The sequence below is a fragment of the Lacerta agilis genome, chromosome 12, assembly GCF_009819535.1.
Source record: "Lacerta agilis isolate rLacAgi1 chromosome 12, rLacAgi1.pri, whole genome shotgun sequence".
Taxonomy (NCBI): domain Eukaryota; kingdom Metazoa; phylum Chordata; class Lepidosauria; order Squamata; family Lacertidae; genus Lacerta; species Lacerta agilis.
Genome location: NC_046323.1, coordinates 14492770 through 14636948, shown reverse-complemented (window position 1 = coordinate 14636948; position 144179 = coordinate 14492770). Strand labels below are relative to the sequence as shown.

The following is a 144179-nucleotide window of genomic DNA, read 5'->3' as shown; positions in this document are numbered from 1 at the left end:
CTTAAGGACCTACTACTCCCTTCCCATCGAAGAGCCTTTATTGTCACGAGACTAAATGCCTTCCCCTCTGCAGTGACTACAGGCAGATTCTCACACATTCCATATCAAGCCTGTCTGTGTGCCTGCAACCAAGGAGTACCTGACTCAATAGACCACATTCTCTTAGATTGCCCTTTGCACAGCAGACCTCGCCAACTGAAGCTAAGCAAATTGTTGGACCTCTGGCCTATAACTCCAAAAAGAAGTCAAATGAGGTCTCTTCTGGCAGATATTACTGTTTTAGTAGCTTCCTGTTTAGCCACAATTTTACCCGAAAGGGTTCCCAACGAACCATCCTTTCGGGGAACGGACAGAGCGAAGCAGAATACCTAAGTGCACACAATCACAATGTGACTTTACGATCCTCGGCAGCTTCACCCTTGCCCCTTTTAATTATCCCAGTGACCTGAAATGTTTTATACTGTGATGGCAGCAAAGGTATTTGATTTGATTTGAACTTCTGATCAGAAATAATAATAATAATAAAAAAAGAACTTACTTGTGGACTAAGACTGGTTAGATTTGCACTCCAACACACTTGGGGAGCACAGAGCCTCTTAAAACTCTGGGGAGTCTAAACCACAAGCTATTTAGAGAAATCCCCACATGTAAAGGAAGCACAGCAGGGAGAATCAGAGTTCATGGTTAAAGAAAGTGCTACCTCACTTTTGGATTGCGTAAAGAAATACAACACTGAAAAGCCACTTTTCCAGATGTGTGTTCCCTCTTCTGAAACCTTGGTGTACTTCTTTTCTTCCTCTTCCTCTAATTATGTAGCAAAAAGTCCAACCCTTATTTAAGCTGTTGTGAATACATTGAGGGAGAGCCAAGATCTTGCCTAAGTTCCTGCCATCTGAAGAAAGACTATTTCAAATGTATGCTAACAAAAGAACAAAGCAGATCAAAAGTACTGGAAGAGAAGGAAGACAGTCAAGAGAGAATCCTGAAAGCATTTAAACCATAACAGGGAGGGGGGGAGAAATACCTTTCTTTTTCTGTGTCACATTTGAACTTGAAATTTAGTGAATTCTTGCTCAGAGAAGTTTGAGAAGGCAGGGGAAGAAATGCCACCCTTTCAGAAAGAAAAAGCTTTGTAGAGCAAAAACGAGAAGCCATTGTGGTGCTCTGATCACTTTAACCATGGGAAGGTAACAAGAATTCTTTTCACAGATGTTGGCGATACGAAACAGGCGATAAAACTAAATGTGGAAAATAAACCCCACACAGATGAGTAGGACCCAAATACCTCCTCCAAGAACATGATGTTTTCATTTTTGGTCATACTCTATAGGAGTGAATTGAAAAGAGAGATGTGCCTTAACTTGTGAAGTGCTTTTACAAATGTGTTTTGCAGAATGCGGACGTTTAATTCAAACGGAAAAGCTGGGAGCAGCATTTTGCTAACCACAGAAAGGAAAACAGGGATGCCAGCAAAACAGAAAAGTAAAGGAACATATTGCCGACCACATATGTGGTTCCTCACACCCGTTCCTATATCTTCATTCAAAACTGTACACTTATCTTTAAACCTATCTTTCTTCCTAGTGATTTCCTTCAGCTCATTGATGTTCCAAATGCTAGTTTTGGGTTTTGGCAGAGGCTGCTTTAATGTTTTCGTCGGCACTTGTGGCTCCTTGGAAAAGTCTTTCCTCTTCTGAGGAGCAGTCTCTGAATCCCACTGCAAGATAATGCCACCAAACTTTTCCAAGACACAGCCCATTGTGTGCCCCTAGCAGCGACCTTATATGCAAAGGAGTACATGGCATCATCTCCACAGAACTCTTTCTTTAAAAAAGGAAATATTGAGAAAGGAAATAGTTAGGAACGCCGGAACCTGCCTCATAGCGAGTCAGAACATTGGCCCATCTAGCTGAGTATTGTCTTCACTGATTGGCAGAAGCTCCTCAGTGTTTCTCAGGGAAGCGAAAGTAGAATAGGAGGACCATAGGAATCTGTCTTAAGCCAAGTCGTTTAGTTTGGTATTGCCTAAACTACCTGGCAGCAACTCAACATGGGTTTTAGCCTGGAGATGAGGGGATTCGAACTTGAAATCTGCATGCAAAACAGATGCTCTGCCAGGAACTAACAGCCCACCCCCCCCCCAGGTTGTCTTCTAACAATGAAATGTTGTATTTTGAGCATTGCCTGTAAAATTATAACTCCAGTTTCCACCAAACATATTTAGTCTTCCGACAATGTAATGACACATTTACTGTCATGGGGGGGGGGGGTCTAATAAACAAGGAATGAAATCCGATACCAACTTACCCGGGAGCAAGGCCCACTGAAGTGAATGGGTATTCTGAGTAATCATATTTAGGGTTCCACTGTTAAGTTAACTGAGCGATTGGTTATTTTATTTTATTTTATTCTTCAAGGGTTAAAATGAATTTTCAGTTTGTCTCAATGTAGCCTTTTGCCACCACTGATAGGTTTGATATCACTTCTTCGACAACAGCTTCTCCCCCCCCCCCCCGCAAAAAAATAAATTTTAAAAAAATTGCCAAGAAGATGTACAATGTTCATTTCTATGACTTCAGGACTTGTTTTTAACAATTATTTCAAAGCCTTAGCTATCATGTGACATGAGCAGACGGCATGAAGCAAATCCATGTGAAAGGAATGATATCTTCAAAAATTGTCTGTGGCAGCTTAAATATATTTCTACCCATCCATCATTATTTCTATTTCTGACGTTCAGGCTTGAATGTTGTTGCAAATGTTTCCAAAGTGGCAGCTTCCAAACACAAGCAGGAGGTATCTTTCCCAATTGGGAGAACTCCAAGATGTTCAGGAGGACATTTTTGTTTAGAGATAAAATGGGGGAGGGGGAGGGAGAAAAAAATAAACTCCATGGGGAACTGAGTGGAAGGAGCAAAACCAACCCAATGAGGACCCAGCTTGCTCAGTTTCCATTAAATGCTTACCGGGAGCAGTATGGGAGACAAAACCATGAAGAAATGGAGCTGAATGTCACGGAGAAGTGATTTACACTGCAACATTTTATTGTAGCTCCCACTTGTTTGAATATTTATGACATCCAGTTCTGGATATTAGAGTGATTTCCCTTAAGATCACTACAGTACAAACCAATTGTTGCATTCATCCACATCCAGTACTCTGAGAATGCTGCATCTTAAAACAACGTTCACATTTACACATATCCTTACTTGTGGAGCTGAGGAAAACAAATGCATCCTTCTAATTATATTTTTTTAATATTCTAAGACATCATTATATAAAATCTATGCTCGTAACTTATTGAAATGGAGGGCAGTGTAGAGATTCAGCAAATGCATTTTCTGTGTTTGACAATCTAGAATTAAAAATAATAACACAGTCGTACCTTGGATCCCGAAAGCCTTGGTACTCGGACATTTTAGCTCCCAAACGCCACAAACCCTGAAGTGACCGTTCCAGTTTGCCCACATTCTTTGGAACCCGAACGTCCGACGGGGCTTCCACAGCTTCCAATTGGCTGCAGGAGTTTCCTGCAGCCAATCAGAAGCCACGCTTTGGTTTCTGAACGTTTTCAAAGTCGAACGGATTCCATTCGACTTCCAAGGTACAACTGTAATGTAAACTCTCTTGCCCCATGAGTTTCAGCTGGCTCCATCTTTTATTGCTTTCCTCCTGTTTTTATTGTCGGGGTGGGGTGGGGGTAGTTCTCTGGGATATTCCAGTAGGCTTTTCATTTGTCAGGTTGTGGTTGCTTTCACTGGGGAACTGTTTCATCTGGTACTCCTGTTCTTGTCAACTTTGCTGATACTGTTGTTCTACATTTTAGTTATATTATGGACTTTATATTGCTGATATTGTTATATTTTCATACTGTGATGTTAATTGAAGAACGCCTTTTTGAGTAATGTGCATATATTAGAATGGGGGGGGGGAGTGTATACCTGAGGCAGTGGCAGACTTTGAGCTCTCAAATTTCAGTGGCGCCCTGTGTGATGCTAACCCCCCTCCCTCCTGTAATCCATTCCACAACATTGTTGTGGTGCCCCCTGCAAGACAGCCCCCAGTGCAGTCGCACAAGCCATGCTATCCTAAAACTGCCTCTGCTTGTATAGCCCACAAACAGTATGTTGCAGGGTGGAGTGATTCTGTTATTAAATTTATCAATAGATTTATATACCACCCTTATTTATTAAGAAATGTCTCCCTCTCTTCTTCCCCTGGAAACGTTCAAAAATTGCTTCTTCGTGTGACCAGGGCTGGATCCACACTGATATGTAAAAACACTATTAAAGGCTATTTTTAAAAAACCTGTTCTATAGTTCTCAATGCAATTTCCCATTTTCAATAGATCGCTGCCTTGCAGCTCCCTCTAGTGCCACATTTTTATATCACATTTTTAACGTTATAACCAACCAGTGTAGATTCACCCCAGGAAGTGACCTATTCAGATAATGAGATGGTTCTTTCTTGCCATATGTCTGTCCTCCTGTTCCAGTCACTCCATTCTATTCCCTCCTCACACCAAGTTGTCAGTTTCCTCCCCTTCTGTCACTCGACCTTTCATGCCACTTAGTCAGTGTGGCATAGTGGTTAGAGTGTCAGAATAAGACCTGGGAGACCTGGGTTCAAATCCCCCCTCTGCCATGAAGCTCATTGGGTGACCTTTGGCCAGTCACTGCCTCACAGCCTAACCTACCTCACAGGGTTGTTGTGAGGATTAAATGAGGGAGAGGACTCCATGTGCCACATTGGGTGCCTTGTAGAGAAAGGGTGGGTTACAAATGCAATAGATAGATAGATAGATAGATAGATAGATAGATAGATAGGGCTATTGGAGCTTTTCTGATTTCATTTTATTTTATTTGTATTTGTGGGTGGGTGGGGGCTCAAGGGTTTGTGTTTCTTGTTTCTCTCATGTATTTTGTGTTTTCATGTTGTATTTTCATGTTGTGAACCACCCTGAGATCTACAGGTGAAGGGTGGTATGCAAATTTAACAAATGAATGAAATAAAAATAATCTGAGTTTACATGAAATAAAAATAATCTGAGCTTACTTTGAGTGTGCCGAAGCTTTTCTCGTCTGCATTGAGGGTGTGGGATTACCTTCACAAGCAGAAGACGTGAATTTGTATTAACATATAGGTGACATCCTGAGGGAACAGAACAGATAATTTTAGCCCTCTAATTTCCTGTTTGTCCATGCTTCACTTTATAGCCTTTCCCCCTCTTGGATGCAGGCGATTAATTTAATACGGAATCAAGTTGGCTTCAATAAAGAGACCATTGTTTTTAAGTTACCACCACAGGCAAAACAAAAGTGTCTATGAGGAGCATTTCTTTCTATTTCCAGTGAAGCAACAGTGCTTCAGGACTGCCGGTGTCAACTGGTAGGCTGGCTTTCTTGGCAGGAACCCATATATATATATATATATATATATATATATATATATATATATATATATATATATATATATATATATATGTGTGTGTGTGTGTGTGTGTGTGTGTGTGTGTGTGTGTGTGTGTGTACACACACACACACACACAGAGAGAGAGAGAGAGAGAGAGAGAGAGACAGGCAGGCAGGCAGACAGACAGACACACACACACACAACCTGTCTAGCTTAGGTGAAAATGTGGCAGCGATGTCTCTGAATAGGCGCCGAAGGGAGCCAACGAGGAAAATGGCATGTAAAACTTAAATAGGGGTTGTTCGGGCTCACACACAAAGGCCGCGGGACTGAAGCCGTGCGGGGAAGTGACAAAGAAGAAACCTGAGCTCCCGATATAAATAGAAGATACTGCTGTGGAGTCTGACTTGTTTATTACCTCAGGCCAGAAGAAAGAGCCTTGAAAGAACACACTGCTGTTGTGACGGTATAATTTGATTGAGGTATTGTCCCATAAAAATAACATTTGAAAGTCTCCCTGTCCATCACGCAGGAGTAAGCTCAGCTGTCTCTAATTACTACGAGCAGCCCCTGTTTTCTGTTACCTTTTCTGGGTAAAATCACTGCCCCTGCTGTGTTGCTCTTTCCCCCCCTTTGCTTTTTGGCGATGCCTTGTTAACATTGTGTTGTCGTTCTCCAAGGTTCAGCTCCCTCTACAGGGTCTCTAGAAGTTAAATTACTGTGGGAGGGGTGCTTGTGGGGAAATGCATCTTGTCTGTAGCGCATTTGCATGGGAATGTGTGCATGTGACCACCAGGACACCATGCAGCGCACAAGCTTCAATTTCACACACAGCGGCTGCCAATGTTTATTCTGAAGTGCGGTAGCCTGTCATTAGGCAATGATATTGTTCTTCTAAGCCTATATTTAAGCAAAAGAATAAGCACAGTCATGGTTGGAGGATAGGCTCTTGCAAAGTACCGTAAATCAGGAAGCTGGCTTATACCAAGTGAAGCCATTGGTTCAACTCGCTGAGTATTTTCTACACTGATTGGCAGCAGCTCCAGAGATTCAGACAAGGGACATTTAGCAAATCAATCTGTTTATTCCAGGTTATTTCTGAGCTGGGTGTGGGTGGCTCTTGTGAAAGTTTTCCTTTTGTTAGGTGACCTTTCTTTTTTCATTCATTAGTACTTTCAACCAGAAGCTGTTTTTAGAATAATTGTGTATATATACATATATGCATGACTTTAGTGCAGGAAGAAGTACTGGTAAATGCAGAAGAGAGAATTGGGGAAATGGGCACCTCTGCATTTTGCTGAAACACCAAGAGATTACTTCCCCAGAGCTCCGATTCACCACGTAGCCACATGCTTGCATCCTTTTAATTAAGTTGCAGCTTTCTCCGCTACTATATGATAACGTAATTTGTTGTGGAGATAATTTTGCCTTCTCAGCAAGGCGTGAAGAGGAGCTGCTCCAACCTCCAAATTCTCAAAATGGATTTTGCCTCATTGATTGCTTACTGCTTGAATTCTTTGTCAAGGTTATAGACTTCGTATCTGATGCAGAACGTGGGCTCAGCAAACTGGCCCATCTGGGATTATATAGGCCTAGAGGAGCAGAGGCATAGATGCACAGATTTATGGCAGTCCTGAAAGATATAAAAGAAGCTGCTCACCCACATGCAATTCTGACTAAGGATGCATTAAAGAAAAGGGGTGGGTTGGAAAGCAGCTACACGTTGTTTCCAATGTAGGGCTATGTTAAAGTCCCGGGATAACCAGCCTCATATAACTAACATGCTTGTCTACTTAATACATGAAGGGGTTAAAACCATAGAGTAAACTGTCCGTTCAGGCTTAGCTCACCTTGGGAGGGACTAGGTAATCAAGTCTTCAACACACACACACACACACACACACCCGGGTATACCAGAGAAGCTTGACACATGAAGAAGTCTGAAGTCTGATACAGGAAGAGAGGTAGGGGGTGTTGCTTTCCTCTTCCACCTCAATCAGGCTTGCAGGAGGGCTTTATAGACTGCATTCCTGGCTCTTTTTCAACATCTCATGAAATCTCAGGCTTAATCCCAGTTCTCACGAGACGACAGGCAACCAGAGCGCAAAGCCTCACTAGTTGCGAGGCTCAACAACTTGCTGCCTCTTCCCAATAGCTGAGACATTCCAAATGTCCCTATTTTCCAGATTTACAGAAGCTATCCTGGTTTCCGATTTGATCATGGAATGTCCCGCTTTTCCTTGGAACATCCCTATTTTCATTAGGAGGTATGGAGTTATGTGACCCCTGAGCCAAGGATATAAGTAACTGTACAACCTTTAAAAGACCTCAGACAGCAGCCCTATATATAGAAGTTTTTTAATGTTTGATGTTTTGTTTTGTTATGTTTTATATATGTTGGAAGCTGCTAATAATAATAATAATAATAATAATAATAATAATAATAATTAGATAGGATGTCCCTATTTTCATCTGAGAAATGTTGGGGAGTAGGACAGCTTTCCTTCTCTTACATGGGCATTGTTATGGTGGGCGCAAATGGGCTTCTTGTCAGGAATCTAACATATGAAGGCATGCCATAAATTGTACAGAGACCACAGCAGCCGTACCCAGCTCTGGAGGGGAGGACTCAAACCAAGGGATTCAAGTTACAAGAAAGGAGATTCTGACTAAACACCAGGAAGAACTTTCTGACAGTAAAAGCTGTTGGACAGTGGAACAGACTCCCTCAGGAGGTGATGGACTCTTCTTCCTTGGAGGTTTTTAAGCAGAGGTTGAATGGCCATCTGTCATGTATGATCCAGCTGATATTCCTGCATTGGAAGGGACCTCAGGGTCCCTTCCAATTCTACAATTCCATGATTCCATGATTCTATCCTACCACAGAGGCCTTTGGGCGGTTCCCTCACTGCGAGAAGTGAAATTGCAGGGAACTAGGCAGAGGGCCTTCTTGGTAGTGGCACCTACCCTGTGGAACGCCCTCCCATCAGATGTCAAGGAGATAAAGAAATAAGCAACTTTTAGAAGGTATGGGAGGGTATGGAGTTTTGCAACACCTGAGCCAAGTAAGCCTAACTATAAAACCTTCAGAAGACGTCTGAAGGCAGTGCTGTATTGGCAAGTTTAAAAATGTTTGATGTTATATTGTGTTTTTATGTGTTGGAAGCCACTCAGAGTGGCTGGGGCAACCCAGCCAGATGGGTGGGGTAAAATAATACAGTGGTGCCTTGGTTGTCGAACGTAATCTGTCTGGAAGACCGTCCGACTTCCGAAACGTTCGACAACTGAGACGCAATAGGCGGTCGGCAAAACCCAATGAAAAAATGGAGAAACGCGCCTTGGAAGCCGTTCGACTTCTGAGGTGCATTTGATGGGAGGGCCGTTCGACTTCTGAGGTGCATCTGATGGGACGGCGTTCCACAGGGCAGGTGCCACTACCGAGAAGGCCCTCTGCCTAGTTCCCTGCAATTTCACTCCTCGCAGTGAGGGAACCGCCCAAAGGCCTTACTTCTGGGTTGTCGGCGTTCGAAAGCCGAAACGTTCAACTTCTGAAGCGTTCGACAACTGAGGTACTACTGTAACAACAACAACAACAACAACAACAACAACCTCATGCTCTCTCTGGGATATTGATGGAAGTTCAGCTCTTAGCAGCCGGCCCTTCGTTTCTGCACTCTCCTACCCTAGTTCTCTTTTTAAAAAACAGCTAGGCTTGTGGGTGAAGCAGCTACAGCTTTTCTGAGCGGTTTTCCAAAGAGTTTGTGTTCCTGGTATGAATCAGTAGATATACAAATGCCATGGGTCAGACAGACTGCAGCCTGTACCAGTGCCACCCCTTGATCATCTCAACGTATATGCCCCCAAAGCTGATGTGCTTTCTCTAATAGAAGCTGTAGGGGGAGAACAGAGGTCAGTCCGCAACGTTCTGTAGGGCGAGCACCATGCACATTGTTCCCAAATTCCAGCAAAAAATACAAGCCTTTGGGGCTGCGTTATTTATTTATTTATCATAACATTTCTCCGTCGGTTAGCACACAGCGAGGTTCGTGATGATGAACCCCCTGAGTCACTCCCGACTGCGGAAGTTGCCAAGTATTTAAAAAGCTTTTTACTGGGTCCACCTCATTGTGAGTCAGAGAGACTCCAACAACGGCTGCTGCTTGCTCTACAGCTGTCAGAGATCCCTCGCCCTTTGTTGCACTTCCCAGAAGTGCAAGACTTTGATTTGTCTCTGTGAAAATGATCGCTTCCAATTGCATAATCCCTTAAGCTTTCGAGAGTGATTAAGCTGAAACGTTATTGAATTCCTCGGAAAGCTTGCGGATGTTCGTGCTGTCTTGTGCAAATTTTGTCTCACATCAGCCAATCGTAAGAGTTTTATTAAATTGTTTTGACCTTTCTGTGTAAACTTCCAGAAATTTCTTCTGGCAGAAGATCCATTCTTGTGGCTTAATTTGAGAAAGGGCTCTGAAGGGTTGTGCAAGAGCTCTGCAACTCTTTTCAGACACTGGGTGAGGTGAGAGTGAAGCTGACTCACTTGCAGTTTATTGGATGTGTTAGTGTGCATTTCTGTCCTGTTATGGGAACAATACCCAATGTCATGCTAGTGGACACAATAGAATCCCCTTTCCTCCCCTTCCTGCAGCACCTGCCCTCAATCTGCTCCAAAAGGTCCTCCAACTCTTTGGAGCAGATTTCGGGGTGTGGGGTGAGGCTGAGGGAAGAGCAGAAAGAACAAATCCTGTTTGCAAGTGAATGTCTGTTGTGCAAGCAAGATGCCCCAACTGGATGTCAGCCTTAGTCTCTAGTCATGTGTAGTAGAGTTGTGCAAAACATGTCTTTCTGTGTCTGTAGAATTCTCTTCACTTTGCCTCACTAAACTCTCGGATATCACTGAAAATTCCAAAGACTCCCTTGATTTTCGAAACAGCTTCCGCACGTGGAGATTTCTTGGTGGTGCTGTTTTTGTTTTCCGTCACACACACAAAAAACAGCAGATTATAGCACTGGGCCACCAGCAAATGCATTCTGTGCCAAGAGTAACAACTGTTGCATCAAGTCTCTAAAAATTGTCCGTAACATTGACCCATGTGATGTAATAACAGTGTCTTCTGTCACTGAAAGTCTACGCAACATTGATCCAGAGTAGATTCCAATGTATAGTTAGCAGAGTAACAACTTAAACACATTGCAGGATACCCAAAAACAGAATCAGAGGCAATTGTATTTCATCCAGCAGAGCTTTACTGCTACAGAAGGCAGATGAGCGTAATGGTCACAAATCCAATGCATTCAGAATTGGTGCTGTCCATAAGAAATCCAGTTGCAGCAGATGTAACTTAAACTTACAATAACTTCTAATAAGTCTAAAACCTTAACACCAGTGCTTTTTTCTGGGGGGAAGTGGAGGGGTGCATAACCTTAAACATTTTGTGAATCTAAGTTTGGCCTCATTGAGGGGCAGTATTTCAATATGAGTAGGAAAATGAGAGTACCCCTAAACATTTTTTTAAGGAAAAAAAGCACTGCTTAACACTAAGCACACTATGTACAGAACACCAGAACAAAAGAGAGACAGAAAGAGACAGAGTGAAACCCAGGCTCCTTCTCGCCTCTTATTATAGTCAGAATGACCTTGACAGAAAGAGATAGCAGAACCAGTTCAAACCAGCTGTACACGGCTTCTCTGAAGGAACAACCCAAGCACCATGAATCTTCTGCTTGCTTCTTGCACACAGAGAAGCCTCCAGAACCCTTTTGAATTAAGTAGAATAGGAAAGATCTCTACACATCAGATCAATACTTTCTGTACTAAGAAATGCAAACTGACACCTTCTTCCCTTGGGTGTCCCCCAGCTGGGCGTCCCCCCTCGCATCATTTCTCTGTGTCTGATCGGTCTGTGACACATATGCAGCATAATTGGGGTGGGGGAGCAAAACAAGCCCCCCATATTCCTACAGGCCCCTTTGTTTATTTGCCAGCCAACACCTGAAGGAGGGTTTCAGCCATGAAGCAAACAAGGTGACCTTGGACTGGTTGCTATCGCTCAGCATTACCTACTTCACTAGATTACTATGATAATAAAAGGAGCAGTATGCCATCCTAAGTGTCCTGGTGTGATTACAAAACAACAACAACACCAAAGCCTGCATTAAATAACACCACAGTAAATTTGTTACCTGTCATGAAGAGTTCCTGAGATTCTGAGTTTTTGTTTTGTTTTGTTTTTCATTCTACAGTACCAGCTACTTGTCCAGAAAGCTGCTGTGCTCAGATTACAAAGAGGATTGCTCCATCATTTTATGTACCATACTAGAGCAAATGTTTAGGATTGTGATACCAATTGGGTCAATGTGTCCAGATAGAATACAGGGACATGATCTTATATATACAGTGGTACCTCACAAGACGAATGCCTCGCACAACGAAAAACTTGCTAGACGAAAGGGTTTTGCGATTTTTAGGTGACTCGCAAGACGAATTTTTCTATGGTCATGCTTCGCAAGACGAAAATTTCAATGCATTCCTATGGGAATTAAATTCCTATGCATTCCTATGGTCGTGCTTCGCAAGATGAATTTTTCGCAATACGGAACGACTCGCGGAACGAATTAATTTCGTCTTGCGAGGCACCACTGTAGTTCATTTGGATGTGACCTTATATAGTTTATCACATATTCTGCATTTTACAACACTGAAGAGACCAGTTGGAAAATGAGCTCCATTCTTAAATGCTATTACGTTTAATTTGCTTAGGTTGAGCAAAAACTGATTTTGCAAACATCCCTGGGTAACTTTGACAAATTGTGTGCTATCTTCGGTGTATTTCGACTGATGACTCAATTTTCCTGCTTCCTCATTGTATTTCACAGCATGACAGAAATGATCATCGTGTTCTCTGGTAAAGGTGACAAGAGCCGAAGAGTTTTAGAAAGGCCCATAATTCTCCACAAATAAAATGTGTTTAATATATCAGTTAATTCCTCCACAGCTGCACATTTACACCCTGCAAGAACAGTTAGGGTAGGTTATGACGGTCATATTCTATTTAACAGGTATATCAGTGTCTGCTGCCACTGCTATTTGCCATCTCAATAATATCAGTTTCCTAAAAGAGATTGTGCTTGCGGTCCTGTGTCTACTTCCTTGGGAGCAAGCCAAATTGAACAATGGGGGTTATTTCTAGCTAACAGCATGGTCCTATATAAGATGAGAAGAGCCACTGCCAGACTGAAATTCAACTTCTCACAGTCATGTTCAATTTTTATCCTAAGGAGAGAAAACAGTTCTGTAGCCAGAATGCATATACCAGGGTAAACTATGCATATGAATGTATGCACTACATTAGGGATGGGTTTGTAAAAAATGTTTACATTCAGGGAAAGGTGCATATGAGCACATGTACATTAAGAGAAGTTTGCACTAAAATGCACATTTTCATGAGGCCTTTAAAAAATAATAATAATCACAAACCGATGTGGGAATGTGGAGAAATGAACTTAGATTTGGAAAAATGAGAAACCAAAATTGAGAGATTTGCCCATCCTAATCAGCACATACAGTATTGTGTATGTGCAGGGCCGGATTTAGGTTTGATGAGGCCCTAAGCTACTGAAGGTAATGGGGCCCTTTATATGTCAACAACAAATTGTTGCTGTTTTTTGTGTTGAATATATGCTATATGGTAATTTATGGACCTAATAGGTATCTAAAGCCATTTGCACATAACAAAATATGTATTTTATCAAAATATGCATTTTATTTTATATTTTGGAAATGTACATCCCGTTTTCTTTCTTTAATTTTTTTGGGGGGCCCCAAGAAAGTGGGGCCCTGAGCTATAGCTTGTTTAGCTTATACGTAAATCCGGCACTGTGTATGTGTGTGAGAGAGGGAGGGAGAGGGAGCATATTCACATTTGTGTGAAAGGGTTTTCCCCCTCCACTAACACCATAGCTGTAATCTAATCTTTTAGCTTTCCCAAGAGCTGCTTTTCAAAAGAGACTGGGGCTGGATCTAGACACATCAAAAAAGCGTTTCAACAAAACGCGTTGTAAAACTCATAGTGGGAAATCACGTTGGTGAAAGACGGAACTCCACAGCGCCACCTGGTGTCGCAGTGTTGTAATGCATATAAAACACTTTTACTTTACTAATGTAGCTGAGTCCTGAAGCTCTGATCAAGGATCCCCAACACCTTGCTCAGTGGCATAGCAAGGTCAGGTGGTACCCAGTGCGGAAAATTTCTTGTCCCCCCCCATTGAAATCTAGTTGGACTCCCAAGAGACTGCGATCTACTCACAGTATAAAAAGACTGGCTGTGATCTACCCATTGACAGTGCCAGGAGTTGTTCAGCTTTTTGAAGGGAAGGATTAACCAAAGTTGTTGAGATTTTTAGGGGGGAGGGTTGGGCAAAGTTGTTGAGATTTTTTTGGGGGGGGGGTTACAGGGTTTGGGTCCTAAGTTTAGGGACCCAAGCTTCTGCTTCTCTCCTTCCCTACACCCTCCGCTTGTTTGCCCACCTACCTCCATCCCGTCCTCTGCCAGCCTGCCTGCCTCCTCCAGCGGAGTTGTCAAAATGAAGGGGGAATGCCGCCAGCAAAGCACAAGTTGCAGGGTAGGCACAAGTTGCAGGCAAGTGGGCAGCACGCCGAATGTCACCCCCCTCAGAGATGACACTCGGAGTAGTCCGCCCCTACCTTGCTCCGCCCCTGACCTTGCTTAGTCTCACTTAGGGTGGGGAGGTTGTCTGAGTATCCTGTCCTGGACAGTTATGTGTTAAAAGATCAGTGCCAGCTCACTATAGCTTAATTTCATTTAATAACACGCAGCTGCATCATACATTGTAGGAAGGATTATTGTGGCTTTAAAACAAAGAGATGCTCTACCCAGGAAAATTGGATTCCGGTATTTTTGAGCTAGATTCTTGCTGCTGGGATCCATACTGATATTTCCTTCAAGTCCATCATTATTCAATTTGAAAGTCTGATGCTCCTGAAGGGAGTCGAATTGTTAGTTTGAAGAGCAAGGAAGAAAAACGCCCTTGATACCACTATCTAATTATTTTCAAGTCAATGGCAGGGTTGTGCTACCCCAGCAGAGAATGGAAATGCAGTGTTAGAGAGACATGCCATAACAAACAAGAACCCCTTAATTTTGGCAGAAAGCAAGACTGCTTGTTAAGGAATGTTTCTTTTCCTACAGTTCGAGGCAGATGCAAAACTTTCTGCAAGGCCTTCAGAGTGGTAAGAGAAAGAGGAAAGGTTAGAAGGAGGTAAACTTCGCAGCAAAAAATAAGGTGCCCTGGTTTGTAGTCTGACACTGGAATTTTTTAAGAGAGGAAAACACCCATTGAGTTAAAGAAGGAATTTTTCACTGTATGAAGTTCCTTATTCATTTGCGTCCATTTTCCAGAAGGATAAGATATTTGAAAAGGGAAACGGAATAAGCTGTCGTAACAAAGTCAGAGAGAGAGAAATAAACTGAACATAATAAACCGACTTCAAAAAACAGCCACCTGTAAAACAGGGGTACTTGAGGAATTTGAACTTTGTGAATCTGAAGAGAACAGAGGCTGAGGTTGTGATTTTCTATTCACCTAAGCTAGGAGGAAGCCCCCTTTGAGTCAGAGATTTTTGATTTAGGGGTTTGCTTTGGAGGAGGCAGCTGTAGCATTGTGTTGTGGGTTTGATCGATGCATCTGCCTGTAACTGTGCAAAATCTGTAGCTTTGTTATTTTAAAAAAAAACCCAAAAGTAAATACTGAGAAATATGCAGAAGAAGAAAACCTGGTAATGTGATTTGGGTGGGTCGGTGGGTAGAGGACAGAGAGAATGGGGAAAATGTAAAACAATATTCTCCCCTCCCACATATTCATTTTCAAACTGAGGGAAAGGACATTAATTTGTGAGCAAAATGTAATTCTTTGAGATAACTATGAAATTGAAATATATTTCCATTTTAATGCAACAAGACAGATTAATCAGTCACTGCAGAGATAAAGATACATTTTCCCTGTTCCATCTCACACATCGATTATTCATCTGTTACCCAAAAGACAATAGCTTTACCCACCAAATATCTTATCTTACTCTGCGGCTATTCAGAAATTCTTTTGGGTGCCTTTTAAATCAGACTAACTGAGGCACAGACCATCCAGCTGTGTCCATGCCAAATGTCTTAATTTGGTTATTGATGTGCATGACATCTCTACCTGCCAAGTACTGAAGTGTTAAGATCACTAGCCTTAGTCTAGAAACATACTGAAATACGTGCTTTTAATATGAACCAAGTGTCATTGCCAAGACGTTAAGGGACTTGGCTGCTTCCTGGAATTTTCAGACCTAACGCTTACATTTTGCTAGGGCTTAGAAAAGAATTTGTTCCCAGCGCTAGCAGATTTTGGCTTGGTCAATTCAAGGTCACAGGTAGCTAAGATGTGAGTGCCTTTGAGCATATCCACAGTGGGCAGATTCAGCAGTAACGCGAGACCCTTTATGAAAATGACGCTAGGAGCCCGAGCTCTCAGGCTTGCAAGTTCCACAAGGAAAAGATAGTAAACTTTGCCTTCCATTTTTGATTAGGTACAGCATGCTAGGTCATCTGAACTCCCGAAATTGTGGTTGACTTAACAATGGTTTGTTGAAACAAGCCAGCTTGAAATTATGGTTTGGAAACTGGCTCGTGTCAAGAAATCACAGTTGAGATTATTACAGTTTAGGGCATAGCTGTCAACCGTCCCATTTGTTGCGGGAAATTCCCCTATCAGTACTATACTATATAGAACTGATAGGGGAATTTCCCGCAAAAAAGGGAAAGTTGACAGCTATGGTTTAGGGTTTGGATAATGATGAACAACACTCTTTGTGGCAGTGTTGGAAGAGGAAAGGAAGAGGAAGGAGGAAGGAGTATTCAAGCCTGTGTCTTATTTTTGTAATGCTAAGCCATAGTTTAGTGTTATGGGCAAAACCTCCCAGAGTTGTTTCTCTTACTACTGGGAGATTACATACCTACCACGCATCTGCAGGTGGTGCTGTGGTCTAAACCACTGAGCCTCTTGCGCTTGCTGATCGGAAGATCAACTGTTCGAATCTGCGCGACGGGGTGAGCTCCCGTTGCTCTGTCCCAGCTCCTGCCAGCCTAGCAGTTCGAAAGCACGTCAGTGTGAGTAGATAAATAGGTACCGCTGCAGTGGGAAGGTTTCCATGCGCTCTGGTTTCCGTCATGTTGTTCCATTGCGCCAGAAGCGGCTTAGTCATGCTGGCCACATGATACAGCCTCAGAACCGCTCATATTAAAAACTGATGACATCTTGTTTCCCCAGCCCCAAAATGGAAACTTAACTAAACATCTAGAGGCAGCTATGGAAGGACACAAAAACCACACGATATCTTAAATGCTGTTACTTGCAGCAGCATAACTTCAACCAGTCATTTGACTTTAGTTTAAACATTAGCCAAGTTATATCCAAAAGGGCTACCAATGCGTAAGGATGTGGCCAGCAACCTAGAGAGGTTTAGGAATACCTCTCTCCCAAATTTTCAGTGAATTTATAAGAATATCTGGGTGGTGTGGCTGCTAGGGTCTTGAGCACAATAGGTTCTGAGCACTTCCAGACACATCTAAAATGGTTGAAACTATATGGCCTCCAATGGCCACCATCTTGGAAGCAAGAGCACATGATGTATTAAAATACAGTTACCATGGTGACTAAAATGCTTCCAGATATCCTTATTTCCTTGGTCTGTTAATTTAGACAGTCAGGCTGTTTGCCCCATCTAGCAGAACCTTCCCAATTTGGTGTCCCCCAGCTCTTTTAGATTCCAATGACCACCATCCCTGCCTACTGCCCATGTTGCCTGGGGCTGCTAGGAGTTGTAGCCCAGTGCCACCTGCAGGGCAGAAGTGTGGGGAAGGTTGACCGAGCCCAATACCGTCAGCTGCTCTGGCATCACCTATTACCTGATGCCAGGAAATGAGCACGCCACCACCAAGCTGTGGTCCTTCCCCCAAAGTGTTGGTCTCGGCAAATCATTTCCGAGACCAGAGAATAATGACCTTGAGAAATCATCTGTCAGAACTCTGGATGTTGAAGCTGACATTTCAGACCCACATTTTCGGCTTTCAGGTTTTGCTTTCTTACAACCGGAATGCTTTGAGGGCATAAATCATTTCACTTATTAAATGTAATTCATGTCTTGGAATGGCCCCATCCCTGCAAGCTTAATATACCGAGGGCGGGAGGGATGTTCTGCTGAATAGAGTTTGATATTTCTGCAGACTATTTGCATATATTCACCAGTCCTCGTTCCTGTTGTCTAAATTGGAAAGTTGTGCTTTTTGTGTGTGTGTGTGTGTGTGTTTCAATGAGGATCACCGCATATCATTACCATTCTCCTATTATTGCAATGCAGAGTTTTCTCTTTGTCTTATTTGCATAAGTCAGCAGGGATTCCGTTTCCCATTTCCGAAGAATGATGTGTTTTGCTACCGAGATTGATATCAAAATTCATTCCACATCTCTTAGTTGTGTATTATCCAGAACTGCCAAAACATGAAGGATTAATATGGGTGTGACCCACAAGCAACTGCAAGTAATTATTTGGTTACTCATAGCCATGTAGAAACATTTACACACATTTCCCCACATACTGATGACAACTCTGTAGTTATCTATTGTGACATTTGGCTTATGACCCCACGGGCCTTGTTTAGCAGATCATTTTGAAAGAGCTGAGAACATGGAATTTCCTATATGCCTCTTAGTGAGTTCAGCTGCTTTCCAGGACCTACATTGTACATGGGTTCAGGATCTCTTATGCTGTAGCCTGCAGTACTGTCAAAGCTAAGAGGGTGCAGCCTTGATCAATGTATGGGTGGGTCTCTATTGGAATCGGCATGTGGAGCTGCAAGCAAGTGACTCATGGGTCTGGGCCATTAATCTGTGGTTTGTACACCATGTATGTAGGACCAGAATTTTAAAAGATAGCCTTACCTTGCTTGGGCCTCCAGACCAGACACAGGAGTGGGATCCTTGACTGAGGGAAAGGCTATTGAAGATTGGACAGAGAGGGAGCAGCCTTGGAAGCAGCCTCATTAGCCAGCCCAGGACAGGGAAATGATACACTCATTAAGTCCAAACATCCTGTACTCTGCAGGACATCCAGGGCTAGAGCATGCTCAGCAGATGGGTATCTAGTCTCTGCTTGAGGACCTCCAGTGAGGGAGGTCCGCTCCACTAAACAACTGGTTCCATTCTCAAGTTGCTCTGCCCATCAAGATGTTTCTCCATATGTTCAACCAGAAGCTTCCCTCCTAAGTCCATCAGATGGTCCAATCCTGCCTTCTACTCCATCAGATCTAATCCTGCAAAAGGACAACTCTTTGCCCTCTTCTGTGTAACAGCCTTTCAGGTATTTCAAGAAAACGTGTCCCCTTTCAGACTTCTCTTCTCTGGGCTAAATCTAGCAATCATTCCTCTTTGCCTCAGAAGCAGGATGGCACAAGAATCCTAGAATCCTAGAATGGTGGAGTTGCAAGGGACCCTGAGGAAGTCCTTTCATTTTTAAAAGCCACATGTGAGGGGGCAGCTAGCTCGGCACTCTGCTGACAGTATGCATGGTGGAAACTGCCACACATGCCAGTTGGAGGTAAACTGGCTGCACTTTAAGCAGTCATTTGAGGGGACACTACTTAGTGTACATTCACATCAACCCTCATGCGTTTGGTTGCTCTGCTTTCTCCACCAAAAGAGATATCGTGCGGGGAGCTTTTGCACCGACTATCTTGGGCCCTGTGGTGACATTCAGAATGGGGCAAGATTTATCAGAGAAGGTGTTATGTATTCAGTGGTCTGGGAGCCTTGGAAGAGCTCGAGCGATGACTCAGGGGAGGGATCTGCCACGTTGTGGCCAGATGACATGGAAAGTGGGGAGCTGCCCGAGTCAGTCTCCATTTCACCCACTGAGCATTGTCTCCATGGTAGCTGAGGAAGCCACTGGTGAACTGGCAGGGCTGGCCAGCCAAACTGGGGGCAGAGGGAGAGTTGGAGGGTTGGACACAGGTTCTTGGACCCGTCCATAGACTTATGAATGGTGTATCCCAGGGGTCCCCAAACTAAGGCCCAGGGGCCGGGTGTGGCCCAATCGCCTTCTTAATCTGGCCCGTGGACAGTCCGGGACTCAGCGTGTTTTTACATGAGTAGAATGTGTCCTTTTATTTAAAATGCATTTTTGGGTTATTTGTGGGGCTTGCCTGGTGTTTTTACATGAGTAGAATGTGTCCTTTTATTTAAAATGCATCTCTGGGTTATTTGTGGGGCATAGGAATTCGTTCATATTTTTTTTCAAAATATAGTCCGGCCCCCCACAAGGTCTGAGGGACAGTGGACCAGCTCCCTGCTGAAAAAGTTTGCTGACCCCTGGTGTATCCCATAACCCTTGGCTAATGCTTACAATGTGTGCCGACTTCTTGAAGAAAGTGTTTGGGTTTCCTCAAATAGAGAGTCCAAGCACTGTGCCCAAAAGTGGGAGCCATCAAAATACACAGCCATTGTGAAGGGAAATAATAATAATAATAATAATAATAATAATAATAATAATAATAATTTATACCTCACCCATCTGGCTGGGTTTCCTCTGCCACTCTGGACAGCTTCCAACAGAATATTAAAAATATGATAAAACATCAAACATTAAAACCTTCCCTAAACAGGGCTGCCTTCAGATGTCTTCTAAAAGTCATATAGTTGTTTATCTCCTTGACCTGGTGGGAGGGCCTTCCATAGGGCAGGTGCCACTACCGAGAAGACCCTCTGTCTGGTTCCCTGTTCCCTCACAAAGTGAGGGAACTGTCAGAAGGCCCTTGGAGCTGGACCTCAGTGTCCAGGTTGGATAATGGGGGTGCAGACGCTCCTTCAGGTATACTGGGCCAAGGCAGGGTACATTTGGCATGTGGGGCAGTGGTGGTGGTGGGGGGGCTAGGCAGCACAACACTGTGATACCTCCACTGATGATTTCAGCGCATGAGTACACACATCCCTACACTGAGGCCTGCTGAGGAGTTGCAGTCATGGCAACGGTCTCCCCAGATGTAGGCCGAGAACCATGGAGCTCTGTGGCTCATCATAGACAAGGAGGTAGCCAGCCGGCGGGGCGGAGAGAAAGCCGGCTCGGCCGGCACGCCACTGATGTAGTCGCCTATCGCGGGGCTGAAACAGCAAGCGCACAGCCTCTTCCTTCGGCTGGCCTGGATTGAAGCCTCCAGGCTCCACCGGGCTCTGCTGCTGTTGCCTCTGCAGCAGTAGACGCCAGCGGTGGTGGCATTTGTGGAGAAGCGGGAGGAGGCGGCCAAGAAACAGGAAGGAGGAGAAAGAGGAGGAGGCGGCTATGGAGCCTGAGGCAGCAACAGCGGACAAACCCAGCGACCCCAAGCCGGCGTCCACGTCCTCCTCCTTCCAGGCCCAGCTGTGGAGAAACCTGCAGCTGGGCGGCAAGAGCAAGGGCAGCAGCAGCAAAGCGGGAGCCACCGAGCGCCGCAGTGCCGTCGCTTCCTTGCGCTCAAGCCGAACAGCAGCAGCAGCCTCCGGCGGCGGCCAAGGAGGATTTGCTGAGTGGCGGCGCCGTCAAGTGGAGCGGCTTCAGGAAGAGCAGGCGGAGGAGGCTGTCCCTCGGCTACTGGCGAGGAAAGAGAGGAGCCGGCCGTGCGGCAGCGGCTTGACCTGTGGGGGAAAGGCTGTTCCCCCCTTTTCAGTTTCTTCTGAAACTGGTAGCAGTAGTTAGCAGCAGAGGCACTGTGGGGGAAGAGCGCTGACGTCACGTTCTAGCTGCTCCACCCACTTTTGCTTCTGGCTCCGCCCACCACTGCCATGTGACTCATAGGTGAGGTGGCTGATCCCTTATTTTCAAATGCGAAAGTTGACAGCTATGTAGCCAGGAGTCTCAGAAAAATAAATAAATTGGATAGCAATAGCCCTCCTCATGATACCATGGAGGTTCAAGGTTCACAGCAACATGTAACATAAGCAGATGGCAATATATATCTATTTCTAGCTGGTTGTTTAGGCTGGTTCCAAAAAACTGTGTATTGAACTGCTCCAAAGTTTAACAAATACGGGCTGTATCTGTTTACACATCATGCATCTTTTTAATTTTGTTCGCTCATTATTGAGAAAGATTTTAATCAGGGGAGTTAGCGAACTGAGTAATCTGTCATTATTGTGCTTCCCATTACCCTCCGAGATCATTCCTATGCTGCGCCAGTATATTTAAACTAAATGAGGATTTAGCATTCAAAAGCACCAGCTTGTAATGATTCATTATTTCTAATATATTCAATTCATACCAGATAATTTCAACGTAAATCCTGTTAACTAGTTTCCCCTAGCGGTCCTAATTTTTGCCATTATTCTCTAAAGAACACACAGAATTCCTGTACAGTATATGTTGCAGGAAATTAAGAACTGTGTCTGGTTTTTTCTTGTTTTTTTTGTTTTTTTAAGAATTTGTGTTGCCATTTCCTTCTCTTATTGTAAATTCATTGATTTAGCCAGGCTAATACCAGGAGATGGGATTATAATGAAGCCCCTTTTGTAGATGACACTTGCTAATCATTGATAAGGCAGTATGGATCCCGGACATCATTCACACACACACACACACACACACACACACAGGTCTCTTCACCAAACATAACACAATAACATTTTCATTTTCTTTTTTCAGAGTGCAATCGAGACAGTTGATTATTATGGCACACAGGAAGACAATGGGTCATAGAAAAAGTATGGAAAAAAATGTATGGGTTAACCAGGGATGAGGAATTTGTAGTCCTCCAGATGTTGAAATACAACTCCCACCATCCCTGACTATTGTGATGTTTGCTGGGGCTAATGGTGCCCTGTGTGATGCCATATTTCGGCGCCTCCCCACCTCTTGTCTTCCATTCTACATTAATCGTTGCGGTGCCCCCAAGGCTCTGCACCCAGTGCGACCAAACTGGTTGCACTCCCCAATTCCACCTCTACTGGAGGCTCACATATTCCTCATCCTTGGGCTTAAAGAAAAGCAATTGATTTTTTTAATGCAAACAGCATTTCATTTCAGGTAGATCGAGAATATTGGTTGTTTATGTTTTTTTGCAGGGGGATTTAAATATCCTCTAAATTTTAAAGGTAAACTTGAGATGTATTTTTATATTGCCCTTATTCTTCTACATTTTATGGAATCATACATAAAATTACATAAACAAACATATATATTGTCCCTTGTACTGCATTGGAAATATCTCCTTAAATTTATAATATTGCCAACCACACACACACATATATTAATATGAGGTTTCTGAGTTTTGTTTTTGTTTTTAAATCAAGTTGCATCCTAGGCTGCTTGGATGTGGGCAGCTTGTCACTGCAACATTAGTTGAGCTGGACAGACCTCCTGCAGTCTTATTCTCTTTCCAGTGCAGAAATGTTACGGACAGACTTACAAATGAACACATGCAAAGCTGACACAAACCAGCAATAGAGGGATCTGTCCATCCCTAGCTAAACACCTCCAAACCAGTTGGATCCACTTCCTGTTAGTTTCCTACTGGCAAAAAAAATTCTTTTCAAAGAAAAGTAGCACTTCTTTTTGAAATGTCATGACAATTAACCTGGAGTTCAAGACTAATGATATAACCAGGGAAGCTGCTAAACTTCAATAGACACAATCTTGACATTCAGAAACTGAATGGGGCATGACCCACCAAGCTGAACCTACCAAACTATCTACAAGGCATTGGGCAAGCCTGTTTTTGCAGTCCCAATCAGTCAGCAAAGCCAGACGGTCCTCTGGTTGCAGGCAGGCTGCAATACATAGCTGGTGGCCTGTGCCCAGCTGGTGAGGCACAGGTTGTTTTAGCATTGACCACACTTTTCTAAAATCATAGCAAGCAAAATATTTTTTGGGGGATGCTTGGCATAATAGAGAGTAACAATATTTATTGGAATATAAATGTAATTTAATATTTATTTATGTATTAAATTGCGTTTCTATTCCACCTTTCCTCCGTGGAGCTTAATATGGCTTGCATAGGTTGCTCATTTTATCCTTTCAACAATCCTGGCTGGATCTACACTTTCCTGTTTAACGTTATTAGAACGATATTAGATATATCGTTCTAAAACGTCACAGGGCAGACTTGTAGATTAAAAGCGTTTCTTACCTGGTTTTGTCCGTCAAAACACTGTTTCCCTACTGCTGGTTCCTGGTTGCTCTGCAGCCCTGTGGCGTCACATTTTAATAACGCATTTGGAATGTAAAAAGTGGGACGTAATGTGTCCATCTACATTATGAAAACCATTCCTTAACCCTTCTTTAATGTTATAAACCGTGACTGTAGATCCATCGCCCATGAGGTAGGTTTGGCTGGAATACTGTGACTTGCCCTAAGTGAGCTTGAAAGGGATTTGAACCCTGATCTCCCAGGTCCCAACACTCTAACCACTACACCACATTGGACTGGTTCTAAGGCTCAAACTAACATGCAAGTTGCAAGTCTCTTTCTCCAGTTTTATTTTAAAAAAATAACAAATAAAAACAAGGCTACAGCCAGGAACAGGAAAAGGTGGAGGAGAGAAAAATGCTCAACACTCTCCTTCTGGCCATTTCTCCAAACAAAACCATCCTTCCCCAAGCTACTTCTCCATCTTTGAAAGAACATGTAAAGGGTCCCCCATAACATCATAGAAAGTAAGTCTCAGCAGCACCTTCACTACATGCCAACAGCCCCAATTCTTCCACTCCTACTTAGTCTCCAAGGCTGCTGTTAATTAAAAAAAAGCAAATTGGAAGAAAGACATCTGTGACAGTGTGTCACATCTAGTTTGTGTCTCCGAGACACAAATACACTTTGTCAACACAGAGGGGTGCCTTTCCTAAAGACCAGATCTCCCTCCATGTTGCTCTCTCCCTCTCCCTCACTCCAACATGTTTTGACACAGGTTACTGAAGCCGAGGAAGGAAATGCATGACATTTCCTTGGGCTTTATGTATTGTCTTGATGCTTTGGTACACAGAATGAACTAAGAGATTTAACAATGAATGCAGCACTCATCCAGTCTATCAACTCCATCTCCGATAAGCGCGCTCATTTTTCTTCCTTTGTCGTGTGGCAGTGTGAACGTATAGCTCTGGTAATTATTTGCTGTCTTTCCTTCCACTTCTTTCCAATCTACTTTAGAATCTACTCTTAACGGGAGTCTGCTTTGCCTTCTCTGTTGTCTATGTTGTTAACTTCTTCCTCCTCTTCCTCCTGCGATAAAAGGGTCAACATCCTGTGTTTTGAGTTTCATACAATGGTGGCAATGATGTGTGTCCCCTCAGGCTTTTGTTGTAAAAGAGTGCAGGGATTTTTTCTGTACATTCCCATGCAAAAGTACTGTGGTTATTTCTGAAAACAATAGCTTTTTAAAAAAAACACACACAAAAAACCCCACCAAGGTTGCAAAGGTTAAGTGGTGTTCACTGTAGGTCACATCAAATTAGTCTAGGATGACTATAGCGAATGGTGTCATTGTCTCTCTCTTGCTTCATAGTTTTGTCATGAGTTGTCTCTCCATCTTATGTTGGAATGAAGGATATTGTGTTGTTTTTATTGTATTGTATTTGAACTCTTGTACCCAGCCCTGGAATCTGTTTGGATGAACGTTGGCACAGCACCTTTTAAAAAACAAAGGATTGAATTTAGCTGGGGTGTGTGTGTCAGAAAGGTAGATATGAATCGTCTAAATCACTAGCTACAGAATTCTCACTGCTGACAGAAGACTCTTGACTCTTCCACTATTCAAGTGAAATCTTCATGCAGTAGGGAGTCCTCTTCTTCTCAAGAGACACTCACACAAGCACACACACATATTGAGACAAACACACATACAGTCACAGCAAGATTGCTTTTTTGTTGTTGCTTGCTGTTACTTTTTAAAATCATTTTTATTTTATTTTACAAATGTAAATTAATTACAACACCAAATACATACCCCTAAAATGAGATTTCTCTGAATCTCGAGGGTCCCCCCCATCCCTTCCATGGGTCCTATTGTCAACATTTCCAGCTGCATATTATTTCACAGTCATAGTTTCATAGTTTTGCCATAGTCGTAACAGCTCAGTTTGCCATTCCTCTCTGGTAGGGACTCTTTCCCCTTTCCATCTCTGGGCTAGTAGCATCTGTGCTGCTATTGTCGCATGCATAAAGAGTCTTTTCTGTTCCTTTGGAATATCGGTATCAATAATTTCTAACAGAAAGGCTTCTGGTTGTTGTTTTTTACAAAAGTTATTTTAAACATTTATTTCAATTCATTATATATCATTTCCCAGAAAGCCTTTATTACCTTACATGACCACCACATATGATAAAAGGTACCTTCTTTTCAGAGGTGGAGCTAGCTGCTCTGGCACCTGGAGCAGCACACATGCTGTGCACCAGGCATGTTTCTTTGATAAGAAGGGCCATGGGGACGGGGCGAGAATCCCAGGGGGCGAGGCGCTCATGGGGGGTGGAGTGAGCCACCCATGGCGGGCTGCTTCCTGGGCAGGAGGGAGGGAGCTGTGCCGCTTTGCCAGCAGCCTTTCTCCCTTCCCTCTTCCTTTTGACAGCTCGGGGAAGGCTTCTCAACCCAGGAAGTAGCCCGGGAGTGGGGGGGGGGGGCAACGATTCACCACCCACCCGTGACTCCCAAGCCTCCCCCAAGCTGTTAAAATGAAGCAGCCCCGTCCCCGACGGCTCAGGGTAGGCTTGCGAGTCACGGGTGGGCGGCACTCTGAATGTCAACCCCCTCAGTGATGACACCCGGGGCGGACCGCCCCACCGCGCCCCTTCCTCCCCCCCTGCTTCTTTTTCTTTACATTTCCAGCTGGTATTTGTATTTGTTTTATACACTTTTGCAAATTTACTAAGCGTTAAATACAACATTTTTATATAATTTTCTTTCAGTGTACAACATGCCGTGAATTTCAAATCTGTTTTCCATAACCTTTCCCAATCTGAAATCTGAATATCATGCCCCAAATCCCGGTTGCTTGCTGTTTTTAATCAATGTACATTGGTTGGGGGGTGGGGAGGGATGCCAATGAACTACTGTAGGAAACTGAGCATAAAGTTCAGGGCATATCGAACACCATAAATTAGTCTGGAACCTGTTAACTACAGCAAATATTCTCACAATTACTAAATGGAGAGATAATGAGACACGTCAGTTGAAAATGTGGATAATTAAAGTCTCTAACATTGGAGTGATGGTTAAAATGGCCAAATATATTCATTTGAAATGTGGGGGGGAAATTAAGATAGAAATTTCTACAAGCACCAGGCATGTTTCTTTGATAAACAGGTATTAGAATTCATTTAATGTGGTGTTAAATAAGACAAACAACTATTTAGAGTGAGTGTATTTAAAGAGTGATATGTAGAAATCTTATGCACTTGATGGCAGTTCAAAGATTAGCACCTTAGATTATACATACATAAATATATATTAAATGAGGATTTTAGAAATCGATTTGGTTATAAGGCAGTACATTTTGTGTAATTGCTGAAAATCCTTCCAAATGTTCCAGCATGTATTAAAATACATCAAATGGGTAAGAAAATAATTTTTTTAACTAAAAGTGCTCATATTCAGCTGTGATACTGCAAAACAATTCCTGGAACAAGAAGCGCCAATTTTCTTCTTCTTTAATTAGAAGACTAGTTTCTCATGAGCATTCATGCTGACTTAAGAATACCTATTGTATTTAATTTAAGAAGCCGTTTAATCTTACACAATGAAAAGATATATACAACGTAGCCTCATATTTATAAAGCCTCGGTTTCTGCCTATTTAAATATCACTGTTGATCATAGGGAGATAGGAAACAGCCTTACACTAAGCCAGACTCTTGGCCTTATACCAAATCAGACATCTAGCTAAGTACTGTTGACTCTAAATGATGCTGATTCTCAGGCAGGAGTCCTTCCTAGGCCAACTTCTTCTTCTTCTTCTTCTTCTTCTTCTTCTTCTTCTTCTTCTTCTTCTTCTTCTTCTTCTTCTCCTCCTCCTTCTCCTTCTCCTTCTCCTTCTCCTTCTCCTTCTTCTTCTCCTTCTCCTTCTCCTTCTCCTTCTCCTTCTTAAAATGTGCATACAGTGGTACCTCAGGTTAAGAACTTAATTCGTTCTGGAGGTCCGTTCTTAACCTGAAACTGTTCTTAACCTGAGGTACCACTTTAGCTAATGGGGCCTCCACCGCCAGGAGAGGCAGGCGGGCACTGTTCATTTACTTCACGGCGCCTTTCAGATGGAGGGGGAGCCGCGGAGAGGGAAAGGAGAGCCGTTCGGTGCCTTCTCCTTGCCCCCATGGCGCTGGTTCTCCATCAAGCATCCAGACGCCAAATTTACTTGAACGCATATTTGTGCAATCCATGAGCGGCGCTGGCATCCCCGGGAGGATCGGCGCGCCTCCGTGGGCAGATCGCCCCGCCCCCTGGGCAGATTGCCCTGCCTCCATGGGCCTGGACCCCAGGTGCAGCTTCCTCTGCCACTTGGGTGGGGTTGCTGGGTGTCAAACATCCATCCCTCAAAATGGCAGCTAAAGAAGTTTTGGCTATGTTTCCCCCAAAAGCTCATCAACTTTGGCTGATCTCCTAAAAACAACTTTGGTCTATTTTTTTAAATAAAATCTCCGCCCCAGGCGTCAGCAGGAGTTGCCATGCTGCTGAATGCATGGGAGTTGATTGTCAATCAACCATATTTCTTACCAAGACAAACTCTCGGTGCACTGGAGACCCACTCAATAAGCCTTGTGAACCCTTAATAAAGACTGTGAAAATCAATTGTGTTAAAACAAAAGCTTATAGTATTTCCATTAGCGCTGTTGTTTGAACTCGATTAAACACACTTTGCATTATTAGCTGTTCCTTAATCTATCCTGAAGCTGAAACCCACCCAAAGGGTTTAGGGAGGACAAACATGTCACTAGCAACTTCTTTCATAGGGTGGAGGAAAGTAACAATAGTAAAATTACCCTTGTAAATAAGGTTGGATTAGAAGGAAGCCTTATCTGCATGATAATAGAAATATCCTCTGATCCCCAGACCCCAGAACTCCTGTGGCATCAGCTGAGGCTGAAATTGAGAAATTAAACACAGGGTGTCCACCATGCATGCTAGCATATAAATGAATTACTTGGAAGCCAGTTCACTTGGCTGCTGTTGTAGTTCCACATCATGCACTTAGGGCTGGCTGTAAGTTTCCATTACTTTGCTTCCATTGGCACAATCGCTCTTGAGAGTCCATTTTCGACATATGTTTCTTTCATGCCGTCAAAATCCAGCCCTTGCTGAAGGTCTCTTTGTGGCCGTGGCGGAGATAATTTGTATTTTTTGGAAGGGCACAGCAGGCTGAGTATACAGTCGGAAACGGGTAATAAAAATAATGCTGGACAGAGCAAATAGCAGAGCAAATAAATATTAGGAGGAAACATCTCAAAAACACAGCGTTTCATAACATCTTCGGTGCTGCGTGCATTTTACACTGTCGGTGAAATCTCTTTGAATGGTATCATTCATGCTCATTTACTGTGGCATGTGGCTGAGCAGGAAGCGGTTCAGGTCTCACTTCAGCCACCAGCTCATTAGGTGGCCCTTAGGCAAGACACTATCTCTTAGCTGTAGCTGCTTTAGTGCAGGGCTGAGGAGCCTGGCATCCTCCAGATGTTCATACAATCATAGAGTTGGAAGGGACCTGAGGATCATCTAGTCCAACCCCCTGCAATGCAGGTGCCCCATACAGAGACCAAACCTGCAACCTTGGCATTATCAGCACCACACTCTAACCAACTGAGCTATGTTGTTGGACTCCAGCTTCCACCAGCCCCAGCCAGCATGGCCCAAGGTCAGGAATGATGGGAACTGGAGGACCGCAGTTTCCCCACTCCTGGTATAGTGGCCATCCTCTGCTTGTAATAATATTTGGAGCCTAACAGTCTGAGGCTGGGATAGGGATGTGGGGGAAATTCAACTCAGTTTGATTCTGCCCCCTTTCTCCATCTTCTTTAGCAGTCATGACAATGAGCATACTCCATAAAGACATGATCTCCTATGGTAACACTTGCAACCTACGAATGGACTGCTTACAGACAAAGACTCTGCTTGGATAAATATGACAACATTTGGAACGAATTTATACAAAATGTTGTAGGCTACATTAGTATTAGGATAATAATATCAAATCTATAAAAGAATGTATGGGTTAGGGTTATATTATATTCCTATAATGTGCCCCCTTTACACAGTTGTGTGTTTTGTTCCCCCCCTTTTTGTATCACTTTATTGCTTTATAACTGAAAACTTTTCTCATATATATATATAAACAATGAGCATACTCCACTCAGTTAAACTCAGAATTGGCTCAGTAATTATCAGCTCTCTCAGCAAACATGGAGAGGGAAAGTGTCTGTTCTCTAAAAGTACCTCCATGGCTCAAAATTATGGTGCATGCCACCATAGATGGCGCCACAAAACCTGCTTTATCATATTGCACTGTGGGAAATGTAGTTCCCAGTACGCATCACGGCAGAGAGATGCTCATATCTTCAGCACACACACCCAAACAGATATCCAAGAGGTGTTTTGTTTCTTTGTTTCTAAATATAAAAAAAAATCTTCATGGGGAACAACCACTGCACAGAAATAGTATTGCCCCAAAATAGTGAGGCTACTTTGTTGGCTGATCTCATCATGTAGTTCACAGCAAACAGATTTTTGAGAAGGGGCAAAGCAGGGAAGAATGGGGAACCTATGGCTTTCCAGATGTTGTTGGACTCCAACACCCGTCATCCATGACAACTGGTCCTATTGACTGAGGGTGCTGGGAGCTGGAGTCAAACAACATCTGGAGGGCCACATGTTCCCAATCTCTGCGGGTGGGGGCTTAACTTTAAATAACTTCTGTGCATATGACTAATAGGGCTTGGGACCCCCTGATCTCTTTTCATCCTGATCTGGAGATTCACTCTTCACTCTCCTGAGCATTCCCCTTGAGAGTGAAGCAACATGAGTTGGGGAAATTTGTATTCCAAGCTAAGTAGTTATAAACTTCAGTGACGACATGAATGATTGGGACTTCAGGTGCACAATGGCAGAGGGAGGGAGAAGAGCAGCAGCAGTTAACAGAGCTGGAGAAGGACAGGTGGAATAAGCTGCAGTACAATTTCCCCACTGAAAGGAAAGGGGAAATCTCTGTATTGCAATCTGTTGACTGTGGTGTGTGATAGAAGATCTAACAGTTCGGATGACCTTAGTTTTAATCTGTATTTGGTATCCAATTTCCAGAACTGCTGTGAAGATATTATTTTATGACCAATGTTCTCTTTCAGTGCAAATGAATTTTTAAGAAGTTGGCAAGCCTTTCCGTGGGATTGCACCTGCAAGTCATATAGTTAAGCTACAAAATGCACCATTTGCATCGACACATCAGTGAAGAAGACACAAAATTGCACCTGAATTATCTGCTTTGTGGGGAAAAGTACAGCACTTGCTCCTATGATTTGGAGCTGAGAAATTTGATGGCAGAATCATTTCAAAATTCATTTCTGTATTTGACACAATACGTAGAACTCCAGGGAATTTTAGGAGGGTTGGCCAACATCGCCTTGAAAGAAATAGGACTCACATCATGTCCTAACCATATTTAATTAACCAATGGAGTAAATTCTCATGTGAGCCTGGAAGTACTTGAAGTTTCATGCTGAATCGTCCAGTTGTCTACAAGCTGAATAAAAGTAATGCTTGCACTGTGGAGCTGATGTTCTTATAGACTAACTGAGGGTGTCCTTGAACTTTTGCAGGCTTTTAGGCAGCGAATTGAACTCAAAGTAGATATTGTCATTTCCCTTCCAATTTTTTAGGAATAAATGCTTTCCACTCTCTTGTGGTTAGAGTCTAACATGGTTTTTATTAAAAACAAAACAAAACAAATAGCAGGGCATATCAGCCACACAAAAGTAATGTTGACATCATAACTAAATAGTAGTCCATAGCCACAAATCCATTTGCCCTTGACCTATGCTGAACAATAAAACTGAATGGTAAGTTTGCTCTATATCATGTACTGCTTTTGTGCAGAGATTGCAAAACAAAAGAGGAAATGGAACACTTTTTCACTCCAGAGAAATAACCAGTGGGTCATTTTGGAGTCTACTGAAGGCACTGACTGTCCACAGATGCTTGGGTGTAAGTGAAGGATATCTCACGGACTTAAGTGGGGAAACTTTTCTTTGCCAAATGGTTTCACCAAATGGGGAGGTGCTCACAATAGCACTGGCTTCCCCCTTTTTTGCCAGTGGAAAATAATGTGTCATTTTGTTGCTGCATGAAGCAGCTGACCCATGATTCATGACTGTCCTGCTGACTCCCATGGCTCTCCACAAATAACCAAGAAAATTCCAATAAGTACAAAAAGTGTTTGCTCCCAGTGCAATACAAACTACAAGTGAGGGAGGGAGGAACATGAGCAGTGTCTTACAAGCTTTCTGAATTTATGGTGAAAATTCAAAGTGTTGGCTAACTGAAAGCATTCCAAGGTAGCCAAACCTTAAATTGAAAATTTCTGCTGTTCTCAGCTATCCTGTGTTGTTTAATCAGTCCTCCATCCCCCACAATTTTCATTTAGGGTTATTTATTTAATCCTCCCTGTCATTCAGGATAGCTGCTGCTTCCTATACTAGCACACACAAAAATACACTGAATTTAGAATTATGCCAGCATTTATACTTCAGTTCAGCACATCTCAGATTCAAACCCCACCCAAAAAGGTTGTCATTTAATTTCTCCCAAATATGGTGATTTTCAAATCCCAAGATTCGTGGTGTATGAGCAAATTTTGTAGACTTGATTCTAATGTGGGGTTTTACTTACCACTTCTCCATGTTCCCCAACAGATGCCTGATACTTTAAACAACTATATGATAGGCAAACGTTGAACAAGTCAAGTTTCCTCACTACCCTAAGCTTGTGAAACTGCACCTGGTTGAATTTTTGCATGTTATACAGCTGATTAGAGATGGGCAAGGTATTGGATCCTCACTGGACTGACCATTTTGAATTAATCTCTGTCACCCACACCAGTCTCAAAGGCCAACCCCACACCACACTACCAATACAATCCCTCTTATTTTTCTTACTTTTAATTAGAGGTGGCAGAAACAGTAGCAGAGGCAAGAAAATAGGAGGGATGCTGCCCCTTTCCCTTCTCTCCTCTCCATCACCCTGACATGCAGATTATAGCAATCTCTGGCAGGCAAGCAGCCTGATAAGCAGCAATGACTCTCCATCAGTTTTATGCAACTTTATTTACAAGAAAAAACACATCCAGAGCACAGCCTCCCACGTGCTCTCATTAACAGTAGTTGCTCAGTCTGACTCATCGTCCCTCCTCCAACAGGAAGAACCCCAAAATCCTGCCTTTCTTCTCCTTCCCTTCCATTGTTCTCTGAGCTTCTCCCGTCTCCTAGTATGGGGACTGAACACCTAACCTGTCTTCCCCCCAATCCCAGAAGACACAGCCCCAGACTCTGGCTTATGTGCTAGTTGCCTGGCAATGCTTGGGCCAACTTCCAACTCTTCCTCTCCTTGGGAGCTAACAGCTTCTTCCCTGGGAAGGAGGGGGGCTGGGATGTCCTCTCTAAACTCTGACAAACTGCTCTCATCTACAGAGTTGGCCCTTTGCTCACTTAGCTCAATTTCTGAGGTCAACTCTTCTGCTGTGCTGGGGGGGGGCACGTTCATGACACTGAGTGACAAGATACAGCAGCGCAAAAGGAGATGAATTTATGTTGTCACATTCCTACCCAGGTGCTGCTACTACTACCAGTACGAATTAAAAGTAATAAAAGGGAAGGAAGAACTGTGTCTACATTGGTGGGGGAGAGCTTTGGCAATGGAGGGGGTCTGAAAATGGATGTGTGGATGGAGCTTTTTCTGGCTATATTCTTCTCTGGCTCATATTTTAATCAATCTCTGCTTGGAAGTCTTCACTGAGGCAAGTCCACCACCATTCTAGGTGGCTGGCTCCATGGTTGATCTGTTCTTGCTGTCGGGCAGTTTTTTCTAATGTTCAAACAAAAATACCCTTTAGCTTAAGCTCATTGGATCTTGGTCTGTCCTCTGTGGCGACAGAGGGCAAGTCTAAACCACAGAGCCTAGGGCTTCCCAATCGGAATGTCGGTGGTTCGAATCCCCATGACAGGGTGAGCTCCCGTTGCTCTGTCCCAGCTCCTGCCCACCTAGCAGTTCGAAAGCACATCAAGTGCAAGTAGATAAATAGGTACCACTCCGGCGGGAAGGTAAACGGCGTTTCTGTGTGCTGCTCTGGTTCGCTAGAAGCAGCTTAGTCATGCTGGCCACATGACCCGGAAGCTGTCTGCGGACAAACGCCGGCTCCCTCGGCCTATAGAGTGAGATGGGCAGCACAACCCCAGAGTCATCCGTGACTGGACCTAACAGTCAGGGGTACCTTTACGTATTTGAAGAGTGTTATCATGCCCCCCATCTTCTCTTCTGCAGGCTAGACATACCCGTTTCCTTCAACTTACCCTCACAGGACTGACCATTTTCACTCCCCTCCCCTGAACCCATCCCAGTTTATCCATTTCCTTCTTAACATCCTAATAAATTTCCAGTTGTTAAAATGCACTAAAGCAGTGTTTTCGGCAATTTTAAGGGTATCCTTAAATTGGCTTCTTTGATCTGAACAAAATTACTTTCCTAAATTGAGGTTATCTGTGCATGTTTTGTAATAATGGCAGTGCAGGTCCCATAACGGCAACAAACCCCTTCTAGACTCAATAAGCCATACAGGTGGGAGCTTTTTTTTATGCTGATTAAGATCACATCTCCCAATTTTTATCTACCAATCAAATTTCTCAAGTCTTGTTTGCATCAGAATGGAACTTGAGAGATGCAGCAGGTGGCAGGCAATGTTTTTCACACTAAGCAGTGAATATAAGAGTCAAACAACTCATCATCCTTGGCTTCATGTGATGATATTTATGCCAGCCACCAAAATGCTTGGTAGCATCTAAGTCTGTATTATTATTTTTAGTGAAGTAGCAATGCCAGGTGCTCACATTGCTTCCAAACTCTGGGAACAGGTGTGGGAAAATCTCAAGCACAAATCCAACCTTTTAGGCCTCTATACTAATTTGAAGGATCTCAAATGCTGAGACTTTGAGGAGTATTGTTTTTGCCCAAACTTGGCACAGTTGACAATAGTGCAGAAGACAAGTTCAGGGGACAGTTTCAGCAAAACTTCAGAAGCTCACAAACCCCCAAATTTGAGCTGAAAGTTCTAAGTAAAAATCAGATGCATACAACACACATAAACTATTTTATATAGGAATGGATCAGATGAAGAGATAAGCTTCCCCTATTATGTCTGTCTCAACCATAAGATGGGATGAGTCCCAAGGATTTCTTCCTGGCTCACAGGTCAAACTCAGTCATTCTGCTACACCAACTCTTGAGTTAGATTTGATTGAAGTAGACAGAGAAAAGTCTGCAGGTCAAGCATTAAATCTATCTTGGGCAGTAGCAGACCATTTCTAATGAAAGGACCGTACCTGAATAAAAATCACATGATAAGTTAATTTTATAGTAATAACATTGTTCTTGGAATGGAGAGATCTACTGTGTTTAGGATCAGAGCAGATCCTACAAAATCCCCACTTAATGCACCAGACCGGTTCCACTGGTCCAAGTATTGAATCTTTTTTCCTTAAATGAATGCACACTTGTTTGCAGAGGGGCAGGTTATACTGGGCATACACACTGCCCCACGCCCACATCAACAATAGATTCAGAATAACCATGCGGCTACAAAAAAAGTTAATCTCATAATCAAGAGACCTTTAAAAAGAACAAAAGGGGGGAAAGCCTGCACTCATGCGTTTTGTCCACAATTAAAAAACCAGCTTACAATTCATTAAGGTTTTGCAAAGTAGGACTCATTAATGCACGAGCTTACTTAAACAGGCATCATGCTGTGCAGTGCATAATACTGCCACATCCCCTGAGATAGTCTCAGACATAAGAAAAAATCAGCGTCTTTGTTGTGCCTGATATTTGCATACGGTATGTTCTCTATAGCTGTGCTCCCCCCCCCCCACCCGCGGGCTTATTTACATCCAGCTCCTTTAGTCTAAGGTTGGAAATTGTTTTGACAGTAAAAGAAAAAGAAAACTTTCCAGCTCATTTAATGCGTCATTCCTTGCTTCAGCAGAAGAAAGTGTTTGTTTAAGCTTACTACAGAGAAATTCAATTTTTTTTTTACAAAACCCACAATATGGAACGGGCTTATTTTGAAGTCAACAATTCACATTGGGGGTGAAGGTTATTTGTACTCACTTAATTTGCAGGGCCCACAGTTCCAATTTAGGCATCCGTTTCAAAAAAGTTTGCTTCTGGTTCATCAGAGAAGGAGAAAAATCTTGGACCACACTCTGAAAGTTCATACTATCATATTATAAATGCTCAGGGCCAGTCCTGTCACTGGACAGAATGAGTTGGCCAACTCAAGCAGCTGGTCGTAGCTGTCATGAAAGGGGAGCAAATTGTTAATGTGCTCCCTGCCAGAGAAGGTGAAGGTTGCCCACAGGATTTTCTGCCTCAGGTGCCACAATAATTTGACCAGCCTTGGGCACTGTGTACCACGGAGGGCGGAGGGCACCACTTGCTTCAGGCAGCAAATTGTCTTAGGCCAGGCCTGAAAACTTGTAACCATCTGTGTATAGCCCATTCTTCATGCAACAGGAAGACACAATTCCACGTGCCGCACACTTGATAGCTTTCAATCCTCAGCACCTCTAGGTAGGCTTGGAGATGTCCCCTCTCTGAAGCCCTGGCACGCCACTGCCAATTAGTGTGTAGACTATACTAAGCCAGTGTAAGTTGGTCTGTGACCGTAAAAATAAATTCATTCATACTAAGCCAGAGGAACAGTTTCCTAAGCCCTTATGATCACCAACCTGTTCTCCAACACCATCTCCTGGAGTCCTGGACCTTTTAGTGAAGATCTCATCAAGATAACTCCCCCAAAGTGAAATGTGGTGTTAAAATAATAATAATAATAATAATAATAATAATAATAATAATAATAATAATAATTGTGTGTATGTTTTTAAACAAGGAAAGGAAAGCAATTGCACAACTAATGCAGCTTATGAATTGAATTTAACATTCATTCACCCCTCAAGGAGAAATTAGGCTAGGAAAACAGCCTAGATGCAAAATAATCTAGAGAAACTGGTGAGCTAAATAGGGTTTTGTTTTGTTTTGTTTTGTTTTTTAAATGTGTTCCACTCTGAACTTGAATTTGAATAGATTAAGAACAAAATTTGCTGGTGCACTTGAAATTAGCATTCTCCAACATAATTTGTTTGCTGGGGTCCTCCCAACAACTCTCAGCATCCTTAACAAACTACATTTCCCAGGGTTCTTGGGGGGAGGCCACAACTGTTCAAAGGGGCGTGATACTGTTTTAAATGTATAGTTTTAAATGAGGTCTAACTATCAAGGAGTCCTGAACAGGAATTAGGAATGGTCGTGACCAAATTCTTATAGAAAGAGGGTATTCTCCTAATCTCTTACAACCGTTGCACCATACAATTATCCTCTTTCTGTTTAAATAACATTCACTTCTGTTGTGTGTGTGTATGTGTTTGTGTGTGTGGACACATGCAATTGTAGAAGAGTGATATCTTTAAATCATGAGAGTGCATAGCTATGGTTTGTATTAATATAGGAAACGAGCCTCTTGTCTTCTGAATGGAAGAATGCATTGAGGATAAAACTGTGCTCTAATTTTTAGGAATACGGTACAACAGTATCTGCTTTGTCCTTACTGCTTTCAGTGGACTCTCTTTTAGAAGCAATTAATATCAGATTTTACAACTGACCGAACATCTGCTAAATCAAAGGCATTCCATACAATTAACACTTTATTCCAGTGTTGAGTCAAACGGCAGGCTTAATTGAAAGTAAAATACAAAGCAATATATATTTGATGGAAAGCAAAGTTCACCAGTGATTTAATTTTAAAACCTGGTTGTTGTTGTTGTTTTAATTGAATATGCCTATAACTAAACTCTCTTTGAAAAGTACCAGAATGGATGCCCAAAGATTGCCCATCACAGTTTTGATTACTGTACAGTCATATCTTGGTTTTCGAACAGAATGTATTCCGGAAGTCTCTTCGAGGTGCGGCTTCCAATTGGCTGCAGGAGCGTTCAGCTTCTGAGGCAAAGTTCACAAACTAGAACACCTACTTCCGGATTTGCGACATGAACTAAGCTGTTCAAAGACCAAGGTACGACTGTATTACATGATCAATGCTGTTCTTCGAAATGATACTTTCTAGGTTCTTGTGAATCTTAGGATGGGAGTTAAAATTGGCTGTTATAGGCATCCACGGCCAGAACTCTCCACTTGGCAACTGCTGTTCCCCCACCTCAGTCTCTAAAGACACCCTATATGATGGTGTAGCATTGCTCCAATGGGAAGTTCTGGAAAAAATTGTACCCTTTTGCCCCAAAGTCCTCATCAGATGCCAACAAATCCAGTGTGAAACGTTGCTCCTGAGAGCTCTGGGAAAGGGGGAAAGGCAGCAGCTGTAAGTTAGATTTATCTGGGAATTGCACCAGCAGTGAGCTGTGGTGAATTTCAATTAAAACAAAAACAAAAAACTCCAGCCCAAAGGAGAATATCTTGCCTGGAAATTTAAGTGTTTCTTTACTTCCTTTCTTGGAATGATATCATTGTCTGTTTTAGCCATTGGGAACCAGATGTGGTTGGACTACAGTTCCCATAAGCGTCAGCCCAAGACATTTTGCCAACAGAGGCAAAAAGGAAATATGGTACCATCCAATTCCATGGGTAGAATCCTTTTTGACTGGCGGTGAAGTCATACTTGAAGACCGGGGATGGGATAGCATCTTCTGCTGAAGCTGATGGAAACTAGCTTTGCAGAATTAGGGTATCCAGCTTAGAGTAATTAAGGAGAGATGGTAGGGGGATGCCCCCTGCTTCACTCTGCCTAACGATTGGACCGATCTTGGCTCCCACTGTCCCTGACCATTGGTGATGTTGATGGATGTTGAAGAGCCACATCTGGAAAGCTACATGTTCCCCATCCCTGGCAAATCTGTGGTCAAAGTGAAGGGAGGATTAATGCTGTGCAGATCCTGCCCCTTCTGAAGGCATGGAATGCTAGATATAGTCAACATATGTCCATGTTCCTCCCACTGCTCATAATTTTAAAAACTGCTGTCCTAGAAGACCAATCCTTCCCTCAATGGTTGTCCATTTTGAAAAGCTCAGTCTTAATTAGAACAGTTATTTTTAAAAAATAAATTAACTTGCAGCATGTGGGTGACAGATTCAGTTTTCTCCCTTCCCCCCTGCAGCCTCTCGTGCTATTCTAGAGGTTCGGCATACCTTCTGTAGCCCATTTTGGGGGGGCTCCAGGCAGAGGGTGGTGTCAAGGCCCAAGAACAGCCTATATCATAAGCAGAATCCCACCCCACCCCCCACTTGGGGGGAACAAATCTATTGAAGTCTAACGTCGGTGATTTTGATTCATTAAGGGTTTAAGAACTTGAACGTTGATCTTCTATAAATATGCTTCAAATTATACCTGACTTCCTAATGATTGTTTATTAGCAATGGGTGGTTAGAAGGTATTTGTGTTGTTTAGCAGGCTGCTTTTTTTGTCGTCGTCCCCCCTACAAACCCTCTTAAAAATAACTTTTCCCACATTTTTCAGATCTAATGGATTTTCATTCCTACCTCTTAAAAATGCTTCCAAGGTCAAATGTTGAAGCAGCATGCAATTTGCTCCAAGTAATGGGCTGAAGTGCGGCAGCTGGCTGGCGATGAGCTCATTGTTCATACAACCCAGCAGAGTGCAAATGGGATATTCCAGATTTCTCACACTTGCAGTTGCAGTGCAAAACAGCCACAAAAACCAGACCTCACTTTCCTTCACCTGCTATCTTCTTCCCTTTTGCTGAATGACTCTCATTTGCCAACCCAGAGAAAATTTGTTCCATTGGCTGCAATCCCAGGAAGGTTATTTGGTATTTTGTTGTACTCAGCAACTGATTACATTGATAGGCTTGCAAGTGGATTTTCCATCTAACGTTCACTGCAAGTCCCGAACTATGCCCAGGGATTCTCATGATGATTCCACCATTCCTGGACCCCACAGTCACAGTTACTGGCTGCGTAGCATTAAAGGCATAGTCGGTTGCACAACCACATGTGTTCTGGGGTGGTGAAGCACAATAGCCTAGAACTCTTCTGATTCTGAAATTTGATTGTTGGGTCTGTACAATGAGCTGGATCCAAAGAAGTGCAAGCAAAACTCTGCCTGGGCAACGGGGCTTTCTCATCCCCTTCCGCTTCACTGTGTCCTCTGAAGTGCAGCTCTCAAGTTTGGGGGACCCTCTGGATATGGCATAGGATGGGGCGGGGGCGGGGGAATCTGTAGTGCAGACAACACCAAAGTGGTGCTCATGGATGCCAGTGCACCCACCAGTACCTCCTATGAATGGACTTGGTAAATATGCCCTCAAAAATCCATGATACAGTGGTATCGCAGGTTACAGACTCTGCTAACCCAGAAATAGTACCTCGGGTTAAGAACTTTGCTTCAGGATGAGAACAGAAATAGTGTGGCAGTGGCGCAGCAGCAGTGGGAGGCCCCATTAGCTAAAGTGGTACCTCAGGTTAAGAACAGTTTTAGGTTAAGAATGGACCTCCAGAACGGATTAAGTTCTTAACCCGAGGTACCACTGTACACGAGAGATCGTTTGCTCTTTCTGCTTAGTTCCTGTTTGCACCGGCTCAGCCCCTCCTGAACATGCCCCCTTAGGTATCCCCACATTTCACTGTATACCAGGATTGAGCACCTTCTGTTTTGAACAGAGAAGGTGCAAAGAACTTCTGTCAGCAAGGGAAGCATTGGCTGATGTAGATGCCCTTTTCCCGTTGATGAAGAGGCATGCACACAGCACCTTGTGGTCCTCTCCCCTCCCCCCCTTTTGGATGTGGCAGACATTTTGCAGTTAAGTAACAACTCTACAATAGCAATTTTGTTTCGTGCAATGCCCCCACAGCAGCCATTTTGTGACTGGTGCTCGCAACACGTTCTCGAAATTTCAAGTGTGCCCACTGCCCCCTCCCCACCCCCACCCCCACTGTTGTAGTGGGGGGGAATAATTTGTGGAAATTACAGGGGCATACCCTCCAACATTTCTCTGATGGAAATAGGGATGATGATGATAATAATAATAATAATAATAATAGTAGTAGTAGTAGTAGTAGTAATACTCTGCCCATCTGACTGGGTTGCTTGCAGCCACTCTGGGTGGCTTCTGACATATATAAAAACATAATAAAACATTAAACATTAAAAAAAATCCCTCTACACGGCTGCCTTCTGATGTCTTCTGAAGGTTGTATAGTTTACTTATTTCCTTGGCTTGGGGGAGTTGCATAACTCCATACCCTCCAACATTTCTCTGACGAAAATAGGGACATCCTGAGGAAAAGCGGGACATTATGGGATCAAATCAGAAACTAGGGGTGGCTTCTGTAAATCTGGGGCCGTCCCTGGAAAATAGGGACACTTGGAGTGTCTGCGGGAGGAGCGTACCTTGTAAAACAGAGGTGCCTTTCTGCTTGCCCTGCCATTAGATTAATGAACTATGGCCACAGTGAGACATTTCCAATAGGTCTCTCCTATTACATCTATGTTGGATCAAGAATACTTTTTGGTAGAGTTAAACATTTTAGTTTACGGTAGGTTTTCCTAATCCATTTAAAACACAGAACGATAAATCTGTTTCCGAAACAAAAGAGCAAGCACTTTTAAAAATCCATTATTGTTATGTGGCGTGAACTCATGGAAAAAAACAAACCTGATACAAGTGCATTAGAGAGGTTGTTGAGCAAATAATTGCTGCTTTGTACAAGTTCAACTAACCCTGGGCTGTCTGTTCTGTTATGATTTTTTCCTGATTTATATCGACGATTAAGGATCATTTAAGAAATCTCCTACTAGGCAAAACTGGAGGGGGTAGCTCATATTCTGAAGGACGCCTTTATGAGAAAACGCCATCTTTCCTTGACAGCTGCTCTGAGCCTCCTGTGATACCATTCCAAATATTTCAAGTTGTAAATTGGCGGCACCAATTTAATTGCAGAATGGGCCTTTTCTAATCAGCTGTGAGCCTCATCTCTGAGGAATGTCCTTTGGTTAAAATGCTCCATCTTTGTTGGCCTGAAGAATTGCTTTATTACTCTGTGGGCTGAGGAAACTCCTTGTGAAACAAAGCCATAGTTTCATTTCTATAGTGCTGCACATGCAAAAAATTGCTGATGCACGATAAAGTATGTAGCCTTTTGCCATTTTGCTAACCCCTGAGGAATTCACTGTAAAAGGGAAGGGAAGAAGTACATTTGTTCAATTACTTTTCAAAAGCGCTCTTTTCAATCACACAAAGCCTTTAGTTTTCCAACTTGATGAATGCATTGTTCAGGATTTGTATGAGTATCACTGAAGCCTTGACCAGTATTGTTGATGACAACAATTCTACTATTGTTTCCATGTTTCAAAATGCTTTTCAATTGAGGGAGAGTGCAGCATATTAAATATCATTTCCCCCACTCCCAGCCTCAAATCCTGAATACTGTATTCTTTTTTCTCATCTCTCTCTCTCTCTCTCTCTCTCTCTCTCTCTCTCTCTCTCTCTCTCTCTCTCTCTCACACACACACACACACACACACACACACACACACACACACACAGAGAGAGAGAGAGAGAGAGTTCAGATAATCATAAGGCACTAGTATAGGAGCAAGGAAGATTTTTTACGCCCCCTCACCTGTGGGGCTCAACATGAGCTTAGTGAAAATGAATACAATATCCTGTACACAAATGCTTTATGACTGCATGTAGTTTGAAGCACGGCCAGGTCAGTCATTAAGTGTGAGAGAGACAGCTGCCTTCAGCAGTTGCTTGGCACAGATTACAAATCTGCACTTTAAAAAAGTAATATTGCAGCAGCAGCACTGATTTATGGGGAGAAAACACCCCAGGCCTTCCTTAGGATGCAGCGACAGGGTGATATGGGGATTTCTCCTAGTATACAAATTTTTGCATGCAGTTTGGGGAAATGCCAATTCTAAAGGGTAGGCTTCATTCTGCTTTCCTCTTGTTTAAGTGCAAATTATGTAGCTGCACATTATAATGCAAACTGAACCAACATAGCTGTCAACCTTTCCCTTTTCTTGCGAGGAATCCTATTCGGAATAAGGGAATTTCCCTTTTAAAAAGGGAAAAGTTGACAGCTATGATCTCCAATGCTGCTACCTCATCTCATAGAATTATAGAGCTCGAAGGGACCCTGCGCTAGTCCAACCTCCTGCAATGCAGGAATATGCAGCTGCCCCATATAGGATTTGAACCTGCAACCTTGGCGTCATCAGCACCACGCTCTCCCCAGCTGAGCTACCCAGGCTATCCTCATTCTGGGTTAGCTCCTCCACCTCAAGGAACATCATGATATCCTAATGATACACAACTGAAGAAAGCATGGAAGCGGGAACGCACCATCACCTGCAACTATGTATCTGCTTCTTATTGGAATGAAAGAATAGTATACAGTACACTGTGATTTCTTCTTAGTCTGTGGCCCCTGCTGACATCAGTGAGGCATTCCTGGATTGCAGTGTGATGGGAAAGAAAGATATCAGACCTCACAGTACATCTGAATGTCTCACCAACAGCTTATTACACAGGCAGCCAACTTGGGAGGCCTCAAGTGCTGTTGGAATACAACTCCCATCAGCTCCAGCCAGCACAGCCAATGGTCAGGGATGATGGGAGTTGTAGTCAGAACAAAATTGGCTTATGATTTTGATATTCATTTCGGGGGCAATTCAAGCTTTATGTATCAGATGGCATTGCTCTTTGTCTCAACACGGAATAACTATGAAACGAGAGGCTTAGTCTCTGTGAAACAGTGTGCCACGTATATTTTAGGGAACTGTAGCCAATGGCAGCTCTTGGGACACAACATTCATGCACATCATTCAGACATTATGTGTTCATGCTCATCTGCCACCCAACTTGTGGAGCAGCCCTTACTTGCTGGCCCATGTCTTTTACAGATCACACGTTGAAATAACTTTCGGGCAATAAGCACGCACAGCTTGTGGGGAATACTCGTACTCAGCATATGTCATCTGAAAAAGCTGGGATTGGGGGAGGTGGAGGCATAATATTTTATAAGAAGCACTTGCTCATTTTTTAAAGGAGAAAAACTGCCTCTGCTCTTGCCTTTGATTTTTCTTTTTTAATGCTCATGTAATTGATACAGTCCCTTATGACATGGTATGTTTTAATATCACCAGCTGGCAAAAGGATAATGAAGAAATGCAAGTTAACTGTAGACATCAAGAGAGAAATGCACGAGTGTTAGAGTCTGGCCAGAACCCAAAGCTGGAGGGAAACAATATGCAGCGTGAGCAAATGTGGCTGGAAAACAGGGGATTTTTTGACTGAGACACACAACTAGCATCCTTTCCTTTTGGAAGAGAGATGTTGTGCCCCTCAAAGAAAAGAGGGGATGTGTGTTGTTCTGGAGTGTGGGCACCTACTTTGCATGCTTGCATTGCATGCATGCTTGTTGTGCCAGGTGTGTATTTATGTAGTCTTATCTGCAGAAGAAGGCTGGGATGCGGGTGGCGCTGTGGTCTAAACCTAGGGATTGCCGATCGGAAGGTTGGCAGTTTGAATCCCCGTGACGGGGTGAGCTCCTATTGCTCGGTCCCAGCTCCTGCCAACCTAGCAGTTCAAAAGCATGTCAAAGTGCAAGTAGATAAATAGGTACCGCTCCAGCAGGAAGGTAAGCAGTGTTTCCGTGCGCTGCTCTGGTTTTGCCAGAAGCGGCTTAGTCATGCTGGCCACATGACCTGGAAAAATGTCTGCAGACAAATGTCGGCTCCCTCGGCAAGTAAAGCGAGATGAGCGCTGCAACCCCAGAGTCGTCCATGACTGGACTTAACTGTCAGGGATCCTTTACCTTTATCTGCAGAAGATGCGCCTGCAGAGGAGTGGTGAGTTCAGAAAAGCCAGGCAAATGAGCTCCGGGAGAACATCTCTGGATATCACAAGCTGCAAGGCACTGTCCCTGTCTGCAACTGTGCAGAAGTGGCAGCCCACGGAGAGCTGCGTCTCTGAAAGGAAAGGCTTGAGGACAAGAACAACGGGAAAGTGGGGAACAAGAAGCTTTTGAAAGTATTTTGTGCAGTGCAGATTCAAAGCTGTTTTTTTTTTTAAAGAAAACATTATTTGTTATCTTTGGAACAATTGCTAAGAGACAAACTAGACATGACGCTAAACAAGGGATGGGTTAACCTTTAAGCAAAATAAGCATGTTTAGGGCATCAAGGGAAGGAGGGCACCACAGAAATTTCCCATTGCTGGATTTTTAACACTCGTGGTCACAAATTGCTCAGCTGAGCATTCATTTTCCCAGTTGAAATATATTAAAAATCACAACGGAACAACTACGCAACAAGGCCGGCTGGATGCCTTATATCCACCAAGTTTAGAAGATGTGTTATGTAATATTAGTTTTGAGGCTCTGATAGAATTGCAGTTAGAAAAAGCAGGATAATCCCCCCCCCAAAAAAAATATAAAGTGGAAGTATACAAAAATAAACACTATTTTTCATCTTACTCTAGGTTTCGTTTCATTTCGAAAAGTAAAATTTCATTTTACGTTTTATTATTGTTTAAATTTTGAATTAGATGCATACGGGCCTCTAAAGGTCTTAATCCGGCCCTGTACTAAACACACCATTAATAAGCACACCAGGTCCATCTGCCCCTTTTAAAAAATGATAGAAGGCATGGGGGAGTTGGGGATTTTTATTTAGATTACGGCACATGGGGAGGGGAAGAAGAACATTCTCTCCCCAACCACAGTTCCAGTGAAAATTGCCCACCCCCATATAATGATTAGTCCTTTTTTGAGGGTAAATAGGAGGGTTGTTTGTTTGTTTTTTTAAAGGAGCTAAATTTTCATTGGGATTGTGTTTGTAGGGAGAAGAGGTAATATTCCCCTTTCCAGGCATGTGTAGTGGATCCGGCCGGCGCTGCTGCGAGCAGCAAGCGAGCGGCGGGTCGTGGGGCTGCCCCATCCGTAAAGAAGCATGGATGGGCTGCCGGGGGCGGGGCCAGGGAGCGTCACCCCCTCCCCTGGAACCCGGGGTGGCACGCCCCCTACGCCCCGCCCTTCCTACGCCACTTAAGTGAGTCCCATTCTCTGTTAAGGGGACAATATTTGGGCATTATTCACCGGCAAATTCATTCAGGTGCACCATGTTATTATCTCCATCACATGCTATAGGTACTCATTCTAGGACAAAAAGGTAGAACAGATTTTGCCCTGCCAGGTGTGCATCTGTTCTAGAAATGGGAAACCTCCCAATGTTGTTAAGACTCCAATCCTCTTTAACCCTGGCCAGCATAACTAATAGGCAGGGTTTGCATGAATTGTAGTCCAGCAACAGATCCTGCAATCCTACTCTGATCTCTTATTGGTGCTAGATAATTCACATTTTATTATATTTCATAATGTGTATCTGATAAGATGGAAAGCAGAGGAAACATGTGCATGCATTGCAGGTGTGGCAAAGTTTTCCCATCCCAAAGTGTTGCTCATGTTTGACTTGATCTAGCCGCGCTCTGTTATGCGCCTTGAATATTTATGGTTCATCGCAGGACGCAAAATGGTGAACATTAAAATGCATCATTGCCCATGGCTTCCTGCAGGCAGTGAAAGAGCGAGCTATATCAACAGCCTTGTCGAAAGGGCAGGGGTGGGGTTTCTTTGGTCAAATGCCTCTTATCCAAACAAAACCATGGAGGTCTGTATAAACAGCTGTGCGTGGAAGTTGACAGTAGTCAGCATATTTCAGAATTCATGGCAGATTCCCTAGCTGAGAACCCGCAGAAGTGTGGACCTTGGTGCCAACACTGCCACATTTGTTTAGTTTCTAGTTCTGCTTTTTAATATCTCCAAATGTTTCCTTCAATTGGTTGGGGGTGGGGATTGTAGCTAAACAAACATGAAGGGGCTGGTTTTAATCTGGGAGTCTGTTTGTGGGAATGTTAAGGATAGTAGGAAAGGATATATTGAATAGGTATTATCCTTCCTTTCACTCACGCTAGTGAAGTGATGTAGCAGAGCAGATTTCTCTCAAAATAGCTGGAAGCTAGTTTGCAGATCCATTTGAATTTCTTAGTTAAGGTTATTTCCTGGTCTCCCCTTTTGATCCCCCTTAGAATAAAGACACGAGAGTCTTTCTGAGTAAAGTAACAAAAAGTTTACTCACATTTCAGTTCACGATTTGATCCCTGAAAGGCAGGCTTTACTTAGTAGTTACACAAAGAAAGAGTGAGTTCATCTCATAAGGAGACTGAATTCATGTGCTGCTGGCTGAGAGCCAGCAGACAGCAAAATTATGTTAATAGAATACAAAATGGCTGCAGGAGAGCAGCATGACAGTAAAAGACAGAACAGGACAACACTGGAACAAGACAACTTTAAGATGAACTGAGAAAATGGCTGTGTGACTAGGCTCTTTTGTGGAGTCAGCCAGAGCCACGACCATCTCCCAGATCACATGCAGGGGGAGGATGCTCCAGACCAGTGGAACAGGAAGTTACACTGACTGAATGTCCCCCTGCCTGTGCCCACTCTAGGGAAATAAGGAATGTTGCATTTGACTGCACCAATGGATTACATCCCACACTGCTTATACCAGGCATGGCGAATCGCTGGATCCTGAGCTCCTACTCCCATGATGCACTTTGACAGGTGGGCACATATACCTTGGTGAACACAAGCAAACACAGGTAAACAGGGATAATTATGCCTACCATGTGGCAATAGTGGTAGCGAGAAAAGCTTAGCCCTCTGACACCATGGTTTCCTTGGTGAACCACCCAGCAGAACTTTTGGGGCTGGTTTAGTCCTGTATATGGATAGGAATATCTAACCACTTAGCAACCTACTGCGACAAATTTGCAAAACTCTTGGAGGGCACAATTGTGTTCACCCATTTTAAACCTGATGCCACAATTGCTGGAGGTTCTCTGTGGGCCATTAGAGAACCATCTGGTCAAACTTTGTGTGATCAGTTACTCAGCATGAACAAATGGGTACAAACACCTATAGCGATGAAGCAACCACGTGCTCTCTTGGCCATCGGCCTGATGATTGGACTACTGCAACAAGCTTTATATGGGCTTATCCTTAAAGATGGCTTAGAAAAGGCATAGGCAAACTCGGCCCTCCAGATGTTTTGAGACTACAATTCCCATCATCCCTGACCACAGGTCCTGTTAGCTTGGGGTGATGGGAGTTGTAGTCCCAAAACATCTGGAGGGCCGAGTTTGCCTATGCCTGGCTTAGAAGATGCAGAATGTGGTAGCTCGGCTGTCAATTGGGACAGCAAGGTGAGATCATTTGTTACTAGTCCTCAGAGCTCTGCACTGGCTCTCTAAAAGCCACCAGGCCCAGTTCAGTGTGCTGGTACAATGCCCTGAGCAGTGTGGGGCTAACAACTCCAACCAGTAGTTATGCTCCATGGAGCGGTCGCTTGAATCAGGGCCTTCTCCGTGGTGGTGCCTGCTTGTGAACCTCCCTCCTTAAGCAACTGCATCTGTCCCCCATGGTCCTAGTTTTTAGATGCCAGTTAATGACACACTGGCTTGCCTGGGATCTAACAGGTCTTGTTGCATTAACCTAAGCTTTCTAGTTTTAAATACGTAGTTTTCTGATGTGTTTGTTATTGTTTTGTGATCCCTGTATTCTATGTACTGTACACTGTCCTGGGCTCATATGGGAGGAAGGGTGGAACAGAAACGCAACCAATCCATACATTCTTATTATTTTTCAATTTATTACCTACCCTTCACGATCAAGTCCCAGGCTGGCTTAACACAATTTAAAATTCAATATTAAGAACAGTTTAAAAACAAAAAACAAAAAACAGCTAAATCAAAATTAACTGTATGAGGCATACTTTTGAAAAGTATGCATAGTGTTGTACTGCATTGCATACCCTCCAACATTTCTCCAATAAAAATAGGGATGTCCTATTCCATTATTATTATTATTATTATTATTATTATTATTATTATTATTATTATTACCTTATCCATCTGACTGGTCGCTGCGAACATACATAAAGACGTAATAAAACATTAAACATTTTAAAACTTCTCTATACAGGGCTGTCTTCAGATGTCTTCTAAAGGCTGTATTTACCTCCTTGGCTCAGGGGGCTTGCATACATTTCTCCAGTGAAAATCGGGGCATCCTAAGAAAAAGCGGGACATTCCAGGATCAAATCAAAAACTGGGATGGCTTCCGTAAATCTGGGACCGTCCCTGGAATATAGGCACACTTGAAGGGTCTGCCATTGCTATAATCCTAAACACACCTGGCTGGTAGTAAATCCAATGGGATTTGCATCTGGATAAGCTGGACCATAAAGAAGGCTGATCGCCGTAGAATTGATGCTTTTGAATTATGGTGCTGGAGGAGACTCTTGAGAGTCCCATGGACTGCAAGAAGATCAAACCTATCCATTCTCAAGGAAATCAGCCCTGAGTGCTCACTGGAAGGACAGATGCTGAAGCTGAGGCTCCAGTACTTTGGCCACCTCATGAGAAGAGAAGACTCCCTAGAAAAGACCCTGATGTTGGGAAAGATGGAGGGCACAAGGAGAAGGGGACGACAGAGGACGAGATGGTTGGACAGTGTTCTCGAAGCTACTAACATGAGTTTGGCCAAACTGCGAGAGGCAGTGAAGGATAGGAGTGCCTGGTGTGCTCTGGTCCATGGGGTCACGAAGAGTCGGACACGACTGAATGACTGAACAACAACAACAAACTTGCATAGGTTTGAACTACAGATTAAGCACACACACACCCTACAAATTATTTAGGTGTTTGCCAATAATCCTACCTGTCCTATGTACTCTTTTTAATTCTGCCCAAGGCCTTTTCTTAAACAGGAAACCAGGAACCTACTTTGTAGCAGATCAGACTGTTCGTCCATTTTGCACAATGTGGTCTACCATGGCTGGAGTTTTTCCCAGGTCTGCCAAGGATTGAACCTGGCATGTTTTGCCTACAAAACCCGAATTCTGCTCCAGAATCTCATATAGCCCCTTCCACTCCTTGCCCTCCCTTGTTTTTTTTAGGGGCCTGAGAAGAAATCCCTGGTGTCCCACACTATTACGGACTTTGTGCAAATCCTTCAAGGCTGCTTTCACACAATATTTTTCCAACACAGAGTTAACTTCTCTGTGTGAGAAGTAGTGGGGGCAGAACTAAAGGTATTGTTCGGCATAAAAACTGTTCAAGCATCTGTCTTTCCTGAAAAATAGTGTTTACCTCACAAGATTTTGTGCTTTTCTTTTCATCTGCCTTACTGGGGGCAAAACTGTCAGATACGTACTTTTTTTCAACACATGGCATCTTATTCTTATATGCTGACTGGGAATAAGGTTTAAGGCAGTTAGATTCCCCACCCCCACTCCCGCTAAAAAAAAAAAAAATTAAATTGGCAATTGGCAAAGGAGTATTCATAAAAATAATTGCAAGTTCTGTGTGTGTAGCTAGAGCAGTCTTGAGTAGTTCCTGCAGTAAATTACATTTAAACCTACTGTTTCATCTTAGATGGCCTCAGCAGGGATAACTGAAAATGCAAATTTAAATTGCTGCTAAGCGCTCATAGATTTTCCCTCGCAATCAGGAAGATACTCAGAAGATCCTGGAATAGTTTTCTTTCTCTTTTACTATTTAGAAATTTAAACTTTCTTCCAACTAGTTGAAGTGATTTAAGGCTCTAATGGCTCTTTAAAATCTTCCTCAGAGGAGTCCTTACCAGTTATCGGGTTTTCCTGCTTTTTTTTTACTTTGCATTTGCAAAAGGGAGATGAGGGAGGGAGGACACTTGAGCCGACTTTATTTTAAATATGCAGTGTTATGTAGGTTTTAAAAGTGATGGATCATATTTTACAAAACAACAAATCTGTGAGGGAGCTTAGGCTGTGTAATAGTGATTGGGCCCAAGGTTACCCAGGCTACAAACCTAAACACACCTAAGCTAGGAAGAAGGCTCATTCAACATAGTGGGACTTTCTTCTGAGTAAACATGTACTGTATAAGATTGCTCTGCCAGTGAGCTTCCTGGCTGAGAATGGATCTGAACGTAGGTCACTTCAACCCTTTTAACGGTTAAGTCACACTCATTCTCTCTCTCTTTTGGCAATAATTTTTATTGCAAAGGTATTGATGGATCAGGCCATTGGCCCAACTAGTTCAGCATCCTGTTCTCACAGTGGCCAATTAGATGCCAATGGGAAGCCTGTGGTTTCTGGCAACTGGTATTCAGAAGCATTCCTGCGTTGTTGGACCAGACCAGTGTTTCCCAACCTTGGGTCTCCACCTGTTTTTGGACTACAACTCCCATCATCCCTAGCTAGCAAGACCAGTGGTCAGGGATGATGGGAATTGTAGTCTGACAAACAGCTGAAGACCCGTGGCTGGAAAACACTGGATTAGGTGACCCTTGGGATCAAGTTCTGTGATTCACTATGCCTCCGATAGTGGAAGTAGAACATAGCCATCAAGGGCTGGATCTAGACACATCAAAGAAGTGTTTCAGTTAAACACGTTGTAAATTTAAACAGGGAAAACGGGTAGAAAAAAAACAGGGCTCCCCAGCGCCATCTGGTGGCACAATGTTATATCGCATATACAACACATATAAATTGCTTTTTTCTTTAGGAGCAATTTATAGTTTTCTCCTCTGTGTGGTCCTCTTAAAGCCACCATAGTTGGTGGCCATTACTGCCTCTCGGGAGAAGTGAATTCCATAGTTAAACTCTGCGCTCTGTGAAGAAATGCTTTCTTTTATCTGTCCTGAATTGTATTCCAGCATTACATGCCCCCAAGTTCTAGTGCTACGAGAGAGGGAGACAAACTACTCTCCGTCTGCTTTCCCCACACTGTGCATAATTTCATACATTTCTGCCATGTTGCTTCCTACCTGACGTTGCTCTAAACTAAAAGACTAATTTTGAATTCAACAGATTTAATGAGCACTCTCTCCCACTGAAACCCAATGGCATGTAAAAGTGCTTACCTTTTCCTCATTACCCCCAAGGGTGGTCAGGATCATTCTCACCTGTGGTGATTATTGCTAGTGGTAGAAAGAGGAGGGAGAGAAAATGAGAGAATTTTGAAGAGACCAATAATAGACTCCCTAAATGACACAAAGCCCACATGGAGGGTGAAATTGGAAAGGACGGCAGAACAGCAGGATAGAACCTACAATGGCATACAACTGGTGCCATTTTATTTTCATTGCGGAGTGGTGAAAAATAATGGCTGAATTAAGAACTTAATAACAAAATATGGAGCTGAGAGTGGAGGGAAGTCACTTTGTGATAAAGTTACTGCAACTATTTATCAAGAAGAATGCTACATTCTGGAGGAGAGGAAGATACAACTGAAGGAAATAACAGAAGGAAAAGAAGTTAAACAGAACATAAAGGAAATAATAGAAGAAGAAGAAACTGGACTGGGGGAATGTTGGGGGGGGGAGACCTGTGGGGGATGGGAAAGGTAATGGGAAGGGTGATGATGGACAGGAGGGGGATGGGGTAAAGTATGAATTAAGAGGGATACTATAAAGGCTGGCCACGGCACTCCGACACCATAGGGAAAATGGTTTGTTATGAGAATGGAAGAAATATTTAGGTATTTGTTAAGATGTGTTGTTTTTTTTATACATTTGAAATTGGAATCAGAAGAAATATAGGCTACAGCATAACAAAGTTAAGGGAAGAAAGGAGAAAAGAAGTTGAGATGTGGAACTTGATGTTTTATTTGATAAGAATAAGATTTAAAATGTAAGATATGTTGATTATGTTTGTTAAACTAAGATTAGATGTAAGAAAGTAGATTTTACAATGTTACAAAGTTACTAAAGAAGATTAGAAATGAACGCAAAAGAGAGGATGTGAGGAAGTCCCAAGCGTAGGATTATAAAGAGGATAAGGATGAGTAAATAATTGTTTTGTTTGTGTGTATTTTGTGTAGTTTTGTAGTGTATGTATTTGTACTTTGTGTATTTTTATTATTAAAATCCAATAAATTCTTATTTTAAAAAAAGAACTTAATAACAAAACTCTGCAACCGTGCATAAGCCAAAGCTGTAATATACGGGGAAATGGAGAGTTGCCTAAATTTCGCAGAAAGTGTGTGTTTTGGAGGCAGGAGTGTTATTGTTATATTTTCCCCTATTTTTAAGAAAAGTATTACATCAGCAGTGCTAGCCGTCCAATTCCAAAAGGTGCCAGTGAGTATGAGTTTAGAATGTTTCCTGACTTTTTCATCTAAATAATAGGTAAACAGGAACAGATATTCTGTTAGCGTGCAATAAACTCATGAAGTGCAAATTCTTGACTGCAGAGAAGACTGTTAGCAGATAACACAGCGATTTCTTTTTTCATGGTTCCGGAAACATCTAATCCAATGATCCTTAAAAGATTAAACATGCTGTAGAAGAAACAAAGAGTCGCTCCAGAAACAAGAGCAACTGCTGCCAAAATGCTCATTAAATTGCCACAAATTACATGTGTGAAGAAATACTAATAAATCTGCATTAGTGAGAATCTACAGGAGGAGGGTGCAATCTCCTATATCTGTTTTTCATTATTTCTTGTTGGATTCTTTCATGGCAGGTGGGTGGGACCGAGCATCCTTTTTTTTTTAGGGAGGGGTGATTGGGCTACTTAAGGGGGTCCCAATACATTGTTGGGATGAGCAACAATGAATAGAGCTTCAGTGGGGGATGGAATGAATGACGAAATCCTTTTTAGGCCAAAGATCGGGTCTGAAGTCCATTCCGGCCTGGGCAGGCCGGGTCGTCCTCTTATATACCTGCTGGGATTGACAAGTCATCTGACCCTCACCTGAATCTCATAGCTCTCCGATAGCTGCCTCTCATCAGTTAACATTTAACTCTTGGGGGAAATAATTCGCATCACAGGCAAGCCGGGTCGTCCTCTTATATACCTGCTGGGATTGGCAAGTCATCTGACCCTCACCTGAATCTCATAGCTCTCCGGTAGCTGCCTCTCATCAGTTAACATTTAACTCTTGGGGGAAATAATTAGCATCATACATCATGTGCCTGGAAGTTGCCAAACCAATTAACCAACCAGAAGGATTACTGTTAATAGCACCAGTTTTCCTATAACTTGATATTGCTGGATAGTTTTGATCAACTGCAAAAAGCATTTTTAGTTTGCTTTCTGTTGCCACACTGGAACGTTTCTTTATTAGTGCCACTTTGTTTTGTTTTGCAAATGAAGGAAAACAACTATATGTCTATATGGCCTTTCCAAAGGCCAGGTTGTGCAGTCAGCTGGGGCCTGTAAAAAGCCAGGCCGGGAGCCACCTTAAGTTGAGGCTGCATAGGCCTTGTGGTGCATGTGATTCAGATTCTATTCAGTTGAACCTCTGGTTACAAAGTTGACTTTTTTTTAGCAATGCCCCCCTAGTGAGCCTTCTTTTGTTCACTTCTTTTTATTTTGAGGCAGTGCACACCTATGTTTGTGGAACTGCAAACCTTTCCAGTCATGTGTTACTCCAGTCAAATCCCACATATGAATGTGGAGAAAGATAATGGTGTGTAGCCTGGTGTAAATTAATTTGTAGCCTGGGGGGATTACCATGGCCTGGACTGTCCCTGAGAACCATGGACTGTCCCTGGGACAGGTGAGGGTGCTGATCCCTTATCTTCAAATCCGAAACTTGACAGCTACGGTATGTATTTCAGCCAGTTGGTTGCAAATCCCCCAAGTACCTGTTGGATTCGGCATGTGTGAGTCTTTCACAAAACTGGTAAGAGACAAGTAAAGAAAATGGATACATATTCCAATTACCGCAAGCACGTCTAATAACAGATATTTCAAGGCCTGCCTTTCTCTCATTCCTTTTTCCAATATCCTAAAATACAAAACCCATCATAAGCAAATGGAAGTCAATTTTCAATCTACATCTGAGGCATCGTTTGTCATTAGGGTCTATGAGCGCATGAATATTAATTCCCCACCTTCCAGTTCTTTCATATCTTTTTTTAAAAAGTGCAATTTCATCTTACATCTCTGAATGATAGAGTTCAATTCATTCACATCCAAATAATACGAAGGCCCAGGCTTAAATTACATCTTTTAAAAATGGCGGTATTCAGGGTTTTCTATTTTTGTGTTATTCATCTTCATCTGTCACACTGGTGGTTTTTGTACACAGTAAGGCTGAACTGCTTGTAATGAATTTCTACACACACACACACACACACACACACACACACACACACTTTTTCTTTCCTTGCATAAAATGTTTTACAAAATGTGTCTATTGGTTGGACATGCCTAGGGCCGAGCGTTGGGGTGCTATTGACCTAACCAGGCTGTACACTTTGTTACTCTTCTCCTTAATGCTGGGATCCCCAACATGGAGCCCTCAGACACCACCCTTGTCCCCTCTCCTTTCCCATTTAATATTTATATATTTATAATTTGTTTAATTGAGCGCTCTTTTTGTTTGGTAAAGGGACGCGGGTGGTGCTGTGGTCTAAACCACAGAACTTCTTGGGTTTGCTGATCAGAAGAAGGTCAGCAGTTTCAAACCCCGCAATGGCGTGAGCTCTTGTTACTTTGTCCCAGATCCTGCCAACCACGCAGTTCGAAAGCACGCCAGTGCAAGTAGATAAATAGGTACCACTGTGGTGGGAAGGTAAATGGCGTTTCCGTGCGCTCTGGTTTCTGTCACGGTGTTCCGTTGTGCCAGAAGCAGTTTAGTCATGCTGGCCACAGGACCCGGAAAGCTGTCTGTGGACAAATGCCGGCTCCCTCAGCCTGAAGCCAGATGACAACTGCAACCCCATAGCTGTCTTTGACTGGACTTAACTGTCCAGGGGTCCTTTACTTTTCACCTTCATGGTTTTTTTGTGTGGAGGGGAGCTGTCTGCTTTTTCTTCTTCTTCATGTTTCATTAGCTTTAGAAAGTGTTTTGCCTACCGGTAATTGGGGGTGTTATGAGCACCACTGTTTTCTCCTCAGTGAAATTGTTATTTTGTGGTGCCCATGACAGTTTCTTAAATTTTCATATTTGCCCCAGGCCCCCCCTCTCTCTGTGTGTGTGTGTGTTGGCGTGGGCACTTTTGCATTCCTCCCATTTCTTCTGGACCCATTTCTTCTGGACTCTTAAGAAACATAACATTTGCCAAGTCTCAGGTATCTGGCCAGCATTTCCCCATAGTCATGATCAGTGCAATGAATGTGTTTTAACTTCTCTGAAGTATCCCCCTTCTCCTTCAGCTAACCTTTCAGAGCCTTTGTCTCATTGTCAGGCCACCTCCCTGGTTTATTTCTTGCTTCTGAAGCATCTAAAAGCACTTGTACTGGTAGTCTTAATGTTTTTATAATTGCATTCTTCAAATTCCTCCCCGCCCACTTTACTTAATTGTCAAAATACAGCTTTATCTCTCTCACTTTCTCGCTGCCTTCCTTCTCTTCATTGGGACAAGACCTCTACTCGAAAAGAAAGTTATTTCTCTGCTTAATAGTTCTTTATTTGGGTTGTACTCAATGCTAGTCCTGCTAAGAGCTGGAATTAATAAGCAAGGCTAACCTGGGGTTTATTCATTTCAGTGAGTCTACTCAGAGGAAAACTTAGTTGGATAAAACCCTTTATTTATTATTACTTCCTCCAAAGAGTTCAAGGTGGTTTCCTTCCTCTCCATTTTATCCTCACAACAATCCTGTGATGTAGTTTAGGCTGAGAGAGAGTGACTGGCCCAAGATCACCCAGTGCACTTCATGACTTGAGTCAGGATTTGAACCCATGTCTCCTGTCCCATGGTTCTGTTGTTGTTGTTGTTCAGTTGTTCAGTCGTGTCTGACTCTTCGTGACCGCATGGACCAGAGCACGCCAGGCACCCCTATCCTCCACTGCCTCCCGCAGTTTGGCCAAACTCATGTTAGTAGCTTCGAGAACACTGTCCAACCATCTCTGTCGTCCCCTTCTCCTTGTGCCCTCCATCTTTCCCAACATCAGGGTCTTTTCCAGGGAGTCTTCTCTTCTCATGAGGTGGCCAAAGTACTGGAGCCTCAACTTCAGGATCTGTCCTTCTAGTGAGCACTCAGGGCCGATTTCCTTGAGAATGGATAGGTTTGATCTTCTTGCAGTCCATGGGACTGGTTCTATGCATGGTTCTAGCATGACACTAATCAATGCACCACACTGCTCAGTGTTCACCCATGACTGATAGATGTTTACTCAGAAGCATTTTACAATTTCTTTCCATTATTTTAGCAACATGTTGACACATTTATTTATTTCCTCTCTGCATTTGTCTTATTGTCCATTTGCCCATGCTTGTGTTCCCCAAAGGTGATGCTCAACTAGAAGGCACCCAGCCCTCCTGGCTGAGCATAAGCTTTGCAAAGGCTGGCAAACCATTTTTTAAAAAGACACAAATACAACTTTGAACCACAGCATACAAACTTAGCGTACACACTCACGTCATTTTATTAATGCACCTTAGTAATGTGACAGTTATGGTTCCCCTGCAGTGTTTGTTGTATCCTGGGTAAACAGATCGCTGACACAATTGACGCTACTCCAATTATTTACACCAAGAAAAGTATGTAAGTGTTCCAAGGATGCCTTTAGAGTCTGACATGTAATGTAAATCCATCTTCAGGCACTTTGGGGAAAGAAAGAAAAAACACAACTCATAATCCCACTTAGCATATCAGCAGCACACTGAAAAAGCCCAGCAAGAATTACACATAGCCATGAACTGAACATTAAACAAAGAGCATCTAGCCTTTTAATGTAGGGATTTAGAAAGGTTCTGTGTCTTGAGCCCCCACACTTACTGTCCCCTTGGTCATGAGGTGATGAGGGTGGTTATTTTTTTCTTTCCTCCACTGAAAAGTACACAAAGCTGGAAGAGGAAGTTGGAAGCGTGGCCTTCTTTCCTACTTCCTCTTTCGGCTGTATGTGATTTTCAAGGTTCAGATTAATTCTGCTGGATGCAACTTTCACACAGATTCCTTGGGGAAAGTGAAGTGTTTTTATGCACACGTTCTCTCTTTCTGTATCTAGGGAGGGTGGCAATGATCCGCTGAGGGGAGGCAAAGATGTGACCAGAAGGGGTGACACCTACAGCATTCATTGAAAAACCCAGTGGTCGCCATTGAATTCAAAGGTTGGCAGCTTCTGGATAGGAGATGGTGAAGCCATCATGTCCTATCCCCTCAATAACGGAACTTAAGTTGGTGCTGCAGCAAGAACTTTGGTAGACACAACAGAGACATCAGTTTCTCCCAGGCCCAGGTCATCCACCCAGGTCTTGATAATACATGCTAGGCTGATGCCCTCCTGCATAATCAAATTGTGGACTATTGAGGTCTTATGGCAGACCAACAGGGCACTGGGCAGCATTGGATTTTATACTTACAACAGCAATGTGGTATGTAAATTTCACTTGGATAGATGGTGATCTGGAATTATTCCAAGGGCTGCAGCTATGAGAAGATCTGAACCCTAAATGTCTTTGTTTCAATTTCCACCATTTCCCCCTTCTACTTTCCTTTCCTTCTCCAGTACACTTTCCTTACCTAAACACTGAAATAAATGCCCAGGGACCATTCTTTTCCTACTCGAATGTGTTTTCTGTCCTTTAAATAACTTGATCCCATAAAGGAAAAGAATTCAGCTGCAAGAACCTCAAGGAAAACTCTGAACTTTGGTACCCAGAAGAAGTGTTATAACTGACGGAAGTTTTAAGCATATTTTCTTCCGGCATTGGTAAAATAACCCTTAGTTTCCCACACACCCGTTTCTTCTTCTTCTTTCAGAGGTGGTGGTGGGGGGAGCATTATGTAGTTATAAGTAACCTTGGTTACTGATTTCTGATAACACTGGCAATTTTGCAATAGAAGAGACCAGGTTCAGACTGGCAGGCATTTATTCAGAATTCTTGTTCTGAATTCAGGCAAATTTAGAGCAGGTTTTTTTTTTTGGCAAATGGAGATTAGAAACAAGTGCTGCTGGCCACTCACAGAGTTGCTTCCCCCAGGTGACCGGTTGTGTTTGGTCTGCAAAAATCTCTTCCAGCTGCGTCTCTTCTTTGCTACAATTTGTGGCACAGGCCTCACTGGCAGTTTTTTCACTTTCTGTTTATTTGAGTTATTTATGTATTTATTTAACAAAACGTATACAGTAGAACAGAAGACTTCTAAGCGGTTTCCAACAGATTGTCTAAAAAAAAAATCTTTTTTTAAAAAAAACCAATAAAAAATGGAAGTTACGTCAAACATTTTAAAATACAAAATAAAAATTTAAAACCTTTAAACTTGCTAACATCGTGTGTCAAAATCACATGCCTCAGTAGGCTTGCTGGAACCAAAAGGGTTTTAGCAGGCTCCAAAAGCAAAACAGCATCTGTGGAATAACCAATGGGCAGGGAGTTACAAAGTATAGGGCCTGCCACTCAAAATAAACAATTTCTTTCAAAACAAAATAAAAAATAAAAAAAAATTCCTTCCAGTAGCACCTTAGGATTTTTTTTTATTTTTTATTTTGTTTTGACTATGGCAGACCAATACGGCTACCTACCTGTAACAATTTCTTTCAAGTGTGAAATGACCATTATGTGGCCCATTCAGAAATGCCAGTTCCCTGGATCTAAGTGACAGAGTGGGCAAAATATTCCAAAAGTGGATCACTTCTTCTGGGCTTATGAGATCCCAAGCCTTAGCAACAGTGTGATTGTTTTGTACAGATCTGCCAAGTGTTTGATGCCCTGCTCTTTCCTCTTCTGACTTCAGAGGGGAGAGCATGGAAAGAGGAAGTGAGCTACGATAAAGTGGGCCAACTTTTAAAACCGCAGGAAAAGGTACATTGGGCATTTGGTGGGCTTGTTTGACTTGGAGCTGCTGTTGGGCCCAGACCCAATTCAGCTCCTAGCATAAGTTGTTTTGAAGCTCTCTTGCGTCTAGAGGAGGCCCAAAGGGAAGAATATTTTAAGTACTGTACTGTGCATTTCTCAAATCAAATGGTCCATGTTCCATTTAAAATGCAGTGTGGATTGAGGTGATGTGGGGCAGGGCTGTTTTTTTAAAAACATTGGGTGGGTGGGTTGTGAACATCACCAGTTTCCCCTCCTGTGTGAAATTTTGTAGTTCACATGGCTGGTGGTTTCCTACATTTTCAGATGTGCCCCCCGGGCCCATAAAAGGTTGGGGACCTCTGGCATAGACCATAATGAGCCAGATGGAACAATTGTCTGAATCAGTACGATACAGATTAATATATTCATATAGAGAAAGAGTATTCATATCGTCAGACTTGCTGCTGAAGCATATGAATGTAAGTATCTGTTTGCAAATATACAGTGACTGGAGAGGAGAGGATAGCAAAGAGGAGAGGATTATAAGGAAGAGAACAAAACCTGCCTTCAGGGCTGTTGTGCCTCAATAGATGCACTCCTCGTGGAGGTTTGATAAATGACCTTTCCGCTGTTACCGAATCAAAAGGACAGATCAGTTTCCAGATTGAATGAAACAGAGTGAATCACATGATCTCTGGTGAGCTTTGGAATGTTTAGCAAATGAAGTCATCGAGACAGCATTAAAAAGAGTTATGTCTCTGTTGCCCAGTCGTGTTTATGGAAAAACGAGATTGGGGGATTGGGTTGGGTTTTTTTTTTTTTTTTTTTTGCTTAAGCACATAGTGTTCTTTGCTACCTAGTCGCACACGGATTGCTTCAATAAAGTCATCGTTGTCCTGGCCCTGATGAGCCTACAGAAGTGGCATCTGTGGCGGCAAGGCTATCTGTGCCTTGTGATTTCCCAGAGGTTTAGCCGCCCCTTCAATGTGTGACTCTGTGTGCCCTTTAAAAAAACAGACAAGCTATCTCTGCATTTCATCCAAATTAGTAAACCAAGGAGCACATGAGATATATATTGATGGAGATTATTTGTTGATGGTGATGGTAAGAAAGTACCAGTATATTGTGGCATAACTGTTGAACGTCCATCTATATATCTATGTAAATTGTACAGCAGCTGAATAATTTTCCTTTTCTTCACCCTAGGAAAAGTTCCCACAGATCAAAACTTACCTTTTAATACATTTGTTCTCAGTCATTTCCTAATCCTCAATCCCTGTCAGAGCAACCACTTAGTTTGAGCAAAATATCTATGGATGGGATACTCAACCCAGTTCCCTCCACATGTGACTGAAAACTCCCATAACCCCTGGCCTTTAGTCATCAAATTTTTATAGGAGCTACAGTATTTCAAAAGGCTAGCTAGCAATGTGTTTCCTGTCAAAAGACAATTTCACGAGGAAGCATTAAACACAAAGAAACAACCACTCTAGAAATAATTATGAACACTGGGCATCAGTAGAAAGACTTGTATAGGGGTCGGGAAAGTTTTTGTGGTTTGGGCCGGTTCACAGTCCCGCAAATGCCACTGTGGGCTGGAGTGCATGCGCATGCACAGATGCGCAAATGCTATTTCTGGCACTCCTTCCTGTGCGGAGTAGGCGTGTGCAGCTTCCCATTGGCTGCAGGAACTCCCTGCAGCCAATGGGAAGCTGGCCAGCGTCATGGAAGGCAGTCCCTGCTCTGCTCCGTGCCAGTTTAGCATGGCGCATGGGAGCCAACCGAGCAGGTGCTGGAGGTCCCCATCGGGCAGTGGGGGTCCATGGGCCAGTTAAATGACTCCCATGGGCCACTTGTGGTCTATGGGCCTTAGGTTGCCAACCCCTGGACTTGTATATAGGCAGGAGAAAACTAATTTATCTTCGGTTTAAGGGATAGGATCATCAGATTGAAATGGAGATCTCCTTGTAGAGAGATCTCCAGAGTTGGTTACTGCGAGTACATGTGTGATTTTGTGTGTGTAAACACACACACACACACACGTGCTTTGGCATGTTTCAATCAAAGTAAATAATTACAGTTCAATAACAGGTCATATCGAAGCTTTCTGAGACAAGAAATGTAAACATTATGAGTTTCTGTGCAGTCAGTCACTCAATAGCCCCACAGAGATACTGCAGCCTTCCTATCAGCCCAAAGGAGTACATATCACACAAGATAAAGTACCCACAGATTAGCACACCAAGACCTTTGGACTTCAGGCTTGTTCATGTTGGCTTGGTACAATGGGTGGCAAAATGATTTTTCTTTAGTAACAGCAGCTTAACAAACATTGCCAGTAATCTTGGTGATGCCAAAACACGTATGTGCTATTGGAGTCTCAATTCCCCCAAAGTCACAACTTTGTTCCCTTGAAACCACAGAATCATAAAATCATAGAATTGTAGAGTTGGGAGGCAACATTTTAGTCCAACCCCCTGCAATGCAGGAATCTCAGCTAAAGCATCCATGGCAGATGGCCATCCAACCTCTGCTTTAAAACCTCCAAGGAAGGAGAGTCCACCACCTTCTGAGGTAGACCTATTCCACTTTCGAACAGCTCTTACTGTCAGATAGTTTTTCCTCATGTTTAGTCAGAATCTTCTTTTTTGTAGCTTGAAGCCATTGGTTTGAGTCCTACCCTTCATAGCAGGAGAAAACAAGCTTGTTCCCTCTTCCATGTGACAGCCCTTGATATATTTGAAGATGACTATCATATCTCCTCTCAGTCTCCTCTTTTCCAGGCTAAACATAGCCAGCTCCTTCAAGAGTTCCCCATAAGGCTTGGTTTGCAGACTCTTGATCAGGGTCAGCAAACTTTTTCAGCAGGGGGCCGGTCCACTGTCCCTCAGACCTTGTGGGGGGCCGGACTATATTTTGAAGAAAAATATGAACGAATTCCTATGCCCCACAAATAACCCAGAGATGCATTTTCAGTAAAAGCACTCACTCTACTCATGTAAAAACACTAGGCTGGCCCCACAAATAACCCAGAGATGCATTTTAAATAAAAGGACACATTGTAGTCATGTAAAAACACGCTGATTCCCGGACCGTCCACAGGCCGGATTTAGAAGGTGATTGGGACGCATCCGGCCTCCAGGCCTTAGTTTGGGCAGCCCTGTTTAGGTAAGTTTTTAATATTTAATGCTGTATTGTTTTAATACTCGATTGGGAGCTGCCCAGAGTGGCTGGGGAAACTCAACCAGATGGGCGGGATACAAATAATAAATTATTATTATAATTATTATTCTGCCGGTGAGGGGACAGATGACAGACGGATTTTGCGGTGCGTGCAGATGAGAAGTTTTCGACACCCCCCTAAAAAACTTTGTGCCATCTCCCCCCATTTTCTTAAATTTGAGTCCCCCCAAAATAATCTTATACATGGGGGAGTCTTATACACGTAAAAGTACGGTGTTTCAAATATATATCACAAAGTATATCAGGGATGGGGAACCTGTGGCCCCCAAATGCTACTGGGCTGCAATTCCCATCATACCTAATCATTGGTCAAGCTGGCTCGGGCTGATGGGAGTTATAGTCCAACAACACCTGGAGAACTTTCAGATGCTTCTGAACTCCCATAATTCCAAGCACTGGGACAATGCTGGCTAGGGTGGAGGGGAGTTTTTGTTAACCACCTATGATGGGCCTCCTTATTCATTTCAGGAACTCACCTTCAGTGCTTCTGGGTTACAACTAAACATCCTTTTTGTCATCCCTAGAATATAACAGATTCTAATTTTATTGCTGGTCTTACTGTTGCTGCTGACTTCAATGTGTATAGGATCACACTGCCAATATGTTTTATTTCTGGCTTTTGTTCTCTTTCAAGTTGTTTTTTTTTTAAATGTTATGTTATTTTATTGCACTTAATGTTTTAAAATGTTGTTTGCTGTCTCATTACTTTGTTCACCCTCCCCGTGGAACATCAGATGTCCAACTATTTGACTTTTAGAAGACACCTGCAGGCAGCTCTGTTCAGGGAAGCTATTAATGGCTGATGTTTTATTGTGTTTTTAACATTTTCTTGGGAGCAGCCCAAAGTGGCTGGGGTAACTCAGACAGATGGGTGGCATCATCATCATCTTTGGGCAACAGACTATAAATATGTAAATACACATATAAATAAATATTAGTGGAGTTAGGGCATTCATTTGGTGCACAGCAGACAAAACTAAATGCTGCGGGGCTCTTAATTCCAATGACTACCAGTCAACATGACCAATAGTTAGGGATTGTGGGAGTTGAGGTCCTGCAACAGGTAGAAGGCCACACCAAGGAGTAAGTCCCATTAACTCATTGGGACTTACTTCCGAGTAGTCTATTTATTCATTCATTCAATTTATATCCCATCCTTCCTCCTGATTGAGTCGAGGGTGACCTGTGTAGGATTGCACTGTAACATCTAATACATGTCTACTCAGAGGTTCTACTGAATTCAGTGAGACTTATTCTCAGTGAAGCACATATCGGATTGCAGCCTGTTGCATGTGCCTTCTTCATGCTAACTCATTTATCCCGTTTAAAGTATTTCTCTCTCTCTCTCTCTCTTCTGCATATCACTGACCCGTTGGGGGACATTGTATGCTTTGTTGGAATCTACCACAGGGAACAATACCCAGTTTGTTAAGCAAAACAAGTGGCTTCCTTTCATCACATTGTGTTCGTAATGTCTTTCATATGAAAAACGGGGATTCAGCATCACCAGGATCACAGTCTAAGGTGGGATAGCCAATGTGGTGCCCTTGGATGTCATGGACTGCTGCTCCCATCAGCCCTGGAGTGCAAAGCCAATGGTGAGAGACGATGGGAATTGTAGTCCACAAGATCTAGAGGGCACCACTTTGGCTACCCAGGTTCTATTGTGTTCAGGTCAATTCGCAGAAGCAGTGAGGTTCCTTCTATTGGTTTTGTTCCTATCGCTTCTATGGTTCCATGGTGTGATGATCTTGAAGGAAGTGTTGCCCAGATTTGTGCTGAAGACTATTTGAGACCATGAAAATGTTTCAAGAATGCTGCCATGGCTTGACCTGTGCAATTTTACCCAAAGAAGGGGCGGAAGAGGTATCAAATGATTCCTTATTATGCATAATGTTACATTCGTGCTGAAGCATGGAATTGTGGCTAGAACTTGGGAGCCTTTACGTTCTTAGCTGGCTATCTGGAGATTTATTCTGAAGTCAAGAGGCAACAATCCTATTGATTTTTCTTGGACAGGATGGGATGGAACTAAACGTTTCCAGATGAAATTACATACTTGCAAAAAGCCACATGTTGTTTTTTTCACATTCTGTGCACGGAGCTCAATTCATCTTCGTGTTATTTACTGTAGCTGGTAAATAATAACCCATTTAAAAACTTTATTAAATTACAAAAAATGGTAGGCAGGGAACATGTACTCAAAACTGCTGAAGGATGTGAGGAAGGAAACTGAAAAATAGGGAGGAGGATGTGTGGAATGCTTTTTCCACTATTGGCTAACCACATTGGGGGGGGGGGATGCAGAGTCAGGTGTCAGGATCCTAAGATCAGATTTTCCTTCTTCAAGGAATGAGGTTAATGTGGATTTTCTCCTGTCCACCAGGCTGGCAATCAAGATAGACTTGCCCCCATGCACGTGCTGCTTCTGCACAATTGGTTCTGCTGGAGGCAGAATAAACCATCAGAGCTGTAGATAGATTTCACAGGAAGGCATGGACTAATCCAGGCAAGATACAGATTCAAGCCAAGCTCTAAACCAGACATGCAGGTTACAGATGTGGTAAATGGAATAACACAAGTTTAGGTTGGGTGGGTGGGTGGGGGAGACCCAAAAACTTCCCTTTGTTCTTTTGCCCCCCCCATCTGTTTTCCAAAAAGACGATGATGTAATTTACGTGTATGTCATTACGCAAGGAATCTTGTTCCAAGCATAGAATATAGAGACTGTCATTTGCGAGTCTTTCTAGGTGCTGAACTTTGCCACCTAACGCAGCAAACATCTGTTTTCCTAAACATCTGTTTAACTTCAAACGTCAAGAATAATCCCAATGTGTCACATTTTTCAGTCAGTTCAGTGTGTTCTTTGTGTTCTTGAATTATATCCTTTTAAACGATGGGCTGAGGGACCAAGATACTGAGAATCTTCCTTGCACAATAATAAAACAACTGGCAACCCTGTGTTGCTTTGTTAAATTTGTATTTTAAGAAAATATGCCCCAATTTTGCTGCGGCAGTAGTTGTATTTTTGAAAAAATATATATGTGTCATTCAGAATCATGTTCTGGATGTTCATAGACCAACCCTAGCATGAATGAAATCCAATTGATATTGGGCCCATTCCACTTTCTGCAACTGCCTTCAAGACACCCCAAGTATCTAGGAAACAACATGCAATTGTGCCGTTTAAAAAAATTAATTTGAAGCTGCATTGGCCTCCAGCAGCAGCACATGGGGTGTGGGCAAACAGCAGCTGTCAACCCAGACCTCTCCAGTACTGTCCACTGCCTTGACCCTTGTAACCTCTGTTCCACTATCAAGAGGGTGCCACTACTCCTCTGCTCCTCCTCATGTGCCACTGCTGTCAGCCAGCATAATGAATTTGGAAAATAAATATCAAGTAATGGACGTTCCTGTGTATTTACATAGTGACGGTCAGTATGGACCAGTGTTATATAGTGCCCCCATAGGCAGAGTTTAAAGAACTTTATGTTGATGGCATGAAAACAGGGGTCAGCAAACTTTTTTTTAGCAGGGGCCGGTCCACTCTTCCCTGACTGTCTTGCAACAGGGACGAGGTGAGAAACTTGTGGCTTTCCAGATGTTATTGGACAACAGTTCCCACAATCTCTTACTATCAGCTTTGCTGGCTGGGGCTGATGGGTGTTGGAGTCCAGCAACCTCTGGCAGGCCACAGGTTCCCCATCCCATTCTAGCTCCTAATCTTGTATGCAACCTCAGGACCGCAATACCTCAAGGACCGCGTCTCCCCACGTGAACCAACCCAGACTGTGATCATCACCTGAGGCCCTTATTTGTGTTTTCCCTCCATGAGAGGTCCAGAGGGTGGGAACATGAAAACATGTGGAATGCTCTCCTCAGGGAGGCTCGCCTGGCTCCTTCCTTATCTGTCTTTAGGCACCAGGCAAAAATTTTCCCCTTCTCTCAGGCCTTTTCAGGGAATACTCTAAAGACGAAGGGTGGGGAATGCAGCAGCAGGCAGATCAGCTTAGTTCATAAGAGGAGGGGGAATATTAACCCCCACCCCCACTCCCAGCGTTTCCAGAAGCAGAGAGACAGGCAGAGACAGAAGCTACACAGTTGAGAGAGGAGCTACCCAGCCTTGAGATAGTAGCCAAGCAACCAGAAAGGAAGGAGCAGCTAGGCAATACATCAATCGAGAGTGGGGGGAACCCCCTACCTCCCCCCAAACTTGGAGGTCCGAGCGTGTCAAAGAACAAAGGAGATGCAGAGGAGAAGGGACATTTCGTTAGCGTGCTTCTTGCTGCGGAAGTGGGGGGAGAGGAGTCAGAGTGAGCAACTGCTATCCTTGCAGAGAGATACCGGTCTGTGCTCACAACATGATACCATAATAAAAAGACTACAGTATAAAGCTACCAGATGCTTGTTAATTCTTATTGGTGAGCTACCAGAAGGGAGAGGGGAACTCCTGTACTTGACAGGTCTTTGGCTAATTAGACAATCTCTGGCCCTTTATATATTGTGTGTGGGGTGGTATTGTTTTAGTTTGTTAGTTACTATGGTATGTATTTTTGTGTTTTTTATATTGTAAACCACCCTGTGATTCTTGGATGAAGGGTGGTATAGACATTTAATAAATACATACCCTGTAAATAAATCTCTCCCCCCCCTTGGGCGTTATCCAAGGACCACTAGGACGACTCAGTACAAAATATAAGACAACTCTCCCATGGTGAAAGAAGGGAACTTAGAAACTCGACTAGTTCCTGGTCCAACAATTCTTTCCAGAGGACTGTATATTTCTATGAAGAAGCTGGGCCCAATTCACTTTTATATACTGCGACATCTGTATGTTAGATGGTTGTGACTCTGAGGGCGATTATAGACACAATTTGAATCACATTCTCTGCCTTATCCCTATCCAGGCCCAATTCCTGTTATCCATCATGCCTAGTTTAAAATAATGCCTGTTTTTTTGGCACAGAGGAATTGATAGCACTGGAAAGTTGGCAGATATATTTGTTTAAGCAACGTTTCCCAACAGTCTGCTGGCAGGTGTTTTTGGAGGGCTTTGAGCTCAGCTTTTTGGATAGAACGTGTGCCTGCCAATGTACATAGCAACAGAGCAGGAACGTGTTTTCCTTTACCACAGTTGGGACGGTGCAGAGCTTCAGATACTGTGTTGTCAGGAACTTATTTTGGCAGCTGACTCAACAACTGCAGAGAGATAAAGCACAATATGATGATCTATGATAGGCTATGCTCCTGATGGCAAACCATTCACGCTCTTGTTTTTTGCTTCTAATATTTAAGCAGATTCTCTTACTTTTTTGTTTTAAATCGCCAGTTTCCATTGTCTCCGTCCAACTGAGCAATAGTCGCAACAAGCCAATGTCTAAAGCATCCAAAGTGCGTAAAACATAATGGACTTTTCGTGCAATAAATATAAATAACCCCATGCTTCTGTGGCAGAGGCTGGATTTTCCATCCTCTGCAGAATCTGCTGGGCTCCCTCTCTGCTTGGTTCACCCAAGATTGAGCAAGCAGGGAGATGAAAGGACTAGAGAAACGGCATGGACACCTGGGGAAAATATGGCCTCCAAAGATAAAGCAGAAAGGAAGCAGAAAGAAATATGAGCTGCAATGGATGGGGCTTCAAAGGGAGCCCAAGTGAAACTCTGAAGGGAGGAAGAGAGGAGAGCAGAGAGATGCATGCTACCCCTTAACTGCGTGGAGCCCATTTCAAAGTTTGTGCTGCGTTGTTAAAGTATGCCCAAGTTATACTTCCTTGGTGGGGACTTTGAAGCAGAAAATGCATCTTACGGCATTGGTTTGGCGCCCCCTGCAGTGCAGCACCCAGTGCGATCACACTGGTTGTGCTACCTTAAAACCGCCTCTAGTGGGGGCATATGGGATGGCATTTTGATGTGGGTGACACACTGTGTAGATGCTGGGGAAATGTCAGGTTCAGCGCTTCTCCCACACAAGACATGGAACAATGGCAGTTTAAGTAGCTGAGGTTTATTTCTCAATAACAGGCTTACAGCATTCCAAGCTTCCACAACTCATCCTTCGCCATCGGAGTCAGTTGACTCGACTAGCTTCTGACCACTCCCAAGGCCAGATATACGCCACGTCCTCCCCCGCCTCCTGCTGGTCCGCCTCTGCTCTAATCACTTGCTCCACCTCCTACTTCTTGGAGACTCAGGTGCAGCCAATTTCTCTTCCTCTGGAGATTCCTTTCTGCTGGGCGTGTCCCTGACAGAAAATATTGCATGCATGTGGAGTACTGAGTCCATTGTAAAACTGCAGCGTGGAAGTGCCACTTGTGCTCTCATGAGAGTGTCAGGGACTGGGCAGAGGAGGAATGGTGGAGACCGCCTCCCCAGCTTGACCCTTCCAGAGAACAAGGAGACAGTTCAGAATTACAACGGGTTTGAGAGAGATCACAGCTCAGAGGAAGATGAGGGGGAAAGCTGGGAAATAATGGGAGAGGAGGATGAGGCAGAGCTGGAGCAGCTGGCTGACACGTTATCACTAGAAAGCATTCCATACTCACCATCTCCCAGAACCCGGCGAGCCTTAAAAATAGGAGAGCAAAGGGCTCAGAAGCAAAAGGCCCTCAGCGCCAGCCTTAGAAGGGATGATGAATGAGGAAGTGGGAGAGAAGAGGAGGGGAGATTTACTCAGAGCAACGCCATTACTCCAAGAGGCTGCCTTTCTAAGCCTCTCTCTGTGAACATCGAATAAAAAGCAACTGGTAAGAATTTCCTTGTCTTATCTGTTCCTGGCATCCTGCCATGGGGGTTGGATCCTCTGACGCTTGACAGAGAGTTTACGTTTTACATTACTCCTTTTCAAGTCAATGGAATAATGATGATGGTGATAATTTTATTGTTTATATGCCACCCATCTGACTGGGTTGACCCAGCCACTCTGGATGGCTTCCAGCACATGTAAAAACATAATATAAAATCAAACATAAAAACTTCCCTATACAGGGCTGCCTTCAAATGTTTCCTAAATGTTATTTAATTACTCATCTCCTTAAGGGCATTCCACAGAATGGGTGCCACGACCGAGAAGGCCCCCCCCCCAATTCCCTGTAGCTTCGCATCTTGCAATGAGGGAACTTCCAGAAGGCCCTTGTAGGTGCATCTCAGTGTCTGGGTTGGACAATGGAGGTGGAGGTGCTCCTTCAGGAATACAGGTCCGAGGCCGTTTAGGGCTTTAAAAGTCAACACCAACACTTTGAATTGTGCATCTGAGGTGAGCAATCATGAGGCTAGAGATTCCTCGATAGGTATGCCCTCCTCAGCCCCGCGTCCTCAGCATCAGGCACGTTAGAGAATGCCACAGTGTAAAAAGCAGCAATAAGTAAAGTGTCGTGAGTTTTTCAACAGTCTTTGTTTTTCAGCGACAATCTCTGGGATTGCAGAGAGTGCACCTCGATCTTAAATGGATCAGATTGATAGTGACAGTTGGAAACGCCGCAGTTCAAACGTTTGCCCAAATCCAATCAGCTAATCATGCTGTTTAAATTAATCGCTGTGTATGTAATTGGTTCCAAATACCAAGAGCAAAGGAAATAAATGAACAACAAAACAATTAAGTGAGAGCAGCAAGAGGCCCTATTGTTCACAGTGGCATCCAGTCCACTCCAACTTCCGTTCAGCCTCTGGCTCCAGCTGGAACGCATTCTGCATGCCTTCCAAAGTCTGTTGCAGAGGAACCAGCTCCCCTTAAACGGGTTGTTGTAAGTCACCATACCACAAGCTCCTTATTTTGAAGCATTGTTTTCATTAGGGAAACGTCCAATGCCACTTCATTTAACAGCACCAGGACCTAGGAGCACTTCGGAGAAACTTAGGAAATACATACAGCTGAACACTTTCTTGATCCCACTCATCTCAACAAGGCTTCGCCATCTCTGACTTCTGCTGGACTGCTCTCTTGGAAGCTTAGGCTGCATTTCCCAAAGTTATGAGTGGCAAGGCCATACCCTCCAGCATTTCTCCAATGAAAATAGGGTTGTCCTATTCAATACAGGGGTCAGCAACCTTTTTCAGCCGTGGGCCGGCCCACCGTCCCTCAGACCATGTGGTGGGCTGGACTATATATTTTTTTTGGGGGGGGAGAAGAACAAATTCCTATGCCCCACAAATAACAGCTGTGAATGCAGGATCCGGCTGCAAACCGCTATACAGCGCATGTGCGGTGTCACTACATACAGCGCATGCATCGTACGTGCGCCCTACGTAGCGACGCCCACCCCGGGTGTCACGACGACTTCCTTTGCCCCTGAGCTTAGTGGCAGTTTCACCAAGTTTCAGACCAGCTGCCTGAGAACCCTGCTCCCCCTCAGTTCCTGCAATCATGATTTCTTTCTTCAGTAAATTGCCTGTTTCATAGAAGCCACAAGTTCCATCTTTCTACCTGCTGAAATTTCCAGCAAAGTTTGTCTGCTGTGAATTCCATTTGGCAATCACTCATTTGTACTTCCTGGAGTCCACGCGGGGCCACCAAGGGCTGATTTCATGAAGTATAAAATCAGTAAGTGTAAGACAAAGGGAAAGGGACTGCTGCATTCACTCCACATTTCCTGGAATGAATTTAGCCACCTTCACATCTGGAAGTTAACAAGACACAAGACTTGCATTTCCAGCCATATTGAATTTATATCTTAAAGCTCTGCCTTGGACAAAACACCTACGCCAGATGAAAAACACCTGTGTGGCTTGAAAGCATGCAGAGACGTTTTAAACTTGTCCAATAATATCCTATCGCATTTAGGTATCAAATTCACCCATTCTGTCTCTCTTCCCTAATTGTAAAAACATCCCCAAAGGGAAGCCATACACTATGCAGATCACACTAGCAGTTCAGCCACTCTTACACATCACTGATGCTTTGTTAATGCCTCTTTTTCCACAAATTGTATTTCCATCCAGCACGGGAAGCCAAAATAGGGATTCATGCTACAGTACTGTACTGCATTATACTATAAAAGCCAAGTATTTTGGGGCAGGCTGTGCTCTGCACAAGACCCCAAGAGGAAGCATCTGCAGCAAAAGCATGACAATAGAGACCCTCTGCCTTAGGATAGTACAATAGGGCACAGTTACCGCTCCCCCGCAGCCAAGAAACCAAGAATATCAGAGCTGGTGCACCTCTTTGAGGTTCTGGACCAACAACTGTACTGCAATTCTATTGTGACTTTTTTGTCCTACAGAACAGAAACTGGGAAGAGGGCAGGGAGTTTTCGTGCTGTTCCTCTACAGCAGTGGTCAGCAAACTTTTTTAGCGGAGGGCCGCTCCACTGTCCCTCAAACCTTGTGGGGGGCTGGACTATATTTTTTGAGAGGAAATGAACGAATTCCTATGCCCCACAAATAACCCAGAGATGCATTTTAAATAAAAGGGCACATTCTACTCATGTAAAAACACGCTGATTCCCGGACCGTCTGCGGGCCGGATTTAGAAGGTGATTAGGCCGCATCCGGCCCCCGGGCCTTAGTTTGCCTACCCATGCTCTACAGTTTCAGGCTCCCTTTCCCTGATATCCTTTGCAACCTGGGCTGACATTGTCTTTAACAAACATTTGTTTGGGAGAGGATGGTTCTATCCATACAGTATGCTACGGATGTGACCATTCTCTCCCCAACAAATGGGAAAAACTCTTATTCCACTTCAAGAGTCACGGCTTCTCCACTGTAGTTAATTAAGGTTGCTGAGAGTTGTCAGGAGATCCTTAACAAGCTATAGTTCCTAGGATTCTTTTGGGAGAAGTCATAACTCGTAAAGCAGAATGAGAGTGCTTTAAATGTACAGTGAGAATTTGGTCAACTTTCCTCAACAGGATTATATTTTACAGATTTATACTTCGTTCGTTAGCCCTTGAATTGATGCAGCACTGCAAGACAGCAATCAATCCCTTCCAAAAGTCTGCATGCATAGGGCCTTCTTGGTAGTGACGCCTGCCCTGTGGAATGGCCTTCCATCAGATGTCAAGGAAATAAACAACTATCTGACTTTTAGAAGACATCTGAAGACAGCCCTGCTTAGTGAAGTTTTTAATGTTTGATATTTTATTGTGTTTTTAATATTCTGTTGGGTGCTGCCCAGAGTGGCTGGGAAAACCCAGCCAGTTGGGAGGGGTATAAATAAATCATCATCATCATCATCATCATCTAGATGTGTCAGTTAGATCTATTTGTTGGAAGGCACCTATAGGAAGGGGTTGAAAAATGCACGATTGCTCCATTAATGTTAACAAACATGCAATTGCTCCATTAATGTTAACAATTAATAATCTAACAATTAATTATTCAATTAATATGTTAATTAACAAAAATTCTCTAATCAATTGACAAGCACATAGATGCTCAAGACAGAGTGTTTAGTCACAATTTTGTAGCTCCTCACCCCCACGAAGATTATTTTAATGCAGATTGATTTTGCCATATTTTATCTGAAAATTCTTCAGTGTCACAAATGACCAAATCTTGGAAAAGAAGGAAGCAGAGCACTGGATGTTGCCCAGGATCCAAAGAACCATGGGATGAGTTCCATAAGCCAGTGGAAGCTTTAAACTTAAAAAACAAAACAAAACAAACAAATAAACAAACAAAAACCAGCAGCCCACTCCCTTCTGCTTGGCAAACCACAGTTGAAAATAAGGGGAGTTAAAAAAAGTAGTTTGATATGACATAGGGATGACTTGCTCCAATGGGAAAAAGTTCCACTTGCCCTCTAATAGTCTGGTTGGTAAGGAAGCAAGTCCAAGTTACTTATTTGGAGACACAACAGGTATCTCGCTCTGTAGATGGGCACTCTGAGGTCACACTGATGGTCTTTAATGCTGGGATGAATAACTTGTAGCTGTCCAGATGTTTTTGGACTCTAGCTTCAATCAGCCCCAGGTAACATGGCTGGGATCATCAGGGATGATGGGAGTTGTAGCCAGAAAACATGTGGAGGGCCACGTCCCATACATCTGGTTTCATGATTGAATACATCTCACGGCACACAGGGAGCTCTATCATTACCCATTGGTGTATCCAACACAAGATTATTCTAGGAGAAAAATTCCTTTTTCGATTCACAGACCATTACGAAATCCCCACTCTGATTTTAGTCTAAATATCCCATACAGTGCACACACAGCCCCCCACCCCCCATGACTAGGAACAGGCCTTACACACAGTTCTGACACAAGGGAAACAACATGCAGATAAGCCACTAAAAGAACCTTTTCATTTTGAAGTATGTTTTCAGCAGTGCGTGCTAGTTATCAGCAACGAAATCTCTATCCTGCTGCTTCAGAAAAAGGATCTTTATAGATCTTCAACAATGCAAGGCTTGTATTCATTGTATTCTTTTGTTAAAGGAACAAAGAAAAGTTTTGGGATTATAAATTGCAGAAGCAAATGTAAGAAACTAAACCAATGCATAGAGATATAAATATGCAGAAAGCACAGTTAATTCTTCAAACATTTGGTTACGGTTGATACACACATACAAAACCAGGACACCATGTAACAATATATATGTATAATACCTATACAGCACCAACAACGGATAGGCGGGCAGGCAGATATGTTACATGGGTCTCCCAGTACAGTAGTTCCCTGTTCAGGTCCAGAGACCTACTTAGCTTTAGCAGGGCTACAGCATCAGGGTTCCCTGACCATTCTTTGGGTCCCAGTTGCCACAAATTAAAATTTCAGTTCCAAATCTGTGGACCAAATATAAAATAAAAGTTACAGAAACTTGTAAAGGAGGTCACAAGTGGAGCAGGACACATAAGCACCCGTTTTTCAAATCCAATATGATTTCCCTCCGGTCACTGGTTTAACATACCAGTTATTGTTATAAACAGTGATGTAATGAAATGTCAAAGTTGCACACCCCTTTAGTTGGGATGGGGTGGGCAATGCAATATGTCTGTTGGGGGGCGAAAAGTGCTATAGTTTTATAAGGTATTAAAAGATGGCCTTGGCATAGACTTTAAAGTAATTTGACCTTGAGTGTTTCCAAAAACAAACCTTTGGATTTTGTTGAACTGCTTTCCTTCACTACTGCGATCTCTCCCGTACGCCATCCTAACTAGCACCCCTGGATCCATGCTTCGACAAACAACCATTGTATTAAAAGTGTATCTTTGTAACCCAAGCCACGAAATGAGATCATTAATCCCAGCTACATGAGTCAGGATAGCATCACCACTCTCTGCTTCATTCACCAGCGAGCAAGGGGCAAGATGAGACAACAGCCCTGAGATGTTGGGAGACGTGTAATTAAAGTACAAAGACAGCTTTACACCAGCATTAAGGAGATATCCTTTCAAATCCATCACTGTAACAGCTCCCATTAATTGAAAAGGGACTAAAGAGAAACTCTCCCATACATCATGTTAGAACAATATTTTAATGATTACCCATGCCTGGTTTGCTAAAGATACTATTTGCAGCAAAAGAGCTGCAAGCTACAAAACAGGAATCAATTGTGCTAGGCGGCACACAGATTGCTGTAAAATGTGCAGTCTAAAATGTGCAGTCAGTGCAAGGCTGTACAAGTTGGAGGTGACTTGGTCTTTCACCATGGCCACTCACGTGACATTCATTTAGAGCAAAATTCGCTATCACCACTGCCAGACAGAAGACCTCTGCTTTATCTGGACTGCTTGCATTGTAGAGAGAGCTGGAGAGCAACAACTTAAAGCAGGCTGGTGCTGTAGCTAAAAGCTATCTAGAGAAGTTCCCCAAAGTGGGTGATACAACCCCCTAGGGGTGCTGGAATGATCCAGGGGTGTGGTAGTAGCTTCGGGTGCAATTGGGGGGCATTGAATAAAAATAAGGGAGCAGTGGACGCATAAAGAAAGAAGAAAATTTTGAAAAACCATTCATACATGCCTCATTTGTTGTGTATTGATGCTTACCGACGTGACATGGAGTTAAAGTTGTATCGGTTATTTTGTTTGTTTGACTTTTCCAATGGGTCAATGGCTCTTCATTGACTGGGTAATGGTTCACCAGCCCTGCTGTAAAGGCAACCCAAAACTTTTCACTGCTTGGAAGAAGGGGCAGGAGTTGAGAAGGGACCTCACACAACCTATGTTGGCTGGAAACTTACAATGACTTTATTTACTTATCTATTGCAAATAGACAGGTAGAACAGGTAATAGAGGGGCACATTCTGAGGTTCCTAGCCTCCTGCCTGGACGTGTATTGGGGGGGGGGAATAGTTCACACAGCACGTAATTAATGTATGGAATTTCCATGAGGTGTGATGATGACAATCACTTTGCTTGGGTGGTCTTGAAAGAGGATTAGACACATTCACGAAGGGAAAAGTTTATCTATGGCTATTCGTCAAGATGGCTGTGGGTAACCTCCCGATAACAGGAGTGATATGCCTGCTCCGACGACTAGCTGACAGGGAGCAATGGTGGTGCCTGTATCCTGTTTGTGGGGCTTTCCAGAGGCTACAGCAAGAAACAGGTTACTGGACTGGATGTGCTGAAGAACATACTTTCTTATGTTCTAATCAGCGCATAAGCTGGGAGGCAGGGAAAAGCTGGGGAGGGAGGGGAGAGGGTAAGTTAATTCATTTTCAAAAACCTTGGAAACCTATTTGAAGATGATCTTCAATGTTTTCCATATGTGGGATGATGATTTTAAAATAAGTATACCACTGTGGTTGCTACATTTGATATGGGACTAGGCTCTGACACACGGCAAACTTTGCCATCTATCTACGGAGCCGTGTTTTTCTTGAACAGCGCTTGAAGGACAGAATATACACAGCAGAGAAGAATGCATGCTCCTGCAACCCATCTATTTATATTATTGCACACCTATACCTGGAATCCAGATGTGCACAGAAGTAAAACCACATTTCCACTGCCAGTTTTGCAAAATTCAACACACTTTTCGCTCAGGATCTACAATAACTGGTGATAATAGCAGGAAATAATACTGTGAGATCTATTTTATTTCTTTATTTATTATATTTATATACCACCTTTATCTTCCAAGCCTCGGAAGGTGGTGTCCATGGTTCTCCTCCCCACATTTCATCCTCACAACAACCCTGTGAGGTAGGTTAGACTAAGAGATGGCGACTGGCCCAAGGTCACCCAGTGAATTTCAGGGCTGAGTTGTAATTCAAACCCTGGTCTCCCAGGTCATAGTCCAGCCCTCGAACCATTTATTATCATTATTAATTACATTTGTATACAGTACTGCCCATCATCCGAAGATCCCAGGGCAGTTCGCAACAGAAAAATACAAAATGAGAATATAAAATACATAATAAAAACAAACGAATGCAAACCAGTAACCAATATTGTATTTATCTACAGTAACCTTCAAATACAATAGTGGTACCTACAGTGAACAGTACTTCAGAGACCTAGTTGTCTTCTGAATGTCTGGTTTCTGCCAAGTGCTATAAGAACTTTCTGATAACATTCTGTTGTATAATTATGGGTACCTTCTGATGTTGACTGGCCCAAAGATATTTTTAAAGGCAAGCATGTAATAATAATAATAATAATAATAATAATAATAATAATAATAATAATAATAATATTTATTATTTGTACCCCGCCCATCTGGTTGGATTTCCCCAGCCATTCTGGGCGGCTTCCAACAAAAATCAAATACATTAAAATATCACACATTAAAAGCTTCCCTAAACAGGGCTGCCTTCAGATGTCCTCTAAATGTCTGGTAGTTGTCTATCTCTTTGACATCTGAAGGGAGGGAGTTCCACAGGGCGGGTGCCACTACCGAGAAGGCCCTCTGCCTGGTTCCCTGTAGCTTTGCTGCTCGCAGTGAGGGAACCGCCAGAAGGCCCTTGGCGCTGGATCTCAGTGTCCGGGCTGAATGATGGGGGTGGAGACTCCTTCAGGTATATAGGACCGAGGCCGTTTAGGGCTTTAAAGGTCAGCACCAACACTTTGAATTTTGCTCGGAAACGTACTGGGAGCCAATGTAGATCTCTCAGGACCAGTGTTATGTGGTCCCGGCGGCCACTCCCAGTCACCAGTCTAGCTGCCGCATTCTGGATTAATTGCAGTTTTCGAGTCACCTTCAAAGGTAGCCCTACTTAGAGCGCATTGCAGTAGTCCAAGCGGGAGATAACCAGAGCATGCACCACTCTGGTGAGACAGTCCACGGGCAGGTAGGGTCTCAGCCTGCATACCAGATGGAGCTGGTAGACAGCTGCCCTGGACGCAGAATTAACCTGCGCCTCCATGGACCGCTGTGAGTCCAAAATGACTCCCAGGCTGCGCACCTGGTCCTTCAGGGGCACAGTCACCCCTTTCAGGACCAGGGAGTCCTCCACACCTGCCCTCCTCCTGTCCCCCCAAAATAGTACTATTTTGTATGTACTGTTTCAGTTGTTGGGTACAAATGACATAAATGAATGAGAAGAAATGCTGGAAATCTCAGTGTACGTTCAGACTGAATTGTAGAAAAAAGCATTGCTTGCATGTTTATTTACATTTTTAACATCTCTTATCAAGGAAGACCCTGGAGCATATCTGTAATGTCAACAACACTATGGGCCAGATCACCACATTTTGAACTGGCTTCTAACTCTGGGCAGCGATCAAAAGAAGCTTCATTCAAAGAGCATTGTAGTAAAGTGGTTTGAAATGATTCCCGCCAAGTTGAAATCTAACCAAAGAGTATTTCAGTTGGCAATACTTGCTCCTGGTCACCATCAACTCGATATGGAGTGCCACATGTACCCTAATGCTGCAAACCAGGAGATTAACTAGAGAAGGCATAGGAAGTTTATATATATGTGCCAAGGAGGAAATGCAAGGTTAGTTTTAATGATAATCTCTGGCATTTGCAAACTTCACTTTTCACACTTTAGGGCACATCTCCACACAAATGATGATGGTGGGCAGTGTTATGTTCTGCAAATACACCAGCTACAAGTAAACTTGGAAAAGAACAACTCCACTTATTTTATTTTGTTTTGTTTTTATGGGATGGCATCCAATTTTATTGTACTTGTACAATGACAATAAAGAACTCTGAAATCTTATATCTTATGAGTACATAAGGGCCTGCTGGTGGTACAGCCAATGACCCATTTGGTTCAGCATCCCATTCTTACAGAGACCAACCAGGTGCCCATAGGAAGCCTGCAAGCATGACCTGAGAGCAATATCACTCTCTCCTACTTGTATTTTCCGGAAATTGGTATTCAGAGGCTTATCGACTGAGACAGTGGAGATAGAAAATGGCTGTCATGGCTGGTAGCCATTTATAGCTTTATCCTCCATGCCTGTGTCTAGAATTACTGCCTATAAGTACAAGATTGCAAAGTAGGCGGAACTCCCAGTCAATCCTGAAAAAGCAGGATACTTGATCACACAAGGATCTGCAATAGCCTTCAAGCTTATATGCACCAGCGCATGGTGCAGACATGCATTTTAATGGGTGAAATGTGGGGAGGGTGATTCTGTCACTGCCCACTTTTCTCATGTTCATTGTATACATGAATAGAATTTTTATATTTCAAGAATTCTGTTCAACATAAATGAATTATTAAATGAACATGGAGTGTAACAATTTGGTTTCTATACAACGGAACTGATAATACTCTTGCTAATTATGCGCAACAGATAATCCACATTAGTTATGTCAAGGAAATAAGCTTAATGCAGGGTACCCTCCTGACGATTTGAGCTCGGACTGTTATAAAATCTGTTGGCAGGTAACCTTTTGTAAATGCCCTTCCTTGAGGCTAAACATTTTTTACAGCAATGATTGAATTCCTAAGAACGAGTCTCAACTAGTGGAAGTGATTACGCAAAGGGCAAAAAAGTGATGTGCCGAAATTCCTAATTGCTATGGTAGTACAATGTCTCCCCTCTCCCAAAATTGTAAACCCAAGACTTCATGCAAGGGCAGGGCAACTCAGGCCCAGCAACTATTAGACTCAGGGCTAACCAGTGGGGCCCAATTTGAAGCAGTGGGGCGCAACTTGATTTTTTTTTTTTGTAGGGCCCCAGTTCACACCCAGAGTCTGCAAAATCTTATAGATATAAATAAAATCCATCTAGATTGCCTTGGTGCAGGGGCCCCCTTAGGAGCGGCCCGTGGGGCCCAAGTTGGCCCAATTGCTCCAATTGCCTTAAGGTCAGCCCTGATGAGACTGTGTAGGGGTTGGACTGACAAGCCCTGCACCTTCTGGGTCCCTGATGTCACCATACAGAGTACAGACTCAAGGACTTGTTATGGAAATAAAGGGAAATCAGTTTTGTCACCTCTTCTCCCCAAACCCTGAGACAATGAGCCCAGCCACCTTTTATTCACAGTCGCATAAGCACTACACTACAGCATGGCCTGCACCCAATGTTGTTTTTGTACAATCTTGTTTGTCCTCAGTAACCAAAATTATATTATCAACGTATACAAGCAGAAAAGTTGTTTTCCTTCCTTTGCAAGGAATCATACAAAACAAAGTGGCACTAATAAAGAAACGTTCCAGTGTGGCAAAAGAAAGCAAACTAAAAATGCTTTTGCAGTTGATCAAAACTATCCAGCAATATCAAGTTATAGGAAAACTGGTGCTATTAACAGTAATCCTTCAGGTTGGTTAATTGCTTTGGCAACTTCCAGGCACATGATGTGTGCTGCTAATTATTTCCCCCAAGAGTTAAATGATTACTGATGAGAGGCAGCTACCGGAGAGCTATGAGTTTCAGGTGAGGGTGAGGGTCAGATGACTTGTCAATCCCAATCAGGTATATAAGAGGACGACCTGGCCTGCCCAGGCCTAGCACACCTCTTTCTATTCCTGTACATTGTTGCCCACTGAGCGCAACTATGCTCAAATTGACAAAGAGGCATGTGCCATTTCCTCTGATGCAGATCTGATATATATATATATATATTGGGGGGGGGTTGCACATGTGCCCATCAAGCTTTGTGTGGGAATTATCCCTCTGTGTGTGGTGCTGTCAGTATGGGGTCATGCAAATGCTGCGTGTTGTGCAGAATGGAAATATTTAGGTGCGCTGTTCTATCCATGGATGCAACTTGCAGAGGGGAAATTCGAGAGGGCGAGGGAGCATGGGTCCGCTGTGGGGAGCGGAGCGCATTTCTTGCGCACGGGTGCCTGCCTGCAGAAGGGATTTGTGCTGCGGAGCTGTTGTGGAAAATGCCTATGTGGTTGTGCTGACCGGTGGTTGTGCTGAACAGGATGTGTGTGCCTTGAAGTACGTGGACCTGTCTACAGCAGTGTTTTTCAACCTTTTTTGGGCAAAGGCACACTTGTTTCATGAAAAAAATCACGAGGCACACCACCATTAGGAAATGTTAAAAAAATTAACTCTGTGCCTATATTGACTATATATAAAGTAATTTTTCAATTTTTCCCACGGCACACCAGGCAACATCTCGCGGCACACTAGTGTGCCACGGAACAGTGGTTGAAAAACACTGGTCTACAGCACCCTTCAAAAAACATCCTTCTTCTTAGCATTTGCATTGCTGACGTGAGAAGTGCAAACAATAAAAACATGGGCATAGCCAGTGCTTATCTTGTAGAAAAAAGATGCAATTACTCACCGTGAAGTTGTTTCAGTAAGTGCCACACTAAAAAAAAAAAGGTGTCTCAGTCAGGTTGCCAGTTGCATCACTGGAACATGCCACATCATCCAAGTGACCTCAGTGTGCGTTTCAATTTCAAATATTATTTCTGCTTTTCAGTTAAGCAAGATAGCTCAGTTGGTTAGAGTGTGGTCCTGATAATGCCAGACCTTCCAAGTGTTCCTACTTTCCAGGGACAGTCCCAGATTTGCAGAAGCTGTCCTGGTTTCTGATTTGATGCCAGTATGTCCTGCTTTCCCTGTTTGCATCAGAGAAATATTGGATGGTAAGGTAGAACGTCTCTAATGGAGAAATGTTGGATGGTATGGAGTTATCTGACCCCTGAGCCATCTGAAGGCAGCCCTGTATAGGGAAGATTTTTTAATGCTTAATGTTTTGTTATATGTTGTAATCTGCCCAGAGTAGCTGGGGCAATCCAATCAGATGGCTTGGTAACAACAACAACAACAACAACCAACAACAACAACGGAATAGGACATCCTTATTTTCATCAAAGAAATGTTGGAGGGTTTGCAATGCCAAGGTTGCAGGCTCGATCCCCATATGGGATGGTTGCAAATTCTTGCTTTGCAGGGGGCTGGACTAGAATTCCGTGGTTCCCAACGTGGGGCACACGCCCCACAGGAGGGGCAATTTGATTTTTAAGGGAGGCAATTCGAGAATGAGGTACTAACAGTGAATGGCCTTTTAGGCTTCCTTCACGTGAACAGTTCACTTTTTGAATAATTATAATTATATGTCGGGTGTGTGTGTGGGGGGGGGTGGGATCAGGATTTTAGAGATGCTTAGGTGGGGCACGCCCCCCCAAAAGGTTGGGAACCACTGGACTAGATAATCCTCACAATTCTATGATTGTAAGTATATTTATTTATTTACTTGCTGGGGGGGGGCGTTCAGCCCACGCCCACGAATAAAAATAAAAAAAAGCCATGGCGCGTGTCACAGAGATGATGAGGGAAGTCCCAGGAAACAAGCGGGCGGCGACGTGCGATGATGCCCCGCCGCCTCAATCTGGGTAATTATTATTTTTCTTTTTGCCTCAGCGTGTGAGAAAAAGAGCACCCTGAGGGCGAGGGAGGTTTGGCCTCAGGCCCTTGATTGACAGGGAGCTCCGGGAGGGAGGGTGGGCCGGAGAAGGAACTGACTGTGAGAGTTAAGAAAGTCCTGCCCAGCTGTTTGCGAACTTTTTAAGATTTCCTGTTTCCTCTGCAGGCAGGGCTGAAGCGGGGAAGGCGGGCGGCGGGTGAGTCACACACGCCATCCGAGCAAGCAGCCGAGAGCCGCAGCTGCTGCGGCTGCCGCTGCTGCCGCCGCCTCTGCCGGGGCCTCGCTCGCTCGCTTTCTGCCTCGAGGGACCCGCCTTCGCCTCAAGAGGAGCCCCTCGCCTCGCCCCGCGCGCCCCTCACCGCGCCCGCCTCCGAGCCTCGGCGCGCTCCCCTCCGCCGCCGCCGAGCAGCCGAGCGCCCCGAGGGAGCTTGACAATGAGCTGGGCGCCCAAGCACGTTTTGCTGTGGACTTTCTTGCACTGCGCGGCTTGCCCGCTGGCTCGGGGTACAGGTAAGCCTCGCCTTTGCTTCGCTGCCTGGTCTCTGGTCTTCCGACGCTGCCAGCCAAGATTAATAATAGGCACCAGAAGCCTATTATTATTAATTAATTAATTTATTTATTTAAAAAGGCCAGGCTCATAGCACCACAGAATTGCAAAGGGTGCCCCCCAGGGCCATCTAGCTCAACCCCCAGCAATGCAGGAATCTTTCCCTCGAACCCACGACTCTGAGGTTGGAGAGTCGTTGGCTGTGCCGACTGAGCTATGTTATGTTTCTCCCCCCCCCCCGAAAAAGTTAAAACTTTTGGAATGGTTTTTCTTGCCTGTTGAAATGTTGAAAAGAGTGTTTTGGAGAAAAGCATGCCCCCCTCTCGTCCCACTTCTATTCTTGCTTGAGGTGTGGTGCAGAAGTTTTAATCCTGATCTCGGATATCTGGCAGGGAGCAGCTGCCTTGTGTCTTGCAGATGCAGCCACATCTGCCACACCTGGCCTAGGATGAGCTGCTTGCAGCTGTGAAGTCGGTGGGTTGTTTGCTCCTGGCATGATGGCTGGGCTTTTGGCAATGCAGAGGAGGGTTTGGGGTACAAATCCCTAGAAATAGGGGAAGTGAGTCATGTGCTGATGTTTTCTGAGTCATAATTCCCCAGAAAGTAAAGGATCCGAATTCCAGAACGCCAGTCCCCTTAATTTTGCAACTATAACCCAAGTGCACCAAGAGACATAGGAAGTCCCTCATTACAAACTTAAGGGTAAAGCGGCTGTGTTGCCTGTCACTAGCGTGCTTTTAACAAATCCTGCACCTTCGTTTACTCCTTCAGCTGGGATAAAGCTGTTTGGAGTGTAAGCATGTGGTCGCACAGAGTTTGCAGTAGTATGGTGGCAAGTTCGTTTAAAAAACCGCTATGCTAAGCATCTGTAGAGGGAAGCAGTGTCTTTCCAAGTCACTTGATCAGTGTTTTGTGTCCAGGTTTTAAGTTGTCTCATGACTCCCTGTGTTCTTCATTTTGCTTTCTGCCTTGTTCAAGTATGGAGCTCTTCAGTCATTTAACACGCTTCAGTGCAGACTGTTAAACAGCAGCAACAACAACAACAACCACACACAGGATTGATGTGCAAAGCCCTTTTACTGCAAAATCCTTTTCACTGGTTATTATGGGTTACCAGCGCTGTCAACTAATGATATAATCAAGAGTAGCTAAGCTTCTCGAAAGTTAACACACAGCTTAACTTCTCTCATCACACTGCTGATGGGGCACAGCACAGCACAGTCGTTGTTGTTGTTGTTGTTGTTGTTGTTTACTTTTGGTCGTCCTGGATGCTCTATTTTTACGTGGTCTGTTTTAGTAGGTAGAAACAAGGTTGTACCCAAGGCTTTAGGCACATATTTTGGCCTTCAATTCCCATCAGCCTGAGCCAGCACAGCCAGTGGTTAGGAATGATGGGAGTTGTAGTGCTGCAACATCTGGAGGGCCAAATGTTCCCCAGCTGTGATCTGTAATTTTTGCCTAGAGCAGCTGCCCAGAAATCTCATGCTCCTTTAAAATGTACTGCCACTTTTCTCTCTCTCTCTCTTTTGGTCTCTTATTCCCGGAACTACCGGTACCTCTATCCTTATGGATCCTTCCTCAAAAACCACTTGAAGCCTAAGGATACATAACTATATTTGAGCATATTCATTCCCTATTGTCTTGCACTTGCCTTGCAGTTGTTCTCCTTTAGAATGTAAAACTCTGTGGGATGGGGTCTTACGTTAATGCTGGAAAGTGACATGAACATTGATGGTACCATATGAAGTATAATGTCCACTGGCAGATTTATTAGGGACCACTCCCTATATACTTACTTTCATTTTTTTTTTTTAAAAAGCCATCCCATAGTAACATAACAAACAGGGTGATGCTTTTGTATTGTTTGCAAAATGATGGTTAGTGGGGAAAAAGGAGAGGTAAAAAATACAGTGCTGGAAAGGAAACCTGTATATTAAGGTTATGCATCTTACCATTCAAATAGCTACCTATAGTGATATTAAGCATAAATATGCAGGATGCTGATTTAAAGTGTTTTACTTACTAAATCAGTTTAGCTATGTCACAGTACAGCATTTGTAGCGTTTTAAGTAAAGATCCTGCAAACACTTGCACAGCTGAGTACCGTGCAAAGAGTTAGCAAAATCTGTGCATTTGCTGAAAGGTTACGTCCAGTTGCAGATTATAATAATGGAATGTTCCTGTACTGTAATATAAAACTTGTATGATAGAGAAGAATGTAGGCATCGCCTACCTTGGAATAAGTACTCTCACTAGAAATTCTCCTTGCCTCCTTTCCAATGCAAGTCTTTGCATCTCTTGAAAGTACAGTGGTACCTCGGCTTACAAACTTAATCCGTTCCGGAAGTCCGTTATTAAACTGAAACCATTTTTAAACCAAGGCACGCTTTCCTGAATGAGGCCTCCCACTGCCGGTGCCCTTCCACCTTTCGGCTTCCATTCGTAGACCGAGGTAAAGTTCACTAACCGGAACACTACTTCCGGTTTTGCGGAGTTTGTATACCAAATAGTTTGTAAACAGGGCTGTTCTTAAACTGAGGCACCACTGTAAAGGGGATCCTCTGGAGCAGGCACCCCCAAACTCTGCCCTCCAGCTGTTTTGGGATTACAACTCCCATCATCTCTACCTTACAGGATCAGTGGTCAGGGTTGATGGGAATTGTAGTCCCAAAACTGCTGGAGGGCCTTGTTTGGGGATCCCTGCTGTAGAGCAACTTTTCTCCAAAGTAATGGCCTTGCTGGGTAGGGCTGATGGGAACAGTAACCCAAAACATTTGGAGAGTACCAGCTTCGGGAGGCTGCTCTAGAGCAGGAGCCGAGACAGCAGTAGCACTTTCTGCATTTATGTACGGCTGTTTGGGTCATGACCAGTGTTATCTGAGAGCTAGCACAATCATTAAGAATGGTGACCTTGTATAACAACTTGGCTTTCTCTCTGGGTTTTACTTCTGCTGCGTTATATCTTAGGCTGAAAGAGGATAAAAGTTTTTGTCCAAGACATCCAAACTGTATACAGGCCCAGAAACTCCTGTTGGTGTGGCCCTGCAAGCAGGATCTGTTGCCATATTCACAGTCGCAAAGGGACTCTTGGCCAAATATACATACCGGTACTTTCCCTGTGATTTCTTCACAATTAAATGGCATTGCCTTTATCATTTTATCACATGTCCCAGTAAACGACATTGTCATGTCGTCTGGACTGGCAAACTGTGTGGTTCATGTTAATTTATGACGAGTTTCAAACAATCCAGCACCCAACCATGGTTTCTGAAGCTTTGTCCCTTAAACAAACCGTAGCTCCATGTGAGCCCCATTTCCTGGTTTTGGAGGGTATGGGAAGCTGTGGTTGGCTAAAAGCAGATGCAAAAGCTCAAAACTCCCCTTGGAACACAGGGCAAGAGGGGAGATATGAGTGTGCAAGCCCAAGGCTTGTTCCTGCTCAAATCTGTGTGCTGTTGATACTACTATGAATAGTTCGATTATAATTGCCTTGGTGTATTCTGAATGACAATGCTTTTATTTTTATTACTTACCGGTAATCTCTAATGGGCATTCTCAGGTATAAGACCACTGACCTAATTACTCAAAGCCAATTATTATTATTATTATTGGAAAAGCACATTTTCTTGTACACACATAGTACATACGACACAAGGGATATCTGCCAAGTTTATCTCTTTATCAATCACTACTAGGATGATGGCATGCAGCTGTGGAAAACACAGCTTTTTGCAAGTGAAGAAAGTTCTCTGACAAGGATGCAGTTTGCCAAATATAACTTGCATGATATAGTACTGTACTAACATCACAAAAAATGGGGGGTATTAGACATTGATATTGCCCCCTCCCATCCTTCTGAATTTATATCCTGCTTTTTAAATTTTGTTTTGTACTGTTGGATTTTTCCTGCTTTCAGTAACATACTGTCTGTCTCCCAGGTTGCACTGCTGAGCAGTATGCCCTCCCTGAACCTACTTACTTCTGAGTAGCATGTATAGGATTGCATTTTGCTTTGGCTGACTTGGTGTGAGAGAGTGAAAAGGGATTCTTTCTCGGGCAGGAGAGTTGGCAGCTCTAGCTTTTTCCTGGCTTGTATCCCTGGGTAACCTCCGTTGAAATAGATAAAAACAAACCACTCCCTGTTAATGGAAGACTACTGGCAGAAATCTTAGTAACATGAAATACCCAAAGTACGTCACTTTCTGTACATGAACACCAAATGTATATTTGGTGGTGGTGGAGGTATGGATGCTTGTTGGTGTGCAGAACAGAAGGTTACCGGTAATTCCTTAAGGTAAAAACACTCCGTATGTAGTTGGAAGGGGCAGAGAAAGACAGAGACTGCTGGCTTAGTGTCTCTAGTTAAAAGTTTGCTGAGACTTTGGTTGGGAGCACTTTTTTTGGGGGGGGGAGGCAGGGGTTAGTGCTATATTTGGGGGTTAGAACATAGAAAGCTGCCTTATACTAAGTCAGAACAATGGTCTATCTAGCCCAGTGTTTTTCAACCTTTTTTGGGCAAAGGCACACTTGTTTCATGAAAAAAATCACGAGGCACACCACCATTAGAAAATGTTAAAAAATTTAACTCTGTGCCTATATTGACTATATATAAAGTAATTCTCTTGAATTTTTCAATTTTTCCCACGGCACACCAGGCAGCATCTCGCGGCACACTAGTGTGCCGCGGAACAGTGGTTGAAAAACACTGATCTAGCCTAGTATTGGCAGTGGCTCTCCAGAGTTTCAGACAGGATATTCCCGGCCCTCCCTGGAGATGTCAGGAATTGAACCTGGAGCCTTCTACAGTGGTACCTCGGGTTACATATGCTTCAGGTTACATACGCTTCAGGTTACATACTCCGCTAACCCTGAAATAACGCTTCAGGTTAAGAACTTTGCTTCAGGATAAGAACAGAAATCGTGCTCTGGCGGCACAGCGGCAGCGGGAGGCCCCATTAGCTAAAGTGGTGCTTCAGGTTAAGAACAGTTTCAGGTTAAGAATGGACCTCCAGAACGAATTAAGTACGTAACGAGAGGTACCACTGTACACAGAAAGCAAATGTTCTGCCACTGAACATCTCCGCGGATCTACCTGTAGCAGCTCTTTGCCTACGCTTCGTTCTCTGCTTGTATGTCTGTAAATATACAGATCTTTCAGAGATAACGTAACATGCTGCCACACAAAGGAAACTCTGTTCCATAGCTCTGTACCTACCAAGCCTGATGGGGTTGCCAGAATGGGCTATAGAGTTCCCTTCCCACCTTAATAAGGAAGACTCAGAACCAAACTACACATTACATTAACTTGCAGCTGCATGAACCTTTTAATTTTTCACTGAATGTGGTTGCTTCTGGGCTCCCAACAGATGTGTCAACTCTAGGGGGCGAATGACCTCCCAATATTCCTTAGCAGGGGGCTTAGCCCCCCAATATTGAAGGGGGTAAGAGGGTGAACTGCCAAGCTGAGTGTGACACAGTGTAAGAGACGAGGTGTGGCCATTGAAGTTTTGCTGCACTGGACAGAACCACCTCCTGACTACACGCCTCTTCCTGATGATGCACGTGTGACATCACAGGTCTGCAACAAGTGTCACGTGGACGGTGGGTTGCTGGCCACCCAATCTTGGGCCCAAGGTGGCCTCTGGCTCCCAGTGAATATCAGCACTGTGGTGGGAGGCGTAGTTCAGCCTTCCTACCCACCATGGTCTCAGTGAAAAAAACGCTGTCCACCCTGCTTTGTTTTGACTCAAGGAATAACCAGTGGGGAACTTTCTCTTGCAGTGGCAGTTTTCATTAGAACAATGGCATGATAAGAAAAGATTAACTCCCACTGACCCATCCTTCAATGCATGATCCCGATTCTTACTTGACTCCAAGCGGCTGTTATTTACAGTGTTTTTAAAAAAGTGACCGTGCATCTGTGAATTTAAGAATTCAATTTCTATTGTAGCTTGGCCTTCAGGAAGCGTGCTGAAGGCCTGCTCTGCTTAGTCGTCGTGATCACATCTTGAAACTGTGCAGCAATTGTTTAGAGTTCTGCTACGACTAGTTGGTAAAAGATGAAGGAACCTGATAGATACTCCCCCCTCTGAAGGCTTATGGCAGGCAGAATTTCACAAATAAATGAAACCCCTAAATTTGAAGAAAGAAAATAAAAAGGTGGGTGGTTGGGAACGAGGCATTAGACATTTCTGTAGACTTTAGTATCTCTATTCCTGTTGTTGTTTTCTTTCTTTTTCAGGGGAAAGCTCTGTCTCTCATTTAGAAAGGGGATGTCCTAAAAAAGACATTTTGTCACTTTCTGAAAATCAGATGTCTTTATTGTCTGTGCCTCAAATTGCTGTAATTGTAAACTGAAACAGCTGAACATTTGGGAAATTCTTAGAAGAACAACAATAATAATAATCTTCAGTTCCTCAAATTGTCTAGTCATGAAAATATGTGTTAGGTGGACAGAATAGCCAGAGCTTTCTGGTTTTTTGGGGGTTGCTCTTTTAGTTGCAACTCTAGCGATGTCTTACCTTCTCACATGATGCAGCTCCTAATTAGCACGAGGTAGCTAATTAAACAGGGCTGGAGATGGAATCTTCTCGTTATAGTATTGCACAAGCCAGTGAAATAGTTCAACTCTGATTACAGCCTCCGAGCTACTTGTGAGCGGAATTGTTACCAGAAGCAGCACACGTCTGTACTTTTAAATTATCAACAAACTGTAATTGGCCACTGTTGGCAGGCAGAATGGTCTGAAGACATGTATTTACATTTAGGACCCCAAATATAGCACCTGTGTGCACCAGAATACCCTAAGAACCGCCCCCCCCTTGGCTAACACCCTCGACCAGCTTTTAGATTTTACAGTAAAAATGGATATTTTATTTGTGTTGTCCCCCACCACTTTGGTTGGCAAGTTTGCATTTTTTATAGGGGGAGAATAGCCGGCATTTTTGTCTGTGTTTTATTTTATGTGTAGGTATTTCACTTGTTTTGTTGAATTCTGAGCACTGGCAATATTTCCCCCCCTGTGAAATGGGTATTTTGTGTTGCCCACAACAGTTTCTTGTGACCCTCTTTCTTTGCAGCATAGACAGACACAAACCATTCTGTTTGTTGTGGTTCAGCAGGTATTCCGTAAGCCAACAACCGTGTTAGTGTAAATGAGGAAGAGGTTTTTTTCAAAGAGAAAGAGTGTGCACACAAAGTCTTCAGAAGGCAAGATTGCATATGTGAACTAATTAAGGCAATATGTGACACACGCAAAAAATGCCAGCTGCTAACTCCCCAACTATTACATTTTATTCTCAAGATTACATTAGTTTGTTGAACATGTATTAAATACGCATTAAAGCACATATCAAGATGAAGTTCTGTGCATTTTATTATTGCTGCGCTTATAATAGTTAAAATATTTTGTGATTTTTTTAAAATAAAAGAAAAACCCTTCGTGTGAATTTGTAAGGCTGTTTTATCTATTCCTGTTTAGCCACCCTAGGCTCCAAGTTGTAGCCAGTGGGTGGGAAAGGAATGTTTTGTATAGATAAATAAAATAAACATGCTACATATATGAATTACTAATATTTACCTGACCACATTTAATGAGCTACCTAGTGAGCTATGTATCAAGTCTGTATCAATAAATACCAGCCAGGACTATTAATCCATAGCAGCCATTTCTACCAGGACTTCTGATGATAGCGAGAAGTGTGACAATTTTGGGGCTTCTTTGGCAGCCAGCCAAATATTGGATGGGCAATATCCTGCATTTTCCTGACCTCATGCTGCACCTCTAGAACTCGGTGAATCCCTTGCTCCTTTTTACAGCTCCAGGCCTTCCCAGATTTTCCCTCAACCCTGGAGTAGGGGAAGGGAACAGGGGATTATTCCCATAGACTTGCTGTTCTTTCAGGATGCTTTGGAGCAAGTTTCAATCCAAGCACTTTGGAGTGTGGAGCATGACAATAGCAAGCCTTAGCCCTTTTACTGAGCTTTGAGCTGAAAAGGGGATTGCTCCTAGAATCAAAGAGCTGGAAGGGACCCCGAGAATCATCTAGAAACTAATATGCAGCTGGGTTCAAACCCACAACCTTGGCGTTATCAGCACCACACTCTGAGTTATCAAGTTGATATTCCTGTGGTTTTGAATGTAAGAATAGCCTGCTGAATCAGGCCAATGGAACATCTATTCCAGCATCCTGTTTTCACAGTGGCCAGCCAGATGCCTGTGGGAAGCTAAGGAGCAGAACATGAGAGCACTTTCCCCTCCGGTAGTTTCCAGCAACTGGTATTTCAGAGCATTGCTACCTCCATCTGTGGAGGTAGAGCCTAGCCGTCATGGCTAGTAGCCATTGATAGACCCCTCCTCCATGATTTTGTCTAATCCTCTTGTAAAGCCATCCAAATGGGTGGTCATTACCCCCTCTTGAGGATGCAAGTTCCATAGTTTGACTATGCAATGCATGAAGACATACAGTACAGTATTTTCTTTTATTGGTCCTGGATCTTTCAACATTCAGCTTCATTGCTGTGCTTCTAAAGTTCTCCTGTGACCACCTCAGGACTAGCGCTGCTACTGAGAGACGACCCACACACTTTTTACAGCTCCAAGATCAGGAGGGCAGCTGTGGCTTGTGCTGCCCAGCTTCCACTTTTGAGATTGTTGTTGTTCAGTCGTTCAGTCGTGTCTGACTCTTCGTGACCCCATGAACCAGAGCACGCCAGGCACGCCTATCCTTCACTGCCTCTCGCAGTTTGGCCAAACTCATGTTAGTAGCTTCGAGAACACTGTCCAAGCATCTCATCCTCTGTCGTCCCCTTTTCCTTCTGCCTTCCATCTTTCCCAACATCAGGGTCTTTTCTAGGGAGTCTTCTCTTCTCATGAGGTGGCCAAAGTACTGGAGCCTCAACTTCAGGATCTGTCCTTCTAGTGAGCACTCAGGGCTGATTTCTTTAAGAATGGATAGGTTTGATCTTCTTGCAGTCCATGGGACTCTCAAGAGTCTCCTCCAGCACCATAATTCAAAAGCATCAATTCTTCGGCGATCAGCCTTCTTTATGGTCCAGCTCTCACTTCCGTACATTACTACTGGGAAAACCATAGATTTAACTATACGGACTTTTGTCGGCAAGGTGATGTCTTTGCTTTTTAAGATGCTGTCTAGGTTTGTCATTGCTTTTCTCCCAAGTAGCAGGCGTCTTCTAATTTCGTGACTGCTGTCACCATCTGCAGTGATCATGGAACCCAATAAAGTGAAATCTCTCACTGCCTCCATTTCTTCCCCTTCTGTTTGCCAGGAGGTGATGGGACCAGTGGCCATGATCTTAGTTTTTTTGATGTTGAGCTTCAGACCATATTTTGCGCTCTCCTCTTTACAGTACCTCAAAATGCATCTTACATGCTTTTAACCTGTGCAGTTTCCGCCATGCACAGTTGAAGGCCAGCTGGTTGAAATTCTGTAAATTAAATGTGCCCATTTCTGGCGTGGAAAGAGCTATTAAGCTCCCTGTCTTGCTTACCGTGCAAGGGCAGATCAGTGTTCCTGCTCTGCAAGGGAAGGATGTTCACACGGGGGTGTATTGGTTGTGAGTCAGTGTTCGATATTAGCCCAGGCCCCAGGCACATTTTGTGACTGGCGCTGGCCCAGTTGCAACCACGTGGGAGATCTCTGAACTGGTTGGCAACTGGGGAAAGCAAAACGTCCCTTAGAGAAGGATCTGAAATATTTTCCTTGAAGCTTGAATTACTTTTATTCTGGATTTTTTTATTTTGTGTTTTAATGTGTTGCAAACTGCTTTGAGATTTGTTCTTTAAAATACAAAATGGTATAGAAATAATAAATAAATAAATAAATAAATAAGTAAATATCCCATGGGGTGGGGAAAGCAATGCCTAGACATTGCATTGTGGCGACCATAACCCAGGTTTAAGGTGCCATTTGGTGATTAGATATTACATTGGTACCTTGGTTCTCAAATGCCTTGGTACTCAAACAACTTGGAACCCAAACACTGCAAACCCAGAATAAGTGTTTCGGTTTGCGAACCTTTTTCGGAAGCTGAACATGATCCATTTTGAGTGACAGAGGTCTGTTAGTTTTTGCTATTTAATTTGTGTTTTTGTTTTTGCGGCTTTTTTGGTTTTTTTTTGTGGCGCTGTGGAACCCAGTTCAGCTACTGATTGTGTGACTGCAGTACATTGTTTGTTGCTTTCATTTAATGGATCAATGGTCTCATTAGATAGTAAAATTCACGTTAAATTGCTGTTTTAGGGGTTGTTTTTAAAAGTCTGGAACGGATTAATCAATTTTGCATTACTTTCTGTGGGAAAGCGGGCCTTGGTTTTGGAACGGACTTATGGAACGGATTAAGTTTGAGAACCAAGGTACCACTGTATATCTGAGTTTCTGACACTGGTTTGAGTATACGCAGCTTGTGTATCAGTGCCATCCCCAGATCGTAACCCCCACATAAGATTGAATGTACTGTACTTGGAAAAAAGTGCACCAAGAACTCTGGCCAGTAAATTTCAATGGTGGGAATAAATCCTATTCACAACTCAAAAGTCAAACAAAAGTATGTATTCTGAAAAGAATTACAAACTTAAACAAATATTACAGCTTCAAACTCACAGTAGTATGTGTGGCACAATAATTCGTTACAGTATACGGATACAAAAGTTTTTAAATAACAACAAATTCATTTAAGTCGTTTCATTTATTGAGCTGAAGTTAAGAGCGATTCTGGGTCGAAAACCAGGACAGGGCCCTGTTTCGATGTGGATACCTTCGTCAGCTATGGGTTGTGTTAATTTGTAGTACTCGTATGAATATATCTTGTAATTTCTAGGTGTGAATTGATCAATGTGTATCTTAAGCTTTTCTGTGTGTTTTCTGTTCTGTACTTGGAGCTTAGCATGACTGCAGAGATGAGATCCTGTTCCCTCCCAAGCTCCAGTGTTGAAGGAAAGGAATGGGGCTCATCCTGCTCATCCTAGAAAGTGATGCAACACTTCCTTTAGGGCATGTGGAGAGTGGAATTATGGGTCCCGTTATGCAAACATTGGGAATTAATCCAATTCCTTTTCAGTGTCCCTTGCAAACTCTCTTGCATTTCTATGGTCACCCTTAGAGAGGGGCACCCTTGGAGAGAAATCAGCAGTTCTCTTTCCTAGTGAGAATCCGGAGCTTTCCACCTTGAAACTTCCCCCCAACACTTCATTTAATTAAATTTAAAACATAAACAGAAAGGACTTGCAAAATTTAAGAAGAAAAGCTGAGCTTCCTGTATTCAGTAATGCCTTGGTTTATGCCAAAAGCAGGCATTCCACAGGAAGGCGGACATTTTTTAAATTTCTCAGATGCAAAACTTTATAGCCCACAAACATCTGAAATATCCGTTCGGAGGGCTTGTTAGCAGCCGAGCTTAACTGTTTGTTATTCTACTGAGAAGAGTTTAAAATCTGAGCTGCAGTTTCAACTGAGGCTTGTTTGTAAAAGTTGGCACTATGTGCTTAGCCATTTTAGAGTTGTATTAGGACTTTTCTATTTAATACCAGACTGTAGTGTAGGAACATAAGTGTGTGCTGGATCAGGCCAGTGGCCCATCTAGGCCAGCATCCTGTTTTTGCAGGACCTGAGCACAAGAGCACGCTCCCTTCCTGTGGTTTGTGATATGCAGAAACAGAATGTCTCTAACAGGGAAAGAGTTTGGTATAGAATAGGCATATGAGGCCTCAGGTTCTTGGGCACAGAAGCAGTGTTTGAAATTAGCCAGGCGCCAGGCGCATTTTGCACCTGGCTTTTGACCACTTGCGACCAAGTGAAGATGCTTGGGTGCCAGGATATCGTTTGTCATAACCATCTGGGGTCATTGGATCTGGGCTGTTTTCACACACTAGTATCCCATCCTGTAGAATTCTATCAGTTATATTTTATCTGCACAATCAGAATGAATTTCTGGAACCAAATTGCATTTTTTTCTGTGCAGCCTCAGCAGGAGCAGTCACAATTAAGAAAAAGAGGCCGGAATAGGCCAATATATACCGTATGTGGACTGTCCCTGGATGGATCAAGTGACTTTGTTTCTTTAAGTTCTCAAAGCTCTTAACCTAGCTCAAGGTTGTCATCTGATCCAGCCAGATCTTTAACTGAGAATCAATCACAGTCAAGTCCTCCATTGAAAAGTAAGACTTTAGAGCCGTCTTACCCCCAAATGTCAACTAGGCATTCCATTTTGGCGACGGTAACCTTGGTTCAAGGAGCCATTTGCCGCTTGGGTTATATTTCCGAGTTTCTAACACTGCACATAAGTGCATGGGTTTAAGGTATGTGTATGTATATACACATTTATGTGTGCATCCACAAACACACACATCTAGGAAAGATGTGTGTTCTAGTTGCAAGGAACTTTACAGTGACTGTAAATTGACCAATACAACCTGTGCTAGGTTCCAGTGTAGACCAGCCTTTGCCAACCCGGTGCACCCCAGATGTGCTAGACTACAACTCTACATGACTGCTGGCTAGCGCTGATGGGAGTTGTAGTCCAAAACATGTGGCGGGCACCAGGTGGGCAAAGGCTGGTCCACAGAATTCTGTTGTTCCAGTTCAACCCTCTCCTTCTCATACTTTTACTTGACAGCTGTAGTTGTTGATTATCGGCCCCCAGGAAGCGTTGCCAGTTCTCTCCCTGGAGCATTTGCCTGCTATGCTGACACCAGCCAGGAGACAGACATCTGTGGTGTTCCAGTTTTATGCTACTGACAGATGCATGTCTGATAAAGCAAAACTGTTGCTCAACAAGCCACATTAAAAATGAAATAAAACTCAGCTATGCAGCACTATAAAGCATGGGGATTATATTAGTGGGGGCTGCAGAAGGGTGGTGGGAATGGGTGATTGGCTGATAGGTGTGGAAAACCTGTGGACCTGATAGGTGTGGAAAACCTGTGGTTAATGATAGCAATTGGTCTTGCAGGAAAAGGCAAGGAGAGAGATGGCTAAAGATAGCTTTGTCATGTATAATGAGATAAGAATCCAGTGGCTTTGTTCAGACCAGGTCTCTCCATGGTTTTAAGTTTTGTAATTGGTTGCAATTCAGCATTCCCACCACCCTTCTGAGTAATACCCCTCCCCACTCTCTCACTATATATAAGGGTCTGGTGACTTCTGTTTCAGTATACTGTATCTGAAGAAGTATGCATGCACATGAAAGCTCATACCAAGAACAAACTTAGTTGGTCTCTAATGTGCTACTGTGGGACACGGGTGGCGCTGTGGGTTAAACCACAGAGCCTAGGGCTTGCTGATCAGAAGGTCGGCGGTTCGAATCCCCACGACGGGGTGAGCTCCCATTGCTCGGTCCCAGCTCCTGCCCACCTAGCAGTTCGAAAGCACGTCAAAGTGCAAGTAGATAAATAGGTACCGCTCCGGTGGGAAGGTCAATGGCGTTTCCGTGCACTGCTCTGGTTCGCCAGAAGCGGCTTTGTCATGCTGGCCACATGACTCGGAAACTGTACACCGGCTCCCTCGGCCAGTAATGCGAGATGAGCGCCGCAACCCCAGAGTTGGACACGACTGGACCTAATGGTCAGGGGTCCCTTTACTTTTACCTTTAATGTGCTACTGGAAGGAATTTTTTATTTTTTATTTTGTTTTGGCTATGGCAGACCAACATGGCTACCTACCTGCTTCTGTTTTAGGATTGCTTTAAATACTAAATCTGTTTTTTTTGCTGCTGTGCTAATGGGTAATCCACATAGCCACTGTACACAGTGAGCCGCTTCAAATGTATACATATGCTGACGCCCTGCTGTTTGTCAGCCAGCTATCATCACATGTAGAGTTAAGCTTTGTGCTTGTCTCCAGAGTAGGAGTTTTTGAACGTTTGTCAGAAGGTATCAAAAACTTGATTCTGTGCACGGTGCTCTAGGCAAGGAGCTGACATGTAGAATGGGATTTGAGATGATCATCACCACATATCCATTGATTGTCTGAATTTTCTCTTTACTACAGCACAGTTGAATCACTTGCAATGAATTGGTTTCCACCAGGGAATAATGGTTTCCACCAGGGAATAATGCTCATCTATATATCCCTATATATATGTAGTTGACTGACAGGTGCCCATTATTACGGATGAAGTTGAGGCTTGCTCTCTGTGCATTCCTTCTGTTTGACAATGAGGTATTACATTGGTGTTGATTCAAGTTCTGGCAGATTGCTCAGAGGGCTGGCTTTTAAACAACAGGAAAAGGAGATTTCTGATGTGACCAATGAGGCATAAAATAGGTTTGCTGGTAACCAAACATATGGTAGATAAAATGCTGCTTTCACTCCCCCCCCCCATGATATCGGGCATACTGTAGCATCATATTTAGAAGTCTCTCAGGGACACTAAAAGCTTCGAAATAAGTATTTTTGTGCAACATTCTGCTAAGAGTAATTTAAGTCATTTCAAAAGTTAGTTTATATAAGTTCTGTTCTTCTGTTTTTGCCTATATAGACTTTCATTTATTTCAGATGGCAACATCTATCATGGAAGCAAATCCCAAGGGCTTTAAAAATCTATTTATTTTTCCCTCCCATCAGGAAGTGTATGAAAAATATCGCATTCATGGCTTTTGAAATCCCCAAAACATTCCGATCCGTTCTTGTCCCAAAATATTGAGTTGTTATTTTTTACTAATAAGATAATGGTACATATTTTTTCCCTCCGTGTAAACTGACAGAGAAAATATCTATGTTTTATAATTAAAGTCTTTACTCCAAATACTACTTTTTTAACGCTCGGAAACAATTCTCTTATGTGGGGTGGGGAGGCATATTTAGCTAGCAGACCTATATAAAAGGTAAAGGGACCCCTGACCATTAGGTCCAGTCGCAGACGACTCTGGGATTGCGGTGCTCATCTCGCTTTACTGGCTGAGGGAGCCGGCGTGCAGCTTCCGGGTCATGTGGCCAGCATGACAAAGCCGCTTCTGGCGAACCAGAGCAGTGCATGGAAACGCCCTATATAGAAGAACATTAAAATGTGCTTTATTTATCAGAGTGGCTTTATTTATGGTATTTATGATACCCCCAATGTTGCTTTATGGGGTGGAAATAATGGGGATGGAACCTGAATATTCTCCAATGACTGGAGTCCTTGCAAATCCTTTTGGCAAGAAAGATCTTGGGCCTCCCTAATGGGACAATGGCGGCCCAACTGAGAATGGAACTGGGTCTACCATCCATCGTAGCAAGGGCCCATATTAGGATAATTACCTTCTACAAATCGCTTGCTGAAACTCCAAATTCCCTGTTAACTAAACAAGCCTCCTTAGCCTTCACCGGCAGCAGCACCTGGTCAAGGGGCATGGAGACCATCTGTGATCGATACTCCCTTCCAGATTTCGCCGCCCTATCCTCATGGGACAAAGACAAAATTCGCGACTGGATTTTTGCTAGGGACGCTGCCCTTGATCAAGAACTATCTAATGCGGCCAGACTCTCCACGTGGTTCCCCCGCATGAAGGTAGTTAGATCTCTAGCCCACTATTTGAGTGATCTGATAAATCCTATGCTAAGAAGGGCCTTTACACTAGCTCAATTTCATGCCATCCCCACAGCATTCTTACAGGGTGTATTTTTCAATACTCCTCTGGATATTTGACTCTGCCCATGCAACAAAGGAAAGATAGAGGACTTTATTCACTTTTTCCTCTAATGCCCACTATATGTCGCAATAAGACCTAGGCTTTTCCAGCTGTGGAAGAGCACTATGAATTTTACTGCATGTTCCACGATTAGAGAAAACATGATAAAAATGTTCTATCGTTGGTACATGACACCTGAGAAAATTGCAAAGATCTATAAGAGCCAATCCAAAATGTGCTGGAGATGTGGAAAGGAGACAGGTACTTTTCTCCATGTATGGTGGGAATGCAAAAGAATAAAATCCTTCTGGAATGAAGTATTCGAACATCTAAAGAAAATCTTAAAAATAAACTTTGACAAAAAACCAGATTTATTTTTGATAGGATTAATTCCAGAAAGTATACCCAAAAACAAAATAAACATATTATATGCAACAGCAGCAGCAAGATTGCTGATTGCTAAGAATTGGAAAGGGGAAAATTTACCAACTATAGCAGATTGGAGGGAAAAACTCCTTAAATTTGTAGAAATGGCCAAAATTACAGCTAATATTAGAGGACGCACAAATAAAGATTTAATTAAAGATTGGGAAGGATTAAAAGAATACATGGAGAAATACTGTCCAAATTACGAAATTTTAATAGACTGAGTAGAGAGATCTGCACGGGAAAAGGAGGATAAAAAGATAGGTTACAAACAGGTAGAAGATTATTTTTCTTTGGAAAAGAACGCAACTGAAAACAATAAGAGAAACTGGAATTCTAGATAGATGATCACTCATGGGGGAGGGGAGGCAGGGGAGGAAGGGGAGGGGGAGGAGGGAGGGGAATTTTGGATGGATAAATGTTGTAATATTTTGTTTGATATTCTGTTACGGATTGTTTTGTTTTGTTTTGAAACAGTTGTACATGTATATATTTTTATTTGACAATAAAGGAAAAAAAAAAGACCTAGGCTTTTCCCTCTAATCCCGCTGACTATCACCAGGGACGTTGACCGCATGAAATACTTACTGGCGGATGCCAACCCCTTGATTTCACGTGGAGTGGCCATCTATACATTACAGGCCCTGAAACTCAGGACCACCTTTTCGGCTAACTTGCCTTAGCCCTATGTATCTTCCTGACATGGACACTATTGTCATGCCCTGCTATTGTTCTCTATTTTATCTGTATTATCCAGCACGATTTTACATCCAATGTTTTACTGTATCTGTAGTATTTCTTGTATAATCGCGCCAGGCCACTGCCTGGTCTTTTACTATGTGCTATGGCCATATGGCTAATGCAATAAATAAATTGATTGATATGAATCACCCTTTGTTGAACAGAGCCCGGGGAGATGTACCGTATTTTCCGGCGTATAAGACGACTGGGTGTATAAGACGACCCACAACTTTCCCAGTTAAAATATAGAGTTTGAGATATACTTGACCGCAGATTCTCCACCCAGCGTATAAGACGACCCCAGACTTTTGAGAAGATTTTCCTGGATTAAAAAGTAGTCTTATACGCCAGAATATACAGTACTGTCAAAGGATAAACAATAAAATTACACCAATCAATAAAACTAAAATATTCATAAAGTCACACAAATGGAAAAAACACTATCCATCCCTTGCTTTTGGGGGGAAACATATCAGACTGAAAAGGTGTGGTTAAGCAAGTGTCTTTAATTGAGGTTTAAATCCCAACAATGAAGGGAGCAAGCACAAAAAGGAAGGTTATTCCAATAAGCAGGATCGAGCCATTTGGTATTGGAGGAGGCAGATACTTGGGTCTTGTGCCACTTAAGGCTTTATAAACTGTTACCAACACCTTGGGTCCAGTAGCTTAAAGGTAGCCATTGCAGCGCAATAGAGCAGCCCCATTTATTTATTTTATTTATTTACTGAATTTATATACTGCCCTATACCCGGAGGTCTCAGGGCGGTTCACAGAAAAGATCACAATATATAAAATCAAAATAATAACAATAACCTAATGACACCCCCCCAAAAAGAGCCACATTTTAAAAGGGTATAGGATGTCCATCAGGTCAACCAAAGGCCTGGTTAAAAAGGCGAACCTCCCTGGAGAGAGCATTCCACAGACAGGGAGCCACTGCAGAGAAGGCCCCTTCTCGTGTTGCCACCCTCCAGACCTCTCAAGGAGGAGGCACAGAAAGAAGGGCCTCAGAAGATGATCTCAGGGTCCGGGTAGGTTCACATGGAAAGAGGCGGTCCTTGAGGTTTGCGGTCCTGAGCCATTTATTTATTTGCATTCAACTAATATATCCTGCCAGCAGGTGTCCTGTGCAAGGTCTCCCACCTGTGCAATGGGCCTTTCCCCCTCTCTTCCCTTCCCAGCTCCCATCATTCCACTAGCCAACATATGCAGTAGTCAGGAAGGATGGCAGCTGTAGTCCAGCAACATCTGGAGTGACAAATATACCCCTTTCCTCATTTAACAGGGTTAAGTAATTTGCCAGATTTTTTCTTCTTCAAATAGTTGCAGTAGCTGTTTTTATACATACAACACAAACTTCTCATGAGATTGCACCTGGGGGGGGGGAGGGAGGGAGTCCAACCACTTTTTTCTTTTGTTGCTCAGAACTGTAAATCACATGTGCTATGAACTTGCATGAATGTGTTTACAAAGGAAAACACCCGCAAAGGAAGTGAGGCTTAAACCCATATAGTTGACATGATGTTTGCAACAAAAGGTAGGAAATTCAGCGTTAAGGCAGACATCCCACCTTCAGTAGGGCTGGGTTGGTGTGAGGCGAAACATTTCTTTTCAGTTTCTTTTCCATTTACCGGTAGTTTTGTGTCCTAACTCAAGTGTTACTTAAGGCTAATCTCTGTGTGTATTTGAGCGAAATATACACACGAAGTGTTTTGCAGGTATATTTGTACATATGTGGGTCTTGCTGTTCGCTGTGCATTTTGCATAGGGATCCTCATTGTGTTTTGTATTGTAACTGCCAACGGGCCTGGCAGTAGACTGGCTCATTTAAAAAACGGTGCGGTGTTCATTATTTATACATTTTGGCCAGACCTCTGATTGCATCACCTTTGGCACCTGTATTGTTGTAGCATATTTGGCTCTTCGGGGTGTTATAGTGAGAGCCAAATCTTTTATGTTACGGTATGTTACTGATTTTAAAATGAAAGTCTTACAGCTATAGAGACTCTTAGTGTATGGAGTGCTTTTCTGGTTTTCTTTATTTTCACGACTATTCTCTCAAATATCAAATCAACATAAGCCTGATTTCAAATTTAACTTTTTTTTAAAAAAAACAAAACAGTAGTCATATTCAGTAAGCCTCATTGCTACAGCAGGGCCTTTACCCTTGTCTTTTCTTAAATAAAAGATGCCCAGTCATCAATGGAAGATGCTCCTGGCTCTTTAATCTTGCCACAATGCGGGGATTCTTCGCTGGAGCTTCCCACGTGCAGGACAAGGTCAACTGCACGTGGGATACCAGTTGCTGGGGGATCTGTGGCCAGCGCCTCACGTGTGTCCTTGCACGGGCACCGGCCAAGCCTGCGGACGGGACGGCCGGTAATTCCGGAGCCCAGCTCACACCGCGCCGTGAAGAAAGTTGTCCGCTAGGCTGAACCTGAAGGATGCGTGAGTCGTTCGGATGAATAAGTGCCTCGAAGATGTTTCTGCAAGCACTTGGGACCTCCTAAGTTGTTCCCAAAAAGCAAGGAACCAAAATAAAGGGCGGCCAAAACTGCGGCCAAATAAAGTGCTAGTAAACGATGAAAATTAAATCTAAATGAAATAAAGACAGACAACCATGGTTTCTTTTGATGGCTTTGGCTGACCCATGCGGGCTATTTCTTCTCTCTGTACCTTGCCACGCAACTTTCTCTCAGGGCTTGTCCGCTCTAAGACCATCTAAGCTAGCTAACCCTTTACCGAAATATCTTCCGCGATCTAACCCTCTCTAGCTCCTATCTCACGTTCTATCTCTTGTTACTCTTTTCCTATCTATCTGCCCAGCACGGGGAGCCGCAGCCTTTTATTGACAACGAACAGACAACGTCATGATCAATAGTTTTACCAATCAGAACACTGTTGCTGCCCTTGAAAAGGGCGGGAAGCAGATTAACTGACCACTAACCAATTTGAACTTGGAACCAGAAAAGTCCCTGTGGAGGGATCTCAGCGGCAAGTCGCCTACTGGATCCTCCTTTCACTTTCACTTTAACGTGGAAGTATACATCAAATAGTGCACAGAATTGACATTTAAACAAGTACACACGATCGTAGGTGCAAATGCACCCACGAAGTGTATTCCCACACCACAACACATCTTTGGAGCAAGGGCAGTTTTGCTTGCTTGTTTTGCTTGCATGTTTCCATTCCATCTTTTCTAAACTTGCAAGAACAAATCCGCCAGATCAATAAATGAACTCACCGCCATAGATACGATGAGCCTTCCTATGTGTGGTGATAAAAATAATTACCACCTCCCACAATCAAAATCTGCTCTTATTATATCTCTGCTCATGCACACTATAAGATGGCAATCCGAAAAGGAATCCATAATATTGTTTACCAAGGAAAGCTGAAGACTCTGAAGCAGTTAGGTTTGCCAGACAATGCCTTCAACTATAAATCACAGATAAAGCAAAATAAATAAATAAAAAACAAATGCATGAATGAATAAACAAACAAATAAATCAAATAAATAAAAAACAATCACAGATAAGCTTTTCCCCCCACCACTGGGGAAAACTTACACTGCCTCTCATTTTCATTTACAACTCTTAGCAGGACTTCTCCAGCTGATCTTGTTGGGTGGGGGGCAGTTTTAGTATGCTGCTGATATCTCAGATAAATCAACCTTGTCAATAAATTAATAAAAGTGAAGAGTCTTTAAAAACAGATAGTCCTTGGGACTGCGAGAGGAGAGACAAGCGCTCCATCCCTCTTGCGCTGACCTACTGAATTTTAGTGCTGCAGTTCCCCCCCTCTGCAATCCGAGCCTCTTGGGTTTGCCGATCAGAAAGTCAGTGGTTCAAATCCCTGTGATGGGGTGAGCTCCTGTTGCTCGGTCCCAGCTCCTGCCAACCTAACAATTCGAAAGCATGCCAGTGCAAGTAGATAAATAGGTACCGCTGTGGCGGGAAGGTAAACGGAGTTTCCATGCGCTTTGGTTTCTGTCATGGTGTTTCGTTGCACCGGAAGTGGTTTAGTCAAGCTGGCCACATGGCCCGGAAAGCTATCTGTGGACAAATGCCGGCTCCCTTGGCCTGAAAGCGAGATGTGCGCCACAACCCCATAGTCGCCTTTGACTGGACTTAACTGTCCAGGGGTCCTTTACCTTTACCTTTATCTGCGATCCATTTGGCTACCAGGCTTGTGCTTGAATATAGAGCTGTGATCACCTAACAAATATTGGACAGATTCAGTTAACCTTTCCTCTTAATGGGATTTAGGATGAGAAATGTGCGCTTGCTAACATTCCATTGCAAAAGAGAGCAGTGTAAACATTCATGGAGCTCATCTGTGTTGCTTTTACAGGTAGGTAGCTGTGTTGGTCTGCCCTAGTCAAAACAAAATAATAATAAAAAATGCTTCCAGTAGCACCCTAGAGACCAACTAAGTTTGTTCTTGGTATGAGCTTTCGTGTGCAGTGTATCTGAAGAAGTGTGCATGCACACGAAAGCTCATACCAAGAACAAACTTAGTTGGTCTCTAAGGTGCTACTGGAAGCAATTTTTTTTTTTTAAATTGTTTTATCTGTGTTGCTTGTTTGTGTTCAGAAGTTCACAGACAAAGGAGGCTGGTGGCCAGTTTCCAAAGAGATGATTCACTTTCCCTCTGGGAATTGTGATAAAATGGATGATGCTTTCTGTGGTTGCTTGGAGGGTCTCTCTCTCTCTCTCCCCCTCCCGCTTCTGCAAAAGACTATGTACCCTCTCCAGTAAAAACACAAAATTCTTGCCCTCTTAGCTTGTCCTCAAATTCTTGAAGAATGCTGACTGTCAATTTGTACTATATTTAGCTAATTACTACTTCATAGTACAACCTAATTATGTGTGCCCATTTCTGCTGAATCCAGATAGCAGTCTTGTCACTAGATGCTGTTGTCGAATCTGTAAAAGTGTGACAACTTCTGATACAAGTGACAAACCAAAATCGCAAATTGAAAGGCTTTTCTGACAATCCTATTTTCCTCCATGGGGTTGTTGGTGGAATGATTTAAGGACGCATGCAAAACCTTTGCATCAGAATTGAAAATCCACATGGGTTATCCAGGAAAAGGAGCAGTAAGCAAGTTCTGGCATGACTCTCTAGAATCTTGATTATGGAGTTTCTGGGAGAACTTTTTTTCCTATGTATACTTCCACTGAAATAATTCCAAGATTTCTGCCTTGCATTCAAGATTTCAAAGCAACAACTAGGCATTACCTTGGCAGGTGCTTTTGCTCCCAAGCCTGTGTTTGTTGGGGTAATAATATGCTTGCCGAGGGTGAAGAGGTGCCCATCCTGTGAGGGTGAAGGGGTGCCCATCCTGCGAGGCCAGTTCGCCTGTCAGAGGCCTTGCATCCTGTTTTGGATCCTGGATGGGGGGAAATGGAGAAAGGAGTTGTCAGGAAAGAATCTTTGGGGAGAGGGAAGGGTCGATTACCTCCCTCCCATCCACAAATCCTCTGCATTAACATTACCAGATAAAAACAGGTTTGGTAATCCTCAAAAATCCTCAAACGGCGGCTCCCTCGGCCTGAAAAGTGAGATGAGTGCCGCAATGCCATAGTCACCTTTGACTGGACTTAACCGTCCAGGGGTCCTTTACCTTTTACTGTGCATAAATGAAAGCAATGCGTTCCCATTTGTTTTTCTACACGTGCTGATAAAGACCTTTAACTGATTATGTCGTCAGGAAGGAGGACTCACATAAAATTCAACTTTGTCTGGCAGGGAAGAAAAGTTCTGGTGTGTATGCAAACACATTTTGAATGAGCAATGACAGTATCTTCGGTGGCAAGGTGAAGTATCATAATTTTAATTTGACAAACGCGAGCTCGCGTGATTAAGAAACAAAAGAACATGCCGTTTCCCCAAGAGGTCTCGGTCTGGAGCAAGAAATACACAAATACTGCAGCGAGCGTCTATGTGGGCAGTAGCTGGCTGTGTCAGATGTGCAAATGTGGGGTCAGATCTGACCCAAAAACGTTTATGCTGCAGTAAATTGCCATACTTTCCCATGTATAAGACTATGATTATTTCTTTAAAAATCATGCTAAAAAGTGGGGGTAGTCTTATACATGGGGCATTTGATTGGTTGCTGCCGAGGCTGTCAGTAGTTACTGTGTGTGTTATTGGTTGCTGCGGCAATGGGTGGTGTTGATTGGCTGAGGCTCCAGCAGTTGGGCGGGTGATTGGCAGCTTCTGCTGGCGATGGGACAGACGGGAGGCGGAGTTTGCGACATGTGTGGGTGAGCGATTTTTGGCAATCCTCCCCAAGAAAAGCTCAACAACTCTGTGCCATCTCCCCCCATTTTCTTAAATTTTGAGTCCCCCCAAATAGGGGGCATCTTATACATGGGGGCGTCTTATAGATGGAAAAGTACGGTAGTTTGTTTATAACAGGCAACTGCTGCTACCTGTTAGGTTGTGCTTTTGAGAATAGCAGGTGAGTTAAGATGTATTTCTTTGAGCTTTAGAGTGACACGTAGCTCATGCAATTCTTTTTGTCTGGATAAACCAAAACAAAAGAGCCTGGGCAATAGAAGATTGCAGAAGCTCCTCAAGTGCCATGTTCTCAGCCAATCATATTGTTCATGAAGCCTCAGTTGTATATGTGTGTTAGCATTTGTTAACCTTATGAGAAGAAATAATAATAATAATAATAATAATAATAATAATAATAATAATAATTTAATTTATTATTATTTATACCCTGCCCACATCTGGCTAGATTTCCCCAGCCACTCTAATTAGTGATCAATAGCATTCAAAAGTGTGTTTGGAGAGGTGGAGGTGGGTTAGATAAGTGCTAATGGTTGTAACCTGCCTTCCAAACAGGTAAGCAAGCAGGCCTATGATGATCAATGCTTGCTTTTACTTCCCGCTTGCAATACTTTAAGGAATTGCTCGTGATAAAGATCAGTTTCTTGATGTATTCCTTTGCTCTGAAAACAGTGTTAAATTGCTTGTTTCTCTGTTGATCAAATTTGGAACGGCTTCTCCCCCACTCCCTCCCTTTATACCTGTGTTTATAGATACTTGCAATGAAGGATTACATTTCACGAATCTGATAAAATGAACTTTTGTCCACTAAAGGTTATAGATTTTTTTATATATATATATGGTCCAAGGCCACCGCCTTGCCAGAGAAAGCTTTGCAGCTTATTTTAGTTTTTGTTTAGTACTGTATTTTATTTTATTTTTTTAAAAAAAGTTTTGCCTGAGGTATGTTGATGAAAGGTTATGCCATAATAAAATGGTTTAGCCTTCAAGGTGCCGCAAGACAGTATGTGGTTTTGATTTGCAGAAAGGTGTTTTACTCCCGGTGACTTAAGATTGATATTGTGAAGAATTATTTCATTTCTAAGGATTGCATTCAAATGTATTATACTCAGAAAGACCCACTGAAATTAATGGACCTAAACGTCAGTGGATCTGCTCTGTGTATGATTAATGTTGGATATTGCCCTAAAAGTCTGACCAATGTTTGTAGATCTCTGGGTGGCATAAGAAGAGCATTTACAATGTTATCAAGCATAACTAAATGGCTCAGGACTGCAAATCTTAATGACCACCACTTTCCATATGAACCTACCCGGACCCTGAAATTGTCTTCTGGGGCCCTCCTTCATGTCCCTCCTCAGTCAGGAGGGTGGCAACACGAGAACAGTGGTGTAGTGGTTAAGAGCAGTAGACTCGTAATCTGGTGAACCGGGTTCGCGTCTCCGCTCCTCCACATGCAGCTGCTGGGTGACCTTGGGCTAGTCACACTTCTTTGAAGTCTCTCGGCCCCACTCACCTCACAGAGTGTTTGTTGTGAGGGAGGAAGGGAAAGGAGAATGTTAGTTGCTTTGAGACTCATTCGGGTAGTGAAAAGCGGGATATCAAATCCAAATTCTTCTTCTTCTTCTTCTTCTTCTTCTTCTTCTTCTTCTTCTTCTTCTTCTTCTTTTCCTCCTCCTCCTCCTCCTCCTCCTCCTCCCCATCTGTGGAATGCTCTTCAGGTGAATGAAGGCGTTCACCCTGGTGCCTTCATTCTACACTTTTAGGCACCAAGTAAAAACGTTCCTTTTTAACCAGGCCTTTGGCTGACCTAATCAACATCCTATGCCCTTTAAAATGTGTCTCTCTTTTGGAGTGTGTATGTTATTGGATTATTGTTTTTATTTTTATTTTATATCCTGTGATATTTTTGTGTGAATTGCCCTGAGACCTCTGGGTATAGGGCGGTATATAAATTGAATAAATGAATGAAATGAATAACTAGGCTCGGTTATCACCATTTTAGGTTGAAAAAGCAACCCCAATTTACTTCAGTAAAGTTTTGCTTCCGCACCTGGTGTGTATGAAGGAGCAAAGTAAATGTTTGGAACAAATGTAAATTTGTCACGTTAAATAAAGCGTGCTTTTTTTCTTGTCCGCAGCTGAAGACCATTTATCCAAAATGCTTGATGGCAAAATCAAAATCCGAGCACTTTGCAAGTTTTGTGACGTGATACCAACCAGCTGCATGAATGAAGGCCATTGCATCAGTAGCTGTAACCTCACTTCTATATGTGAGGATGAGAATGAAGTTTGTGCTGCCGTCTGGTAAGTTCACTCTGGTTGCATACAAGCATGTGCATTTGGTCTACAATTTTCTTAACCCGCAAAAGTATAAATTAAATGTTGTTCAAAACTTGCGAAGTCAGGTCTTTCTTCAATTCCATGCTTCCACCATTCAAATAGGGTTGGATCTTTAATGTTCCGCTAAGTGGCTGTAATATATGTAGTTACAGGTAGGTAGCCGTGTTGGTCTGCCATAGTCAAAACAAATTAAAAATTAAAAATTAAAAAAATTCCTTCCAGTAGCACCTTAGAGACCAACTAATTTTGTTCTTGGTATGAGCTTTCGTGTGCATGCACACTTCTTCAGATACACTGAAACAGAAGTCACCAGACCCTTATATATAGTGAGAGAGTGGGGAGGGGCATTACTCAGAAGGGTGGTGGGGATGGGTGATTGGCTGATAGGTGTGGAAAACCTGTTGACGACTGTTAACGACTGCAATTGGTCTTACAGGAAAAGGCAAGGGGTGAGATGAAGAAGTGTGCATGCACACGAAAGCTCATACCAAGAACAAACTTAGTTGGTCTCTAAGGTGCTACTGGAAGGAATTTTTTTAATTTGTAATTTGTTTTGACTGTAATATATGTGTTTGTAATTTGATACTTAGTTAAAAGGTCTAGAGACTGATGGCAACTAATCATTATTTCGGTTCTCAGTAAAGCATTACATGCATATAACCTTAACCCAGGATTCTTCATTCCAAAATAAAAATGTGCAAGGTTAGTAGTGATATACTTGCATTCTAGTACTAATGAAAATGCTACACTTGTCAAGGTTTTGATTTTCCTTGTCTCAAAAGAGATTGGGGTATCTTGTTGGCCACCGTGAAAACAGGATTCTGGGTTGGATGGGACCGTGCCCTGATCCAGAAGGCTCTTCTTACAGTCTTATGAATTATTCTGGCTTTGAGAGTATCCGAATTCCCTGGAATGTAGTGGTGACTCTTGATTTCAGGCACACATTTCAATGGAGTTGTGAAATCTGTCAAAACTGCAACCTGATGTTTCTAACTGGGATAGGTGATGGAATCAAATCACAAGATGTTCCCTAATAGTAAACTTTACCAGGTCCTGCATAGATAAAAGTGATGACATTACTTTGCTGACACTGCGTTTGTGTCTAGTAGGGATGCGGGTGGCATCTAAACCACTGAGTGGTCTAAACCACTGAGCCTCTTGGGCTTGCCGATCAGCAGGTCAGAATCCCCATGATGGAGTGAACTCCCATTGCTCTGTCCCAGCTCCTGCCAACTTAGCAGTTCAAAAGCACACCAGTGCGAGTAGATAAATAGGTACTGCTGTGGTGGGAAGATAAATGGCATTTTCGTGCGCTCTGGTTTCCCTCATGGTGTTCCATGTGCCAGAAGCGGTTTAGTCATGCTGGCCACATGGCCTGTGGACAAATGCCAGCTCCCTTGGCCTGAAAGCGAGGTGAGCGCTGCAACCCCTTAGTCGCCTTTGACTGGACTTCACCATCCAGGGGTCCTTTACCTTTTTACCTTTTACCTTTGTGTCTAGTCAAAGAAGATGTCATGTACATGTGCAAAATCTGCACAATCAAACTAAAATACACACTGGCAACGTCTATATTATACTAATATAAAAGATCAGCAGCATGATAATTTTACAAACGGATACAAGATTAAAAATGAGCACTGTAGCAATCACTGTTTCGGCAATGAAGTGTCATTCTTCAAAGGTGCCAGATCCTTCTTTATATTTAAATTCCTTTCTAAAATATATAATTTTGTCCTTGATAACATGCTGTAGAATGTCAGCATTGGAAATATCGGAACATCCAGCTGTGCAAAATTATATATAAAATACAAGCTGCCTGAAAACCCGCCTTCACAAGCCAAAGGAAAGAACAAACTACAGTATACTAATTTATTTTGATTTATTGGGCATTGTGTGTGTGTGTGTGTGTGTGTGTGTGTGTGTGTGTGTGTGTGTTTTGTGCACAAACTCATGTAAGTTCAAATTTTGCTGGATCTGATTTTTACCCTGCCTTACAACTTGTAAGGAGAACAGACAGTTCCAGTGCATGGCTGCTGGTAAACATAAAGAAGGGGCTTGGAAAAGTGTTACCTGTCGGTGTTGTGACTTGCAACAAGAAACCCATTACAGCATCCAACCATTCTGGATTCTAGCCAGGGCCAGATTTAGGTTTGATGAGGCCCTAAGCTACTGAAGGTAATGGGGCCCTTTATATGTCCAGCTGTCCTTTGTCAACAACAAATTGTCCCTGTTTTTTTGTGTTGAATATATGCTTATATGGTCATTTATGGACCTAATAGGTATCTAAAGCAATTTGCCCATGTTGCCATGCAACCAGTCCATGCAGAATGTAGGCACCCTATATATAGAAACGAGCAAACCAGTGATATTTTAGGGCAGGGGGTCAGCAAACTTTTTCAGCATGGGCTGGTCCACTGTCCCACAGACCTTGTGGGGGGGGCCGGACTATATTTTGGAAAAAAAGGAACAAATTCCTATGCCCCACAAATAACCCAGAGATGCATTTTAAATAAAAGCACACATTCTACTCATGTAAAAACACCAGGCAGGCCCCACAAATAACCCAGAGATGCATTTTAAATAAAAGGACACATTCTATTCATGTAAAAACACGCTGATTCCTGGACTGTCCGTGGGCCGGATTTAGAAGGCAATTGGGCCGCATCCGGCCCCCGGGCCTTAGTTTGGGGACCCCTGTTTTAGGGAGCAGGCTAGCAGGCAGGGCCCATTACTTAACATCATAGGAGCCTACACAATTCAAAACACTGTTGCTGTATGTAGTTTTTTTTTTTTTATCTTATGTTTCGGAAATGTACATCCAGTTTTTTTCCTCCTTTAATTTTTTTGGGGCCCCCAAGAGAGTGGGGGCCCTAAGCTGTAGCTTGTTTAGCTTATGCATAAATCTAGCATTGCGAGGAAAGACAGATTGGGAAGTTACTTGAAGACCAACCTTCCTGACTTCCCATGAAGAATACAGCTAACCACTTGATGTTGCCTTTGCCATGCTCCGAAGCTGGTAGAAGCCCCAAAGGGGAAAAGCCTAGCCACAGCTGTAGTGTTCGTCTTTGCATAGGAAGTAGGGAGGAGGGGGTGCGGCTTTCGAAATGGTATTGGTTCTTCCAGAGCCTGTTTATCCTATTCGGAAGAAAGGTTTGGTCCTAGCGTATGGCACTGTTGGAGGAGTGCCAGACTTCCTCCTACTGAAGGTTCAAACACAGAGATACAGAGGCAGAGACATCAGATGCTATAAATAAACTAGGTTAGTTTATTCTTCCTGAAGAATAAGAGAAGGATGAAACAATGATCATCTATATCTTGCAAACGCCTATATCCGGGGATGCCAGAGAATTCCAACGGAAATGGGAGAGAGAATTGCCAATGCTCGCTCAGTGGTCCCATCTCTGCAAGAGAAATCAGTTAAATGAATATGATCGGTATTTGCTACTGCTGTTTTCTTTCTGTGAACAGTACATAATTGACAGCACACAAACACACACACTCGGGTGTTTCCTTTGCATTGGCATGACTGGTGTAGAATAACATACAGTGGTGCCCAGCTAGATGAAAATAATTCATTCTGCGAATATTTTCATCTAGCGGGTTTTTCGTCTAGCGAAGCGGCAATGTAACCGCGGTTTTCGCTAGACGAAAAAAAAAGACGAAAAATTTTCGTCTTGCAAGGCAGCCCCATAGACTTTTTCGTCTTGCGGGGCAGCCTCCTGCTAGACGAATGCCTTCGTCTAGCGAGTTTTTGGTCTAGCGAGGCATTCGTCTAGCGGGGCACCACTGTACTGATAATTAAGGACATGAATTCCACCACAGTGGACAGCAAGATGGGGGAGAATACTGGATTTGCTGGAAGCTGAACTGCAGCAGAACAGAAACAGGGATGTCTTCTTACATCCCTGCATGAATCCCATGATATCACAAAATCACACATTTCCGTTGTACTAGTGGTTGGTTTCATGGGTCATAAAATGTTGCCCCATGTATCTGGAGCAACTTTGCAACAACTTGTGCAGATCCGGGGACTGCCAACTTTGAAATTTCTGTATTCCTATCGGGCCATTGGCTTTCACTGTCTTAAAATCAGCTGCAAGTTACCTTGAACTAAGGCCCTGTTGCTAGTTGGCCAGCTTCGTATGTCAGGCTGATGTTGGGCACATCTGAGATGTACACCCTAGGGATTTTTGCATCACTGTAGGTTACATCAGCTATGATCCATCATGTTGGACAAAACCACTAGACACGTGCTTGCAAAAGGCTCACTAGAACACCTGTTTGAGATTGCAAGAGAAAGAGAGACAGCAAACATCACGTAGACCTCAGTACATAGCATTTATCTTAGTGGGACACATGTTGTACAAGTTTGAATTATGCGACGAACAGGCGGGATTCAGGGCATTCTTGTTTTCATCGTTCTTATTCTTCCTTGTGCCTCACCTTTCATCCAAATTGGTTCCCAAGATGACTTACAGGCACAAAACTCCATGCTGACAAATCTTGGAAAGAATTAAGTTCACTCTGGTGAAGGATAGCACTGTCACTCTGGAAAGATGCGTTTCGAACCATTTGCCCCCAAGCAGCGGCACCAAAACTAACCCAGCATAAGTTACAGAGAAGTTGTAGCTGCGATATTTTCAAAGTTTATATGAGACTCGACAACTGGCTAGCTTTACCTTGAATGCCAGCCCTCTACCTTCAGTTTCATGTTGCCATTGTTTTAATTATTTCTGCTGCTGCTGATTAAAAACCCCATTCTTTTACAGGAGGAAGAATGATGAAAACATAACCTTGGAAACAATATGTCATAATCCTGCACAAAAGCTGCACGGGCACATTTTGAGTGACTACAATTCGGATAAATGTATAATGAAAGAGATGAAGGGAGATGGTGGTTTGCTGTTCATGTGCTCCTGCAAAGAGGAAGAATGCAACAACGAACTTATTTTCTCAGGTAAGCGTTTGTGTGTGTGTGAAGGTTTCGTTTGGAATATGCATTGCTCTTTTAATTTGCTTTCCTCCACTTACCCCCTTCCCGTTACGCTGTCGGGTGCGGCGTGTGTGTGTGTGTGTGGTGGGGTTGTTCTTTTTAGGATATCCTCTTATAATAGAATTTCCTGTTATGAAACATCCTAACCTTTGTCACAGTAGAAAAGGCCAGAGGTTTTCCAGTAGGAATCAAAATTGAGAAGCCATTGTGTCACTTTAAGGCAGGCTTCCTCGAACTCAGCCCCTCCAGATGTTTTTTGGCCTACAACTCCCATGATCCCTAGCTAGCAGGACCAGTGGTCAGGGATGTTGGGAATTGTAGTCTCAAAACATCTGGAGGGTCGAGTTTGAGGAAGCCTGCTTTAAGGTCTGCAGTGTCAGTGTCACACATGCATGCCGTGTGATGTGGCACGCTGTGCTTGCACCGTGTTGCATGCTGTGTGGCTTGTGTACATGACATGAGCACATCACGTGCGCCGACCTCCTCAAGCGTGCTTTGTAGCTGCTTGAGTCCCTGACGTCTCATCCGGCGTGGGACTGCTGGGAATGACTTGCATAGAACGGCCTCATAGGCCAGATTAGGAGCCCCATTGGGCCAGATTTGGCCCACAGGCTGCAGGTTCCCCACCTATGGAATATAGGGAACGAAGGAGAGAGACGTCAATGCCAAGCCCAAATTGCAAATATTTTTATCATTCTATTATATTTGTAAACCACTTTGAGGGTGTGTTTTCTTAAACAATTCAGCGGTACGGTATATAGATTTCGTGAAATGAATAAAGCCAAGGGAATTTGCCTGCTCAGTTAGGGTGAATCGTAATGCTATAAATAGATTAGCAGAGAGTACGAAGCGGAGGACCAGGGAGGAAATGTGAGGTAAGCGAAAACTTATCTCAAATCCAGATCGATGCAGTTTTTTGGCCATCCACTTTTATTAATAGGTAGGCTGATATATTCTTGCAGTACCTCTGAACAGCACAAGACCACAACAGAGGATTGCCAGGCTTATGTGGTGTTTTATAAGTTTACTCCTTCACATTTTGTAAACCCCTATCTTTACACAGCCGGTAAAGACACTTGATGAGAGTACCTGAGGGAGGCTTTGGCTTTGATCTTGTCTGCAATTTTTTTATAAAAAACTTGCATTTCTTTTTTTAATCTTGTCTGCCTTATTTAATGAAGTGCATTATCTCGGTGCTGGCAGGTCAGTCAGGTAGATAACGTGCTAGTAGCCGACTTTAATGATTTCGTTCACGTCTGTTTTCCCATCTCTGTAGAAGAAAACCGCCTGGAAGGTGCTTTATAGCAGTGTTTTTCAACCTTTTTTGGGCAAAGGCACACTTGTTTCATGAAAAAAATCACGAGGCACACCACCATTAGAAAATGTTAAAAAATTTAACTCTGTGCCTATATTGACTATATATAAAGTAATTCTCTTGAATAGGAATCAAATAAACAAATTTTTCCCACGGCACACCAGGCAACATCTCGCGGCACACTAGTGTGCCACGGAACAGTGGTTGAAAAACACTGCTTTATAGAAATGTATGAGAATTAAACAGGAATTTTGCAACACCATGAAGAGTTTGTTGGCCTTCATGGTGGCACTGCAGTAGTGGTGGTGAGACACAGAGGACCTCTGATGAGAGCCATAGCATTGTAGAGTTGGAAGGGACCATGATGAGGGTCATCTAGTCCAACCCCTCGCAATTCAGGAATCTTTCGCCCGACGTGGGGCTCGAACCCATGACCCTGAGATTAAGAGCCTTGTGCTCTACCATCTGAGCTATGCAGCCTGAAATGCAGTATTAAACCTCAGAGCTAACTGAAGTAGGTGTAACTGTTGTCGCTGCTGTATGCTGGTGCATTTTAGTAGTTTTAATGGTGTTGGGTTGTATTAAATGTAGCGCTACACAGGTTGTTCTGCTGCGCAAGGAGAATTCCATGTGCTGGCAGAACAATCTCTCACTTTGATGCTCCTGTGCACTCCCTAAATCTGTTCTAGGTTTCCCCCCAATCCTCCAGAATGGATTTGGAGATGGCACAAGGCTAATGCACTAATATAGGCATAAGCAAACTCGGCCCTCCAGATGTTTTGGGACTACAACTCCCATCATCCCTAGCTAACAGGACCAGTGGTCAGGGATGATGGGAATTGCAGTCTCAAAACATCTGGAGGGCCGAGTTTGCCTATGCCTGCACTAATACTTGTGATAACCCCAAAATGGAGTTGAATGCTGCCCATTGGCTTTAATGATGAAGTGAGTGGTGATTTTATTTTATTATATTTGTAACTTGTGTCATTTTTGCACATTGCTTTAAGCATTTTGAGAGGGGTGAGGGAGAAGCAATTGAATTCTAAACGGATAAGCTCTCAACTGGACACACACACACACACACACACACACACAGTACTTTGACAAGCCAAACAGCATCTCTTCACTGCCCCAAATATAATGTGCATTTTTCTTACTTCGTTAGCACGGGTGGGATCAGTGCCACTCCTGTTTTCTCCCAAATGGATTGGGAATTGTACCACCCATGCACCCCTGCAGTAAGCCTCAGTTGTTGTTTTTGCTTCCTCTGTGGGTTGAGCTTGTTACTGAAATTTGTAGCATGCTCTCTACATCTGTTTATTGTGTATGCTGTGTGTAGAGCATATCAGATGCTCACACTTTCCTTTCATATGTGCTGCAGAGACTGATAGCTTCTAATGTGTAACAAATTATGAAACACATAGTCCGGCTGTGCTTATTGCTGTGAGTCATCTCTGTTTCACTTGACTAATAGTAATTTTAATCATATGTCAGTGCTATGGGATCTGCATTCCAAAGCCAACCAACACACCCTTGTAGATTTTGGCTGGCTTCTTACAGATTAGTCAGATTGTACTTGTTTTCTGCTTAAACTACACAAACCAGGTACAGTCGGCTTGTTGGAGTTATTTCCTGTCTCGGTGCTTGCAAAATTTGCCCCAGAAATATGCCAAAAGCTGTGTTCTCATTTCTAGTAAGGCTGTTGTGTTTCGCAAAACTCCCCTGGAGTAGTTGCTGTTGCTCTGAAAGGGATAACCTACATTGCTTCCTGGAAAGACTTTAGTTAATCATCTAGTGCACCTCTACCATTAAAAGACTGATACTCTACAAAAGTGTCCCAAATGCTCAATCCTGCAAGCTTCTTCTACACCAGGGGTGGCCAACTTCCAAGAGACTGTGATCTACTCACAGAGTTAAAAACTGGCAGTGATCTACCCCCTTTTGGGGGGTTCAGGTCAAAGTTGTTGAGCTTCTTTAGGGAGGAGGAAAGCGACACTGAGCTTTTTTTAAGGAAGGAAACCCTGTTTTTGGTGGTTCAGGTCATTTTAGGGGTGCAGGGTAAAGATGTTGAGGTGTTTTTTTTTTAGGACAGCCAAAGTTTTTTAGCTTCTTTTTTAGCTACCAGTGATCTACCACAGATATCCAGTGATCTACCGGTAGATCATGATCTACCTGTTGGACATGCCTGTAGCTACACAAACCCACAAGGAGAAAACCAACAAATGTGTTTGGAGTGCAGTCCCTAACTCAACAGATGTTAACTGAGCAGGAAAACTGGGGGCTTTACATTTAATTGGGACGGAGGGGTGGGTTTGAGTGTGCTTAGGTTTGATAGTCATCTAGAAATGGCCCGAGATGAATTACCGAGGTGAATTGACCATCCTTTCCAGCAAACCAGAGCAGCCTTCATCCTGGATATGTAATGCTCAGGGAGAAATAGCAGTATTCTGTAGTTTGGCTGGCAATTCCAGGAGATCTTCCATACTAGGGTTGGGCGATATATTGTCCATTGCTGGTTTGAAGTCCATATTGTGATATCGGTTTCATAATTTTTGACCTGGCAATATATCACAAATTGTGTGTGTGTGTGTGTGTGTGCGCGCGCACTATGCAGAAATCACAATGTGGGGAAAACTGTGACGCCAGGTAATGCTTCTCTTGATTCCTGCAGCCTCTGCTGGCTCAGCTCTCCCCTGCCTCCTGCAGGGGGCCGTGACTCACAAGAGCAGGAGGAAGCAAAAATCACAATGCAGGGGAAACCGTGAAGCTGGCCAGTGCATCTACATGCCTCTGTCCTTATTTCAGACATCGTGATATATTGCAATGTTTAGCTGGGTGATACATCACAAGGTTGAAGACCAGATACCGCCCAGCCATATTCCATATCACCTACTTCTGCATGTTAATGCTCTGGTTCTCGTTCTCCCTTTTCTCTCTCTCCTCCCAGCAAAAAGGCAAACCTGTTTCTTATCGCCCCCAAACTAATATACCGTATATACTCGAGTATAAGTCGACCCAAATATAAGCCGAGGCACCTAATTTCCCTACAAAAATGTGGGAAAGCTTATTGACTCAAGTATAAGCCGGTTCACCTTTGCCACTGTGGTAGAGGAGGAACGAGCAGCCCAAAGCAGCCCTTTGGGCTGCTCCTTCCTCTTCCTCCTTTGCTGCTGTGGAGCTCACCCCGTCGCAGGGTTTCGAACCGCCATTCTTCTGATCAGCAAGCCCTAGGGCTCTGTGGTTTAACTCACAGCGCAATGTTCCCTTGTGTTATAGAGAGAAGGCTGGGATCCTGTCCTGTTTAAGCAGGAGCCAGGGAAAGTGAGCACCTGTGGGGTTTTAATACTTCCTTAACTGATAGGCTTTCTGCCTTCTGGGGTCTAAAGTTTGCATTTATGTGAGCAGTTCAGGAATGGAACAAGCTGCCTGGGGAGAGTAAAGAACCGCCATTCTTGTACACTTCTTAAGGAATGTTTGACTTGAGTATAAGCCGAGGGCAGCTTTTAAAGCACAAAAAGTGTGCTGAAAAACTAGGCTTATACTCAAGTATATATGGTACCTTGTTCTGCTCTTCAGCTCTAGCCTCGAGACATTTTGAGCTTTGGTGCTGCCTTCAACGGATGGCGTTTGGGATGTTATAGGGAACGTTCCTCTAGGAAGTATTCAAGAGCGCCTCTCCAGATTTAGCGCAGGGTGTTTGTGCCTCTTAGAGCAGATCTTGGCTACTTAAGAGCGTGCTCAGATGAAACCCCAAACTTCCTTTTGCAGCACTTGCACTCCCTCCATAAGACAACTGGCACGTTGTCATCCCGCTTTTATTGTTGTGGATTAGTGTTCCTCTTAAATGGAAACAGCCCCTTTGGGTTGCTTGCCTAGTTAGCCATGGCAGGAAGACAAACGATTTTTACAGTATCAGACATGCGGTTTCCTGTCTGTGTTTAACTCTGAGCAGAACATTGTGGCCAGCTGGTCCTCTGCTCCTCCAGACAACTGGATAATAGCCTGTAATAATTTTGTCTTTTGGACTGTCATCCAGATGTACCCTTCATGTGGCTCTTGTCTTGTGCATGTGTGCTCTTGCTGCTATAGTGGGGCATGCATTTCCCTGCATAGACTTTCTGCTGTATTTAAGATTGGGCCATGCGTTTTGTCTATAGCCGAGGTAGGGGACCCACCCCAGATGTTGGATTGCAACATCCATCATCGTTGACCATGCTGGCTGGGTCTGACGGGAGCTGGATTAAAAAAAACTACTGGTTTGTCAATACCAGCAAAGTGAGTTGCCCTCATGTGAATGGTCTTTGAAAGCGTTTTGTTTGGCTGGGGATTTTGCCCCCCAGCTTCCACCTCCCCCAACTGTTTGTGTGTATGTGTATATATGTGTGTACAGCGGTACATTTGTTCTCGAACTTAATCCGTTCGACTCCCAAAACCATTCGAAAACCAAGGCGCAGCTTCCAATTGGCTGTAGGAGTGTTCTGCAGCCAATCGGAAGCTGCGCCGGACGTTTGGCTTCTGAAAAATGTTCGCAAACCGAAACACTTGCTTCCAGGTTTGTGGCGATTTGTTCGGCAACTAAGCCGTTTGAGAACGAAGGTACCACTGTATTTTCTTCTTAAAAGCTTATTATCAGCTTGAAATGCCAAACAGTTAAAGATGTACTAAAACACTTGATTATGTCTAAATAAGCAGAAAGGTGTGTGTGTTTGTTGCGTAGAGGCATAAAATTGTGAGTGCAGAAACAGGTTCTGATTTCTCAAAAGATGCTAGGCACTCCTTCCTAATTAAATAACTCCTAACAACAGGTGAGTTACAAAGGAACGGCCACCCTTAATCTTGTGGAAGCTGAGATTTCTAACCCCAGTCTCTCTAAAGGCACATTTCTCCATGTTTAAATATGATTGTCGGTAATAGTAGTTATTGAGAGCCCCCAAGAAACTTGACATTTGAAAATATTTGCAATGGGTAGAATTAAATCTAAAGACTGCATGTCCCATATATTTTTATTTTTAAACTGACACTTTTTGGGTGGGTGGGCAAACGGGAACTTGGCATGTGCTGCAGCGAAATGGATGTGATTCATTTTGATAATGGCAACTTTTAACCACACTCTGTGAGTCAGTGAGATGCTCTTTTAAGCTTGCACGATCCCATGTTGTTAAATGTTATGCAGAGAAGTGGAGTGGTGGTGGGGGGACTTTCATGGGGAAACAGATTTGAGACTGAGTGGTATCTGTTGGTTTAGGTTATAGGCTTTCTTTGCCAAACCAAATTGTGTCAGTCTGGCAGACGACCTGCACAAACTGGAACTTGGAGCGCGGTGGTGTTACAGTGGAAAACTTTGTCTTCAAAAGCAAAGTATAATGCCAATGTGCTTTTAGTAGCTCTTTATATAACTCTCTTCAAGGAAACATCCCGGTTTTGGAAGGAAAGGCTAAGAGAGAACATTTCTTTCCAAAATGAGGATGGGGGAGCAGCAAAAAAGTAGAAATTAAGGTATGAAATTTTATGTGGCATGCTGAAAGAAAGAATTTCCAGCTGAATAGCTTGGTTGGTTAGATCATGGTGCTGATAATGTGAAGGTTGCAGGTTCAATCCCTGTATAGTGGTACCTCTAGTTGCGTTCACCTCCGGTTATGTATCCTTTGGGATACGTACGCGACAAACCCGGAAGTATTTTTTTGGGTTTCGCCGCATATGCATGCGCAGAAGCGCTAAACTGCACATACACAGAAGCAGCACCTCCGGTTGCGAATTCCTCGGGATGCGGCCGGACCCTTGGAACAGATCCCGTTCGCAACTGGAGGTACCATTGTATAGGACAATTGCATGTTTTTGCATTTCTTTGGATTAGGGTCCCTTCCAACTCTACAATTCTATGAATTTTAACTGAAATAGGTTGTTAGCTGGTGACATCCACCTGAAAGAAATGAAAGCTGCACTTCCCATGCACGTAAACACAATTTATTGTCTTTACACGGAAACGCCATTTACCGGTACCTTCCCACCGGAGCGGTACCTATTTATCTACTTGCACTTTGACGTGCTTTTGAACTGCTGGGTTGGCAGGAGCTGGGATAGAGCAATGGGAGCTCACCCCGTTGCAGGGATTTGAACCGCCAACTTTGTGATCGGCAAGCCCAAGGGGCTCAGTGGTTTAGACCACAGCGCCACCTGCATCCCCTCCAGCTAGAGGTTCTTTTTGACTCTCTCTTTTCAGTCGCTCCAACCCCATCCCCTGTGTGTCCAGCCACTATCTTGAATTAAAGAACAAGTATTGCATAATTTTCCAGGAGGAATTTGTAATCTCGTGTTTATTTATCATCATCATTATTGACAAGTTTCTTTAAAAAAAACTTGCCTCTGCTACAGATATATATATTTGCATTCCTGCATAACCAAATCCTATAAAAAAATCCAAGTCTCTTTAAAACTTAACCAGTTCACAGTGAATGGGGGACTGCTCCTCTGACTGCGTTCACATGGCTTCTTGTGGTTTATCCATAGTTGGTGTGCTCTGCTCAGTCACAAACTTCTGTTTCACCCCTCTCCTGTTGCAAGCAGTGGTTTACCTTTACATTACAAATGTGGGCAGCATGTCAAAAAGCATGTTGGGGAATAGTTCCCTTGCCTCCTTAGCTTATTTCTTAGTTTTCTGTATATTTCTGGCAGGGTGAGGTGCTGAGCATTCAGACATGTGATTTTCCATCATCTCTCTGAATTGCTTCACTCTTGAGAAGGGCCTACCTTCTCATGTGACTTTTCTGAACATGTAGCTTAGTTTGAAGTCTTAACCTGTCAGGAGCGTTGCTTGGAAACTGACTTTACAGGCACCTCAGCTGAGCCGGAGAAATTACATTTTTAAAACAGTGTGTTGGATTGTCATGCAAATTGCCTACACGCTAAACATAATTTGCCCAAATGTTCGTCATTTGTAGTTGTCGGGCAATTTGGCTAAACAAATCATTGCTGGTGTAATGATTTACTGTAATTCTGCAGAATACAGTTTGTTCTCAGAGCGACATGCTCTCCCCTCTACCACCCATTTATGGGATTATGTAAGCTTCAGAAACAACCAAGGTGAACTACTAAGGCTTTAGATGCTCGAAAAGAGTATGGAAAGGTAAAAAGCAGGGGAAACATTTCACAAGCAAGGGGCAATAGGAAAGGAATTTAAATAATTTCCTGTGTACGAACTTAGCACTGTAGCTTGCTTATGAGGCCACCCCTGGATTTCAGTTTAACCTTGCCATGTAAGTGTTAATGAGCGGAGAGGATTGGAATATCCAGACCACATCAATGCATTCATGCGCCTATGCATGCACAAGAATTCTAGACTGAATAATGCCCAAAATAACAGAGAGGTATATGATGTTTGAGAAAGGTGGTGTTCTGGAGAAACAGACAGTGACAAATAAGGGGGCACAATAAATTGGTGGTGTGAATACCATATTTTTCCATGTGTAACACGCCACCGTGTATAAGGCAACCCCTATTTTTGGGGACTCCAAATTAAGGAAATGGGGGGGGGGTTGCCCAGAGTTGTTGAGCCTTTTTTGTGGGGGGGGCGATTGCTGACACATCACTCACCCTCCTGACTGCCGCTGCCAATCGCACGCTTCAACAAAGTCACGAATCGTCTGCCCACTCACCACCAGCAGCCGCCAATCGCCCGCCGAATTACCGTGGCAGCGGCCAATCGCCAGCAGGCCTTGCCACAGCCACCAATCACCTGCCCAATCGCCGGTTACAATGTCCTGCTCGTGGCTGCCACCGGCTGCCACCAATCGCCCCCTCTGCACTATCCATGTGGAAGACGACCCCCAATTTTAAACATTTTTTAATACTGTAATAAAAAAAGACCACTGTCTTATACACGGAAAAATACTGTGTTTGTTATATTTTGGAAGGTGGGCTGCTATCAACTGTATCTTCCTGTGCACCATTATGATTGCTGGTCACTAAATTATAATGGAGAACAGGACTATGAATGGTTGCTAGTCATTATGCCTGTATCCTACAAGATGCCACCCACTTCCAAGGGATACAGGATACATTCAACATCGGCAGTTTCTGCTGGAAAACAGGCCATGGCCCCTTGGAATGTGGGTGGCTGTTGCCTTTACTCCTCCCAAAATAAATATTATTATTATTTTTTGCTCTGAATTGTATCATCAGTTTTAATTCAAATAAAAAAAAAGTGTGCCTGAGCTGCTGGTAACTTGGGAAACTGTGCTCTTGATTATTTTTAAGGATGGATCGTAAGCGCAGTGTAATTTCCTTTAGAGCTGGAATTTACATTATTAATTCGCTTAACGTCATTCCAAGAAGTACCATGTTAAACCTCAAGCGTTAAAAGGGTTGCAGCCTGTTACTTGTACAACGATTCTGCTCGTTTGGTGGTGTGTTTTTTTTGGGTGTGTGTGTTTTATATAGTTCTCGGTTCTGTTTATAAGGCTTTGCGCCAATGGCCTTAAAAACATCCTCAACAGTATGTAACTGTAGGTCAAACTGACGTTTACCATAATCGGAAGGGACCCTGGTAGCCTTATGGTGGCCCATAGATTGCCAAGTTTGGAAACACCTTGGAAATAGGCCTTTTCAGCTGCAGTGCTAACTCTCTGGAATACTCTCCCAAAAGCAATCCAGCCAGCTCTTTCTGATGCTCCAAATGTCTTTGTAAAAACCCAGTTGCTCTCCTAGGCCTATTTGGATGATTGAGGGTGCTCTCCTGCTTAGGTGCCATTTGAAATTATGTAATTGTAGCAAAGCATCTATTGCATTCCGATCTTTATTTGTATTGCTTTATTTGTCTGTATTGTATCGTTAAAGCGATGTATACATTTTCATAATAAATTATCAAATGCACGCCCCATAAGAAGGACTTTGGTGGATCAGGTCATCTAATGTACCTCTCTGTTTTGTTTTTCGTTTTTCAAAATACTGAAATGGGAGAGTGGGAAGAGGAATCTCATTTATGAGGATAACTCTCATCCTCCAAAAAAGCGAGCTTTGCCAAGCTTGGAACCGAATTCTATAAAATGAAATAATCTTGCCCTGGCTGACACACACGATAGAATTTGCACTGCTAAGACAAAAGTCTTTAACGCTGCAGAGTTGTCACAGAAGAGATTTCAGTAATTGCAGGTGGATCTAAGGTGTAACTAACACAGGCGAAACAGTAATTTTGGGAACTTATGCAGGATCAAACCAGAGGTGAATATAATAATGGAGGTTAATGTGCAACATCTGGGGAAATGTAGCAGTCTAGAGTGAACGATTTGTTACAGAAAATTATTAGCAAACAGTAGCAGATAAGACTAAATGTATACAAGTTGAAGGATACTAGTTATACAAGTTAGAGGATACATTTTATATGCAGTGGTACCTCGGGTTACATATGCTTCAGGTTACAGACACTGCTAACCCAGAAATAACGCTTCAGGTTAAGAACTTTGCTTCAGGATAAGAACAGAAATCGTGCTCTGGTGGCGCAGCGGCAGCGGGAGGCCCCATTAGCTAAAGTGGTGCTTCAGGTTAAGAACAGTTTCAGGTTAAGAACGGACCTCCGGAACAAATTAAGTACATAACCAGAGGTACCACTGTATATCTTCTTGTTTCTTGATAATTTATCAGCACTCAACAAAGCAGCCTTGGATAATCTATTGCAGTTTTAACATCTGCTTACAACTGGTTTATACTCTGCCACGATTGGTCCATCTGTTATAATAGTCCATGTGTGCACAGTTATTATCAGAGTACCAGTATGATTCACTAGCTCCAAGATTCCCTGCCTCTAGGGGCAACCCCTACGCTAAAGCCCACAAAACTCCTGGAAGCAAGAGAATCAGTAGTGCGATGCGGACACCGAGGCTACAGTTTCTAAATATACTTGCCTAGTCAGCTTTTCAAACACATTCCAGTTTGCAGCACACTGAGAAGCGGAACAGGCAAGTGTGATGGCTGGCTTTGTACACACCTGAATTCAAGGCAAGGAAGTCCAACAGAACTATTATTGTTCCATCGTTTCCTTTTCTTTCTGCCTGATGTTCAGTTACACCCATCTAAAGCTGACGAAAAAGAGTAGTTTTTTATTTGAACAAAAGCACATGAATTTGAGTGGCTTCGGCTTTAATTCTGGACACCGTGTCATTTACATAGGCATACTTAACGTGATTAAGAATGACTTGCATTACTGTTACAACTTTGCATATTGGAGGGTGGGGAGATGAGAGAGATTTTACCACCACCACTTTTTTTTGGAAGAATGCTTCCTTTGCTGCTGGACCGTGTTGGAGGGTCAAGGGCAATTGCTATACAAAAGTGGAAGATCACAGACAGGAGATTACATAAGGAACAATGTTGGAAGGGGTGTGTGATAATGACAAAAACCCATGTCACCCGGCACCCCGCCATCGCGTTTGAGGCCCTGTTTCGTAACAATGGCGTTCACCTTTCGGACATGGGCATTGATTTTTGACTGGCCAATATCGTGGAGGGCATTAAGTGTTGGTTGCAGGTGTGAGGGTGTTGACGGTGAGCCTTTGGCTTGATTGGAGGTTAGGCATTGGGTAAGCCTTATTATGGGAGGGGAGGTTGTTCCTCCGCCTGCCCCTCCATGTGAAGGGTATCCTGTTAAAGGGATCTGGGTGTGTGGTTCCTGGGCGTGGGCTCGGGGCATGCCATGACCCCAACGGTGACCCTGGGGGTGCTCAATTGATGTATATCAACCACCCTTCTGGTGGTTGACCCTTAAGAGACTTCCTGCAGTCGGACAAAAGTCAGGATATAGTCTTGCTTCACCCAGTGTGAGCCAAACCGCTCACATCTGTAACCAATAAAGTTGTGACCTTAGTTATCCCATTAACCCAATATACTTGTGTTTGTGTGTTTATTTTGGGGGGAGCTAGGGGGTCTGGGGCCTCACCACGCAAGCAGGACCTGAGTCCCCATTTGGGATTCCCAGCAACTGGTATCTAGAAACAATGGCTTTGATCCAGATTCCGTCATACTTCATTAGACTCTGAGCTTATCCACACTTCTGCTTGTCCTGTTCTTTAAAAGCATGGGTCCGAGCCGTTTTCTGCTTGTCCCATGCTTTCTGGGCTCTGGCCTGGGCAGTTTTGCCCCCACTGCTTTCTCCCAGAAAACCTGCTCTTTAGTACTAAATCGGAACAAATAGCAATCCACAGAAAAACTGTTTTCTGTTTCTTCCTATTCAGCACTAAACCATGGGTTTTCTTGGAGGAAAGTGGCGAGGCGAACAAAAGTATGAATGAGCCTTAACTTGTGAAGTCCCTTTGATTTCAATGAGTCTACTCTGTGTATGGATAAGGCTGCCACTTGTTGAATTATGTGAAGCCCCATATACGTGGATTTAGGATTGTGGCCAAAGTCTGGATCTAACTCCATATCCTAAATTATAGCTAGGGAGTTTTTTCCAGCCTAAAGGCCAGATCTAGTACTAACCCACCCTCTGTGAGCCATTTTTGACAGATGATTCCGATTTCGGCCTGCCTGTGGTTTTTCAGTAAAAGCCAGCAGCCGACACTTGTATCCAAGATAAGCCTCTCTGGTTGCTGCCTTTTAAAGAGTAGGCAGGGGCTCATCTCTGAGCTTAGCACCGGGGTTCTTAATGCTTAAAAACAAAGATGAGAGATCTCTGATCTTGACAATTAGTGCTTAGATGATCGAAGATACCAGATTCCTGTGCCTGGCAGCAGATAACTCAAAAACAAAAACACCAAAGCGGCTTGCAGATATAGGAAACAATTTACTTAATAAAACATACTAAAATGCAGCGTGCATATCAAAGCCTGGAGAAGCTATGAACAAATAGTATACTCGTGGCACAACTCTGCCAATAATGGTAGTGTCCTAGCACAGTGCAAATATGCAAAAAGTGCTTCAGATAGTTCACAACTGGACGTGCAGAGTTATGCAAGAGGGAACGGTCGCAAGGTGGGCTTCAAAACATGGTCGTGCATGATGGTGGTCGCAGACAGGCACCCCTTCACCGTCGCTTGGCGAAAATGGATCTGAAGACCTGAATTCCGGGTATCTTAACAGGTTTCGCAAGAGCTTCTTCAGTTCACAGTAATGTTCAACACGATACTATGGAATTATAAGTTCTTCACAGGCACAGTGAAGTATACTATTTGTTCATAGTTTCTCCGGGCTTTGATATGCTCGCTGCATTTTAGTATGTTTTATTGAGTAAATTGTGTTAGAGATTTCAAAGTGCCTACGTGCAGAAAGTCAGCTTATCACCTCTGTAGCAATTACCAGTTGGCAGAAAGCCAAGATCTGCTCTCTCTCCAGACCCTTAGCAACGACCTGTGATTGGTCAATGAGTTCCTAAAGAATGAGCTCTCTGTGAGAGCTGTGTGGTTGGTTGTTAGTGGTGTACTGAAGGTTGAGAGAGACAGAGAGGAGAGATTTATGTTTTGTTTCTTTTATTTGTAATGTCTGTACATACTAACTTATGGATACTAGTTGCTTCAATAAATACTGTATATAGTTATCCATGTGAGTTCCTGAGTTCCTGCGTTGTGCTGTCCAGTTAATGCTCAACAGCCAGAAGCTTCCAGAAAACCTGCGGTTAACTCTGCTGTGTCCAGGACTACGTTATTTCCTGACACTAAATCTTAAGAAATTGTTTCCTATATCTGCAAGCCGCTTTGGTGTTTTTGTTTTTGTTGTATCTATTGTTATAACACCTGATACTTTTTTGTGTGTATAGCTTGACAGGTGGTGTGGCTTGCCCCAAATGGCCTTGCAAGCCAAAGTCAGACGCTTGGTTAGACCCAGGGCCAAGAGCTTCCCCTCCTGGGTTTGAACCCTGGAAGTCCTGCTCCCTGCCTTGCAGGTCTTTCCCCACCTTGCCTGGAAGGGAGGGGTCCTGACTGACTCCAGCTACATGATCGGAGGCTGCTGAACAGACTCTTGGGTTTTCTTTAGGGATTTTGTTGCTGTTTGTGGTCCTAAATTTTTGTATCTTTGTTTTAGACCTTATTGTGATCCATGTGGAAATGGCAGACATTCACAGGACAGACATTCACAGGAGCTATTTAAGAGATGAATCTGGGCTTTGCTTGTTTTGTGACTCGCTGCTGAAAATGATGCATTAGTGGCAAAATTTGGTTTACTATTCTGTGCCAAGGAGCAGGGTCAGCCATCATGGGGCAATGGGAGTACCCAGAGCTGGGCAACAAATGCCCCTTCTCTCTCACAATCCCAATGTGATGTCCAGAATTCAGCCTAGAGGACAAAACAGTTCCTGGGCTACGTGCAATAAGCTAAGTGTGTATTGTGGTGCATCTGCTGCTTGGCAAATGTCATGAAAGTGGTTCATAAAAGCCTGAGTGGACAGTTAACCAGCAGCTGGCATGCTGAAATCCCGTGAAGCCCAGTTGAGATCACTGAAACTTCCCATCTGTGACCCCATTTAAAGTGGATGAATATTTTCACTAGCCCACTAAATGTTGAGCAGTCATACATTTCGGGTGACATTAAATAGGCCAGAAAAACCCCCAGTAAGTGTTTGTCCATGCAGAACCCATAATCCCAGGGACTGCAAATCTTTCTTTAATTTCAGACAATTGCAGCAAGAGGGGGATTTTTTTTTTTTTGCTTCTAATAACCATTCTCCAAGCAGTTTTCCTTGTACAAAAAAGGGTGTGTGCCAGGCTGTGGTTTTTTGTTTTACATGTAACATGTAGTTCAGCCCTAGTTTGAATCTTCATTAATTTTCTTTCACTTCCTTCACTTACGTCATCTTGTGGGAAACTGCTGACATTATTTTTTATTTTTAAAAAAGCTTTTATTCTTGTTCGTGTGTGTGTGTGTGTGTGTGTGCATTTGTTTCAGCATCTCCTCTCATGACTCGATAACATTTTAGTTGGGAAAAATGTTTACTATTTTAATAGAATAAAATTGGTGAATGCCTCCGCGGTATTCCTCCAAGCATTTTGGCTCCCCCACCCTCAAAATAGTTGAAATTTCTTCTGTGAACTGAATTGCTAGATAGAAAACACAAGTGTGTGATGACACAAGCCACTCATTCCACTGTGGTTGAAAGTTCCATTGTGCCTCTTACTCAGGCTAGACTTTCATCTGTTGAGAGAGAGTTGTACATACACATGCCATAATCTCAACGTATACATCTTGCTTTGCTAAACTAACCTGGTCATAACAACAATGATAACACATCCTTTAGTCTAGACTAAACTTCTTAAAGCTTTTTATTGTTATTTTTAAAGGGGGCTTACGAAACAAAGTCTTTCTGTGACAGCTTCCTCTTTTTCTAGATACTGTCACATACCAATAGCGACAAGGAATTACAATCTCTGTACAGGTTCTGGCTAGAATCACTTTTCGCCGGGCTTGCTGCAGTGAGAAATTGGTCCAGACCCACATTCTGCATATATGTTAATGTAAGCACACTAAATTCGCAAGTAAGCAAGAATTGCCCTCCCCTTTGTTTTGCCCAATTCTATTTTTACCCAAATAGAGGAGAAAAAGTAACAACAGCATTGCCTGAACTGGTTTTTTTTCCCTGCCACCGTATATACAAAGGAGCCCATTCAGTATGTATTCAGTGGGATTTGAGTGGCACAGTTGAATGGTGCTTGAGAAGCAGGAGTTCGACCCCCTTTGGGGTTTGTAGAATTGCGAAGTTTTTGCAGATTCCAGTTGTAGGTTAAAGTGAACTACAGTATTAGCATGAATTCATCTTACAGTCTCTATTGCAGTAGCATCTTTTATAAATGCTTCAGCCGTATTATTTATCTCATTCTACCAGATATCACTGAAATACCAGACGAAGACGTGAACAACGTGATTTCCAAAGTTGCGCTGATAAGCCTGGTCCCGCTGCTGGTGATTGCCAAAGCCGTGATCCTTATCTTTTACTGCTACCGTATCCAGAGGAGGAGGAAGCTTAACAAGGCATGGGCGAAGAACGTGAAGTCCAGGAAGCATAAAGACTGCAGCGATGTATGCGCCATCATGATAGACGACGACTGCTCTGACATCAGCTCTACTTGCGCCAATAACATCAACCACAATACTGAGCTTCTGCCCATTGAGCTGGACACCCTCGTGGGGAAAGGACGCTTTGCTGAAGTCTACAAGGCTAAACTGAAACAAAACACATCGGAGCAGTTTGAAACCGTGGCGGTCAAGATCTTCTCCTACGAAGAGTACGTCTCCTGGAAGACGGAGAAAGACATCTTCTCCGACATAAACCTGAAGCACGAAAATATCCTGCAGTTCCTCACAGCCGAGGAGCGGAAGACGGATGTAGGCAAACAATACTGGCTGATCACTGCCTTCCACTCGAGGGGGAATTTGCAGGAGTACCTTATAAAGCACATCATTAGCTGGGAGGACCTCTGGAAACTGGGTGGGTCTTTGGCCCGAGGGATCGCCCATCTTCACAGTGATCACACACCTTGCGGCCGACCCAAGACGCCCATTGTCCACAGGGATCTAAAGAGCTCCAATATCCTGGTGAAGAACGATTTGACCTGCTGCCTCTGTGACTTTGGGCTATCGCTGCGGCTGGATCCCACCCTCTCCGTAGATGACCTGGCCAACAGTGGGCAGGTGAGCCGTACGACAGGGCGGGGGGGAGGGGGGAAGCAAGGAAAGAGACAAAGCTGGAGGATTTAAAATGGGGCTTGGCAAAATGTCCACTACATTCGTACCTTGGTTTTCAAATGCCTTGAGAGTCGAACGTTTTGGCTCCCGAACGATCGGAAACCCGAAGTGATTGTTCCAGTTTTCGAACGTTCTTTTGGAACTTGAACGTCCGACGCGACTCCTGCGGCTTCCGATTGGCTTCAGGAGCTTCCTGCAGCCAATCAAAAGCCATGATTTGGTTCCCGAACATTTTGGAGGTCGAATGGACTGTGCTGTGATGGCTTTGAATGTGTTTGGAGGGGAGGGTTTGGACAATTAGTTATTGCAAGGGACGCACATCCTCCTTCCCTGCATAGATTCATAGAGTGGAAAGGAACCCCAGGGGCCATCTAGTCCAACCCCTTGCAGCACATGATCTTTGTCAACAAAGTCTCAGTTTTCAGGATGCAGGGATAGGTTTTGCCCCGTATCCAAATAGTTTCCACAAAATGTGACTCTTTACTCTTTTTTCCATTTATGAATGGCTGTCAACTACTCGTGCTTACAAAACGTTGAAATACCATTGTGGGTAGTGGTTAAACCTTGTGATCACAAATTCTCCTGTCTGCTTTGCACTGCCTCTTCATGTGCACAGTTACAACCTGGATTTTGTAGTTGCAATGGAATGTTCGAAACTTGTTGCTGCCGTTTTTTAAAAGAAAATAATATATTTTTTAATAATAATAAAAAAACAAGCACAGAAAGCTCAACGTGTATAGTCAGACAGGTTACTCCATCGAAAATAATTTTGTAACCATTTTGTGAATGCTGACAGGTTGGCACAGCAAGGTACATGGCTCCCGAAGTCCTGGAATCCAGAATGAACTTGGATAACGTCGAGTCCTTCAAACAAACTGACGTATATTCCATGGCTTTGGTTCTGTGGGAAATGACATCTCGCTGCAACAGTGTCGGAGGTAAGTTTCATGTGCTCCATTAGATTCCTTGTGGAGTTGTATTTTTATGTGTTTACATGCTACTTAGCTCTAAAGGTTGTAGGAATCCTCCCCACCCTCCCCACCCCCAAATACTATTAATTTACTTAACACGAACCCTTCCCCTTTCTTTCAAAAAGCCTCAATTAGTAGTTTGTGATTCACACAGGTGGTCTGTCATCCGAACAACTTCCTGGGCTAGACCTGAACCATCATTCCAAACCATTTCCAGAACCACTGAGCACCACTTCCTAAAACCTAAATGTTTTTTAGGAAGCACTGAAAAGGGTGTCAGTAGGCAGGGATTCCAAAGTGTGGTTTTTTTTCTTTTTTGTTGTTGTTTTAAAAAGATTTCTTAAAACTGCTGAAACAAGTAAGCTGCCCAGCCAGATGGGTGGGGTATAAATATAACAATCACAATCGTTATCATTATTACAGCCGTACCTTGGTTTTTGAACAGCCTAGTTCTCGAACGTTTTGGCTCCCAAACGATCGATACCTGGAAGTGAGTGTTCCAGTTTGCAAACGTTCTTTGGAAACCAAACATCTGATGCGGCTTCCGATTGGCTGCAGGAGCTTCCTGCAGCCAATCATAGCCCACGATTTGGTTTCCGAATGTTTTGGAAGTCGAATGGACTTCCAGAACAGATTCATTTCGACTTCCAAGGTACGGCTGTGTTGTTGTTGTTGTTGTTGTTGTTGTTGTTGTTGTTGTTGTTGTTGTTGTTGTATTGTTTTATTTTATTTTATTTTATTTTATTTTATTTTATTTTAATCATCATGTGTCATCTGTAAAACTGCCAGTTTCCTGGAGTGAAGTAGTCAAGTATGCATATATGGAATCAGACTGTTTCACAAGTCAACTGGTTCCAAGCTGCTGAGGGAGGGCTCTATATACTGTTAGTAGCACTCTGAACCTGGCCCAGTTGCAAATCGGTAACCGGTACAGGTTTCCAAGCACAGGTGTTCCATACTGACAGGGCTGGGAGGAGGGTATGTTTTTAAATTCTTCAGATTGATGCACACTTTTAGGTCTTCCAAAGGTCATTGCTAAGTTTCTGGTTTGACCTTTGCAACTGCTGCTGCTGCTGCTTTGTGCTTAAAAAAATAATAATTAAAAAAAATATTCACGAGGAAACAGAAAAGCTGGTAAGATACTTTTCATCATCATCATTATTATTATTACTGCTTTCCTTCCTTGGCGTTTTGGCTTACAGAATGTTCCTTTTAAGGCATGGGTGTTTTCTGCTTGTGGAGGAAGACTCTTTCATCCTTGCTGAGGCCTGATGACACTTCCTGTTTCTGTTTGAGCACTCTGGAATAATGCCTAGGGAAAGACAAGCACTCTCCCAGCAGCGCTCCACTCAGGAAGTTGCATTGCTGCCTGACTTTAAAATAACCAGGCTTTTGCCAGGAAAGACTGGGGGTGGGTGGGGAAAGTGTGCTACTTTATCCATGTCCCTTATAAATTTCCCTCCTAAAAAAAGAGAAAAAAGTTAAAAAAACAGGGGGGGGGGGAAGGATTCATTGTAGATGATAAGACATCACGTTGCAGCAAACGAGAGTGCAATACCTGTGCCAAACAGGGCAGGGCTGGGAAATTAATAATCATCAGTACATTACTGATAAAATAACCTTGCCAGCCAGCCAAAATAAGCTATTATGATGATCGATATTATACCCATATGAGAAATAAAATACCCATATGAGAAATAAAACTAGGGCAGCTTTGTTAAATGAGATAAAGCAGTGTGGATTTCCCCAAAAAGGTGCAAAGTGCAGCCGTTCTCATGCAATCTTCATGTATAGCTCACCCTTCCTCCCAGAGATGCTCAGGGCAGCAAACACTCAAAAATGTTTAAATAAATCAATTAGAAATGTAATAGAAATGTAATAGAAATGCCTGGGTAGGCAGGAATGTGTTTAAATTTCTCCTGCGCAGTAATGATGAAGGGAGACAAGCACACTTCACCAGGGAAGGCATTTCACAAACAGGGAGCTACCACTAAGAAGGCACCATCCTTTGGCCCATGCCTGTTGGGCAACAGCCACCCGGAGACATCACCAACAGGGCTTCCCCTGCCAATCACAAGACCTGAGATTGATGTTATTGGGAGACATGCTGTTTTCAGGTACTTGGGTCCCAAGTGATATAGGGCTCTCTATTCTAGTACCAACACCTTAACTGTAATGGTAGAACAGTAACAATATAAAATTATAACAACTGTAAGCATACAAACTGTGAAACATTATGCACCTACAGTAAGACAGGAAAGTATGCAGGTATAATAGACTGACCGTTCACTTTTTTGATGGGATATATATATATGGAACAGTTCATGTGGCAGAATCTCAGGAAATGCATTTCCTCTAGACTATAATGTTTGTAGAAGATGTATTTCCCTAGATGGATAGCATAGTTAGTCTCTTGCAACAAAAGCAACAAAGTGCCTTGTGGCTCCTTTTGTGGCACATTTATTATGGCATAAACTTTCGAGATTATAGTCCACTTCCTCTGAAGCACGAGTGTTATCCTTGAGTTACAGGAATGCGTACGCATGGCTTGAGGAAACCGCCGGGAGGGAGGGGAATGTTAACAATGAGGTCAGAGGGAAACAAAATGCCGAAAGCTACAGACAGTCTTACGTACCTAATTATCTGCGGTAATTCACAAAACAGTTGTTAACACAGGCATCCTGGCATTGATAAGCCAATGATTACACATAACGTGTTAAAAATCCTTTGCCTTGGTTAAGTCTACAAGAGACTGCATCAAACCTCTTGTATTGTAATTTAAACATGTTGCAGTTTCCCTTTGAAATTCCTTTGCCCCAGGTCAACCCATGACACTAAGCCAGAGTTTCTTCTTGGCTATAGATCATGGTTAAGGAACAGTGTTCGAAACTCCCATTGTTCTAGGTGCACTTTGCGACAGGGAATTTCATTAGCACGAGCAGTTTCTGAGTTCTGGGTGCAGTACTGAGCCTAAGATTTCGGGTTAAAACGGCAGAGTGGAAGGAAAGGGGGAGCTTTTTCTGCCTCCCGACTTCCAGCTACTCTCTGAAGACTGGAGAAGAGACCCACTTAAGAATATTAGAGGGGTGGGCAGGGGAAGGACTTGGACCATGTGAAAAAAGAACATAATAGCTTAGCTGCAGTTCATTCATTTTCAGCTTTGCATTCTTGTTATAAAAAAAGCTCTCCTAGACATTCCGTTGTTGCTCCCATAACCTTAGTATCAGGTGCCATTTAGCTCCCAGCTTTCATATTTCAGTTTCTAACACTGTTAAGGAAGAGAGAGAACTTAACCAAGATCTGTTGCTCAGACAACATGCGAAGCCAGTCTTGGCTTAGTTACAGGTTCCAGTTAAAAAGACTAGGGAGGAGCAAAGTACCGTATTTTCCCCTCCATAAGAAGCACCTTTTTCCTCCTAAAAAGTAAGGGGAAATACCTGTGCATCTTATGGAGCGAATGGTGGTCCCAGGAGCTGACTTGCCCAGGGGCCAAAAGCAGGTTGTGCTTTTTATTTTACAAAGAAAAAAGGGGGTGTTGAAAGGCCCCCTCTCAGCAGCTGATCAGTAAGAGATCGGGAGAGAGATAAGAGTCCTGGCTCCCTTTCAGCCCCGCCCTCCTTTGTTGAATGTGCTGCAGAGGGAGGTTGTTGATTCCCCAGGACATGTGACTGGCTGATTAGATTATCTGTCTGGAAACATTAGAAACAGCTCCCTTTCCTTAAGATTTTTCAGAAATGTGAGTTGAACCCCATAAAAATGGGGCTTTTCCTCTTTTTTCCCCCTTTGCAAAAAAAGCTGCAAAACTTTTAGCTGATCCTCAAAAAAAAAACCCCAGGGCTTTTCCCTTTGCAAAAAAACACTGCAAACTTTTAGCTTATCCTCCAAAAAAACAAAAAACAAAACAGGGCTTTTCCCTTTGCAAAGAAAGCTGCAAAACTTTTAGCTGATCCTCAAAAAAACAAAAACAAAAAAAAAACCCCAGGGCTTTTCCTTTTGCAAAGAAAGCTGCAAAACTTTTAGCTGATCCTCAAAAAACCAGGGCTTTTAGAGGAGGAAAACCAGAAAAAATATTTTTTTTCTTGTTTCCTCCTCTAAAAATGAGGTGCGTCCTATGGTCCGGTGCGTCCGATGGAGCGAAAAATACGGTACGTGTTAGCCCTTCTCCAGGAACCAGGACATTCACATGGTCCTGGTAAGCCATCATTTGGCTTCTTGTGATGTGCGAACCAAGCCAATAGCTTCTTGTGAGGTTGAAGTGTTTCCCCATGGGATTTGGAATACAGTGGAACCTCTAGTTGCGTTCACCTCTGGTTACGTATCCTTTGGGATACGTACACGGCAAACCCAGAGTATTTTTCCGGATATCGCTGCGCGCGCATGCGCAAAGGCACTAAACCACGCTGTGCGCATGCTCAGAAGCGGCACCTCCGGTTGCAAATTCCTCGGGATGCGACTGGAGCTCTGGAACGGATCCTGTTCGCAACCGGAGGTACCACTGTATTGCTATTTCTGGTGCCAGATTTGTACCAATTTATGTATTCTTGCATAGAGACGGCCTTCCTTGTCCTATGTAGAATGCAAAAGGGCATTGCTGGCAGGTGATGGCATATATCACACCAAGAAGAGGAGCAGGTGACTGAAGCCCAGATGTTGCAGATTAAATTTTTAGACCCTGAAATAATAATAAAAAGGTATAGTGTTGCCATAGTAGGCACGGGAACAGAGTTGCCATCTGAATCTGCCACAGGGGGCAGGGCCCTGTGTCCAAACCTCTGTTATGGAGGGCCTGTTGTTGCTAGTGAGTAGTTGTGTTAGGGTTTGGAGTTATTGTTGTTTTTGGGCAGTGGGTGTTCTATAAGAATGAACAAGCCAGCGAGAGAGGGGAGCATCATTGTCCAATGTGGGCTGTAGATCATTGATGGTTGGTGTGGTTTCAGCTGGGAGCTATAAATGGCAGCAAGTAGCATCCTATCATTTTCATCTTCTGTTCTTTAGTAGATTATTCCTCAGCACTATTCTGCCCTTTGTTCTGTTAATGGCACTTCGTTGGGTTGATATTGTAGCCTGAGGAGTGTCTGACATAAATTCTTAAGATGGGGTTCTGTCTTAAGTTCTCCGGGTTGTGAGCCTCTGTTTTAAATTCCTAAGTTGTAAGTCTCAATGGATACAGTTGTGTTTCAAGGACTGACTTACAGGCAATGGATTTGTGGTGTGTTCTCTGGGTAGAAGCTGGAAGCACATAAATACACATTGTGGTCAGATGGCTTCCTGTTGTGTCCAAGAAAGTGAACCTTTTGCATGGACTGTTCTAGGCTCAGGTTTATGGTGGGGTGAAAGTTTTTGAAGTCCTGGTGGAACTGCTCAAGTGTCTCTTGTCCACAAATTCAGGTGATAACAATGCCATCTATGTATCTTAGACATAGGAGGCTTGTTAGGGACAGAAGCTAAGAAAGTGTTGCAAGTCAGCCATGAATGTGTTGGCGTCTGTAGAGCCACGTGACTGCCCATGGCTGTGCCATTAATTTGAAGGTGCATGTTCTCCCACAAGGTGAGTACAGAGTTTGATATCTAGATGGGCTGAAGCTCCACATCTAGAGGTAATAATCCTCATAGTATGTAGCCCATCTTTGTGTGGGATGTTGGTGTAAAGGGCCTCAAATAGCCATGGTAGCTAGTATGGTGTTTTCTTGGAGATTGTCCATGAATTGGTAGTTTCTTCAGAAAATCAGTAGTATCCCATGTATAACCTGGACTTCTGGTAGCATATGATATCTGAATAGGGTCTGTCTATTCAGACACTTTCAATAGTACCCATGCCTGAAACAATAGCTGTCCAGGACTGCCTGGTTTGTGTATTTTGAGCATTGGATCGAAGATCATAGATTTGTAGAGTTGAAAGGGACCCCAAGGGTCATCTAGTCCAACCCCATGCAATGCAGGAATCTCAACTAAAGCATCCATGACAGATGGCCATCTAACCTCTGCTTATAAACTTCAAAGGAAGGAGATTCCACAACCTCCCGAGAAAGACCGTTTCACCGTTGAACAGCTCTTACCATCAGAAAGTTCTTCTTGATGTTTAGTTGGAATCTCCTTTCTTGTAACTTGAAGCCATTGGTTCAAGTCCTACCCTCCAGAGCAGGGGAAAACAAGTGTGTTCCCTCTTTCATGTGAGAACCCTTGAGATACTTGAAGATGGTTATCATATCTCCTCTCAGTCTTTTCCAGACTAAACATACCCAGCTCCTTCAACCGCTCCTCATAAGGCTTGGTTTCCAAATCCTTTCATCATCTTGGTTGCCATCCTCTGCACACGTTCCAGCATGTAAACATCCTTCTTAAATTGTGGTGCCCAGAATTGGACGCAGTATTCCAAGTGTAGCCTCATAATAAAAGTGTAATCCGAATAGCATCTTGGATTCCAAATATGTTCACCCAGTTGATCCATCTGTCCTCCATTGGCCTCCATTTTGTCACTGCAGCCGCTAAGCTTGCTAACCCAGGACACTTTCCCCTGCAGTGACTCAAACCCTTGCACCTGGCCTAATCCTACCCCCTTACCCTGCAAATCCGTAAACTGACCCTTGGGAGTGTTCATAAAAGGCGGGGAGGTGGATTTTTGTGGGAGAAGAAAGAAAAAGCGACAAGATTAGCAATGTGTTTGGTTAGTGAAGCAGTATCACTTTTTAGATGGTCCGTTAAACCCCATGCAACAAAGGGGTTCTGTATTTGGGCTGGGAATGAAATTGTGAAATGGCGCAGGTACATTTCTTTTCTTTGCAAAGCCTGGGAGGCGAAGTGAAGATTTGCTGAATGCAATTTTTGGAGTATCCCAGCCTTTCATAGCTAGTGTTGACTTTAAACAGAAAACACACATGGAGTTTAATCTTGTATGCTGACACTATAAATAGCAGTGTCGCTGAAGGTGAAGAATCAGCCTAAGAAGAAGGCCGCTCTGTTACTTGCTGGAGTAAATGCTGAGGAGCTGAAGTGTGGGAAAACGGGTATAGTTTGCTTGATGTTTTGCCGGCATATAATTTAGAAGTCATATTTAGAAACTCGGCAACTCTGCTTTGGGGAAAGTTCGAACTGCTCCACTACCCTTTTAGCTTGGCATTTCAGTCAGCACAACAGCTGTGTACCAGATGTTACGCTTTGTGAGGAATATAATTTCCATCCAAGCATTTTGCCCTTGCAGCCAACATGGGATACTGTGAGAAAGAAAAGCACTAAGTGATTTGACAGGCCCTCGTAAGAGCTGCTTATTTTCAAGTCCTTTGTTGCCAGCATATGACATCAGTCAGAATCAGCAAGGTTACCAGGGAATAATCTGGAAAATACCTTTCAAAATGGCCTCTGTTCCTTGAGCTGCTCTAAGTAATATTGCACTGCCTGAAAGATTTGCTGGCTTGACTGAAACAATGCTTTTGGTTAAAGCGTAAACGTACAGAAAAATGGTACACAGCTGATTGCGGGAAAGAGCTCTGGAGTTTTGAGGCTCAATGTTTTCGAAAAGCACTAGTTCTTGCACTTCATTTTAAAAGCTTCTGGTGTTGGAGCATAAATCTGTGGCCAGTTTATTATTGCCTGTATGAAGCATTGGTTGGGTCAGATTTCTGTGGAGAAGGAGCTACCTGCCTGTATTGTCTACCATAACTTGAGATATGTGTGCTTTTAATCAGGAATTCGCACAGCAAACCTTTGTGGAAATGACAAAAGAAGGAAAAAGCCAATGTACATAAATTTTAGTTTCAACACTTAATTAAAATTATGGAGGAGACTTGAGAGGAAGCATGCCCACTGTATTTCCACAATTCCAATTATATTTCTAAAACGTGATGCTTTTAAAATGAACTGTCTTCCACTAAAAGTAAATTAAGTGCATCAACTGCAATTCTACCCCCCGGTTAGACATGCCTTGTTGACTTCTGAATAGGAGTTACACAGAAGTAACAACCATATGCAAGGCGTTGTTGTTGTTGTTTTAACAAAGTTATTGGCTTCCTCCCTTTTGTCAGAAGTAAGCTTGGCACTTTAAAAAATGCCCTTTATTGTGCTTCGAGTCACACTTGCTTCCTTAGGCTGGCCCCAGGAAATAGGGTCTGCGTCTGTTTTTTGTCTGCGCTTCAGTTTTGTCCCGCATCCTTTCATGTCAAAAATAGATAGTGGAGAATTATCTCGCCCAGCCTGCCTGATAGGTAGGTAGGCTATCAGTGCTCAGCAACAAATTGTGTGTTTGGTGATTGTATGGTGTCCATTGGAATAGAACCCAGTCTATACTTTCTCATGCAAAGGTGCAGAAATCACAGTTCTGACAGAAGCCACAGTGGTACAGTCGGTTTGTCTGAGGGCCCCTAAGTATTTTACTTCAGTTTATTGGTCAACCGGAAAGGATTTAGCTACTTACAGAAAGCAACCCTGAAAACAAAGCAAACCCAAAATAGGTTTCACCGTTCAAGAAGGATACTGACAAGCTGGAACGTATCCAGAGGAGGGCAACCAAAATGGTCAAAGGCCTGGAAACGATGCCTTATGAGGAACGGCTTAGGGAGCTGGGGTATGTTTAGCCTGGAGAAGAGAAGGTTAAGGGGTGATATGATAGCCATGTTCAAATATATAAAAGGGTGTCATATAGAGGAGGGAGAAAGGTTGTTTTCTGCTGATCCAGAGAAACGGACACGGAGCAATGGATTCAAACTACAAGAAAGAAGATTCCACCTAAACATTAGGAAGAACTTCCTAACAGTAAGAGCTGTTCGACAGTGGAATTTGCTGCCAAGGAGTGTGGTGGAGTCTCCTTCTTTGGAGGTCTTTAAGCAGAGACAGCCATCTGTCAGGAATGCTTTGATGGTGTTTCCTGCTTGGCAGGGGGTTGGACTGGATGGCCCTTGTGGTCTCTTCCAACTCTGTGATTCTATGATCAGTGTGGCCACGTTTTGTGGGGTGTTTTCATGTGCTACATTAGTCGTGCTTAATGCTATTGATGTGCTGTAGGTCTGTTTTGTCATATTTGATGTAGCTGTAGCTAAGGAAGGGCTGTGGCTCAGTTGTGGAGGCAAAGACTTTGCATGCAGGCAGCACTTTATTCCATCTTCTTCATGTCTCCTTACCTGTTCATGTCCACGTTTTTGTGTGATGCAAAAGCCACTTCTGGAAATCTAGTGGAGCCTACCAGAAGTTTCCGCTCATTTCCATGTTAGCGTTTCCATAAAACTTCCATTTGCAACATTTCCAGCTCGGGAAATTGCAGGAGTTTTGTGTTGACAAAATTTGAAGTGGTATATCAGAAGAAGAAGAAGAGGAGGAGTTTGGATTTGATATCCCGCTTTATCACTACCCGAAGGAGTCTCAAAGCGGCTAGCATTCTCCTTTCCCTTCCTCCCCCACAACAAACACTCTGTGAGATGAGTGGGGCTGAGAGACTTCAGAGAAGTGTGACTAGCCCAAGGTCACCCAGCAGCTGCATGTGGAGGAGCGGAGACGCGAACCCAGTTCACGAATCTACCGCTCTTAACCACGACACCACACTGGCTCTCATACAGTTGTTTCCCACCATTTAACATTTAGCTCAACCTGTAATAAGTTGATTTAAAAACAAAACAAAACCCACAGTTCTATAACACAACAAGGTATTTGAAATGGGGATAGAAGTGTTAGCAACCAGTAAAACCAGCACAATAATGTTAGTTACTTTGAATGCAGGGCTAATAGGACTTTGCCAGGGACTACTTCAGGGTTGCAGCCTTGGTTGTCATTACAGTTTAGCTACATTTCTTAAACTTCCATTATTAGTAGTAGTATTGTTTTCCCAACTTCCCCCAGTTCTTACCTGGGGTGGGGGGGGGGAAGCAGCAGAAAAGATATACATTCAGCTTGTGAGTGAATTCTACATTCATTTCAAAGAAAGCACAACAATTCCTACATTATATGGAAATCAACTGTAATTGCTTCTCTTCAGCTGAATGTTTGAGTGGTTAACATAGTTTTTAAGTAAAAGTAGATCTGATGACAGCACCTTTCCACTTAAAAGTACACAACACCCTGAATAACAAAATTAAAACATGCCTGTGCACATGCAGCTGCCACCCCAGTCCCTCTCTTTGTCCCCAATCTGTTCCACAGCTGTGGGACCCCTGCTTCTTGGCAAAATATCAAAAAAACACCCAGCTTTAGCTGAAGTGTTCTGCAAGACCTCCCATTTTGGGCTGGGCCTTAGTTATATATGCACATGGAGATAGTTGGGACTTCAATCTCGGTCAGGACCCTGTGCGTTTTGCCTTGGCTCGTTTGGTTTTCCGATTTTAGTTTTATTTGTTGTTTCCAATTGCCACAATCAATTCTCATCCCCCAGCAAACAGAAACAAGACTTGATCGCTGGCTGCTTATCTGTCCTGGATGTGCCTTGCTCAAATATTGATGGACAGAACCTTTGGCTAGTCAAACTCCGTTTTGAACTGGAGGTGAAGCCACCCAGGTCCATCATTGTCCGTATAGATCTCTTTTAGGTAGATATCACTAAAAGGCAGCTAGGCAGATCTTGGAAGTAAAGGTAATAGGACTAGTGGAAACAGAGAGCTACAATCCTGTGTTTGTGTGGTGCTGGGCAGACAGCAAAGTATAAGAAGTTGGCAGATTCCACTTATGTCAAGGAGAACAAAACTTGGCTCCACCAGAATCTTGGCCTTCAAGACTAAATGTCGTTGTGTTGTTTCCTTTCCTTCTCTTAACAGAGGTGAAAGACTACGAGCCGCCGTTTGGTTCTAAAGTGCGAGAACATCCTTGTGTGGAAAGCATGAAAGATAACGTATTGAGGGACAGGGGACGGCCAGAGATTCCTAGCTCATGGCTCAACCATCAGGTAAGAGAGCTGGTCCTTCTTGCCTGGCATATTGGCCTGTATTTGGTGGCTCCAATCCAACTGACGGGTGACAGGATTGCCGGCAACAGCTCTGTATCTCCTTGTGATATCTCCTCCTCACCCTTTGCATTTCCTCCTTGAGCTTTACTGTCAAGGTAAGGCTTAACTACATTAGAATGCAGGGCATATTTAGACAACCTGTGACCACCAGGGGTATCTGGTCAGTTTAGTGACTGGGTATGTCAAAATTGGGACGGGGGTGGCGCAGTGGTCTAAACCACTGAGCCTAGGGCTTGCTGATCAGAAGGTTGGTGATTCGAATCCCCGCGACGGGGTGAGCTCCTTGTTGTTTGGTCCCAGCTCCTGCCAACCTAGCAATTCGAAAGCATGTCAAAGTACAAGTAGATAAATAGGTACTGCTCCATCAGGTCCAGTTGTGTCCGACTCTGGGGTTGCGGCGCTCATCTCGCTCTATAGGCCGAGGGAGCCAGCGTTTGTCCGCAGGCAGCTTCCGGGTCATGTGGCCAGCATGACAAAGCCGCTTCTGGCGAACCAGAGCAGTGCACGGAAACGCCGTTTGCCTTCCCGTCGGAGCGGTCCCTATTTATCTACTTGCACTTTGACGTGCTTTCGAACTGCTAGGTGGGCAGGAGCTGGGACCGAGCAACGGGAGCTCACCCCGTCATGGGGATTCGAACCGCCAACCTTCTGATCAGCAGACTCTGTGGTTTAACAGACACTGTGGTTTAACCCACAGCGCCACCTGGGTCCCTCTGGTGTAAGTTTACTGCACCATAATTTCTTAAGCATCACTAAGCTTTCTTTCACCGCAGTAGCACCAATACCGTGTGAGGAGATTACCTCACGTTAGCCGAGTGCTTTGACGTTCAGGTGTTTTAAAACGTTTTCGCTGTGCATTTCAGGGCATCCAGAAGGTTTGCGAGACGCTTGTCGAGTGTTGGGACCACGACCCCGAGGCCCGGCTCACTGCGCAGTGCGTAGCTGAGCGGTTCAATGATTTCGAGTACCAGGACAGCCTCTCCGGAAGAAGCAGTTCGGAAGAAAAGATCCCCGAAGAGAGCTCTGTGAACAGTGCCAAGTAACAGCCTGCTACAAGACAAAACTTCCATGAAACCAAAGAGAGAAAGAGAGAGGCTGCTTTTCTTTTCCATGTGCACAAAGAGTGGAACAGGAAGAGGCGATTAGTCTCGGATGCACTTCCTGTGTCACCGAGGTTCCTGCCTCTCCCTCCAACCAGCAGCTCCAGAGAGGGCGAAGCGGCGTCCTTCGCCGTGCCATAGGAGGAACGACTCCGTTGCTTCCTGAGAACATGAGACTGTACAAAATTCCAAGAATGTTTGCACTTTATCAATGCCTGTAGATAACTATCAAAGAGCAACTTTATGTATGTATGTATGTAGATAGAGATATAGAGAGAGGTATGTATAAACACACACACACACTCGGCAAATCTCTGCAAAGAGTCTTCCAGGAAACTAGGTATAGATAGGAAAATCCTACCAGGAATCGTATGCAGGACGCCTGCTGTGAAGCTGGCAGAAAAAGTGCCTTATTCATCCCACCAGAGCCTTAAAAACGATAGCTGCCTGACTTTTATATTTCTGCAGTTGGGGGGAGGGGGAGCAGGAAAGGGTTTGGACCATATTAGTGCCTCTTTTAACATGTAACTATGCAATGGTTCTTGTATGTTTATAATGTGTTGATTCAGTGGATCTTACTGGTCTGATTCTCCACCTCCTCCTCCTCCCCCACCCTTCTCCTTGAATTTGGGAAGTTGTCCCCACCCACCCAACTTTCATGCCTGCACAAAAGATCATTAATTCTTCTGCCCGTCCCTTTCTTTGAACTTTGCCATTAACGTTAGCAGCCTGCTTTGGGGAGAGGGCAGGTTCCCAACCC

General features: G+C 43.4%; 1 protein-coding gene across 1 annotated transcript; it reads left to right on the top strand.

The window, feature by feature from the left end:
- The first annotated feature begins 82842 nt into the window (after positions 1–82842).
- TGFBR2 (transforming growth factor beta receptor 2) lies at positions 82843–143412 on the top strand. Its single transcript, XM_033165280.1, has 7 exons — positions 82843–82978; positions 108258–108423; positions 113229–113416; positions 129571–130376; positions 131227–131368; positions 142132–142259; positions 143183–143412. The coding sequence occupies exons 1-7, from the start codon at positions 82903–82905 to the stop codon at positions 143360–143362; spliced, it is 1686 nt and encodes a 561-aa protein (XP_033021171.1). The 5' UTR covers positions 82843–82902; the 3' UTR covers positions 143363–143412.
- Positions 143413–144179: the final 767 nt, after the last annotated feature.

Bases quoted from the DNA above. Each gene is read 5' to 3' on its own strand.
- TGFBR2 (XM_033165280.1), top strand. From the start codon at position 82,903: ATGAGCTGGGCGCCCAAGCACGTTTTGCTGTGGACTTTCTTGCACTGC. The intron at 113,417-129,570 runs GTAAGCGTTTGT...TCATTCTACCAG, and splicing joins CAACGAACTTATTTTCTCAG to ATATCACTGAAATACCAGAC. The intron at 142,260-143,182 runs GTAAGAGAGCTG...TGTGCATTTCAG, and splicing joins GCTCATGGCTCAACCATCAG to GGCATCCAGAAGGTTTGCGA.